Genomic DNA, 144,179 nt, shown 5'->3' on the forward strand with positions numbered 1-144,179 from the left:
GTGTCAGGAGTCAAGTCTTCACACCAATATGGAGCCAGTGTAAACATTACAAGGTGCCAAGAGGAAACTCACCGAACTGGGTGCACATTAATTATGAATAATGGAAATAAAGTGCAATCATAATTCATTATTCTTCATAGGCCCTTTTGCGTTCCTCTGGTCTCGAGGCCTGAGACAGCTGCCTTGGTTGTGTATGTGTGAAGCCACCTGTCATAATCAGAGAGTCACAAAAAAAAAAAAGACAAGACACACACATAAACATTATTTGTTGTTCATTTATTGGAGCATGCAATTTCAGGTGCTGAAATCTCCTTCTTCTAGTTCCATCTGTCAGTTCAACACAGAAGCAAAATGCTATGCTGCTTGGCCAAGCTGTCTGTAAGTCAGTGTAATACAGGTGGACAAACCAGAAAATATACAGTCAATCAATCAGTCAACCAATCAATACTCAAACAGTTTGGCCATAAAACATCATCATAGGTCATCAATCATCAATAGCACATACATCATCATAGAGTAGACCTATCCCTGCCCTGTATGACCGTACAGTAGGTAAAAGGGAAACCTTTCACAATGTGATATTTCCAAGGAAATAAATGGAATACGTAACAGTATTATTCATTATGGGGACATTTTAGATATGCTGTCTCTTAAGGATTTTATTTTCCTCATTCTGAAACATTACACAACTGTCCCATTAATTTAAACATTTAAATATATCTGATTATCACAGGTTGTATAAATGAGCGTCTATACTATAAGTCCATCTAATGATGGTGCCAGACTGTATACAATGACGGATGTGTACCATCTCTTAATAGTTCATTTACATTTCAATCGAACAATAGATTCGCAAATAAAATGTCTAATACAGACATGAATAGTCAGAAAACATCAGTTCCGTCATATGTTCCACAATCAACAAACAGGCTTTTTTCCATATAATATAGAATAATGAGACAATTTCTTGGCTAATAAAAAATTTCAACAAATTTCAGCAAATTTTCAAAATTCAAAATGAAGAAGCAGACTTAGAATACCAAGAAGGAAATACCACAACAACAACCAAATGTGGTAATAACTATAATAGTATAATAATATAATCTCTGTTAATCAATAATTCATTTTCATGAGCAAACAAGTAAAATGCTGCAGGCAAACTTCAGTACTTGGCGTGGCCACACAGTGGGCATGTGCAGAACTCTTACAGCGCTGGGTGTGTTGTATCACAACTACAGAATCGTCATTACTCCTCCGCCATCACAAGAGGGACTATATTGCATGCATGACGCAGGATGCGGGAGGGAGGGAGGGAGGAGGAGGGGGAGAAAGAGGGGGGGGGGGGGGGGGGCACTCACCGGCGGAGTGCACGCGAACCGCTGGCAGTGATGGGGTGGGAATTAGTGCAGTGCAATCAACCACTACAGCAGTGCTCCATACACACTTAAAAGGAAACTGGGAGTATCACTTTGACATGAACTCAATACTCACAACAATAGTGCTCGTACATAGTACCCAGCTCTTTCCCATGAGGACAGAAACAGCAAAGCTAATATTGATACTGAAAGGCAAAAAGAAACACTGGCAAAGTAAACATTGGCAAACAATATAATCAGCGTCACACTTTGACCCATTTTTATGCGTCTGCGTGAACGGGTCCGTTGTCAGCAAGTTAAATTCATGTAAATACTTCCACAGACTGAGCCATATTTTAAGTAATGAATATACAGATAGCCAAAGTAGCTAAGCAACACAAGCCTTCCCTGAGCGTTTCAGACAGACAAGGATCTAGCCCCCTCTCATGGAAGAAACCAGAATTACAAGAGAAGAACTCCTATTCCTCAACTTGACCAAAGCCTCACCTAACCCCCTTCCATAGTTTTAGTTGAAGAATGTGGAAAACAAATAATAAAAATGTGTCCTTAAATTGCAGGGATTGATTGTACTGTACACAACATGGCACTTACATGACATGACTTCAAAGGTGAAGTTGTAAACAGATGCAGAGCGACAGTAGGTAGCTGAGCTAAATGAATGACTGGGAGCATGTTCAATCCTTGCAGGCAGCTCTCGCCCCCTTCCTCTCAGAAATACACACTGCTAAACACTGGAGAGTCTTTCCTAAAGTGTTTTAATACAGAAAGTCACACTGCATTCTTCAGTCTACCCCAGAAAAAGATAGCAAAAGATAAATTCGCTATTCATTCATTCGCTTTCCCCACCCGCTTAATCCTTTTCAGGGCCGCGGGGGGCTGGTGTCTATTCCAGCACATACAGCATTGGGTGGAAGGGAGGGAGACAAAACCTGGAAAGGTCACCAGTCCGTCATTTCATTATTCATTATGTTTTCATAAAGTTATCGCTTGAAACTCAATACGCATTCCTCATATTCTTTACAGCCATTCTCTTTGCCATCCTCTAAAATGGGACCGAGGATATATAATCTGGGGGGAAAGACATTAATGCTTCCCTCTCTCGTGAAATGTTTTTCAGAGTTAGCTGCGGTGAGAGGGCGTTAGAGATCAAGAGGGAGCTCCAAAGAATCAACCATTAGTCTGCCCTCATCCACTCATTCTACACAAATCTCATAAGATTTAGAATAGGTGTAAACAAACTCAGAGGAGTCTTCATAACTTTAAGTCCTGTATATTTAAAATGGTCAAATGCTTTAATGCTGTTTATTAAAGTCATTAAGAATTAGCCACACAAGACAAGTTGCCTCAGATCCATGAAGGGAATGAGGCAAGGCTGGACTGTATGGAAATTACTCATACTGCACAAAGTTACAGTGAACTGGACTTTGGTGAATTACAGTGTATTGGACAACAACAGCGCGTGTCTGATGACCAGCAAACACAGATAAACATTAGACAAGACGATCAGTTTCATTTCTCTGATGTAAAATATAACAAACGAAACAAGAATAACAGAGATCCTGATACAAAATACCTTGACAAACAACTTCACAGAAGTTAGCAATGCTTAAAAGAAAACAAACTAAACTTTTAAAAAGTTGAACAAAGACAAAGCATGAAGAAACACAAGAAGTGGTGTCCCTCACTTTTGCAGGCTTTAGCTTGGTACATAAAACCAAAACATCATGCACAACCACTGAATATTGTGTACATACGTAACCCCTAAACATATTGCCCGTAAATGTGATTGGATTGCAGTGCAGAGAAATTGCTGTGGGCCGACATGAATGTAATTTCCATGTTCAGTTTCTGAGGTCACATTCTCATGCAAAATATAACACCTCTTGAAGCAGAACAGGAGATACTATGCATTGTCAGAGAACATGGACCAAAGTCATGGTAGAGCCCAATTTTTAGTTCTTTAGAACACAGGAGAGAAAGGCCACGATATTGTATGTGTGTGTGTGTGTATGTGTGTGTGTGTGTGTGTGTGTGGGGGGGGGGGGGGCTGTCCATCTATGTGCATACATGTGTGTGTTTCTGTATGTGAGAGCAATGAGACTGCTCCTTTATAGTCAACAGGATTAAATGCGAGTACGTCTACAGGTAACATTAAAACAATATTTTTAACTGTATTGTTGACTGTAAGTTAGTATGGTTTGTAAAGAAAATCTAAGCAGATCTACCAAAAGAGCTTCATCCCCAGCTAAAAACACGATTTCTTCACCTGTTCCAAAAAACATTAAATTTGTATTCTTCAGTTACATGAGTCAACTAAGAACTCTAGCAAATTTAAAGGGAGTTTTCTATGGATGTAAATAATACTCAGACTGCTCAGGAATACATAGTATTGTGCAGTCATCAAAAACTACCAAACAAACTTCACTTTGTTGCCTTCCCTGTTGACCTCCAATAAACTCCATCTGAACATCTACAAACTGTGTTGTGACTGTGCATCATTGTATTCTGTGATCCCATGAAGCACGAGTGAATCTGGAGGTCAAAGTTTAAAGATCATGTGACTCACAACAAGGACAAAGACAGGCGCTTGTCTGACTATTAGCAGAGTGCAGGCCTGGCAGACTGTTTTCTGCAGTTTGTTTTTCTCGGTGGGTTGGGAAGGCTTTCGAAACAGTATTTTACCCATTTTCACCAGTATTATAACCTAGATCTCTTGAATATCTCTGGGAACCCCATTAAAAATGTGTGGTGTAGCACTACAACAAAAGCAATAACCTAAACCAGTGGTCTCAAGCTGCGAGAAGGCATTCCCATGCAAGGCAGCTTGGAGCCTGCACACAACAAATGCCTTGCCATGCACAGACAAATACGCACAGACAGTAACTTTAAACATTAGATGATAATGCCACTGTCTTTGTGAAAACACAAGATGATCTCAGCTTTCACTTAGTACCTACTTTATTCATTTAGCCAATAAGGTTTTTGGACCATGGGGATGTGAGAACATACACAAAGTGATTGAAAAGTGTGCTGACCAGCTACATGATGTGTAGTTCTCACTATCTAATCCAATACATTTTCTACTTTCTGCTGTTCCTGTGGAGAATTACATAATTTCATGTAAGACCTTTCAATGATGATGTAAGAATTATTTTTTTTTTTTTACTATATAACTAGAAAAATCAAGAGGCCAATTATACAAGGCAATTCATTAATGCACTGCAGTTATCACCAAAGCAAGCACTGGCAGGCCAACTACTGTTTGAAAGGTACTTTTTCATGGGTCAAGTCAATAACAGAAGGTTAGGGTTTGGTGGCAAAGGAAAAAGAAAAATATATTGCTATAAAAACATAGCCTATGTTTCCTTTAGTTGAATGGAAAATCTAAGGTTTTCGTTATTATGGGAGCTGGCGCAATGTGCTAATGGGCTATAGTGCAATTAAATAGAGTAAATTATCTTCACAATAGCAGGTGTGTAGGCCAAACATGAATAAACGAATGATTTAGCAAATTACTTTACGCAATACTGTATTTACTTTCCCAGGTACCAGACCTAAGTACTGGGAGCAAGAGAGGATCTGGATGTGAAATCTTGGGATCCCAGTTCCCGCTGTTAATCCATACTACATACAAGATGAAGGCTGATAAAATAAAGGGGAAAAAAAGGCTTAAATATAATATCAAAACACAATCTGAAGTAAGCCAACAAAGCGGTGTGACTGAAGAAAATTCACTTGACTTGTTCTAACCTACTTCTTCCACTGTCTGACCATGTAAGATTGCATGGAACATGGACTATTAAACATTGAGAGTCTCTCTTTGCCAGCTTTGTTGAAAGCTGTTTGTTTTCAAGCCAAACAAGCAAACCCAAAAGGATGTGTGTGAATATCATGCGGGTGATGTGTGTGTGTGTGTGTGTGTGTGTGCATGTGTGTATGTGAATATGGGTGGGGTTGACAACTATCCAGGTTCATTGCTGCTTATAAAGCAGTAACAGGCAGGTGTTTGTCAGGAACAAACTAGACAATGTGTAAAGCTCAGGAGTACAACGTCATACAGGTGAAGGTGCTCTGAGGTCCCCAACTCATCTCCTAACGATAACCATATTAGGGGAAACTGCAAACCTGCTCAGCATCTATGGGCAAACCACTCATATACCCTTTATGGGCATAATGGGAGTATCACTAAATTCTCTGTGGAGCTATACATTGGTGCGAATCGCCGCTTAGGAGGCAGGACAAAGTGTTTTCTCTTGCCCCTTGCTACAGGAGGCAGTACAGAATATTGACTCGTGTCTATTAAACTTTATTCGGGGCATATGAATAACATATATACGAAAGCTATGGCATTCCCTTTAACCATGATCTGGTGTGGGCAAACGACTCAGCTCTAGTCTGGTGCGGGTCAGTGTCAGACTTTGCGTCCCCTTAGCTTCCGTTGAGCAGCATCTCTGTCCCCGGGGTTTCAGGACAGCCCCGGGCGGCCGTGTCCCCCAGTCGAGGAGGTCCGGTCCGCAGCACCAGCTTGCCGACCCCCAGACCTCCTGAGACCAGCCCTCCTGGAGACAGAGACTTCCTGGAAAACACAGAGAGAGAGAGAGAGAGAGAAGGAGGTGAGACACAGAGAGAACTGTGTGTGGCTGGGAGGGAGTGGAGTCAATCAAAGAAAGGAAGAAAGGAAGAAAGGTGGAAGATGGTGATAGAGACAAATGGATAAGAGGGAGAAATGGATGGAGGAGGGGACGGAGGGTGGGAAGGGAAGAAGGGAAGGGAGCAAGTGAGTGAAGGTGGTAAGGACGGATGAATGGCCTGGCGGACGGACGGAAGAATAGACCGACAAATGCCTGCACGGCTGGAGCTACTGTCTCCACTGTCTGCTATCTCGCTCTTTCATCCCGAGTTATTGTGAAGCTGAAGAAGTGGCAGCGACTCAGGTTGAGTGCAATCATCTGAAACAGGTAGGCGGTTACCATGGTAATTCACCTGAAGGCCATCTTTTTCAGCAGGTGGGCGTCCATCTTTTCTGGAGAAGGACCTTCTGTTTGGGGGTGCTCCTCCACGGGGGACGGGAGGAGAGGAGAGGAGCAGGGAGGTGGGAGGAGGCGGGAGGCGTCCTGAGACTGAGGGGCGGACAGCTCTAAAGACTCCTTGGAGGCAAAGATGATAACAGATTTAGGTTTGGTAGTACTTACTGTAAATGTATTACTAACACTAGCAGAAGTATAGAGGGCTTTTCCAGTGTTCAAAGTATTCTATTCTATTGTATTCTATTCTATGTTGTGAACAGGTAATGTTATCCTGATGATTTGAATCTAAAGTCTAAAACAGGCATTATCTGCTATAGAGCATTACACTAAACTGAGACTTGTTTTCTTGATGGTCTAAAGCTTTAATATCAATAACTAAAAATCAACAAATTTACTCCCCTCTGCTCTACAGCATCCTACTAACCTGAGACTTGATGTCTTGGTGGTCTGAATCCTCCATGTCCAGAACGCACAGTTCTAGCTCGATGTCTCGGTCCGGCTCTGGCTCGCTCTCTGCCCGGCCGCAGACCCGTTCCCGGTCTGATGCTCTGTAGCTGGTCTGATGGGCCTGCAGGTCGGACACCATTTTCTCTCCTCCGCTCATTGACCTCCGGCGGCCGCGCAGCTCTGACGCACAGAGCTGCTCGCTGCACACACAAACACACACAGATACAAACACACAATTGTTCTTCAGTTTTCCACAGTACAGCAAAGCAAAAAAACAAAAAAAAAACATTCTATATTTCTCTATATCAATACCAAGATGAGGAGAGGTAAAAAAAAAAAATTGGCTTTCCTAACCTTCACTTTCTTTCATAAATGAAACATATACATGGCCTGGTAATGTTACACAATATGGCACTGTATCCTATAATGATATTAATACAAAAAAATGACTAAAATAGTATTTCAATGTATTGGAATATATGGTTAAGAGTACAGTAGAGACAGTACAGTGAAGAGGGCTTTTCCAAGTCTTTTTTTCTTGGCTTGCCAGTGTGGGTCTTTACCAAGAGCAGCCAAACAACCAGCTAGCAGCTCTATTTTTAGTCTGACCACAGCGAGGAAATGACTGCAGCACAATGAGATAGGAGACAAGGACGAGAGAGGAAGAGTGAGAAGAGGAGTGGGAGCAAGTGTGTTAAGAAATAAACCCCCACACACGATAGGAATCCAGTGCTATCCGGTATATACAAAATATATATGTTCTTTAGCGATGGTGGCAATCTGTGTAATGTTTTTAAATGCCAGGACACAGTGCCAAAATCCCTCCAAGCTTCATCAAAGTGTGAGATATCACCTGTGATATCATCTTTGACGGGCGGATGGACGGAGTCTGGTGGCTCAGGATCAGGGGTTTGAAAGGCTGAACAGTCTTAAGACAGCAGATCCTCCGCACAGCCATGACAGAGAGTAAAAAGGAATGTATGCTTCTACATGAAGCAATTGATTAGCTCCAGGCAGGGAGAGCCGGTATGGAGCAGAGGAGGAGGAGATTAACAGGCTGTGCGGTCTTGAAATGGCCCAACTCTATATGGCTCTAGCTGAGAGGGGATGAGAATCATTTTGATGCCACGGGCAGTTTCCTGCAGATTGTGGAAAGGTTTTCACAGCATTCAGGTATATAATAGTTAATAGTAGGCAGTATTAAATTAATATCTGTTTCACAAAATATCATGAAGCGATTGTCGGAAGGGTAACAAGGCAACTGTCAATTGTCTGCCTTTTGTTTTGCTGTTTTCTTAATTAGGTGCTGAAATGAAATCCTGATTCTAGGTGTAAGAGGTTTGCTTATTATCCTTACTTGTGTTTGGCCTATCTGGAGTTGTTTGGAAAATTCTGCCATAGTAATGCATGACAGATGCAGAATAATAGGGACTCCAAAAGCTACCATGGGATAGTGTGTAATGCAGTAAACCTCTCTATACAGCTGTGTTTTTTATCGCTACCATCCATTGTGTCTAGTGGATCTCTAGCAAGGCGGTATGTATTTGGGAATAACTATTTTCACAAATGGAATACGTAACATTACCATTAACTTTTCTGGAAAAGGCAGCAGCATGGCTTATTCACACACCTAACAACTGCTCCCATAGACTGGCAAGAATGGGGGCAGGTTATTCTGTCATTTCTGCTTTTGTCATGGTGGTCCTGCATTTTTTACTAACCATTTTTCTTTTGAATGCTTCAAAATTTTATCTTGGTTTTAGATGTTTTGCTATTCCTTGTTTCTATGCCTTTGGTATAGCAATTTGTAAACACTGCTTTGAAATAACTAACTTTATTGATCCCTGTAAGGAAATGTCCTTTCTGCTTGACAGCACATGCTCAGCTACAGAGCAGCACCGCTGGACCTGGGGTTCAGTGTGTTGATCAAGGACACTTCAGAGGAGCGGACCCCGGGTCCTTCACTTTAAAGCCACCCTCCAAAAGTGTCTAATTTTGCGGTAGCTATGTTGTAATAACTGCATCTTTAAAATCTCTGACAGCTGCTGACAAAATTTCCTCTTTTGCCTGGACTGTTGAATGGTGTCTCACTTCTGGATTACTCCAGATGACGTTATTGCCGAGATTTATGGGAAAGGCTGCATGTGTCAAAGTGGTTCATGTGTTGTACCTCTCTAGCAAGTTTATTTATTTGTTGATTTATTTTACCATGCAATCTCATTGAGATCACTGAGAAGCACTGAGTCACTTTCCATGTAAGTTATGGTCCAAACCGCCCGCTTTTGAGCAGTCCATTCCCACGTTATGTCGGATCCCTACATCCTGTTTCTACTGAAAATACACTGAATTAAGGAAGCAAGACACCATCGAACTGCTGTCATTAGCCACTGGGAGGCACTTAAACCCAAGCCATGAGCCGTCTTCTCACCAGCGCCAAGTGACCATTACAGACAAACATGTACAGTCTAACTTGGTCTGCCTCTTGAAGAAGACCAAATTGAAATGTTCAAGGACGGGTATTTTAACCTTGGAGTGAGCTTACACCAAGGAACTGCAGTTGCTATATTATGGTTGAATGTGTTGTTCCTCTCTAGGAAGCTGCTGCTATGTAGTGGTGTGACAGTTTGGATTTTCCCCCACTGCGGTTGTGCACAGAGCTCAATGCTGTGGGTAGCGGTGATACTGCGGGTTCAGTGATAACGTCAAAATAACTAAATGCACATAAGCCATTTTTACTGGCAGCAAAGTGTTTGCCTTGCAATTATTTGCATTGACATTTATTAATTATTTTCATTTGTAAATGTTTTTTTAATAATCCAGAGTATGATGAGGATGTCTCATCGTGTGTAGAAATAATTTAGTAACCGTTTTATAAAGGCAATAACCCACCGCAGACCTGTGGCATATGGAAATTATATCACAACTAAGCCCGACGCGCAATGATCGACCCTACTGAGCCTAGACCTGTCTATTGCTGACATCACGGACTAGACTGAATGGAAATGACACAAACAGATTTATTGCTGAAAGAAGACAACAGACGTGAAACAGCAATGAGAACACCTATAAATGTTCTAAATAAAAAATATTTCAGTTAGTCTATAATTGGTTTGTGATACAGGTGCTCAAGCTTAGAAAAAAACTATATATGGGAAAAAGTTAAATGGACTCTCCCACTCTCAGTGACTGAGCCAAGATGCACTTTGAAAGAAAGAGGAAAGCACAGAAAGAAGAGGCCTTCTGGCTAATGAAGAAAGTGAAAAAGTGTCGTTTTTATGATTAACTTGTTATTCAGATTACACTTAACACACATCTAATAATATGAACTTGATAATGAATATGAAACAAATAAACAAATAATAACACCTAAAAAACTGGAATAATATGACACCCGCGGTTACCATGGCAGCCATACTGCTATGTATAGTGGTTGAATGTGTTTTACCTCTCTAGGAAGCTGGAGTGGCTGGAAGAGTCCGATCCTCTGGAGCTCCACCTGTAGTCGCTGTGATCCAAGTGGGGGTTGTAGTCTATATCAGCAAAACAAAGAAAAAACAAAGAAACAATGGAAAAGAAGTAATCAAAGCAACATCTTCTTTTGATTAATCTCAAACAATTCACCTTAAAGGGGTCAGACACACTAAAACATGTTTTTTTGAGATGTTAACTGATATCTATCTTGTTTGAGATAGAAGACAATTAATTACTTCCACAAAAGTAAGTGAACATCATTGGATGTGTCGTTAGATTAGATTAGATTAGATTTTATTAGGAATTTAAAAGCACAACAACTCAAGGAGTATCATGACACAAAATCCCAGAGGATAGCACTTAAAAGCATTACTTAAAACATTTATTTCCAAAGTGGTCCTCGATGGAAACAAACAAACACAATACATGGAAACAAACAATTTGATGGAAACAAACAAAATTACAGGATAAACCTACTAGTCCCCCTTGCAACCCCTCGCCCATGGTTCAAACTCCCTCCCTTAAACGTGACCCATCAACACTCCCCACAAAGCCGCCTTTAAAAATTGCCTTTTGTTTGGCTTTAGTGTCATACTTTAGTTCGACTCTACGTTATCAGATTGATTTTTCTTGTATTTCCCCCACCTCCAGTCTTATCCCTCTGTACCTCTGAAGTTGATGGGTGTGGTGCTGGCGCTGCCCTGGCAGGCCGTGGCTTGGACAGGATCGGTGGTGTGGTAGCCGGTGCGAGCGGCCCTGGATATGGCGCCCCACTTGGAGATGATGGGACCCTCGCCGAAGGGAATGATGGGGTCCTCGTCTTTCAGACGCCGGTAGGGGTCCAGGGAATGCAGCCATCGCTTCCCTACACCACTACCGCTGACACCCCCACCACCTCCGCCTCCTCCTCCGTTACTATCCAGCTCCTGCATGAAACAGTACAGACACTGTTACTGTCGAGTTGTCGTGTCGTGTTGCCATCAGCGCTGTGCCAATCTGACGTTCAGGGGAAGAACATCTGTGGCATTTTTATAGATCTATTCATCGAGATGCGTGAGTATATTTTTTATATTTTCCAAGTAATTTAATAATTACCACTGGTTGTTCTATATTTTCTTAGAAACTTAGCAATTGCATAAGTCAATATTGTTTGTTTCTGCGTATTATAGAAGAGATAAAACGGCCACAAAATGTTTTTTTCAAATGATCATAGCCTAGATGTGTATTGATATGATATTTATGTGATTGGATACACCAGAAAACAACCAATATCAACTTTATTTCTCTTCATTTCAATGAGGGAGAACGTGTGCGCAGCCATTCGACGCAATGCAATGCAAATGCAATGCAAACGCAAAGCAAGCAGTGGAGCATCTTTCAGTGTTTTTAAAGGAATCATTCCTTCGATGGCTGACGGCCGATAAGAAGAGTGCACACATCGATATACTCACAAAGGGATATGGAAGTAGAAAAAATAGTGTTATGTTGTTATGTGTGTCTGTGAGAGTGTGTGCACACGTGTCAGCAGAGTGTGCGCCTGCATGCATACGTGGGTGTGCGATGACTCTCACCGAGTGCTCCGAGCAGGAGTGAGCCGAGTTGTGCGCGAGCGTTTCAGGCTCAAAGGGGCTGATGCAGGGGCCGATGGTGCCGCAGGACCAGGGAGAGTAGTGGGCTAGACTCTCCTCGCCTCTGTACCTGCACCCCACACACTGGCCCCCACCGCTCTCCACATGCTGGAGGAGAGAGACGTTTAAGAACAGTGAGAAACTATGGGAAAACAGAGTCCTGCTTCTCCTGTTCCTAGATATGGGAGAGACTTGTTCATATTCTTAAATTTAGATCGATCATAGGGATAACAGTCAATAAGAGTTCTATTTTGGAGTGAATTTATTAAAAAAAATGTATATCTGCCATGCTATTAAACAAAGCTTTACTCAACTGAAAGTCTGACTCACCTCTTGTTAAAGTCTTTCTCTCTCTCTCTCTCTCTCTCACAAACATGCGCGCACACACATACACCAGTACCATGATTGTGCATTGCCATGATATCTTCCTCCACAGTTGCTAAGCAACTATCTCCCACTTAAATAGCATTGGACACAGCAGCAGCACAGCTTTTGGGATAGGAATTAAATCCAACACATTTACAAACACTGTAAACTACACAAGCAATTTATTACTCTAAGCTTCAGTTGGTTGCAGTGAGAGTATACAAGAAGTATATAGTGTCATTAAACATTTCTCTGTCATATTGATGATCGCTGGTAAGGATTCCTATTTTATAATACAGTGTGTGTGTGTGTGTGTGTGTCTGTGTGCCTTTCTCCTTATGCCCAAAGATGGATTCACACACACACACACACACACACACACACACACACACACCCACACACCTACCTCTGTTCCGAAGTCAATGGTAAAGATGGGGGAGGACTGGGAGGGCCTGTTGGCGTTGTGATGGTGGTGATGATGTGTCCACTGCTCCTGCTTCCTCCTGAACAGATCCTCATAGCCCAGAGGAACACGGCCGTAGTCCTGAGGAGGGGGGAGGACAGGAGAGGTGAGGGGGAGTGAGGGAGAGTATGACAACAGAAACAATAACAACAATAATAATGATATAGATTTGACAGTCCAATCAACATTTCAGTGTCCAGACCATTAAGTACACCATCAAAAGGAAGCCATGAAGGACAACTGATACTGCTGGCCCACTAGGAAAAATTCAGGAAGCAAATGAACAATACTTCTAATTGGAGCAATAACAAGTTTTGTAGTTAAAGGCAAGTTTATAAAAATGAGTTTTCAGTTGTGTCTTAAAAGGAGACACAGATTGGTAGTCATGTTTCCTTCATTTTATTTCCCACAGTTTAGGGGCTCTGATTGCTCTAGACTTTGGAACAGTCAAACAAGCTTTTTCTGTAGATGTAAGAAGACACATTATTACCTTATATACAAGAAAGCATATGGGTTTTGAAAGATACACAGGCAACATTTTGAGGCAATACAGCAGGGCAGGTTTAATTATTTGCAATTTTTAATTTTGATTAATCTGCAATATTTTCCACCATGATTTGATTCATTGTTGCCCTCTATTTGATCTACACAGACATTGTCCCATGTTGCAAATCCCTATCAAAGGCAATATTGGCACACTGCATTGTCTGAAACAGATGACCGTGTATTGCAGTAGTCAGGCTGATAGTGATTTGGAGGATGATGTGAAAAAGAGAGTGGGGGAGGCAAGACATATTTGGGTGAGAAGTAGGAGGACTATGGAGGAGGTGGAAGCTATACTGTACACTGTAGCTCTGCAGCTACCAGGGAAGGTAGAGGTGAGATAATATGTGGGTGTCGAGAGAGAAAATGAAGGAAAGGAAATGTGGCTCAAATGAATGCAGCAATAAAGTCTGTTTGGCTTGGGTTCAGAGTGAGGCAGACAAACAGAAATCATAGACAACTAGATGGCACTCAGCAGAGCGCATACCTCCACCAACACTATGCAATTCTCATGATATGCCAGTTCCATATGTCGGATTTTCACCAAAAGTTAATAATTTCTTCCATGATGGTGGGGTCTCTCTCATTCTCTCTGAATCTGTTTCTATTGCTTTCGATCAGCACAGCTTGATCTTTTACAATGTATGTTCTCAAAACGTACTTTTATTGAAAAGCTTACCTTTAATCCTGGTCTGATTTCAGCCAAGTTGCCTCATTCATTGTTGATTTTTAAATTTTCTATAAGATTTGGATTTATTCATCAGTTGATTGTGTTTTTATCTCTGTTCTATGTTATTTTTAAAGTACCTCCAGTTTTATTTTGTTTTATTCCTTGCACTTGTTCCTTGTTGCGAAGCACTTTGGTTTTGAAAAGTGCTCTATAAATAATGTTTATTATTATTATAATTATTATTATCATTATCATTTCACCCACCCTGTGTAGCCCTGTGCGGTGTTCTGCCCCAGAGCAGTAGTTGCTGTCTAGAGAGTTGAATCTCTCCCTGAGTGGAGGCTGGTAGACGGAGGAATGCAGCACCTCTGGGGGCAATGAGTTACTCCTGGCATCTTCTCTATGGTACAGCTGTAATAATAACACTCATTACAATCAGTTCACTGATCAAAATACACAGTAATGTCATTAGAGGAATTAACATAAAACTCAATCCAATTACCACTAAGTAAATCTCACCTGAGGCCTCCATACTCTCCTGCTGTCGTAGAGAGGAGCGTAGACACCGTGGGCCGGCGGCAGCGGCCCGTACTGAGGCTGTCCCGGGTGGGGGTGGTAGGGAGGAGGTCCCATCCGATCTCTAGGTGGGGGTGGTGGGTAAGCGGAGGAAGAGGAAGAAGAAGGGTGCTGCGTTTGAGGGTCGCTGGGGTAGGAAGACGGCGGGGGCCCCATGGAAGGTGGCAGGGAGGATTCTGGGACATTGGAGGACCGGAGGAACCGAGCCATGCAGGGCTTGTGAGGAGGATGGAGAGTGGATGGGTAGTAGGAACCTGCTGGAGAGGAGGAGGAGGAGGAGAAGGAGGAGGAGGAGGAGGACAGGAGAGGAAATGATGGGAGAAGGGCGAGAAGAAGGATGAGAAACAGAGTGAGAAGAAGAGAAGAGAAGAGAAGAGAAGAGAAGAGAAGAGAAGAGAAGAGAAGAGAAGAGATCGTTCATAAATATTTTCATTTATTCTTCAGATGTTTGCATTACACTAGATATAACCAGGGTGCAATTTGCCGGGGGGGTGGAGGGGGTTTCCCTACTTCTGCTTGTGGTTTCCCTTCTTCTGATGATTAAATTTAATCACTGGTGGGGACACGTTTTTCTCCCCCTCAGAGTCTCCCATTGTGAAAACAATTTGCTCTAAACTCGCAAAGGGATTTGTAAACAAACTTGATTCTGCTGCCCAACAAACTTTAACGGTAGGTAATGTTATTACCTTGTGGTATTTAAGTAATGTTAGTGGAATTAGGTAATTTAACCGATAACCGTGTCACAATGCTTCATTGAATTGAATTGAATTGAATTGAACACACTGTGGGGATGTACAAGATCCGTGCTTGTGATTTTTCATACCTCCGTGTGTAAGATATCACACGCTAAAAATGCATTCCAAAAATGTTTTCTTCACAAATCGCGCCCTTCATATAACCAATATGTGATGTGTACATGCAAACTCACAGGTTGGCGGGTAATGGGCCGTGTCGTACGCAGAGTGGGGCTCCTGGTAGTACAGCTCCGACGCCTGAGAAGGATGTGGCGCCCGCAGCAGGAACTGACCGTGCTTGGGCATGGGAGCGCCGCAGTCCCCGCGCCCAACCGCGGTCAAGGGAGACGACGTGGAGGCGTGGCTGACCGGAGTCCTGGGAGGAGAGATGGGCTTCCTGACGGACAGAGAGAGAGGGATAGAGAGAGAGAGAGAATGAGCAGAAATATGTGGAGAAAGCTGAGAAGTCTAATTACTCTGAATTATCCATTGCCATAAATAGTAATGCAAGACTGGAATAAATACTAGTCTGATTTCACGGTAAGGGCCACCAGTGGAAGATGTGTGATGATCAAAGACTGCCTGAATGAATAATCTTACTGTTCCATTGACCCGGAGGTGGTTCGGTTGGAGCCGGATAGCCCGTTGGACCCGTTCGCCCCGTTTGATCCGTTTGGCACCGCTCTCTTCATTTCCTCCATCATGTCAGCCCCTCTGGAGATGAGCTGGGGGTGAGACAGGACAGGGACGCCCTCTGTTAGGGGGGTGCCCGCATTCTCTCCCGTCCCTTTCAGACCCTGCCCCACTCCCACCGACACGTCCGGTGCGTGGATGCTGCCCTCTACGGTCATGGTTTTACCCATAACCCCCTGTGCCAGAGGGAAGGGGCGGCCCACGCTGCTGATCTTCTTGTTCCTCAGTCTGAATCTGGAGAGAGAAGCAGGGAATAGGGGAAAGAGATTTGAAAGGAATGAGTGTTAGAGTTTTTCTGGCAGTGTGTACATAGCCATAGAGGAGTGTGTTGTGATTGTATACACGCACGCCTGTATACAGTGTGAGTGTGTGTGTGTGTGTGTGTGTGTGTGTGTGCGTGCATGTGTTAGTATTGCAATAATACTGTAGCAGGAGCTCTCTTGCATTTCTGATCCCTACAGACTAGACTACCATGTCGATTCCAGTTTGTGATTTCATAACAATGAAACTAGCTTAACTAGCTGTTAATATGATGTGCTTGTTCTTCTGTTTCAGCTTGTCCTCCCACTCTTCTGGATAAAGCTATTTCTGCCCAAGCTTCTGTCACTGCTATTACCACTGCATGTAAGTTGATTTGATTAAACAAGCAAACACTAGGCTAGACAGTATTATTTTAATTTTCATGTATCAAGGATACAATGAATAGTTATTAGTATTAGTATGGCAATATAGTATTTTCAAGTGTGTGTGTGTGTGTCTCACTTACTTCTCTAGCTCGTCCTGTGTGTGTGCGAACGTACAGTTGGTTCCTCTGGGACAGCCTCCCTGCTGCCGGAGGTCTCGACACATACTGGTCTTATACTTGCTGTTGGCCTGGGGCTGAGTAGGGCACAGACACAATACACAACAATTATAAAATTTTAAAATTCAAATTGTTAGGGGTGTCACTAATGTCACTAATGCATTGTGCATAAATTGACACCACCCATTTAATATAAACATTGCATATTTAATATCTTGTTAATAATATAATAATAATCAACTTCACAGCCACTGTCGGGATGATCCCCTCTATCTCGCTCCCTAGCACTTATTTCATACTTTTTCCTCGCACTTCTCTCTCACATGATTTTTCTGTGTTCACTGGAAAATGATGTAGGCACTATGACCCCTGACTCTTGCACTCCTCATTACTGGTTGCTGGTAATATTGTTGACTGGGGAATTTAAACATATTTTACTGTGGCACTCTTAAGTCGCTCTGGATAAGAGCACCAGCAAATGACTAAAATATAAATGTAAATGCAGGGGGCAAAAAAGGGCCTGAAAAAGTCATCAAAACACTGAAATAAATGAAAGTGCAACTCTCAGTTTGGAGTTGGAAGCTGAGCTGCAGTGTTTTTTCTAAAATCTGTGAAGTATATTGGCGGCCGTGCAAGTGTCAAGTTCATGTCAAGATGTTCTTCTCATTTCATGCTTACTCTTTTCACAGTGTTTATCTACTGTTATGACTAACTCTTTTCCAAGGTGATTTTATTATTTATTTGTAGTTTGTGAAGTTGACACGTTCGTGTTATGGTTGGAAGATATGGGGGGAAGATGATGTCAGAACAGTAACTATTGCCCATAAACACCACATGAAAAACTACTTTAACTTTGAAGTAACTCACAATTACAAAGGCGGTCACACAGAAAGTTGAATGCCAATTATCAGTATGCGTCAACTTTAAAAGAGGTCTGACAATCACCACTGTTATATGTGAGTTTTCAAAGCAACATGAGGCAGCTGACAGAGTTCTCAAAAAGGCCAAATACAGGAGCATCAGTCACAAAAACTGCAAAACGATTAAATGTGGCAAGGGGAGCAGTCTCCAAACTCATGACAACATACGCCAAACACCAACAAACTGTCTTAGCAGAAAGGAATCTGACACTGTGGAAGCTGACACTGACAGGGAGCGACAGCCACTTAACAGGAGAGTTACTGCTGAACACCACAAAACTGCAGCCTCAAAAAATACCATAGAAGCGAATCAGCACACACACACACACACACCACCGCAAATCTGCTAATTATGACAGGGCTACATAATCTGCTTGTAAAAAAGTAACATAGTGTGATGGGTGTTTTTCACCCTTTTTCCTACATTTCAGACGGGGAGTATGTTTGGAGAAAAACAATGGATGCCTTTAACCCACAATGCCTGTGGCCAACCGTTAACATGGTGGTTGAGATGGGATTTCTTGGGGCCGATGGCTGCTCTGCAAAGTTGTATAAGGGCTAAAGAATAAGAGGCCATTCAGAGTCTTTCCTTCTTGAAGATTGGTCCAGTATCTCACTATACTCAGTTCAGGACTTCATGACAGCATGCCCAGGAGGATGGTGCTGTTCTGAAGGTAAAGGTTGACCCTACTCCTCATTAGGTATGTGTTATTTTGTTCTTTCTGTTTGTACTCATAGGTCTAATTATTTTTATTAGGTAAAAGAGAGAGCGCTCTGTGTCTTGGTTGGACTTAACGTTGCTTTTGGCTTTGTCTTGAAACTTCACTGCTGTTGTTTGTAGACCGGAGGTGACATTGTGATATTTTGGCCTTCAGCCTGTACTCACTCTATTGTGCGTACCATTTAGCAGCCAGTTTTGGTCTTTGTCAATCACAGCTAACTGCTGATTGTTACCTTTTCTTTTTTCATTGTGGTGTCAGTGATCAATAGTAATTTGGCTCATAACACAAGTGGTACCCCTCTGCTGTTTGCAGTGGATGCTTGTAGAAACCATTTCACGTCCTTGTAACTATCTCAGATGCTGCAGCAGGAAGGATAAAGTGTGTTTTAGGGCTGAGAGCATCTTATCTCCCGTGGCGGTGGCCTTCCACAGCGCCTGGATGAGGCAGCGGTGAACTTCTCCTCCCAAGAGAATCATTCTTAACTATTCTGTACTTTTTTACTTACCATGTTTATATTCTCTCCCATTGCCTGTAGCCCACCTCATGCACTGTGTTGCCAATATAAAGAATATAATTGTTAGTGATACAATCCCATCCCGTCAGTGTACCTGTGGAGTGTCATGGCTCTTCTTGCTGAAGTTCTGTATGAATTCCACCAGTCCATGAACCACCAACTTGACAGCTAGCATCACACTTTCCAGCTCCTCCCATGACGGCGCTGGTGCATCTACACACAGATCAACAACAGTGTATAGTAATGTTCATCCACTCAGCGTCTATCCTGTATTGGTACTGCAGGGCTTTCCAAACGATTCCTCCTGGAGGCGGCACAGTAGTGCTGCAGGGATGAGAGTGGGACCTCTACAGTGGCAACATCTGTATAACTAACACTCCAGTCAAATTATTTGAGGTGTGAGGTGAGTTGAGGTGCATTACGCAATATTCTTCACTAGGGCTGACTTGTATAATATCTGAGTTCTTAATGATACCTGGATTATGCTGTAATCCCGGAAGCACATGGTCATTTCATGACAATATCATAATAAAATTTAATAGAGCAGCCACTCCAAAATGGGGCCACAAAGTGCCTTTATCAATAATGAATGTTAAAAATTGAGGTACTATCTTATGCATGGCAAGTGGAATAATACCCCGTTAATAATGGACCACCTATGACTTTGAACAGTACCTTGTCAGTGATGGACTGCATATGTGACTTGTGTACCATCCATACAGTAGAAAAGAACAATGTTAAATAATTTTTTTTTGAGTGCCCATTGTAACATCTGTCAAAAATCAAAGACAGAAAGACAGGAAAAAACCTGTTCTGCCATGGTTTTTTGATGTAATTTTTTTTTTATCCTATTTTTTTTATTTATTTAACTCACAAGGTCCCTCAGCAGCTTCTATGTCCTGGTCAATGACAAGCGAATGACAGATTGTAAGCACATTACATCTTGGTATTCAACTGCTATAGCACTTACACAATTGTTGTGTAAGTGGACTAGCACTTTTTTCTGAGAATCATTTATAAGCCAAAATAAAAATAGTTTATTCAGCCTTAGCCTACTTCAATTTGCATAGAGATGGATGTTTCTACGCAGCCTATAGGCCTTATACAAGCAGCTCCCGCCTTGAGACAGTGAGCAAGTTTGAATTCGGCACAAATTGACAAACATGTCTATTGCCGGTGACGTTGTGCTGTGGTTGTGTTGTTGCCACAGATAATCTGAAGGAACAGAAAGGGTGCTTCCTTGTGTATCATGTTAATCTCCTTAACTACAGATTTGTAGGAATGTTTTCAGGGAAAAGGGAATTGATAAATGCGTGGACGGTGAACAAGGCTCAAAGTGTTTAACACAACTCCCACTGGAGGAGATTTTTAGCCAAACGATGCCTTTGCCATGGTAACGAGTCTCATGTACCAAACCAGAGGCAATTTTCATGACATTATGAAAAATTACGGCCCTTTAAAATCCATTTTATTTCATCACAAATTCAGTTAGGTTCTTCCCCCAAAATAGAAAGAGAGAAATCAACTAGGCGCTGCTCTTGTAATTTTCCTGTTGGCTCTGAGTTTCTCTGAGTTGTTTTGTCTTTTCCCCACTAATGACTCTATCTATTTATCTTTCTATGCCAATTCTGTTCATTGTAATTCTGTGGTTAGCCCTTAGCTTCAGCTGTTGTTGGAGGACAGTGGGGTTGGCAAGGTCTCCTACAATTTTTTGGGTGAACAATGAGAAGAAAAATCTATACCTGGATTATGGTCTATGTTGGCTAGTAGCTCTAGGTGTGGTCTAAGGCTAGTGAGATTGGCCGGGTCTCCTGTCCTCTGGAGGACGATTGTAAGTTCCTGGACGCTCTTAGCAAACGACTCTGGAGACTGCAACTGGAGCAGAAGATAGAAACAGAGAGAGGCCAGAGAGAGTTGGAGAGGGAGAGAGAGAGGGCGAGAGAGAGAGAGAGAGAGAGAGAGAGAGAGAGAGAGAGAGAGAGGTTAACCTGTCAATAAAAAAGAGTATATAAATGCATAAACACAGAACCTGGAAGAAACTTGAAAACTATTAGTCCCAGCATGGCATACTTATCTGCTGTCCATAACTTTTAAATACTTTATATTCTGTGCTTCTGTTCTCCAGAGTGTTGTAATATTCACCATTTGAAATTTCAAAAGTGCCTTTAGCAATAATAAATGTAAAATTTGAGGTACTATTTTATGCATAACAAGTGGAATAATACCGTGTTAATAATGGACCACCTATGAATTTGAACAGTACCTTGTCAATGATGGACTGCATGTGTGACTTGTGCACCAGGTCTCCATACAGCAGAGAAGACCACTGTTCAGGTGAGATCCGCAGGCCCGCCTCCATGGCGATGTGGACGATCTGAGCGTCATGCTCTCTCCTCAGAGCTTCGTACGTACGAAACTCTTCCTTCAGCTGCATCAGTGACGAGTCCTCGTCACGCTTAGTCACCTGAGGGAGAGGAGAGGACGGCGACGATGAAGGGGACAGAGAGAGGGGATGAGAGAGAGAGAGAGAGAGAGAGACAGGAAGGGGGAGTTAACATTGAGAGAGGGATCAGGGACAAGAGAAACAAGGAAGAGAAAGAAGGGATGGAGAAGGAAGGGAATGTTATACCCAGTTTAATACACATAAAGTGTGTTGCCGTAGCTTTTTGAGCATCTTGTCGCTGATACACTTATGTTAAGAATATTCAGTCAAACTAAATAGAAGATATTTTTGGTTTCCATTACACATTTTCCTATTGACAATAACAGAATTTACAAATCAGTCAATTTGTCTGTATTTGGTGTCTTCAGACTAACAAACTCAAACTCAGATCAGATGGAGGGTTTCCCCCCCTGTCAGAATCTGCCCTATGAGTAATCATCATAAGACACCAATACACACTATCAGTTATCAGTTAAAAAATTTGGCAAGCACTGCAGTCATAAAATTAAAGCTGAAGGGAATCGGGTTTCATCACTAGCCTGGCTCAGGTTGCTGTCTGCCTGTCTGACAAATTTACAACCTCTAAAATACTTTGTCAGTTATCCTGTCTGTCTGTGCGCCCGCCTCTGTCTCCATCTGTCTGTCTGTCTGCTTGCCTGTCTGTCTCTGTCCTGTAAGGCGAAGCAACAAGGGCAAATATAGACTGCTGTTACATCATGGGAAGATAGCTGGCATTTCTGCCCTACCAGCCATGTCTGTCATTCTTACTAACTGGCTAGCACTCTCCTCATCAGATAACACACACACAGAAATACACACACGTAGAAAACACATCCGCTGAAGCCCACATCCTTAATGCCAGTATGACTTTTATGCAATACAAGATATAAGATATAAGAACTTTTATAAACCACAATTATTGACATAATTAAGAGTTGCCATTTGAAACAGTGAGCAGCACTATCTCTGGAAGTGGTAAAGCAATCCATGGTGGTAAATGTGGATCTATTTAAATATTCTTCATTAATCAGGTCACCTACTCATTTAAGGCTTGGGTTCTTGGGACAAACTGCGGTTGTGTTTTTCAGTTTCACGTAGGCTGTGGTGTTCAAAGAGCTCAGTACTTTCAACATGGAGTAGTTAATAGTGCTCCTTGATTGCATGTTCTTGCATGTGTATGTACAGGCATTTATGCATGTGATGTGTATCTATGTGTCTGTGTGTGCACATGTGTACCTTGAAGCAGGAGGCCCGGTACAGGAGCTGTACCACATGGCCGATGCTGGTCTTGGAGGCCTGGGGGAACCGGGCCTCTAGCTTCTGGACGACAAACAAAACCAGCACCTTCCTGGACAGAGCTGAGCCGTCCTCCAGAGCCAGCAAAACCAGCTTCAGTGCATCTTCTTGCATAGCTGACGAAGAAGATTGAGAGAGGGGTGTGGGGATAGAGAGAATGACAGAGTGAGAGAGGGAGATGGAGAGGGAGGGAGAGAGTGAGAAAGAGAGTGAGGGAAAGAGATTCAGAGGGATGAGGAGAGGGAGTGAGGAGAGAATCAGGCAGAGAGAAATATTCAGCAAACACACATTCAAACACACACACACAGAGAGTGTACTGATGCAAACATTACAACACTGACACGATGACACATTTCACACAGAAAACCCAAAAGCTTAAAAAGAAAATGACACTTGCTTCTGTGTGCAGAAGCCTATTTCTAACACACAGAGAGGTCATTACAACCAGGTGTCCTCAGTCTCTTAAATGAACTCATTCTGTTATCATGGTGAGAAACAGTGTTTCCCAGTCAGAATCTGCCCTATGAGTAATCATCACAGGACACCAGGTTGGAAAATCTATAGGCACCAGCAGTTTGTTGAGGCAATGTAGACCTGCTACTAAGCCTAGACAATTCAAAAGGCCACTTCTGGACACAAAGACAAGTTCCAGTACAGGCTACCAATTCCTGTCATTTCATTTGCTGAGCAATTTGGCCAAATAACAGCTTTGATGTCTGACAGTGAAGCTGAATAATCCGATGAATGTAAATCCAACAGGCTGAATATAAGAAACGAGCGTTACATCAAAATGAAACAAAATCGATATTTACAACGATAAAATAAAAGGTGAAATATGTTGTTTGTATTTAAATCAAAAAGGGTCAAACTGATATAATATAGAATAATACAGAATAATACTGTCTAAACGATCATGCCACCAGCTCACACCTAACGCTAATCAACTGTCCTGTGTCACATGGTTCTTATTTGTTCCTTTTACAGGTAGCCAAAGGTCGCACCAAGTGAACTCTTTGAAATTATATTGCCTCGAAAAGTGTAGCGACAGTGTATCATGCATGACCTTTAAAGCTTCAATGGTAGTTTTAAGTGTCCAGTTGTTAGCGTTTACAAGACAAGATGTTTTGCTTAGTCCTGATTTTCAGACTGCTTATGAAAGAGTCAAAATCCTATTTGGAGCTAAGTAACAGCTCACTTGGCTCTATGTAACAATAATGAATGAGAGGAAATTGCCTATAAAATTCACTTTATAACACCCTCATGTCTTAGGCTTTAGAAATGTCCCTTGCACATGTAATGCCTCACAGATCTGCGTGGCGTGATGCTCGTATCATAACAGGGCCTTGTGTGTGTGTGTGTGTGTGTGTGTGTGTTGTTGACTCACCAGGACCGAGGAACTGGCATCCCCGCGCCCGCACCGCTGCCCACAGGTTGGCAGAGAGCTGCTGGGGGTTCTGGTGCTGCAGGATGAGTTCTGTTACGGTCCGTTCCCCTAGCGACCGGCCTGCCCGCACCGCCCGCACACGCCCCTCCTCCTCCACTAGCTGGCAGTTCACCATGGTAACCAGTTTCCTCTGCATGGGCCGACTGAGCACGCTCGGGCTCAGTGTCACCACACCTGTCGTGGGAGAAGATGAGAACTCTTGGGTCAAGCAGAGTATCTGTGGAACTTCACCGCGATGAGAACCTTTAATTATGAACATCAGTATTTTTAAATTAGATTTTTGTTGTTAGCAGACTGTTATCTACACTAATTTTATTTTTCATCATCTTTTTTTTTTACTTCTTGTCTGTGAAACAGGCCAAGCGACAGCTCCTCCTTTCAAATATTAAAAAAGCAATATGATCCAACTGCATTGTACTCATTAACAGGGACAAAGGTTTGCTGAAATTAAGGATTGTTAAGTTTACAGACAGATAAGGACGCTTGATTGCTTCAGCCTGCTACCCAGAAACAATAGCAGGAGCGGCAAGGGCAAGTCTGTTACAACCGGCTATAAACCTTCGATAACAGTGTGGTAGATGGATTAAAGGCCTCCTCATGGAAAAAAGGGATGACACTTGAAGGTCTATCATGCATCTATCCTCCACACACATTCTCCCTCTCTATATCTCTCTCTCTCTCATAAGGCTGGTTCATGCTTCATGCAGAAACGGATGTAACAGAGTGTGCGCAGTCAAAATGATGTCATTGCAGCCATAAAACCGGGCGCATTGGAGTCGTGCGTGAGGTCGTACACCACCTGAAATTTGAAACTGGCTGACTGGTTTGAAAATTGGCTGAACAAAAAGGAACCGGTACGAGGCCGATTCTGGTGGGGTTATTTTTTCTTGTGGAGGGATGTGGAGAGTTTAATTTTCCTACACTGCCACTAAAGTACAGAAGGTTTAAGGTGTGCAGTTGTTATTAGAAGCATGAGAAGCGTGAATACCCGGACGCTTTGTCTGTGGTTCAAACTGAGCATTATTCTCTCTTCCACAGATCCTAGACTCTATAATTCACCATCACAGATACACATGCATGCCTGCACATGCACACGCACACACACACACCACACACAGACACACACACACACAGTACCTTTTGCTCCACTGATGGGTTTTAGGTAGAGTGCCAGCTCCTCCACACAGACCCTGCACACCTCATAGTGCTCAACCTCTGCTGCGCTGCTCAGGCTCACCGGCTGGACCTCCGGAACCTAAGAGACACGTAAGCATGCATAAATATGTCTTGTCATTATTATGTCCTAGTCTTTCTTGTTTTCTCAGTCTCTCTCACTTTGTGACACTCTCATAATCACACACACACTTACACACAAGACAGCCTCCGTCCACTCACACACACACACACACACACACACACACGCCCTCCTTCCTCACCACTCACCTGAGCTCCCACCAGCTGCAGCAGGGCGCAGTTGACCGGCAGCAGGTCTATATCGGTGCTGATGGGCGTCTGGTCGAACGGGCAGGCCTTGCGGTGCAGCTTGTGCAGGCAGGTCTTACACACCGTGTGAGAGCAGCCCAGGCTGATGGGCTGGTGGCCGCTGCTGTCGAACTCATTGTAGCAGATGGGACAGGACAGGAACTCCGTCCACTGGGCCGCCTGCACCGGCATCCTGCCACCACACCACTGAGGGAGGCGCCGCGGAGCTCAGGGGGAAGGCATGACAACGTGCCCCGACAACCACTCCCGCTCGCCGGTGCCGATGGTGACTGAGGGGCGGGAGAGAAAGACGTGGTTGTGTGACTGACCTTTCAGCGTTTCTGTACAATAACAAAGCAGTTTTGTGATCTTGTGTAGCTCAATGGTTAGAGCATTGCACCATGACACAGTGAGGGGGGGCCAGCTGCCAGCAAATGTTCACACTATACTGTAAAAATGTCTAATGGCACTGTAAGGCAGTTTGGATAATGCACCAAATGGCAGATAAATTCTATTAAATATCATATGCGAAATTCAACTCCACACATTAAGAATCATCATACATGTAATTCACATAACACCAACAAGAACAACATAATGAAGATGAAGAGCTTATCTCCATTGTCATGATGAGGTGTGCTGAACAGCAAAATTTAATAAAAGATTTGAATGTATTTTGTGCAGCGGTGTTGCTTGAAAAATCGTTTCAGACAGAATCCCACCTACATGTGTGGGGAAATAATGCTTAAACTACCACTACAGTCACTTGTTACAGAGCCCATGGATTAATAATTACAATTGATTATAGTCTATTTCAAAATTGCATGTGCACATCACAGTGTTTCTGCTATTCAACTGTCTGCTGTGCAGTGGTTGTGTCACCTGCCACAAGAGTTTTACAGTCAACAATGCTTCTTCTATAACTCATTATCGAGGCCGCCCAGTCAAATGTTATATGATCTACATCAACAAATAGATGCAAAATTACTTCTAGACTGTATGTTGTAAGCACTGACAAACAATAGCACAGTATCTTCTGTAAAGGGTGTGCGTGGTGTCCAGCAGGTAATTGTTGGTGTGCAGCATCATCATCATACCACTCTGAGCTTTATCAGTGAGCAGTAAGCCTTTAGCTGAAGTACATGGGCAGTTTTCAGCCTCTCTGGCCATAAAAATCATAAATGTCTTTAATCCAATGTGGGCAATAAAAACTCTCTCTCCCTCTCTCCTTCTAGTTGCTAAATCCTCAACACATATTGCATTAATAAGCGGGCCATCAAGACTGCCCTATATGAATACAGTTTGTAAAGCCTAGATCTACATTTGACCCATCTCATTTCAAACATGGGATTCATTTTGTCAAGGGCATTCTCTAAACAACATGCCAAAAGATCAAAAAAGTATTTCTCAAAATGCGCTCCACATTATCACTTGCCTATCACAGTCTGAGTGTGAGTTCCTAAAGAGTCTGCCCACTGTAAAAGTAGTGTTGCTTTGTATGGACTCTTACTAATAGTCCTATTGATCATGTTGATATTGCTCATGATGAGCAAAACAATGAATCCCTACCAGCACTGTTCTGTAGCTGACCTTTGACCTTCCTGTGGAGGCGGCCGACCAAAGGAAAAAAACGAATTTCTCCTATGGTGATCAACAGAGTATCACCAAACAAATACATAAGTACATAAATAAATGAATTAAACCAACCGCCTGACAGCTGTTCTGTAAAGAAACAAAATCTAACAAATTTTCAAAGTGGGACCACAAAGTCAATGATATAGCGTTACATACACATCAATTTCCACCATTCCAGCTATTTGTTTCCCAATTAAAAAAAACAGATTGATCAACACTAATCAATGTTGTTAGAATACAAAAGGTGAAAAATAATTTATAAGACCAGTCATAATAATAATTACCTCTAAGAGAATACAAAAATATAAGTCCAGGTTTGATTTCCAGATGAATGCAGTATTTATTTGAGATCAGTCACACAGAATCACCTTGGCTACTGCTCTGCTCTCCAAGCAGAACCTACACTTGTCTTATACAGGCTGAATTTATGTTGAATCGTGATAATATTGTATTAGCAAATCAGTGTACAGACCATTAATAAACACAGACAGTATTTGCATATCTCAGCTTTCCACAGCAGTCCAGCTTGAGACAGATAAAGCTGGATACTAGCATCCTGTTTCAAGGAAAGGTTTGTAGGCCACAGTCGTTGTTTATGTCAAATGTTCCCAAACATTTTTAACAATTGACTCTCTTTCTGGCTTTCTGGTGGCCGCAGTCTGCAAGACAGTAGTGACCAAGGCAAAATGCTACATGGTGAGACAGACAGGTAGAAATGCTGATTTTTTACTTATTTAGACAGATGAATATCATCATAAGGTAAAAATCCACAAGGATGGAAGAAACAAATTACAAGTCTTGTTACTTTGAGTGACTTTTTAGGGCGTACTTTTTTGAGTATTTTCTGAGGAAAGTAATTTCACTTTACTTAAGTACATCAACATTGAATCAGAAACTGGCCAATGATAAACTGCATCTTCAACAAATCTGTAAAAACGGTTATATACTTTCTTTTAAAAAATGTAACCCCAAAACAGCATTTGGATTTTTTCAGTTTTTAATCACAGATCAAAGAATGCATTTCGAAATTGTATTTTTAGAAAGCACAATATAGTCATAAACAGGTGCGATATCAACAGTGCATTTAGCGAGTGTAAACAATATTTGAAGGTAATGAGTCTGACAGTAGTGGGAGGAGAGATTCATGCTTCAGCTGACCGAAATCTCCATATCGCAGCTGCCAATGACACATATTTTCATCTAGCCTCTTTATATTTGTTATTCTGTCTTCAACCTCCATTGTACATGGGCTACTACACTGCAATTAACTTGTGGTTGAGGAATAGACTGTGGGGGTTAATGAGAGGGGAAGTGAATAAAGATGGAGAATGAGGGGAACGATAAATAGGTTAGGGGAAGTCAGTTACTGTCATCAGATCCAAATCAGCTCCCGGCCCGTTTAGAGTTGCAGCTCTGAAAACACTGAGCATGTTGGTGGAGAAAAGAGGGATGCACATAAAACCACCAACAAATCCCTAAATTATTGTGTTGATTCATGCTTTACTTTGTATATTCGGTCTTTTATGTAAATGTTTTTTGTTTCAATTACAAGAACACAGTTTTGCATTGTACGGTAAAAGATCATATGTAACACTGTCTATTGAAATGCATTTTGAATATGCTACTTTTTTGCTTTTACAGGAGCAGATTTTACACCAGTAAATTTACTTCTACTTGAATAAAATTTCCTCAACAGAACAATGCTTTTACTTGAGTAGGTAGCCTGCTCCTTCCATCCCAGAACAGCTGTATCATATTATGTGTATCATCGCTTCAACCAAAAACAAAAGGGACCACTTTACATGAATACACAAAAAACACACACACACAAAAAAATCTGCCTTCTCAGCAGTTATGAGTTCATTATACAAAGTGTTTCAGTCATGCAGACAGTGCGCACCTGTTGCTTTCAGAGTCTGTCCGCTACATCTGTCCAAAACTCTCACCACAGTAACAGCTGGTGCCATCTTAGCACAGGTGCCATTAAGAAGCTCTTAGCTGTCCATTCAAGTGGATTCAGAGATGGAATGTGTGTGTGTGTGTGTGTGTGTGTGTGTGTGTGTGCGCGCACACACACACACACACAGCCTGGAGTAAGCATGTCACTCAACTGACTCAACCTGTATGGTTGGACTCCTGACTATATTAACCACAACCAAAACCAGTCCCAAAGTGCACTTGGAGATACATTCTCCTCTGCGCGTATGTGCATCTCAGTGAGTCTGCATGGTTGTGTATAGGCTATATGCATGTGCACAAAACAATATAGTCATCGACAGAGGATTATTTTGCACATAAACACTATATGTCTATGTGGTTCCATGCGCCAAAATCATGTAGGCCTGTCGTGTCTTCACTGCAAAATAACGATCAATAACAAGACTCCACAAGTTTTCTAGACGTGGTTTGAGCTTCAATTAACTTAACTTTTCATACTAAAGAATTTAGTCTGTTTATAAGATGGCCATGCTGAGCAGAACGAGATCAATGGAAGAAAAGAGGAACCATGCGCATTACGCACGCATAGTGCCGCGCGTGCCGCTCCATTTACCAAGACTTTCACAACAAATTGCATCATACAAGTCATCATTCCAGGACTTAGACATCACCCTTATAGCGACGTGCCAATTATAATGCCTACTCATTCCTCTCAGTATTACGCACCTTCCAAGCCGCCTGGAGCGTGCGGTGTCCGCGATGCCTCCTCGGCCGCGTGGACAGCTCCGTTCTGTTCTCGCGCGTCATATTTCCTTCCGCGAGGAACCCAAATATAACACCGATTACGGCGATTGTTGCCCACTAACGGTTGAGCCGCCGTCCAAAGAAGAGCGGGGTGAAGCTCATGTGACGAAACATGTCTGAGCTGCGGGTTCAGGGAAGTTTAGAGACGGGGAGAGGAGAGGAGAGGAGAGGAGAGGAGAGGAGAGCAGGAGGGGTGACGCGCCTGAACGCAACTCTCGGGCTCTGAGACAGAAGTGTTGCCAGGTTAGGGAGTGGTGTAGATTCCCGGGCAACATTAACTGTAATTCACAGTCTTGAAGAGTCACGTTGACAACCACCTGTTCCTGCTCTGAGCAACTGCTACATCCTGTTTTTGCTGAGAGGCCCAGGCAGAATATAACCAGCCCGGCCTTAGCCTAAGCTTGCCTGCTTGTCTGTCTCTCTGTTTCTGCATTAAACAAGTTGTTTTCTGCAAACAAAGGTGAATAAAAAGTCTGTACACTACCAGACCATTATCAGACTAAATAAATCACATGAGTACTCCACGGTACATGGGAAATGAAATAAGCTACAGAGTCACATATCTGGACATACAAAATAATTCCAGTGATGGTCTTAGTTGCATGCATCGATACAGGCCCACGTATGCAGGCATGCCATACAGACACACACACACACACACACAAACACACACACACAAAGCCCCTATAGACACGAGTAAGTGGTTGATCGTCATAGTCTTGTGACAGGCAGCAGTGGGTGTGCGTTATACATCAGACCACAACTTCCTCATAAGACGCCTGTCTCTCGCTGATCATTTTAAAATGAGGAAACTGACCATTTAGCGGCCTGTTCTTCTCCTTTCTGGCTTGTTTACACTTGCAATCCATGCAGAGCACATTCTTGGTGTATTAGTACAAAAGCATGTGCCATTTTGAACACATCCAAGTTAGAGACAGCACATGATGTATTCATTTCCATCACGATCTGTTAAATAAATGTCAACAGCAACACGTGTCTATAAGTGTCGAGAAAGGCCCGGCGTTTATGGACCCAGAGCTTAACAAATAAGCAGTGATTTGCTGTACTGGCCTGGTAAACACCCAGTATATTGCTGGGATGGACAAGTGCAGGATGAGAAGTACATTGTGTCTTTACAGCCAACAGTTGGCAAGCTATCATCTGGCTCGGGACAGTCAGTCCTCAGTTGGCCCTCTGTGATGGGGGTGGGCATCTGGAGTTTCCTTTAGTGTGTGTGTGTGTGTGTGTGTGTATGAGAGAAAGAGAGCGAGAGTGTGTGTGTGTGTCTTACCCTGTGTCTGTGTGTAGGCCGGTATGTCTGTTGCTCTATCTGTGTATCCATGCATGCATTAGTTTCTATCCATGATTGTGCTGCAAGTGCCATGCCAGCTAACTGTGAATTCAATCAAACTCCAGCTTGGGTATTTCTGCAGGCACAGAGGAGTGACTTGGAATAATTCCCTCTATTGTACACCAGTATCTGAAGTGAGAGGCGTCAGAGACACGGCACTAAATTATTATGTGCACAAAGAAGGTGACTAATGAGTCTGTGTGAAGTGGAAAGCAAAGAGTGTTCGAATGTTAACTCAATTTCTGCAAATCATTACTCAATTCATACATAGTTATCACAAAAGTGTTGAGATAAGTTCTACTAACTTTTGACATGACTTTTTCTACATCCACAACTAGCAGTAGCAGAAAGGCGGACTAATCCCAGCGAGGTTTGTGGACGAGGCCCGGTTCTTCTGATGGACAACCACTCATGTTCCATGACCCTACACCTTTTCTACTAAACACACACACACATACACACACACACACGCACACACGCCCGCACACATGTCCGCACTCTCACTCCCTCTTCCTCGCAATTATCCAAATGAAGGCATGCATACAAAGAAGAATGCATATATACTCAGACCTACTTACTGTACATACATACATAAACACACAAACATGCAATTACACTCACATATACACGTGCACACACACACACACACACACACACACACACATACACACACACACGGAGCATGGGTTGAACCTGAAGCCATGGAATGTGAAGTAACATGAGGACATGTCTCCCTGCTCCTTCTCACCATCACTGTGACCCCAGCATTAGAACACAACGTTCCAGTCTGTGTCGTGTGTGTGTGTGTGTGTACAGGCATTTGAATGTGTGTGTGTGTGTGTGTGTGTGTGTGTGTGTAGGCCTATGCACATGCATGTATGTATTGGCATTGCGACTCCTGAATTAGAGTTCATTAGGAATCAGTGAGTTTGACTTGGTTTCTCCACTGTTAGTGAACTCAGTCATCCTATAGAGACTTAGGTTAAGAAATCAAAACCATTTACAAATGCCACACAACAACTAAGTTGCCATGTTACTCAGGAAGCAACCTGGCAATAACAGTTGAATAAAAGAATGATTATAATTCACTCTCATAGTGTATCCAACTTAAGACATTCTTACTACTTCAATCACTACAAGGCTTTTCTCAATTAATCACATAGTCTCTTCGTTTGTGAAATATGTGCAACTTTTTCTCATGCATTACTGTTTTTGAGATGAGCCTATTTTTGTAGGAAAAACATAAAACATCTTTCATGACTCATTTTGCTTCACTCTATTAAACGTGCTACTGTGCTTTTAAATTCCTCCCCAAAGATGTCTTGCATGCGTACCACACAGTCCTCTCTCAGAGGCAGAATTATGGTCAGCGGAGAAATCCCTACTGAACATACATGAATTCATCAGGGTAAGGTACTTAGTACCAAAATGTAAAATATAAAATATAACTGCAAGCGTATGGACAGTGACTAGGAGTCAATTCAGGTCTGCGAAACATCCTTCAGAAGAGCAACATACTGGGTAAAGCACAAGCAGACTGAAATTTCACACCCACAACTTTTGCTGAAAACATGAAGTATCAGTTTTAAGTCATACGAGTCAAGAACATAATTTGAGTCACCGGGAAACACTTCACTCCTTGCCCTAAATTAGAAACAAACAAAGCAGAACTAGGAAAGGCGTATTCTTGAGTACACAAAGTGTTTATGAAAACAAACAGCTGCAAACCTTTCTCCTCCTGGATTTCAGAACCATGTTGCTGACTGTTTCTAAGCAGCGCGTCTAGGCTGTAACTAAGAGAAATTCCTGCATCTGTAGCAGGTAAATGATGACAAGAAAGTTAACCTTTAACTTTGAGAACTGTCGCTGCTTTGCTAATCTGTTGAAAGATCCTCAACAGGGAAACAAACTATGTACAGTACATGACAAATAGGGCACAAAGCACTAAATAATGAACATACACTTGCAGTCCCTAATGAAAAAACACTATAATATTCCTATAATATTCCTACAGGGGCTTACAGTGTGTCTGTGGTACTCTATAGTGAGTTTACACAGACATTAATGGTAGGTACTTATAGTTTTGCTGTTATAGTTGTATAGTATCATTCTAAAATTTAATACAGGATTACTATAGTTATGTTACCATGTCTGTTCATTGCTCATTTGTTTTTGATTGTAGAGTGTGAGTATGTGGGTCTGTGTGATTATTTATTCATTATGCCTAGCATCATAGTGCATGAGTGTGTGTATGTGTGTGTGTGTGTGGGTGGCGTCTGGATGGTGGGAAGAACGACCATAAAGCCCATAGGCTGCTATATACTGTATTATATACTGTATCACTTCTGCGAGATGTGGCGCGCGGAAGTGGGAGCAACTGTGATTATGACAGTTATGCAATCTTACTGAACCGCCAGTTTGTTTGTTGCACACTTGGATAATACTGTTAGAATATCGGCTTGTTACCGTTGTATAGCGGCAGGTTACACGGTAGCCTCCAACCTGACACTGCACACTTCAACTTTATGACAGCAATGCTGCATTTCAGACCGAAGGCTAAATAAAATGCAACACCTGAACTCGGAAACAGTGTGGCTGTGGCTTAGAAGTCACTCTGAGAGCAAAAGTGATGTTCCTCAATATATACACAATTGCATAATATTATATCACCATAGGAGGCCTAATAGTAGTCAACCAGTCTCGACCATTACAGTAGCATATCTATAATTTCATGCTCCTTTGCAGCGTGCAATGACTGAACTCTTTCTAGAAAATCCTGGTTTGCATTCGTACTATAAGCTATAGGCCTGTAATTGAAAGTACAGCCTCTGTCTCGTTACACACGATAATATTCCATCATCACCAGTTGCAGAAATTGATGACGGGCTGGTAGCCGGTTACTTCCAGATGATATAATCTCTGAAATCTGCAGCTTCTAACGCTAACTCGTTTGGAGCTGGCGAATAAATTCGGCCCAGTCCAATGAAAACAAATAAACAGCCCTAATTTTAGGCCGAAATGTCAACAGCAATGAACACTTCAAACAAAATCTCCATTTGACAAGCAGGGCAAAGTAGCGCGCACCTCTGGATAAGTCACTTACCTCACGCACTACACCAGAGTACTAGAATAAACATATTCATGGCCATCCACAGGAGCGCATCGAGCATCAAAATAATAATAATAAAAAAATCTTCATCAGTTGCAAACCAACCGCAGCAACCAAACCGGGGAGATCATTCGTGATGCGAAAGCGGTGTGGCACGGCATTTCAGAGGATACAGATACTAAGAGAGGGGTCCCTTGGTCCAATTTCGATTCATTGCCCCCCTTTCCTACAGTACGTGACAGACACGTTTGCTCAGGTACAGTGAGCTACACACCCTCGGTTTGACAAACCGGGGCTGAGAGGAGATGGCGATATCGCTCCGCCGGTGTTCGTGTTTGAACTGCGCCCCAGACGCACCGGGCTGCACGGGGCGACCGCTGCTGCAGGATTACGCATCGTGCATATTCTGTTTAAGATGCCTTTTTGTTAACCTGTCGATAGTTCGTCAAAATGCATGCGCGTATGGTGGTACTATTTTAACGTTGTGAGCAAGGATAAAAAGATGTAAAGGGGCAAGCCGGAACAAGCCGCTTTTCGAGGCGTGGGCTGCTTGGTTTTAAAGGAACAGACCGAGAGGCAGATCAGAGGATGCGCTTCGACAAGTGCGCCGAGCACGAGGAAGTTCAGCTCACACACCCGAGTTCACTCTCTGGGTTGAGATGCAGCGGAGTGATTGATGGGATGGAGTTTCCTCCACCTGACATGTTTTTAATCTTATTGTGTGTTCATTATTCAGTTCCAGCACTTTTCTTTTGAATGTGTTTGTTTTTGTGCCTTCCTGTAAAGCACTTTGTAACCTCTGCTTTTAGAACAGTGCTATAAAATAAAGTTTATTATCATTATTATTATTATTATTATTATTATTATTATTATTATTATTATTATTATTATTATCATTATTACAGAAAGGCATAGTGTACATCATAGTCATCAAAATGATGTAAGTTATATGAGGATATGATCTTTAAATGGGGAAATAAAAGGACACAGTAATGCTTTTCTGAAAAAAAAAAAATATATATATATATTTATATTTATGTCTGTTAACCCTAACCTTATGGCACTAACTGAACGGATGCCATAGTATATCCAACTTTTTATTCATCACTACATGAATACATTGGATTCTCACAGACTCTGTATATCTACAATAGAAGAGGCAGCGTCTAGCCTACAGAAGTTGTAATCCTATTAGTTGAACAGTTTCATCTTGTACATCTTTAATTGACTTAATCTGGTATCTCAATAGGCTTTACAGGCCCATTGGCCAGTTAGCCAGGATTTCCAGATGAGCCATAAGGCCTCCAGACTGTCACAGCACATTATGCTTCTGTATGTTATAAATATGTCATAGGCTACTAAAGGCACAACTCTTCTCTCCAGTGGTGTGCTGCTGCTTGGAGACGATGATGATGATGATGATGATGCTGATGATGATGAGGGCATATTGTGATTCCAATTTCAGATTAAAAGGCTGACAGATTGACACACTGCATTATGTCCAGATAAAAAAAGTGGGTGCATTCATTATACCTGCATGCACCACTGAAATACGTGGCATGTATTCTCTACCACTTTTTTCTTCAGCTCAAACATTTACCATTAGAAATCCCTCACTGTGAAGAATGATGCATTCAGTGGCCACTTTATTAGGTCCACCTAGCTACCAGGTAGAACCCCCATTTTGCCTTCAGAACAGCCAGAATTCTTCTAGGCCTGGATTCAACAAGGTGCCGGAAATGTTTTACGGGGATCTTGGTCCATGTTGAGACTCGACGGCATCACTCAGTTCCTGCAGACATCCTGTTCCACCTCATCCTAAAGATGCTCTGTTGAGATCTAGGCAATGTGGAACAGCCAGAACAGCCAGTTTTAAGATAGCCACTGCTGTCTTAAACTAAAGCCTCTGTCATGTTCCTGGAGCCATCTTAAGACGACGCATGCTTCATGACATCATTCATCATCCTGCTGGAAGTATCCATTTTCTAATGTTTCGCTGAACAGTAACTGAATCCATTATGTAAATTAAACTATGAGTCTTTAGAGGAACAAATTAATACTTGAACCGGTGGAGCGTTGTGTTTTCATCACTGAGTGACAGAATAAATGTCATAAAAATGAATGTGCTTCCCCGGTTCTTGTTTCTGCTTCAGGCAATCCCACTGTACTTAACAAATATTTTCAAAAGATGGGACAGAATGTTATGCAAATTTGTGTGAGATGGCAAAAAAAACGTGTCAAAATTAAGACACTTAAACCGCCCACAGAGAGAGGGGGGTTCACCTTCCCCAAGCTAATAAATTTCTACTATTCAGCCCAACTACAAGTAATAAACATTCAGATAAACGATCATTTTGAAGCCAAATGGAGGTAAATTGAAATGTCTGTGTAAAGATTCAATGAAAACAATACCCTTTTCTATGAGTGAGAAAACAAGGCTACAGGATATCAATAATACATGGACTAGAAATACTTTAGGAGATGTGAGGCAGAATCTGCAGAAATCCTTCTGTAGCTATAGGGACTTAATAGTACTGAGAGAGATTAAAGAGGATCCTGATTTTGCCCCAAACAAGCATAACAGTATCTCTAAAATGTGGGCACAGAAAGGGTTGACAATATTTGGACAATGTGTAGATGACTGACACTGATCAAGTAAACCAAACCTTTTATCTGCATTTGAGACTGCGGACCTTCTCTTCTCTTGATATGTGACAATGTGCAGATGAAAATGGAGTTGTATCTTTTGAATCACTTACTAGGCAATATAATTTACCACACTCCCATTTTTACATAAACCTACAAGTGAGGAACTATATTCAAAATAGCAAAATAGAGAGAAAAACTAGTCATTTTAATCTATTAGCGCAGCAGCTCTTGGTAAATAATTTAAAGAAAGTTAAATGGGAAGAAGAACTCAGTATAAATATATCAGAGGATGTTTGCAGAAATAAGTAAAGGTATTCATAGAACTGCTGCATCTCCATACTGGAGAGAACATGCATGGCAGCTCCAGACACACTATTTTTATTTTTAACACCAGTACAACAAGCAAAATACAATAATAAAACATCACCAATGTGTTGGCGGGAGTGTGGTGAATGTAATGCTAATTTCATTCATTTATTTTGGTTCTGCCCATTATTAAATGTGTATTAGAAATATATATGTAAAGTAGATCTTATTCTGAAGTCTTCCTAAATGATGTTGTTTGGTAAAATGCCTATGGAGGTACAGATACGGGATACAGAACAACAGATACCTGTTAATATTACATGTAACAGCTTTGAAACAGATAACAACTGGCTTCAATAATTTCATGTCCTCTGGTTGGCAGGTGAAGAGATTCAACTGAGTAAATTCTATCAGATAGAGTACTTAACCTATAAAATGAGAGGGAACCTGAATGTCATTTTTAAAAGATGATCTAAATGGATTAATTACTATAATAATATAAAGGGAATAATGACTGAACTGGGACTCTGGGGAGCACAATTATTTGTTTTTTATTTGTTTTCTTTCTCATCCCTGCTTTCTTTTATTATTGTAACAATGCTCATACATTGTAATAATATGTAGAAGCCATTGCTTTCACCCTTTTTTCATGTTTCCCCTCCTATTGTTCTTTCTTTTTTAGTGATGTAACACTTGATGACTCACACTCTCACCATTACAAACTTGTCATCACTATATGTGAAATGTAATGTAAAGATGACAATAAAAGTGAACCTCTCGAGCCTGTCTGCATGCTTTATACTTATACTTTATTTATATGTGACTCACTGTCTGGAGGAGTGAGCTGTTTGTGTAAACGAAGAGGTGTACCTAATAAAGTGGCCAGTGAGTGTTCGTGAGCTTTCTAGTCTTCTCAAATAGGACTAACCATGACAAGTCTTCATGAAAGCTAGGTTGCAAACATAGAGCCAGGAAGCGTCTTTTGACCGGGGAAACTTGATTCACTCAAAAAGTGACAGTCAAAACCATGAATAATGATTTCTCTATTAGTGTCTCTTTCTTTTGCATCGTTCTTTCTCCATGTTACGCTCTGCTATGACTGCCCTGCTCCCTGTGTGAATGTGGCTGCAGTTTATGCTGCATCGACATGATTTGGAAATAATTATTGGAACGGCTTAATGGCTCAAAGCAGCAACTTGGAAGTGTTTGTGCGTTCAAACTCATCTGAAGAAGTCAAAATGTTTACATTTTGAAGATTAAAGTTTCCCGTAGGCTCTGGTTGCTCATGAAACTTACTCTCAGTTTTGTCACACTTAACACACATGCACTTAGTGAGTGATACATTTGAGTTTGTGTTTTACAGAAAACCAAACTATAACATTGCATCCACAGACGAAAAATAAGTTGTGTCCTGCCGTTGCATTTTAACAAGTAAACTCTTCATTGCTCTTCTTGGCACGGAATTGAACCAAATCGTGTTGTATCAAATTGTATCATATCAGATAAAATCACAATTGACTTGTTCATAGATATCTTTACTGTATTACTGTATGGCTTTAGTTTCATATCTAAGTCTAAGAAGGCGAGATGGTAACACTTTACAATAAGGGTACACTAAGTTAAGGGTTAGTTAATGCTTAATAAGCATTGTGTAATTTACTAATGGTGTTCATGTTAACTAAGGTATTAATTTATACATTGTTTAATAGTTTATAAAGATGACTATTAAATAATGTATAAATTAATACCTTAGTTAACATGGACACCATTAGTAAATTATTACCAGACACATTAGTTAACTGTTATTGTAAAGTGTTACCAGCGAGATTCATGTCCCTATGGTGTATGTCTATGGCGGGCCAGGTGCGTGTCGTTTGCACACCATTTAAAGATTGTTGTAGCTTGCAGAAAGCAATATGTGTCAGCAGTGGCCACATAGCAGATGCAAACACAAACACAAATTCCAGATTCCAGTCTGCAATGCAAACTTCAAATTGATAAAGTAGGCCTAGCTGCTTTTATGCTGGAAAAAAGTTATGTGCAGTTGTCTAATTAGCCATGTATTTATCCAGAAAATGATAGTTTCTTGTTGTGTTCCTGTTCCTGTGTGTTTTTTGGAATACATTATGATGATAATGCACTGCCAGTTAGGCTGTGTATAGCCATGGTATGTAGACACTGTCAATAATTAATGACACACTTAGCTCTTTGGAGCGATCCGAGAAATCTGCCATGCTTTCTTTGTTGACTGCTTAGGTTGCCACCTTGTCTCGCCGGCAAAATGCTTTCTGCTCCATTTCAAACACGCGCCGTCCTTGTTAAACTGTGGCTCTGACTGTACGAAAAGGAGCGTTCCCTCTAACGTCTGTGTTGTTTGTGTATCAGTTTGCATAGACTCCTGCGATACAGTGATGAATGGCAGTATACATGTGTAATTAAGCTTTTTTATCATCTTAAGACAACATACTCTGGCATTTTATAACCATTTCATAATTATCACATTGTTATACAAGTGCTTCTATCTATATGTGTAATATCTTATAAGCCATGTTAGGTAATGGTTCAGTGGTTCAAGCTAATATTGACTAACAAGCCAAGTAGCCTAACGTTTCTGTATTCTCCATAAAAGAGATTAATAATGGCAGTTGGTCAACTCATGGGTCAACTAGCGTGCCAGGGAGGTGAGGTCATATTCAAATAAGCTACTTATAAATTAGGTTTATACGTCATCACTACAAATGCGCCATGTGACAGAACAGAATCTGTACTTGGTTATATTCAGCTAAGACCCTTTTTGTGGTTTGTATGTCTTAGTGCCTCAATTAAATTATCTATTGGTTCAGAATTTAGCAGAAGACAATAATTAACTTTTTCATGCTTTTGCTGGCGTTCCACCGTATTGGATCAAGCCAACAGAGCCGGGACTGACTCTCATGTTAATATGTACTATACATTACTTCTAATTGGAGCTGACCACAAGATTGATGCTAGTGTTACATTATTGATTGGTGATGATTAGATGATTAGATGATATTAGGATTCACCGATGTGGCAGGAACAAGCTGCAGCATAAGTGATTTTATCTTGTTTCCAGACTTATCAAGCTTATTTTGTGTTGTTTTTAGTCAAATTATCTCACTGCACTGGCAGATAATCCTGCTGGTTTCAGTACATTTCACTTGATACATGCCAATATGACTTCTTTCAAGAAATCATCCTAAAACAATGAGGAAAATCTTTAAACAAGAAACTTTCTCCAAGAGTAAATGTCCTGAAACAAGTTATAGGCTATTACCCTGAAAAAATATCAAATTTGTTGAAACCGGTACAATTATCTGCCAGGGCAGTAAGATGATTTCACAAAAAATAAAATAAAATCCTAAAATAAGCTTGATAAGTCTGGATATAAGTCTTAACAAGACATTTTTGCAGTGTAGAGGTCGCATTTCTCAAACCCGTTCCAGCGTACTGGATTACAAAAAAGATCATGGAAAATGCGAGATTCAGTTACACATATTGGGTCTAACTGATGCTCTAATGTTGTAGGTAATAACCAGGGAAGGGAGGACTGAGAAAGTAACATTATCTCTCTATCTTTATCATATGTTCATCTTTATCATCCTCTTTGCCCTCCTCCGTTTCTTCTTCCTTCTCCTTTTCTTTGTCCCCCTCTACCAGTACTCCTCTATCTTCCTCCGTCCCCTCATTCTCTTCCTCCTCCTCCTTCACCTTCCTCATCATCTTCCTCCTCCCATCCTTCTGTCCTCGTGTCTCCTTTTTATCCTCCTACTTCAGCTTCCGCCTCCTTCATCTTCATCCTCTTCATCTTTTGTACCTCTCAGTCTCTCATTCATAATGGAAGGGTCCAGACTGCCACATCTACTGTATGCATGTGTGTACATGTGTGTGTGTGTGTGTGCTTGTTTGTGTGCGTACATGTGTGTGTTTTAACCTACTTCAATGAAATACTGAGCGCGGCCCTGATAGGACACTAGCAGCTCCTCGACTGTGTTTTGTTGCATCTTCACTCACTGAAAGTTTTGAGGAGACATTAGTGTAACGATCAAACAAGGTCTTCCTCTTTTCTAGACTTATTTTATCTCTCTTTAGCTTCTTCTTTCAACACTTTCAACCCTAGACACCATCACACATAAAGTCTTTTGTTTTACTGTAATGCAAAGAGAAAGAGACGGTTATACTTCAAATGAACATGTACGTCCTTCTAAGTATACTCTACCACTCACCCATGCACACACACTCTCTCATTCATGCATGTACTACACACACCTCTCCGTACATTCACGCACACACACACCCACACAAACACACACACTGCCCATGGCAACTTGGATGCCCTGAGGAGGCCGACAGCTAGTGTTGCATTCCACTGAGATGAGTGACGGTGACATTTCTGGGCCGAAAGGATAAAAGAGGAAGAAAAGGAGAGATACGACGGGAAGGAAGGGAGTGAGAGAGCATGGAAACCCTCTCAGCCATGCGGGAGAACCCACTCACTTAAAAAACGAATGCTCAGTGAGGTGCGCAAAATGTAGTCAGGTCAAATGGTGAAGCAGTGGTTGTTGTTTCTGAACCGCTGGCTCACTGTAACTCAGGAAGCGTCACTGTAACTCAGGAAGCGTCACTGTAACTCAGATACACAAACAAAATATGATTCAATTGAGTATTGATGTTTGAACCCCAAATCAACATTCTAGTTGCATGATGCAGCAGAATTACCCACAGAAATCAATGATTTTTCTGATAAAATGAAAATTTTGACTTTAAAATTTAAATTATTACTGCATCAATTTTGAGACATTATTAGAATTACCGTAACGAAAGTGACATCCTTTTTGCGACAGGAAGCAGCAGGAATGTGGGAAATATATTAATTTTGAGAAAGAAAAAATGCTACATACTGCATGTTTAAAATTGGCTTTTATACTGTAAGTATGATTTGTCGTGATTTTTTATTTCTACTGTTAAATTATGTCAATGTTACTGTATTGTACAGTATTGGAATATTTGTTTTTGTTACTATTTTGTTTTGTGTATTTTGTAATTATAAGGAAAAAAAAATGGATCCACATTACTGTAACATGTGCTATTGTAAATACTCTTTCTGCAGTATTTCTATTGTGTATGACTCTTCCTTTCCTTTATTCTTATGTGGTGTCAGCATATAGTACATTGTAAAACAAAAGCTGCAAATACTGCAAGAAAAAGTAGTTCCTTTTCAGCATGAAAAGGAGTCAGGATACTTTTTTCAAGGACTCTTCAGCCTAAGTGTTACATCACATCTAAATGATAAAGTGACATCTCACCTTAGTGATATTATAGCAGAGCTTATTCTCACTTCATAAACACAGCAATACCAGTGGTCATTTCTGACCCTTCAGCCTCTTGAGTGAACCAACAACCTTCCCATATTTGCTAATTGCAAGGCTGTCACTGCCATCCACGACCAGCTATCAATAATTGGTTGCTGGAACATCCATAACTCTCACTGATTGTTTAATAACACAGAATCTATCATACAAATAAGAAATATCCACTTTCAAAGACATATCTTTTGAAGTATATCTGAAGCCTGACATAACATAAGAACAAGCATACATCTGTAAATGATAACACACAAAGCCTTGATGCATTTCAGTTCTTTGAACCGCAGCTTATAAAGGATTATTATTATCCAGGGTACTTTTCTGATTAAATGAAAGGCTATTATCTACATATGCTCTCATGCAAAACATGGCAGCTGTTCATCAGTCCTGTGCCCAGTCTTAAACCCAGAGTTGTCAGATTCCAGAAATAATAGTTTCTAGAAATATTAATATAATAATAATAATAATATTTATTTATATAGCACCTTTCAAAAACAGTGCTTTACAAAATAAAAAGTGCACAACGACAGCAAGGTAGCATAAGATTAAAAAAACCCCAAAGTAAAAACAAAGTAAGGTAGAGCAAGGCAGGGTAAAAATGAAAATAAAAGACAATAAAAAGAGGATTCAAAAATAGTGAAAGAATCACAAAAGGCTTGACGATATAAATGAGTTTTTAGAAGAGACTTAAAAGAATAAACTGACTTCGCTAGGTTCCTCCACCCAACAGTAAGATCAATCAGGGATCCCTTCTCTTTATTCCTTTGTCCTTCTTATTGAGAGTTGCAGGTGTCGGCCAGCACACCTCATTCAGAGAAGACAGACAGCTTCCACTAAGCCCACTTTACCCCACCTGCACTGCTGCATCTTTGCTGTATGGAATCAAGAATATTTCATCAACCCACTTGTTTCCCGTCCCACCTTTTCCTCAAGCTGTCCTAACAACCCGTCACACTGAGAACTGTGCAGAGGTTGTAGCAAAAGGCTGCTGCCTTCCTCGCATACTGAAGCTGCAGGTATGTTGTCTATCAGCAACAGCAGCACAGGAGTAAAAGAAGTCTGTCATCTGCCTTAAAATATCCTTTAAGTGTTCTCTAATTGTACCTGGCTAGACCACTGAGCAAGCTTTACTGTAATTTATTTTTCACGACAAAACAAAAGAAGAAGAGGCACATTTAAAAACAGCTGTAATTAAATTCCTAAAAAACAAAAAGCGCATCTCACCTCAAAAAAACACTGTAAAACAATGAGAACACAGCTGAATTGAATACCCGAAAGTAAACATAAACAAAACTCAACAAGTAAGAAATTGGTGTGATATAGCAATATATCAGATATAGCATGCAATGTAATTTCTCAAAATGGTCAAAACTGAACCTCTGAATTACTGAGCAGGTCTGAACGGAGAAGGCATCAACTAGGAATTCAACAATATCAGCCTACATGAGATAGAGGTGAACAATATGGGAAGTTTTTGATTTTCTTCATCAACAAAACTGAGAACATAAGAGTTCAGTTTACATCACTTTGCAAACTGAGTGCTTCTTTAGGTCCTTTTTTAGCAAACATCAGCACACTGGACTTTTCTATTTTGGTTAAGGGGACAGATAGTAAAACATGCAAGCCAAAGAGGGAATGGAATATGTATGACTTTCTGAGGAAAATTAGATTAATTTCCTGGGATTAATACGCAAGTCATGAATTTATGTATTTAAGGGACTGGTACCATTCACTGAAAAGCATAAAGTACCTCAGAAAATGCTGAACGTCGTCTTTTTTAATACCCTGAACTGGTTTTATTCCTTTTTCATAGTTAATCCTGACAGTTTTGTGTGGAGTTTTATTGAAGTTCAAGCTGGACACACTTTGATATGGAGATGTTTATGATTATGAGGCCTGATGTATGGATGACAACAAAGACTGCAGTCTGCAAAACCTAATCTGAACATTAGTTTTATGTGATCTAAATCTCACATTAAAAGCCTAAAAAAAACTATAGCTCATTTTACAGTGTTTACTTTTGAAGTACTTAGGCCTTTCTTTGCAGAGGGGGTCCCAGCAATCAGTGATTTACTTCCATCATGTTTACATGTCCTGTTTCCTGATAAGATAATGTTAATGCACTATATGATAATGTTAATGCACTATATGCTGCATAAACTTTTTGGGAAAGCTGTCTACAAAACTGAAGAACCATAAGTTGGTTTGGAGGATGTTGGAAATTCAGTTCAATGGCTCAAGCAAGAAAATAACAGGCCTTTAAGAAGAATCATCAAAACAATCTCTATCTATCTATCTATCTATCTATCTATCTATCTATCTATCTATCTATCTATCTATCTATCTATCTATCTATCTATCTCTCATCATGTTTCAATATTTTTCCTTTTTATTTAAGGCTGGGGAGTAATGGATTATATGCAATGGCATTACAAATAATACTAACTGCAGTTTATTGTATGTGGTATTATATAAAAAATGAGAAATCAAATTACTGCTAGTTTTTAAATTATAGGTGATTGATGATAGGGTTATTAAGAAACATGTCTGAGGGGAAAAATACTTTCATTTTAAATTCAGATATATTTTGGTTTGATAATAACAAAATCAGTTTATCTTTGCAATATATCCTTCACATAACTGTATATTGTATGGATTTTAAAGTAATCAAAATCCAAAGTAATCCAAAAGTAACTAAAAGCCGAGTATTACAGTGGATTGTTACTGATTACAATATTAAGTGAGAAATTAGTGATTATATCCACTCACACTCATTAGATCAGTGCAAAATTTGACAGCTTGCTACAAGAGAACAAAATTAAAAGCTCACAAGACATAGGCCTTGAAATTAAAATACACTTTTTAAACAGTGTAGTTTACACGTTGTCACAAGCTGTTCATTTAATTGGGACTGAAGCTGTAAATATTATTCTCCATTATTGTCCAAAAATGAATAAATGAGCAAACGAGCCAACAAACAAATACCAGCTATCAACTGTAAAGGCATTTTATTTCATTCATCAAGTAAACAACAAGACAGAGTTTGAAGTACAATCTGTTGCTAGAATTACAACAAAGTTTATTCAAGACCATTTTTAACAACAATGTCTTATCACACTTATAGGTCTTACAACAATGTCTCTCATTAGGGCTACAGTTCGCTCACCAAAAATCTGATGAAGTGCGAAGGACAACCAAATACAGCAACTACAGATCGATACATTCACAGTACATTTACGCAGAAATCTACACACCTATGTACTTTTTTCTTCCCTCGCTCTGTCCATTTTTCTAATACACGTCTTTTAGGCACTGTAGTATACATTTTTTTCTATAAAGCAGAGTAATCTTTGGCTGTAGAAAGAACAGAGGCAAGTACTGCGCTGTCTTGTCTCATAAACACCCCACATATCTAATATAAAGTGCAGAAGCTGTCTCAAGGTTGTTGGAAACAAAGCCCAATTCAACCCTGTCTGAGGCTCATTAACTTGCACTGTACCATACATGGTAGACGTACAGATATAGCACAACTAAATCTGCACACTGCATGCTACGGAATTGAATGCAGCGCAGTGCATCCACACAGATCAGTGAAAAGCTGCAAAAATCGCACAAGGACCATTACTTCCAGTCATTAGCCAGATGCTACAGTATGAACGCATTAACTCAGTCATTCTCAACAAGTGTGATGGGACACACTGGTGTAGCTGGGAGCGAGCTCAAGTGTGCCTCCAGATTTTGCTCAAGTGTTAAGAAAATCAATGTCAGACAAAAAAATTACATCTTGATTAAATTCAATTAGCTTAGCTTTGTCTTTGTACTTGCTGGCCCCTTGTTTGAAATGACACTGTAACAATTGCATTAATTAAGTTTTACGCTGTAACTGCCACTTCAACTTTAGTCCACAATCTCCTCAAGCACATTTTGCAGGCTACTCTTGCCATGGATGTCCTTCAGGTGACGCCTCAGGCCTGGCTTGTGCGCAAAGTGCACAGCACAATAATTACACTTATGGGGCTTATCCCCTGTGTGCAGGTTGAGGTGGTCTTGCAGCGTGGCCTTCTGGGAAAATGTCTTGTGGCACAGAGGGCAACGGAAGGGCTTGACCCCGGTGTGGACGCGTATGTGCCGGGTCAGGTTACTCTTCTGGGAGAAGCTCTTCCCACAGACCAAGCAGAGGTACTGCCTGTGCTCCTTCAGGTGGCCCACATAACTCTCCAGGTGCTGGAAGACCCGGTCGCACCTCCTGCACAGGTACGGCCTCTGAACCAACAGGCTGTCTGCATCGCCTGCCAGCTCCGCTCCAGCGAAGTGACTCCGAGACAGATGCGCCCTCGTGAGGCAAAGCAAATGGGACTCCATCGACTCTCCGCCTTCTTGCAGATGAGCTGCCAGCATGTACATTTCTTCCTCTTCCCTCGGCCCCTCCCGGTCCTGGGAGCTGTCCACCAGCTCTGCTTGGGGAGCAGGACTTGTCCTGGTTGAAGAGGACTTGTGGTCTCGGAAGGGTGTGGGAGGGCGCTGTTTTCGTCTGTGGGTGCCTGCGTGGTGGTAGAGGTGGAAGGATGGGCTGTTTGTGTGAGCGGGATGGATGTCTCCTCCTTCCTCTGACTCCAGGGTCTCCAGGCTGTGGGCTGTGTCCTCACATAACTCTACTTTAGGTTTTACCCCCTTCCCATCCTCTCTGACGCCCCTCAGTCCCTGACTATCCACCTTGGCTCCTTGGCTGACCCTCGACTTGGACTTAATTCCACCCGCCCCTCCATCCTCCGTACTTGCTTCCACCTGATCCCGGAAGCTGGTGCTGGGATGGGGTCCGTCCCTTTCCTCCTGATCTTGGAAGTTAGTGCTGTGCCATCCACTGTCCGGCTGCTGGGCTTCCCCTTCTTCTCTTTCACAATCTGCGTTTCTCTCCAATTTCAGATAAGCCAGGGTGGGACTGAGGTACTGGGAGACGGCCTGGGCGCACCGCTCCACCACCTGGCTCATCTGGAGCGCGCTGGCTGCGGTCAGGTAGCTCACCAATTCTCTCAGAGGGACCTGCACAGGAGAAATGGACATAATGGAGGTAAACCGGTGGTGTAGTGGTAGCTGTAGGTGGTCGGTATACTGCTGGGGGGAGATGGGTATACTCTCACCCCCACCTTTCCATATTTTGACATACTTTACTGACGCCCAAGGGGGTAATTCTCTTTTTACCCCATGGTTGGGGTGAAGTGTCAGCCAGCTAAGTACGGCGCTCAGGGATACTTTGGTGGATATGGCCGAAAATTGGGATCCATTTGCCATTCTGCTACCCCTTATATAAATGGTAATTAGGCCGATAGATTAATATACTGTACATATCCAGAAAGAGAAGTGTCTACTCTGCTGTAAACAACAGTAAAAACAAAGAAACAATCTATCTGTGAGACATTCACGCTATAATTCAATAGTTTTTTTTGTCACAAAAAGGGTTAAAAGTGTGTCATGAACACTTAGACAGAGTGAGACATATCTTTTGACGTTTGCCAAACTGAAACACCAAATGATTGTATATTTGGACATGAGATGTCTCAGAGATGGGTGACACATCATATTATTTGTCTGGCAGAACCCCCAGAAACAGACCAAGAGAACAAACAACAAAGAACAAACAGCCGATGCTAACAATTATTTCACTGACAAGTAAACTTTCAAAAAGAATGCGTGAATTTTCAACGCATCTGTAGTTTGGGGCAACACATCTTGTGTTATTTGTCAACTTGTGCTGCTTTATCATGCTGCGTTGAACACACGATGGCTGCTGTCCCAAATTTCTCTGCATGTGTTGAGAAGAGCCGATCCTTTTAAAGAGTCTAGGGAAGTAAAAGAGCGACTCCTACAGCACCTCCAGCAGCCCGGTGTAGCAGGAGAGCAGCAGCCTCCTGCCGACCTCCACGCTGGACACTACACCCACACTCAGCTCCGCTCGCCCTTCGTGAAGCAGGAACTGGTCACGCAGGAAGTCTGAGGACGCCGCCAGCACCACACGGTGGCCATGGAAGTGGAGAGGATGGGGAGCAGTGGCGCCTCGTGGCCCCCCGAGGAGGAGGGTCACATCACAAAAGCGCCGCTCCTCCCTCAGAGCATTCATTTTGCCGAGGATGGAGTCACCGTGGGCGGGGAAGCGAAACTGCAGGGTGTCAGAGGAGCTTGACATGATGCTCTGTCTCTGTTTGAGAGAATAGTTAGGACACAGTTTTGTTACAATGTTACTACATGGGTCGACAGAAATGCTGTTATGCTGCGTACAGTAGGCTGCATGCTATTCCACAGTTGTATACTTAGGTAGGGCATGCATATTACACACTACACGTGCACTTAGACACACACACACACTGTGGCTCAGGATGCATTGTGGGCCTGTTTCTGGCAGGTGTCCACATAGCAAGAGCTCCAGTTTTCACGAGTCTGGATCCCAAAGTATGACTGGAATTTTGTCCTGACGTGAAAAAGTTTAGGAACTGCCGGGATAGTAAATTGCATTAGGTACACTGCCAATTTAGTAGCCCACACCCACTGATACACAGCTAAATCACGAGTCTCCCATCATATCCTCATCATCAGATGGTTGAAGGTGAAGCGAAATCTAGGCATCTCAGTTATGCAAACAGAATAAAAGAGTACACAAATGGACTCGAACTAGATAATTCAACCCCACCTTTTACTGCAGGCTCATCCTCTGAGATGATGGACCTAACGGGTAAGCAGCGCACGAGCCCCGAGCTTTGGCTGAAGAGAATAATTATAAAAGGCAGACAGGATACTATATTTATTCGCCTGATGTCCGACACCGTTTTATTTACAGTAAACAAAAAAAAAACAAAACCTACTCATCTGTCGAAGGATGACATGCATCGGTCAACGATAAGCGACGGTCACTCAAACGTGAGAGCCATGGCCAAAGACCGGCTTCCTGCTTCTGAGGCATATTTAGGCACTGCATGTTGCGCGCAGGAGCACATGAATTAATTAACCCCTTCAGTGCCTTTATTGTACAGGGCACCGGGGAATCCTGTTGGAGGGGACATTAAACGAGACAACGTTATATTCATATGTTATTCACTCAAACGACATGCATGCGGATTCATTGGCAATGACAGGCTGTACAACAAAGTAGCACAAAAAAAGGTGCAACGCCCACAACAAACCGCTTGGGGGTGGTCGTGCTTATCTAATTCACTCAAAGAAAACTTACCACTTCAAACTATGCTCAGAATTTGGATTATAGTTACAGCGACACGTTAATAAGTCGTGTTGAAAATGGCCAAACTGTACATCTCTATTTTGTCCAGCAACCGTAGACTCCCAGTCGGGTTGTTTTGAGGAGAGCCGCACTGACCGAGGAGGCGTGGAGTAAACGTTAAGCTGTAATGAACGCATCCTGCCCCGCCCTCCTCAGACACAACGGCTACTGTGGTGGGGGTCAACTGAGGTTGAGTCATGGGTAGTGGTGCTGGGTAAAGACAGTCGCTTCTGCCAAACGAAACTCAAGTGAAACACAACTCAGTTAGCTTGCTCGGAGCTACAGAATGGCAAGCCTGCACCAGAAAATGAAGACACGAGACAAGACTCGCAGGCAGTGACTCACCGGACCGAGTAAATGAAAGTTGGCGGCGGGGCAAACCAGCAGCGACGCAAGACTTACTTTGTTGGCAGCCTAACGTAAGCTATTACGTTAGTGGCTTAATTTAGTTAGCTAACGTTAGTTATCCAGTTAGGTTGAATGTGTCGTGGACTACAAAGACTAATCTCTGTTGAGTTTGGAATTTAAAATACCCGACTACAGCACTTCAGCAGACGACAGGCTGACAAGTAAGTTAAGTAGTGTGTTTTGATGGTTATGAGCTGTCATTCGTGTCTCCTGAGTCCCGAAAACTAACACCAGCATCAACGTCAGCTATACAGCGCTTGTCTTAGCAAGTTAAGTCATCTGATCTGTCATGTATGATCGCCCTGTCGTTGAATGCTCCACCAAGCCATTTCTTTTCGGCTGTATCTGACTGTTACCGTTATTCCTGTGGTATAGAGGACACTCTCGGTGTGAATGTGTGAACATGAGCCACTCTCTCCAAAGACAGGAACCAGAGAACCGTGAGTGGAGTCTGTCATGTCATTAAGTTGTAAAACCTGAGGATGCTCCATAGACAACAAGTGGGATATTATTTATTCAACTCACGGGATCGTTGTGGATAGAAAGTCTATCTGCTGCTGCTCCATAGATAATTAATTGTGGAAACAGGTCACAACACTTCATTCTCTTTGAAGCAGTCCAATTCATTTTCTGGTTCAAGCTTTAATGCTGGTGCTGTTCTCTGACTTAGAGAGAGCTGCTGTTGTTCACAATATGGATTAAACAGTCCTAGACAATAGAAATAATGTCGCTAAGGGTTACAGTATCTCATTGAAACTAACTCAACAGCTATTATTACAGCAAGACAGTTCGATTACTAGGCTACTGAGGCTGTAGACTAGTATAGGCTAACCTGTTTTAGGGCTAGTCATGCTCTAAATAGTCTACTATTGTCTAAATGTTCATTTAAGTTTAAAAAAACAAGTAGGCCTACATAAGATCCTGATTTTAGTGTGACATTTTCCATGTGTAGACTGTGCCGACCCCATTAATCATCAAAGTACTTTTCTTGTCTTCTGTATTATAGCCTAATATTTACTGGAACAACATAATCTGTGACACAGATGTGTCTTTAATGGGGAAAGAAGATGATGCTAACATTCTGTGAGTCACTGTAAGAAATAGTTTCTCCTCAGTTGTTTTGTCTAAAAGGGAACACACAGCCACTGCTAGGTCAAAATAATGTCCAGTCAGCCTACTCTAATCTCATGTGAGTTTTTACCATAGATAGACTTGTATCTAGATCTGAACAATGTAATCAATATGAAACATCTCATACCATGGTGTGGCTTGGGGTCAAATGAATTGTCTGTTTCCTGAGGCATGCTATTCCATCATGGTTGACTGAAAAACCTCGCCAACACATTTTACATCTTGCAATTTTTACAATTTGACCATCTGCCCAAGTTCTTCCATTTGGGCAATACTTTGACAGTCATTTATGTTTTTTTACTAGCAAGAGGACTATTCGAGGAGGATGCTATCTTCAAAAATCTTCCTCTTTTCCATAATATTGATTCGGTTTTTTATAGTTTTTAGCTGCGACCACTGTGCCACTGTCCTTCTAACATAGCAATAGCCAAAGCAAACAGCCACACATGCACCGCACTGTGCCGCAGGGAGAGGAAAAGCCTGTCTGTTCCCCATCTGTCTTTCATCATATTGATCTGTATTCCATTCTGTAGTTTCTGCTAGTGGAACTCAAAGACAACATGAAGTGAAAACTGACTTTTTGTGCTCAAACAAATCTAAAATAATTCATTCTTCCAGTGAACATTCAATGAACTTACTCAGCCTGCACATGAGGGCATAACATTTTGATTGACATCTCTTAGTGCTTGAGGTTCTCACGGGGTGTGCATGTTCCAAATTTGTACTGTAAGTGTGTTAACTAGATTTGTCTATAGGGTCCTTTTATGGGAAATTGTTCTAACTAACAAGGCTATGTCATGTCTCTATATACTGCATTTTATCTATTTTGCAGCATTGTAATGCTGAAAAAGAGCAAACCATCCCTGGATAAAAAAAAGGTTAAAATGAACTCTCAGAACACAAATAAACAGATGGGTATTCTCATTCAGAATAGCAATCGTGAAAGGCAGTTTAGCTGATACATTTAAGTCTATAGAATATTTAAGAAAATGTGAGCGTTATAGTGGTAGATTACTGTTTCCACATTGACAATGTACGGAACAAATCAGGACGCTGTTTACAACGGAACTGAAACATACAGTCAATAATGATATGTGCCTATTTTCCTGGGAAGTGACACTGAAAGAATGCATCAGGTACAACTCACACAGACTTATCGTTGAATCATCATCATCGCACAAGGAACAAGCACCTTTTCGTAACTTAATGTAGAAATTCTGGGAAGTGTAAACATATTGCTGAAATGGCTACTTTGTTGCATCACTATATGGGAAGTGGGTGAGCAGTATTGCTAAGGGCAATATGAACTTTAGACACAACTCTCTTATTATACTGTTTGTTCAGTGACTAAGGATTACAGCCAATAGTTAGACCAACTTTTAGATATTCTTCTGCCAGCTTGTTGTCATCTTGTCTCAAAATTAAGAGGAAGGGGGATTTTCATAATGGCTTCCTTTTCAGAGATTCACAACCAATAACAAAACTTGGAACTGGGGTTACTTGTAAAATATTACTCAGAGGTCTGCCATAGGGAATGATCAATGTTGGGTTCATTAGTCAACTGAAACACTGACAAATGATGACTACTGTAATCAAGAAAAAGCACTGTATGCAAAACAAAGCCTAGAGGAGTACACATTAGTCACATGGAAACATGCCCAGAAGTATGGAGTGGTGGTGTTACACTACCGATTCAAACAACACCAAACACCACATGAAATTTCCATTCAGTCCATCCTCAATGGATTTCCTTAGGAGTATCATACAGTATTACTGAAGGTGCCCTTGATTAACTAGCCAATGCATAGGTTAAGATGAGGATGGGCCTCAGTGGCTAAGGGTTAGGGACCTTGTCTCTATAAAAGACAAAACATGCTATCAGTAAGCATTGGGAACAAGGACCTTGGTGATTTCACTTGTATAACGTGTGTAGGTAGATATGTCTGGTATTCAATGCGAGCCAGATTGTGTAGAGCTTATGTTAACCCCCTCCTCAAAACAATAGGCGCTCCACCAATGAACTTCACAAATAGCAGCTTTTCACCTTTTTCATGTGAGGAGACATTTTTCTTCCCACTGGAAAAGTTTTATATTGCGCCACAGTGCATGTCATTAAAGTATCAATTGTGGGACAGCTTGCCAATCTCCAAGTACTTGTGAGCAGATGTAAGTGTGTACAACACATGTAAGTGTTTCCTAAATCCTGACACTGCTGACCCATATACTGTTGCTTTTATTGTTTGTTTGTGAAGCAGACATCTAGTATATGACATTTAGGCTCTGAGAAGAGAGTTATCAGTTGTATCAAAGTTGAATATGTGGTAACTGGACATAGTCTACTCTACACTGTTGTAATCACACTATCTAGCCCGGTTTTTCCATGTTAATTGAATTTGCTTTGCAGTAAGATGAGAAAAATGCCATTCCCTGACATGGCAAGAGAGGAACAGTGACATACAGTACTTTGTATTTTGTGGTGTTGCGACCTGAATTCGAAATGGATTAAATTGAGATTTTTTTGTCAACAGTCTACACAAACTACCCCATCATGACAAGTGAAAACATGTTTTTTTCCTATCTTCTTGGGCACATATCACCTGGGCACATCTGGATTTGTCAAAGTTGGATGGGGAGCATCTGTAAGCAGCTGTCTTCAATTCATTTCACAGATTCCAGGTCTGGCTTTGGCTTGCCAACACAAGGATCTTCATTCTTGTGCTTAAGTCGTTCCAGTATTGGTTTGGCTGTATGCTTAAGGTCATCATTTTCCTGTTGAAGCATAAATCATCTGAAGCAGGTTCTCCTGAGGAATTTGGCTCCATTCATTGTTCCCTCTGTCCTTACAAGTCTCCCAGTCCTTGCAGCTGAAAAGCCCCTCCACAGCATGCTTTACAGTAGGGATGGTGTTACATGGGTGATGAGCTGTCCCGGTTTCTGACAGAGAAAGTCTGTCGCATTACGGCTGAAGATTTCAAATTTCATTGCATCAGACCACAGAATTTTGCCTCATGCTCAGAAATCTTGCCTTGAGGCTTTCAGCCTTTCACTGCCTTTTTTTGGCAAAATCCTGCTGTCATTATGGATCAAGCTGTGTCCGTCTGTCTATCAAACATGATATCTCCGGTGATATCAAATGTAGAGCAGGTGCATTTCCTCTTGTGGCCCTTTTTGGCTGGGTGCTCTGCTATCACTAAAACATGAAAAGAACCATGGGGAACATGGGATAGCGGCACTCCAAAAATCCAGAACACAGCAAGACTCAGTCTCAGTTTGCCAGTTTTTTTTTTTATTTTTGGCATCATCAGGCTTATGCGTTTCGGCATAGAGCCTTCATCAGAGCACCAAGCATTGGTGTTCCCCATGGATCTCCGGTGATATCTCAGACACATTGCATTGTAGCACTGTGTTCCAGCAGGAATAAAGCTGTCCTCGCTGTGGTTATTGGAGTATGCTGAACAGACAGAAAAAGCTAATGCAAGGCTGTTTATACAGTGGAATTAACAAGTCCATGGGAAGATACTGATAAGAGAGTGAGCTGTCTATAATTAGAAGCTGTGTGATATGGTACTGGCAGTTACAGAATGTTGTTATCAAAATCAAAATATAGAGTGGACAGTGGAAAATTTCTGGATGGACAGTGGACATGGAAAACTGCTGAGTACAGACTATAAGCTAAAGCAATAGTAATGCATCTATTTACAGGTTTGTCTCAACAATGCCTGAACTGGTACCAGGCCTTGATGTCCACCTCAACCTGAAGTAGGCCTAGATGTAGTTCCACTTTCTAGTATTTGTTGTAGGTGCTCTAAGCGGGCCCTATGTTTTTGTTGTTGTTTGTTTATTTTAGAAAGCTAAGTTAGCAGTATTTTGTTTGTTGGTTACTGTTGGTCAGCTATGCAATAGTTAGATCTAAGGTTGGGTTTTGTTACCTGGTGCTTGGTTCCTTTATCCTTTTCCCCCAACAAATTATATAAAAAGGTTTGATAAGATTTTGATACTGGATTCAGATTCTATAAAATGCTTTCGTACCCCAACCCTAGTTACATGTGGTAGTAGTTGTTATATAAATATTTTGTAACAACTAAGTTCTACATTAGAGATAGTTTGTGTGGTGCAACCCGTTTTAAATTAGTGATGTGTGAATCTAAATTTAGGTAACATTTACATTATAACGAGGCTAAGTTTGAACTTACAAACTGCTGGTGCAACCGGCTTCTGGTCTGAATTTGATTAAACTTGGAGGGATGTTGCATCTTGTTACTGATTGGCCCAAGTAGTGCCTGCATCATTCATGTGGGATGACATGTTTTCTTGGTTTCAGGATTCACTTTGTTCTGGTCACTCTGCCGTACAGCCCAGGTTTGTGAGGTGTTGCACTGACTGTTGTCCTTCTGGCGAGATCTCCCATCGAGGCCAAGGAACTCTGTAGTTCTTTCAGAGTGACCCTTGGGCTCTTGGTCTCCTCCCTGACCAAGGTTCTTGTCCGGTTGCTCGTTTGGTCAGACAATCAGCTCTAGGAAGAGTCTGGTCAGACATGCTCTGTCATCTGCATAGATATCTATGTTTCGTTCTAAATTATTTCAGGTGGTTATTCAGGTGGACTTTAATCAAGTTGTAGAGACATCTCAAGGACATTCAAAGGAATTTGGCTGCCCCTTAACTCAATTTGGTGTGTCACTGCGCAGGATTTGAATACTTATTAAAACCTACTAAAAATGTAAATTATTAAATGTTCAGCTGTTCATCTTTAATACATTTATATAAAAAAAGTGTAAATATAAAAATCCACTTCGACATGGATTATTGAGTGTAGATCCATGATAAAAGTACTAATTTATTCCCTTTGGAAATCAGGCTTTAATACCACAAAATACGGAAAAAGTCAAAGGTTCTGAATACTTTCAGGTACTTTTGCACCTGACAGGCAGGCAGTATCCAAGATGTCCATCTACAGTAGATGTGTTGTACTAGGGTCCTCCCCAGCTTGCCGAAAAAACATTAGGCAAGATTTTGCAGCGATAGAGAACCTTGCTGCAGGAAGGCTTGGTAGAGCTTGGCTCTTGCAGACGGTCATCAATGTAGGCATTTTTAGATGCAATGCACTTGTAGGAGATGGTGGCCCTTTGCTGTTAATTGTTTTATGATAACATTTCATGAATCATATTTAAATGTTTTTTTTAATTGACAGAGAAAGTAGCAGAAAGGCGGGAGACAATATCTATTAAATTCATTAATTCAATTAATTTCATCATCCTGTATTTCATGAATATATGTAGGAGGATTTGATTTTGAAATTTGAAATTTGATCTTTAATCGACCGTTAACACTCATTTATGTCAAACAGTGGTGCCAGAAAATGTTAATGGCCCAGCTAAATGTTATTGGTTACAGGAATTGGCCATTTCAACAATGTTGGTTGGAGGAATAACAGAGGAGTCGAGCCTGTTAGTAAAAGCACATTCCAAGTGTTTTACCAATCCCATATGCTGCATGCAGCTGGTAACTGTTTGTAGACGTTAGGATTGGGCTGTAACATTTTGAACAAGAAGATTTAACTTGTAAAATCAAAAGCGATTAGGCTATAACATCTGGGTAACATCCTGGACCAATGCAAACTAATATTTTGATGATGTCTAATAATTTATCACATTGACCATAAAATATTTTGTCAGTCATCAGTCATTGCTCCACTTGTACACAAATTTTGTCACAGGTTTGGGGGCAAATGATATTAGATGCAGGGACTTTTCTATATCTTAGGGTTTAGTGAATTGATGCCCCTGGCTCAAGCCACCTGGAAACTGATTGTTGTTAAGGTTTTTTTTAAAAATAAATTACAATTTAAAAAATGTAAAACCTGACGAATGCTCATTTTTTAACATTTAACTGAACTGCGTGGCATGGCACATACAGTATATTTCATCTTCTAGCATGAAGATAACTGGAGATGATATCCCTGGCTACTTTTTTGTGATATCTTTGCATAATTTAAACCTTATTCGTCTTTGTTATATTTTCAAACATTGTAAAATATTGCTATTGCATTTTGTAAAAGCGCTATCTGTTGGCATATTTGTTTTACAAATTATATTCCTGTGGTCATTCGGCCTGCTGTTTTCAGAGTAAGGTAATCTAGTGACTCATTGGGGAATACTCATAGAACATTTAGAAAAAATGAGTGCTGTATGAAGTTTACTAAGGTCATGTCACCTGATTTCTCTGTGTTGAAGTTCAAATTTTTTAGTTACTTCTCACTGCCATTGGAGCTGCCAACATGGGAAGTTGCCTGGCGCAGCTTTAAACAAATGACTGTAAATGGTCAATAAACAGGTAGCGGCAGGCACAAACCGGTTGAAGGAACAAAACACCCATCTGCAAGACAACAGTCTGCAAGTGAGCCTGTCAGACAGGTGGAACATTTGGCAAGTTGCCTTGGCGCTTGTTTCACCACGCTGGCCAAGACTGTAGTCTCAAACATGTCTCTGAGCATCCACATTTTAGAAATTTTTTTTTCAAAATGCCAAACTGATTTTGCAGACCATTGCCCTGTTTACCATTGTCTCTCTCTTTTTTTTTTTTTTTTTTGCCATTCTTACCTTTATTGACAAGTCAGTAGAGATTGACAGGAAAGACAGGGCAGAGAGAGAGGTGATGACATGCAGCAAAGGGCATTTAGGACCTTTTTTTTAATCGCTTTGGAACTTGATCCAAACTTTGAAAGAAGCCTACAGGGTCCATCTTGCCAGTTGCCGAGTACAAAAAGTGCAAAAAGTTCAGAGGCTGAGTTAGGCAGGCGGAAAGATAGGGAAAGTTGGGTGACATCAGTAGTGCGCAGTAGAGTAGAGCGACCATAAAGGACAGTCTGGTTGAGCTGATAGCTCTGACCTCAGCTAGCACGCTGATAAAATACAACAAGGAACTGGTCTAACTCTGCCTGTCTCCTACATGATAAATGTATGGGTGTACACACTCACACACATACACACACAAACGCACAAAAAATGGTGGGAAAATGGTGTTTTCCTGTATTCTCAAGCATATGCTCAGCTTCCCTTTGTAGTAGCACAGTGGTCCAAAACTAACATCTTGGCTGTCCTGCCAGGAGCTGGTAAACCCCAAAAAATAACCTTTTACTTGCCAAGAATAATTTTGACCAGCCAAATGATTAATATACATTTTCTTTCCCACCAGTTTTTAATGGCATTTCCTGTATAGAATTAGGTATTGTGTGAAACATTGGATTGAAATCTTTGTAGAGTTTTAATGTAATACATGCTCACTAACTTATATAATGGATCAAATTTGTAATTTATTATGAAGTGCAACAGAACTCAAATTACAAGAGAATGTTTTGAAGTAATCCTCAAGTAATCTTGGCTAGTTAACCACAAGGCAAGTACTCCCGCCCACTGAAATTGATGTGTGCGGCTAGAAGTCCAGACTGATTCGTGGAGCAAAACAGAATGTGAGGTCACGTGATCAGGATGGTCTTACCAGGCTAGGATAGATGCAGGATGGAGGACTTCTACCATGGCTAGATTAGATAGAGATTGGACGTGAAGTTGGGATTTGTCTTTTCCATGTTTTCAAAGGAGGGTTTGCCCTCCCAAGTATATTTCCCTTGGCTTCGTTTATGTATTTTTTGGTATGCTTTGCAGTTTATCTCCCAGAGATTTTTGTGTAGGCCTTGCTTTTGATGTTTGTGTTAATACTGTTGCACTTCCTCTTTATGGTTTTTGACTGCTGTCCCTTGATAATGCAGACTTTGTGTGACTACCCAAGGTGTGATCAAGGGGAAGATGTTGTATAGTGCTTTTTTCTGTTTTTGAGTCATCGTTGTAGTCTAGTCTAGACCTAGCTTTGATGTGAAATTCAACTCTCAGACCATACACTTGATTGACTGTCATGCAGTAGATAACAAGACTATGAGAAAGGATGTTCTCTGCTATTTGATTTCTGCCAAGTTAGAAAATACAGTTTCACCTTTTTATGCATGACTACTCAAAAACAGACTTAACACAGAAAATCCAATTTTTTTCTTTCTTATATACCTATGAGCCGTGTCAACCACCCATTTTATTCTAGCTTGAAAATCAGAGGGCTGAAATGTGTGGTTTGTGTCAGATTGAGAAAAGATGCATCACACTTTTTGCAACAAGGCAAAAAAATCTTGAAGTATGGAAATGACATAGCTTACCACATGCCTCCAACTCTGTTCTGCCTGTTCAGCAAGGCTGTAATCAAAGTCAGACTAGCAATAGTGTCACTCACCAGACATGTCAGAGAAAAAAATGTTTCAATCTGTTTCAATATTTGTATTTTGAAGCAGCCAAAGTCTTAAATCCAACAATCTTTTTTCAATTGTTCCATTTCCTCTTCAAAGTCATAGGATTCAGCAGGGAAAAAAACAAATAGAATATAGGCAATATAAAAAAGCCAATATAAAAAATAAGCAATAAGGACAGTAAAATTGTTCATTTAGATCCCCATTAGTTGTTACCAAGAAGGGTAACAACTTCTGTAAATGTCAATTTTGGCCCTATATACTGTAAATATAGGCTAAGTATGGATAACCCTTTATAAGTGGAGTAGGCTATATTAATTTACAGTGATGTACATGGTCTGCAAATGTACATTGACATTAAGAAGTCTAGAAGGCCATATATACAGTATGTACGTAAAATGTTTTGGCTTGCAGACTAGCGCTATAAAAACTACAAACTTTATCAAATATATTCACTGAACAGATATAGCCTAGGTAGCATTTTTACAGAATGTGCCTTTCATATATGTACATTACCAGCTGTCCCATGTTACAAAGCTCCAGGACAGAGGTACCATATGTACAGAGAAATGGCAGTGTGCAAAAACACATGTGCATTATCATCTGTTCACAGTATCACCATATTATCAGAAGCTGTAGCAGGTAAAGTGTAATTCGTACCGTCTCATGTGCAGAGATGTGCAGAAATGTGTCCACATATTGTCCAGAGTCAAGGAATGCTGAGAGTAGTGCAGTCGTGTGATGAGTTGTCATATGTGTCAGGATTAGCCTGATATTCAGACTGAATGGCCATTTCATTACCACTTCATTATTCAGTCTGACATTTCCTCCTTGTTAGCCGTTTTCTGTGTGGGGGGTTTGATTTTCCCCGAACCAATCACTAGTGACTGACGTATCCGGCCGCTCTGACGTTATTTTCAATTACACTGATGCTGGGCGTATTTACTAACTTTACCAAGAATGTCGGTCGTTTTTGACAAAAATATCATCTTTGTAAAGACAATATGTTGGTTAAGGAATGATTTCAACAAATATTATTCTGCCGAAACGCCAATGAAAAACCCGTTGCACAAACGGTTCAAACTTTAGTCCCACCCACACAGGCGCTGATTGGTCTGATCGTTTTTCCGATCGAGAAATCGCCGTTGAATAGAGCAACACCAGACCCTGAATCACTCGACAAATCTGAAGAGTGGGTGGGTCGCGATTCAGGAGTCGGGAACCAGGCTATGTCAGGATAAGTAATCATAAAAATAATTGATGATAAGATTATATTAACAACACTGATCCTTAAGTGCACCACCTGAGTGACTGAATAGCCCCATGTAGTATAGATGGGTGTGCAAGAGGATACTGGACAGTAGAACTTCAGTTATCTGACTCTCTGAGGTCTGAACCAACCAACCCAATGGCTCTAATCTCCAAAAATGTACCAGTCTAAAAATATATACTCTTGATTGTGTGTAATTGTGAGAATTTGCTTGCAGGTAGATTCAAATAAAACTATTTAGGCTGAAGTGCAAACTAGACTGAGCAAACTGGTGAAATGTGCTGTTCATCTGCATTTTCCATATTTCACAATCAATTTAATTTAACCTAATCTTGATATATTTTTTTTTTTTGTACGTTTCAGTATAAAACATTTCATTCTTCATAACAGACTGCTGTAAGCAAAGCAGCCCCTGCTGTTTACTGTTATGCCAGCTCAGATACACACTGCCATGCGGACTGGAAATATCCAAGTACTTTCCTACCTTTATCTTTATGTATTGCTGGCTGCCTACGACGTCTAGTACAGCAATAGAAATCACTAAGGGTAATCACATTTGGTCTTTGAGACTTGACGGTTTGACCCAATTTTCAACTTCCTTATGAACAAATGAACTCCACATTTCACTGAGCTGGAGAGCTGAGAGCCTGACTGATTTCTTCCATTCTTTTGTGTGTTCTTCTTACACTTCTTTCTATTAGGACCAAAAACAATATTGATCCTGAACCATTGACAGCTCAGGGATTGCAAATATTTTACAGGCCTGAATTTAACTTGCAATTGAACGCATTTGCTGGATCCATGTACTGATAAGTGAACCATATAGCAATAGCCTTCAGACAAGTTGGGCTCTTCATACTGTCTCCATTTAAACATTTTGGCGACTGAGGAAAAATTATTTTTTATATGATGGTTTGTTTCTGACACTTTCCCCTAAGAGAATCCAAAATCAGGGTTTTCTCTGCTCATTCATAATCCTCCTCATAATCCGTAACCGATACTTGGCACACACCTTCTCTGAACCATTTCTGATTGACCACAAAGCCAGCCCATTTTAGATTATTTGATCATCCCAAAATAAATAGGGGATGATGTGTCGCCCTGCCTCAGGAAACAGACGTGTATCTAAAAGGTTGAGAAATTTGCTAGTCTGTTAGTCTGCCCCAGTTTATGGTCCATTTTATTTTGGATACCGACAATAGAATCAGATCATTATTTGATGGATGCTGGCAAAGATGAGAAAGCAAGCAAGGATGCAGAGTAAAGGAGACTTATGAATAAAAAAGGGAAGGATGGGATTTTTTCTCTCTTTGTGTTTTGTGTATAGCCTACTTCTACAGCACCTTGGTCGATACTTGTTTTTTTTAAGTGTGCTTTTTAAATAAAGTGAACGTGAACTTGAGTATTGAAGAGGCTTTTGAGAATGATAATAAGCCTGCAAAGGGTTCGTAGGCGTGGCAAGAATTTAAGCAATGCTGTCTGAAAACCTAAACAAAAACGCAACCACACTTACACTTGTCACTTAGATGTTTGTTATGTCATACGATCGGCCAGAATGGATCAACTGACATGAAAAATATATTGGGACTTGATAACTGATCCCATATCACTTCTTGAGACCTGGGACAAACATGCCCCACAAATTAAAGTTCTGCTCTTGTTTAAAATTAATACAATTCTAACGTTAAAACTCATCAGAGAGAATCATCTGAATGGCTTTTACACAAGTCCACCATTCATTTTATAATATTTAATATTTTTGGTAAATTATGTGATTATGTGTTATCCCAGTACCTGTAAAACCACTTGTCCTCAGACTAGAAATCACAATTTCAAATTGGTTTAAAAATGTTAAAAACCTCTTCCTAAAATGTTAGTATCAGCTGAAAGAGGAGCATGAACACCATACCAGAAATCTTTAAAACAATAAGATCAGGAAACCACCTGGTCAGCTGTGACGCAGAGGACTCCTCCACTTTCCGTCACCTCTGTCAGATGGATTTCTCGTTGATTTAAAATAAATGTGCTTATATCATCAAAAGTCATCATCAAAAATAAAGGTACAAAGGAGTACCTGTTGAGCGTACGCTGTGGGCTATGAAGCTCCTACCAGAGGATAGGATCTCCCACCCTACCCATGTTCTACACCCTGAGTACCAGGGTAATGGCAGTAGCAACGGCATGAAAAGCAGGATTTTGTGGAAAAAAATGATAAAATCTGGAGGTTGCATCGAGACTTTGTTGGATAGCTAAGAACTTGTTTTCTAAACATATCTGATTAGATTTCTCAACATGTTAGCTCTCAACACCTAGCTAGGTGTGCAGCATCAACTGCTGCAGTAGTTGAAGTTACTATAGTCCTGGAATAATCAGGATAACCACTTAATTTACCAGTGTAGTGTCAAGAAGGATAGATCCACTCTACTATGTCCATACGCTCCGGTGGGGTAGCTGTCTTTCAGTATCATAACATTAGCCTCTTAGAATTAAAAAATGTTTTATTATTCCCCAAACTTAAAGTAAAATTCCACCCTCACATACTTTGTGATGAAGTGTTATAATTTACCTTTTTGTTGTACTCACTTTCCCTCAACCTGCCTTGTCTGCTTCTACTTCAGTTAGTAATTTCCTACATTTCCCAGAATGCCTTTCGACAACCCAGAGAGAATGGCGTGAACTTGTGATTGGAGTATGAGTGGACGTAGGAAGTTAGCTTGATATTGGATATTCAGTCGATATTCATTTTCCACCTTTAGTAACTTGTAGAGCAAACAAGTAAAGTCACATTAATGAATATATTCGTGATTACTGGAAGAGGAAGAATAACATTTTTCAATAATTGAGAAGATATTATTCCTATATGCAACCATAAGTTCATATGGGAAACAAGCTACTGAAATTTGGATGTATTCATGCGGTAGAGAAATATTTTCACAAATATTGAAACCAGTGGTTGCAGCCAGAGGACCCGAGGTCAAGTCCCCATATTGGCAAGCATCTGCCCAGCTGAAGTGTCCTTGATCAAGACAATGAATCCCTCCAGGGGGGCTGTTCTGTACCTGCCCTGTGGAGGAAAGAAAACAAAAAGACAATTTCCCGTTGGAAATCAATCAAAAAGTCTCACTAGATACAATTTGATTTGGCCAGCTGTCTATGTTAAGTTGCAAAGCTACAATATGCAACTGTTTTGACATATAAATAACAATGAATAATATATTATACATTATCAGTCTGTCTGTGACCCTCTGTGAACATGCCTAAATCCCCCCTTTTGCCTGAAATTGGCTTTTCAAAGCTGTTTTGGGGTTTATACTTTTTGCTGTAGGCAGCTGGGTTGTAAAAGAACAGTGAAGCTAAACATGTGGCAGACAAGACCTGTTCAAAAACACAGGTGAACATTGGCATTGCTTTTTTTTTTTTATTGCTGATTGCCTGCATTCATTGTCTGCTTCTTCAACACCTATTGTGGTCTTAAGAAAAGCTGTTACCTCAGCCTCAAGCTGGATGACTTTTCAAGGTAGACAGCTCATCAAGATGAGTGGCAACTGTTGGGGCGTCAGTTTGAACAATTGAGGGGGAGTCAGTTGCATACAGTGTATCTGGAAACAAAAGATCATTCAAAATTTATATTTTTAGAATGAGATTACCTACCAAGAGACATACACAGGAGAGTTTTTCCAGGGCAGCCAAGTTTTGACTTCAGTTTGGAGTGAGATTTGTTTCCGGGGGGGTTTTAAATAGTAATTTAAAACAAATTTCCTGCATTTCTACACCACCTAACCTCTTGGATTAAGTCAAGAAACAGCAACCCTGTATAATGTTAACCAAAAATGTTAAATTATGTTATATTACTAGATTTCAGCATTGAGGTGCTTACATTCATTATTTTGCATAGGCATACTAACCTAAAAACCTATTATTGGGAATCGTGAGAAAGTTTCAGAGCGACAGACACAGAGCGTCCCCGTAAGCATAGTAACTCACTCTCACTCCTGCCTGCGTGCGCACGGCGCGAGAGGAGAGGGAGAGACGCAGAAGAGCCGCTGACTGAGATTACTCTGAGCACCATGCAGCGCCGCACGCCACTACAATGGAGGGTTACCTATCCCCAGCTCCGCTCGTGACAGCCAGGGGAAAAAATGAAACATCACATTTCAAGTTGCTAGCAATATTGAATTGCAACAGTGGACTTTGTAATTTAATATACATTATTAAACTGCACTAGATTACAAGATTGTTGTGTGTATTGTCTTTAATGCAAAATAAACTATCTGATGTTGCACTACAGGGTGCTAGAACATTAACGTTATCTCACTAAGGAGGACCCTTGCGTTAAATATTTTTATGTAAATGTTACAATGCTAATGCATGAGAGTTTCAGTTAAATACACACAGACACACGCACACACGCACAGGCACGCACACGTTTCAGTTCAATAAAGCAATATTTTTCTTCAAAGCAAAATACTTACTTGCCATAGTACGTTTAATTAAAAGGGGGAAAAAATTAATACTGTGAAATACCGTATACCGTGGTATTTTGGTAGATACCTTACTGTGAAATTTCATACCGTTATATCCCTAGCCTGTTCTTGGAAAGGTACGCAAGTTTGAAAATATTCATCCCACGTTTGCGATGATACTGACTTAAATGTCTAACTGATTCTCAGATACGAGATATGGCTTTTTAAGTGTTTCTCTTTCTTTCTCTCTCTCTCTCCTGACAGGTCGATGTTTGTCCTGAGCTGCACATGGTCTGTGTTACACTGATGGACATGGACTTGCCCGCTTCCTGTCCCTCAGCACGTCACAATGGCCGCCTCCCTCACCTTGACACCGCCCATGGACTTGACTCCAAACGGGAAATGGCTGCCACCTGTCTGGCCGTGCACCTTTACTACCTGGGGAGTGATGGAGTAGGGGTTAACATTTCAGAAAGTGAGCTCACCTACCCACCCGGGGACTACGTGGTAGAGGAGCTGTGCGTCGATGCAGCGAAAGCATGTGGTGAGTCACGAGAGGTTTTTGGTTCTCATGTGTACCCACACACACACACACACACACACACATCCTCCACACATTTTAAAATAGGAAATAATAGGAAATTTCTTCCTACTCCTCCTCCCCCACACCCACCCACAAATTTCTTATTTTTCTTATTTCTATATTATTGTTGTTATATATTGTAGTATAATGCACATACTTTACTTATTTTTATTTGCACATATTTTTGTAATGCAAATACGGTACTTTACATATTTCTATTTTATTGTAGTATAATGCACATATTCTACATATTTTTATATTTATTTTCTTATTTCTATTTTTCTTATAATTTCTCTATGCCTATATATATTTCTGTGAGCAACTGCAACGAAACCCAATTTCCCCTCGGGGATCAATAAAGTATTTCTGATTCTGATTCTGATTTCTGATTCTGAAATATTCTGCAACTCCAGAGGCATAAGTGTCAATCCAGTAAATCTATGAAAGCCTTGTAGTTTTGATCCTGTGTGTATGTTTGGGCTACTGGCTGGATTATGATTACCTTTGTGATTCTTGTCTGTGTGGCAGACTGCAGTCAACAGGCAGTGTACTTATAGACCACTCAATTGTAGACTAGATTTTAGTAGGCCGGGTAGGCTTATAGTAGTCTGGCGGATCACGGAAACCTGCCAAATAGCCTGCTAAAAGTTTTATGAGGAGTATTTAAGATTTACTGTAGTTTCAACAACCTTTTGGAGCATACACAAGGCCAGTGGAGCTTATTCAGACACCCTGCGTGAGTAGTAATAATTCAGAAGCTTAATATATTTCTTTTAAATTCACAAGCTTTTTATGTTATTGTAAATGTGGGGAAATGGTGCAGTTGGTAAATGTACACTTTTCTCAAGGTACATCTGGTAAATGTGTGGAAAATGCTGGTCACAGTTAGCGCAAGGCTGTCTCACCCTGCTGACCGCATGTCTGTATCCTGATGATTGTGCATTGTGTGCGCTCTCCGACGCTACAGTCCGACACCTGACGGATTTGTGTAATCAGATTATGATATCGACAGAAAAATATTCGTTGTAGTAGAGTCTTATTATTAACAGGTTTTGGCCTCATGGAGTTATTTTATCCCTGATCCTTTAAATCACATTTAAAGAATTTAATTGAGAGGCAAGCATGTTTTGTACATCGACCTCTTTTTACGCAATGTTGTCTAGGCTTGTGCATCCACTGTTTTACTAAAATATATAATGAAATGAAAAGAGAGCATCCTCCTGCTTTCTACATTGATAGAAATGATATTTAATGAAGTGTAATATTACACGCGGTAACTGGCATGGTACATGACTTTTTATGTACCTGCCAGAACATGTCTTACCACTGTTTCTCCCTACATCTTAGGTGGGGCTCATGCACTCGGTTTGCCTGAGGAAGACCTGTTCTGGTTGAAAGACGTTACGTTACTCTGTGCCCGTATTTTTGAGACCTTATTTTTGAGATGTACCACGGCTTGTAAGCTGTTTCAGTTATTGTGTGTGCTTACACTTCATTAAATATCATTTTCATTTCTTTGCAGGACACTTGCTTTTCATTTTGTATCTCACTGGGCCACTTCAGCTTTGTTTTTGCCCAGTATTAGTCGTATCTACACTAAAATATATAATCAATCAGGAATCAATTTCTTGGCAAACATTGAATACATACAGTAGGCTATCAAGATGGTTGGTAGCCTCTGTCTCACCCGAGTGGTATTGTTAGTGCTAGTGTTTCTCATAAATATGACCACATTAAAACAACCCTTAAATCCTGTTGCTTCCTGGCGGCCTTTCACTCGTTCCATCATCTGCCATTGCAAGAAAGCTTTAGCTGGTGAAGCGCTGGAAGAACGGCGCTCTTCCTGTTTTGTGAGAAAAAGCAATACAGCAGATTTGCTTATCTTTTCAGAGATCGTCTTGTTTATCATAATTATGATAATGTATCAAAATCAATGTGGTAATGATTTATTGATGTTAAAATGCTACGTGTAGCACCTTTAATGGTCAAGAAGAATCCTTAGTGAGTGTGTGTTTTAGTTTTAGGTTATTTTCTTTATCTCTTTAGGTTTAATTGCTCCAGCTTTAATTCGTTGCAAGGATTTCCAGTTTATCTTTCATGTGGCTTGTTGAAGCCAGAGTCACAAGCTCGGTGTTAACTACCATGCTCAGCCTGTTTTTTCTCTCTTTCTCCCTCTCTCTCCAGCAACCTTATATCAGGAAGTTGTTGACTGTTGTGTCTGTTTTCCCCTCCGCCTTAGCTCTATCTCTCTCTGCCACACTCCCTTGCTCCGTTCCCTCTTGTGCAGATAAGAAGAAGTAACCCCTCTCTCTTCGTTTCACTCATCTTCCGCTTTCTACATTCCCCTCGCTTTCTTTCTCTTGACTGCTTCACTATGTATTTCCCCCTCTCTTCTTCGTTTCACTTTCCTCTTTACTTTCTACATTCTTTCCACCTCCTACTCTCCCATTCTCCCTGTTATGCTTTTACCACAATGGATTAACTATCGTGTGAGTGATTAGATTGTATACAGTATTGTTTTGTTTGTTTTTGTTACACATGCCACTTGTGTGTGACTTATCTTGTCGTGATAACACACACACACACACACACACACACACACACACACACATTTGGATTTAATATGTGATAGGTGTAGACCCACAAAAATCTAATTGTTGCTATCAGATATTTCAGCCTAAATTTGGAAATGGTCAGGAATTCAATTCAATTCAATTCAATTCAATTAATCTTTATTGTCCCCGAAGGGCAATACAGATGCAGCATAAAAACATAGGAAACACATACTGTACACAATCAAACGTAGAAACACAAACAAATCCCCAAACCTGCCCCAACCCAATATACTCCCACCCAAACATCAAGTAGTAATAAAATAAAGCAGGAATAGCAGGAATATTCAGTGTGCATCAACAAGAGGAATCTGGTATCTGGATGTCATAAAATACATATAATGTTATATAAATAGATGCCATGGAGGAGCAGAAAAAGTTTGGGCGCAGATTTAAATAAATGACAGCCACAGGAGACAAGGAAATGTCTTTCAACTGTTTAACAATCATATTGAAACGACACGTACCCAAAAGTCAATTTTGTTACACCTACAGTTGGTGGAGGGGTAAAAAGCATCACTGGATAATCGCTAGCATGAAAATAGAGCAACCCAGGTTTTTATTTTGTCTATCTTAAGCAGTACATGGGTAGAAGAACCTGCTTAGTCTTACAAACGGTGACAGCAAAGGTACTCACTTTATTAGGCTTACTTCAATCCTCAACAGAAGCATAGCAATTTTGCAAAATTCATAATATCCTGTTACAGCATTACGGCTCAAAGTATTGTATTTATTTTGGCTGCCCCGTTTTTGTCAGTGAGTTGGCAGACTGAACTCTTATTTGATTACGATCTTTTTGTGAATCACCACCAGGAAGAACTCAAATGTTTTGCATGACCTCAATCACCAGATCTAAATGTCACTGAACCTGTGGAGGAGGAGGTTAGAGGATTTCCTCCTGCTTCATCTCTCAAAGAACAAGAGGCTTTCCTTCTTGAAGAATGGTCCAAAATCCCCCACCACACAGTTCAGGGCACTCCCAGGAGAACTGAAGCTGTTTAGAAGGCAAAGAATAGCCTTACTCTTTATTATAGTAATTATAGTTAATAGTATAGTTATTATATATATATAAATAATAAAATATTGTATTTCCTTACAGTTCAACACTGTTCAACAGAAGTTAGAGCCATGATTACATTATAACATCTGAGCACAAGGACATTGTGTTTGGGGGTTCCTTTTGGTATTCTCTTTGTTTTCCATTGATATGAAAATCACGCTGAGCCTTAAGGAGCTCTGTGTGAAAAGGCGTGCCGATGGTGAATCACATGTTTTGACTTTTAGGGGCATTATGGATAAGATTGTGTAAAGAAGTGTAGTATCTGCTCAGCAATCCTTGATCGGGACTGTTTCACTGAGAAACTTGATAAATACAAACCTTGACTTCCCTGTTGTGGTTGAGCACACTTCCTCCCTACACAGCTCTCTTGTGCTTATATCATTGCTTAACTCTTGTGGTGGCTTCTTGCTCTGTGATGACATTTCCTGTCTGCTGATGACCCACTTGGCCTGCTAGAGTTTTATTTTTAAAAACACCTTACTGCTATATTATTATTATTTTGTTACTGTTTGTGTTGACAGATTGAGGAGCTTTGGGAATGGTTGATAAGTACTGTAAAACATAGGCCTATAGACCCTTCTTGGTGCTTTTGATTCAAAACTCACTCTTGGAAGGCCTTCTTAGCAGGTATTTTAAACACGAGAACTTGCAAAACGGACACAATCACAAGGCAGATCATTATAAATACTAGTCATCATGGTGACAGCTATGCTTTTTTGGACACCTTGAGCAGGTAACCTTTATCCTTTAGTGTGTCAGTCAAGTAATTTTACGGAAATATACCATTGAGAAATGACATGGCAATACGGACTAATCAGGAATCCTAATTAGTCCAAGTCTGGTAGGCCTTTCTCATCATGAACATTGTGCTGTGGCCTCTTCAACAGCCGCTGCATGCACCACACTATATTACTGTCCTTACACTGCTTAAGATTTGCAAATTAAGTACAGCTGTTAGACCCAACTGAGATCATATTCAAACAGGGCTATTTCCATGGAGTGAAGGTGATGCAGCTCATACAGTTATATATGTCCTACAATAATTAGAACCTTTCTTGTCAAATTATGTGCCAAGACACACAATAGTGCACCCGCCTATTTCTGGTGGGTCTCCAATTAATAATAATGATATTAATAATAATGATAGATTTATTGATATAGCACTTTTAAAAACAAAGTTACAAAGTGCTTCACAAAGGATAAGACAATAAGAGTAGAGAATACAAGACATTAGAATATTAAAATTGCCATGTATTGATGAGTCTGGATCTCAGGACGAGAGACTAAATCTATCATTTGATCCCTGGGCGGAAGAAAAATTTAAAACCTTTGCAGCAGTCCGTTTCTTCATGTTTCGCTGTCAAGGCACAGCTGCTTGCAGTCGACAGGAATGTCTCACCACCTCTGTGTTACCACCACACGAGCACGGGCACGTTCATGTGTTGCTTTGCGTGTACACATTGGCACTTTGTCATTCTTTAGTTCCAATTACTTCTAGCATTTTTCCAGCAAGCAGTTCATATTTAGCAATTGGGCACTGTGTGTGAGTGTGTTGTTAAAGCTCTAAAAAGTAGTAAAACGTGGTTCTTTATTTTAGGCTCAACTATTAAAACAATAATAATATGCAAGTGGGAATTCTTTATTTTGATTATGGGTATGGCAATCTACAAATTACAAGTTGAGTCACCACAGGAGTTAGTATATCAACAAATTCCATTTTTCATAAAGTACAGGGAACAATGTTTCATGGTACCTTTTAGTGGAGTTGGAACGCATCTTTGATTTCTTTCTCTTCCCAGGGATTTCTCCAATGTACTGCAGCCTGTTTGGTCTGATGAGAGAGAGCGACCGCATGTGGTTCCCACCTAATCATGTCTTTAAACTGGACCAGTCAGCCAGTGAGTGCCTGCTCTTCAGAGTCAGGTAGGAAGTGATATTTGTAATATGTCTTCAGCCATTCTTTCACTCTTCTGTTCATTAGTCTTTTCATTTTTAGCTTGTTCATTCTTTTATTCTGCTTTGGAGTTTCATGTATTCTTTTAGGCTTTCATTCTTTGTTTGTTCATTCATTCAGCGTTTCTCTTTGTCTCTCCCTCACTCGATCTTCTTTTGTATTCTCTCTTGTTCTCTCTAGGTACCATTTCCCTGGCTGGTATAACAGTGGGAGTTCGTCCTATGCCCATCGCTATGGTGTGTCTAAGGGCATGGAAAGCCCTGTGATGGATGATTGTACCATGGCATACCAGTTTTCCCAGGTTAGTGTCTGTGGCTTAAGCTCTATTTCTGGCCACATATCAACATTAAGCCAATTATTTATTGCCGTATAAGGTATTTGGTATTTTGGCATTAGTTCTTGCTTGTTTATGCTGCTGTATTATGTATTAAGTATCACGTTAAGTTTTTCTGATTTACTGCATTTGTTATTTTGTGGCATGGCTGCCATCAGAATGTTAAGCTAAATGATGCCATCACCATAGCAACACATGATGAATCTCATGCACTGAACCAATGCTGATATCCATGATAGCCTTAACATTCTGTGGCAGCCATCTTGAGGTGTACTAGTCAAATGGCCATTTAAGAGTACTGATTTGATTAGGTATGGCCATTCTATTCATTCCAGTTCTGTATTTGTGTTAAAGGTTATTAGAAGAGAGTTGAAATGGCGTTATAATACAATATTGGTAATGCAAATGAACAAGATATTGGCCAATATTTAGCGGGTCGGTTTTTGTTTGTTTTTTCAAAGCCACCAATTTTCCTGAGGTTTGCACTGGCTTTGGTTTTTGTGCCACAGTACCACCAATAACGCCACAGTAGGATTCTCGGGTCATTCAAATTAAAGTCCCTGTAGACCTCCAGCTAACCCTCCAGAATCTAACAAAAGCTATTTGGAGGAGTGCTCTTCTCCATGCTAATCAGCCAATCAGTGAAGCCATAGATTCACTATAGCTGGATAATCTGCCACGCACACACTTTGTGTATGTAGTTCCAACAGTGGTCAGTTTGTGGAAATTTGACAAAGAGATTGGTTCCCTTAAAACGGGTAAGTTGTTTGTTTTCATGTTTGTTGAAGGACAATCTTGGACCCCACCCCCTCCACCCTCTCCACCACAACCACCACCCACCCACACACTTCCCCAATCCCCACCCATCTGTCTGCCTGCCTGCCTGCCTGCCTGTCTGTCTGTCTGTCTGTCTGTCTGTCTGTGTGTCAGTCATTCTTTTGAATATATTGAGAAAACAGGAAGCGGTGTAGTGAGAGAATGTGTGAGAGGCGCAAAGGGGGAACAAGGGTACTCGAGGGTTCTTCACACAGTGTGTGTGTGTGTGTGTATGTGTGCATGCATATATGTGTTTTTGTGCGTGCATGTCTGTGTTGAACAGTACGTTTATGCTTTTTCAGGGTTTTTTTTCACATGTTTGTGTGAACCCTGAACATCTGGACTGCTTTGTCTGTATCTCCACTACCACATTGACACAACAGGCTCTGGGTGTCAACAGGTTGACCTATGATCGTTACATACAAGTGCCTGTCAGTTATCACCCTGAATTGAACAATCACTTATTTAAATCATACATATTGATAATAGCATATATTTGTTTTGTTTACTTAGAAAGAGCCTACATTTTCCAACATGAATCAGTCGGATATTACTTAATGCATAATATTAATTTAGTTAATAAAGATTTATATCAACTTAAAAAGGTGGGTCATCTCTATTTAACTTGTTTGTTTAAATTTGTATGAATATGTCTTGTCTTGTTTCTAAATGAGTGACTCACATTTTGACTAACATTTAGCATCATATATTTAGAGCCATTTTCACACACATGGATTAAGCCTAGGTCTCTCTTGTTAAGGTATTTGGTACCTATTTACCCTTCTCCCTCCATATTTCACTCTCTTCTACCATCTCTTCCTGCAGTATTCCTCCTCACCCATCCCGTCCCTTCTCTCTCTTTTTTTTTCTCCTACCCCATTCCTTCACTGATATCATGCATTTCATTCTCTTTTGCCTCTCATTTTCCCCTCCTTCAGTGGCGCAGTGACTTTCTGAATGGCTGGGTTCATATCCCGGTGAGCCATGAGGTGCAGGAGGAGTGTCTGGGCATGGCTGTGCTTGACATGATGAGGCTGGCCAAGGAGAGCAAGCAGTCACCTGTGACCATCTACAATGATACCAGGTAGGATAAACCACACACACACACACACACAAAAAAAAAATTCTGTACAGACATGAAACCACATTTGCATGAGACACACATAAGCAAGCATTCATAAATGGGGAGCTAAATGCAAATGTGCATGCTGCACGCACTGTTACCTAGATCCTTGGTTCTCAACCTTTTTGGCTTGTTACCCCTACTCACAACCCCGTCACAGGCTGCATATACAGAGTGATGAACAGTTCAACCAAAGAATGATTTTCCCAAATTTGTTTCATTTGATTAATTATCAGAGGAGGCCCGGAGGATTAATATAATTCAGTATTTCACAAAAAAATTTAAGAAAATTAAAGAAAAATCTGAAAAAGCAGGCACTGTATAGAGGAAATATGTTTTTATCCTATCCTATAAATAATCTCGCAACCCCCCAAAATTATCTTGCGACCCCCCTGGGGGTCCCGACCCCAGGTTGAGAACCATTGACCTAGATAACGTGACATGCTAGCTGTTACACTGGTGTGTAGTACAGCTTGTGTAGTACAGCTTGTAGGTAATTCAGCATTTCAGACCAGCGTGACAGACTCCTCAGGACACAGGAAGCATAAAGATCATTTCATTATGTGTGTCCCTACAACTGAATGAATCATCTCATCAGTGTGTGTGTGTGTGTGAGATAATGTCGTGAATGAAATCTGAGCCAGCCAGCTATTTTTATAGGACCATACTAATGAACTGTATCCTTACTTGAAAGGTTCATTGTCCAATTCCTCCTGTCCCCCCTCTCCTTATACATATTAATATTATGACTGGCTGTACAGTACATCTTCAATAGTACATTTTGTGATGTTTATTCACTGTGGTGGTCTCAGCATGACCGCTGCTTGAACTGGCTCAAGGCAATGCTGCTTTCTCTTTTTACCATCTTCCCTCTTCCACATACCCCTCCCTTCTCTGTCCGTCTCTTGTCGTTTTTCTCTCTCCCTTCCCTCCTCTCTTTCTTACGCTCAACTGCCATCTCTACTCTCCAACCCTCCAACCGCCCCCCACCCTACTTTTAGCTACAAGTCCTTCCTGCCGAGAGGCATGCGGACCCGCATCCAGGAGTACAACATTGTGACCCGTAAGCGGATCCGCCATCGCTTCAGAAAGTTCATCCAGCAGTTCAGTGAATGCAAGGCCACGGTGCACGACCTCAAGCTCAAATACCTGATGAGCCTGGAGTCGCTGCTGCCCTCTCTCTACTCTGAGCACTTCCAGGTCACCGACCTCTCGGCACAAGAGGTTACCATTGTTGTCATGGGAAACAAGGGCATCCAGTGGTCTAAAGGGAAAGAGGTGGAGGCAGCAGAGGAGGTGAGGACCAGTCTAGGAGATAAGCCCCTTTCACACATGAATCACACAAAGACATGCCTTTCCGCTTTTTTAACGTAATGCTACCATTCACACATCGCTGGCAATACTGTTAAATTCCTCTGTTGTCATTTCCCGGAAATTATGTTTAACCTTGCGCTGGAGCCACTGCAGTTTTAAAACATGGTGGGTCAAGACGCCAGACAAAATCTCTTTGGATTGGCTCACAGTTCGACAACAGAGCATCCTAACGTCAGAGCGTCCTAACGTTGTGCGTGCTTATGCCGTTAACGTTATGGCATTATTCACACATCGATCGGTCGATACGTAACTTCTATCTTGAGCAGTGAAATTGCCAGAACTGATTTGCCAGCATTTCGACTGTTCACACATGACCCCTGTGCTGTTAAATTTACGGAACAGGTTGCATGTGTGAAAGGGGAGATAGTGTCATGTTGCCGTGGTAATGAATTGCTACATTATCAGGCCGGACAGCTGAAGTATGACGCTATCCAGGCTGGCTGCAGACTTTAGTTTGTACCAATAGATGGAGCTCCAGTGACAGAGTGTGTGTGTGTGTGTGTGTATGTTTAATCAGCCCTTTCACCTAATACGAAGTTAACCCACTATTCTGCTATTCTAGGAGCTACAGACGTACTGTGACTTCCCTGAGGTGATTGACATCAGCATCAAACAGGCCAATAAGGAAGGCTCGGTAGAGAGTCGCATTGTTACCCTCACCAGACAGGACAACCAGATCCTGGTATAGTACATACGCCAGTCTTCTCCATGCTCTACTCTACTTTACTCTGCTCTTCTTTATTTTACTCCACTCCATGATAATCCACACTACTTTGTACTTTGCTTTACTCTGCTCTGCTATGCTCTGATGTCAGGATGAAAAGTCTTTCCCCAAGCTCCATACACTTTGTGACAAAACCAAATGTTCAAGCGCCTGGCTTGATTAATTCTTCACCCGTTAGGAGAGAGAACTTTAAGCATCAAATCTGTGTTGGACATGAAGAAGAACAACTTCACTCTGTTCAATGAATACTCAATTTTGTCTTATCAGGATGGTGACCAGACAGTGGTGTACTCTCTGCTTTTTTTCCTCTATTTCATTATTCTATTGTGCACTAATGTACACTAAATTACAGAAATTACATGAAATAAATTACATATAAATACATAAATGCATAAGCTGTTGTTTTTTAAACTAAAGTTACAAGCAGGTGCTGAACTCTCTACTCTGTTTGTCTCTTCCTGTGTCTCCTCTCCCAACTCTCTGTCTCTTACAAAGGAACTGGAGTTTCATTCGCTGACAGAGGCTCTGTCATTTGTGTCACTGGTTGATGGGTATTACAGACTAGTAGCTGATGCCCATCACTACCTGTGTAAAGAGGTGGCTCCACCTAGACTTCTGGAAGCCATTCAGAGTTACTGTCATGGCCCTGTGTCGTAAGTATCATACAAACGCACACACACACGCACACACACACACACACTCACACTCACACTCACTCTCACTCACTAACTCGAGCAATCAAGCACATGCTCACACAAGCATGCTGTCTGTCATACTGTCTCTTTATTTCTAAATTTAAATAAACAGAATAATGGTAATAATAATCGTAATAATAACAATATATGTAAAACACAGAATAGATTGATGTTAATATTAAGTATATGAGAGTATATCATAGAGAATATAGTATAATAGAAAATACAATAAAATATATCAAATAAAAGTAATGGAGTATGCTGACGTATAATGTGTAAACAGGTTTTGTTGTTTGTTTTTTCCTTTACTCATTGTGGCTCATAAAGACGTGCTGGGCAGCAGTGTGAGCTGCTTCACACTCACCCATCAGTATTCTCAGTTTATTCTCTTCATCTAGAGATGAGAAGTTAGGGACTCTGTCTGTAAAAGTTCTCTGATCTGTGAGAACTTTTCTGTGAGAGTGAAAAGAGGAAGTGCATCTGTCTCAACCTCTCCTGTCCAACAGTGACCACAGATTCACTCCTCTCTGGGTAGCCATGTCTTTTTGTGTCTTCCTGTTTCTGTTGGTGGTCAGTTGGTGGTCACTGAGTCTGTACTTGGTCAGGATCTGCCTCTCTCTCTCTCTCTCTCTCTCTCTGTCTGTCTGTCTGTCTGTCTCTCTCTCTCTCTCTCTCTCTCTCTCTCTCTCTGTCTCAGACACACACACACACACACACACTGGACTGAACTGTTGTGTCTCTTTGATCACAGAATGGAGTTTACAATTGGTAAGCTGCGTCGCTCTGGCAACCACCAAGGCCTGTACATCCTTCGCTGCAGCCCCAGGGACTACAGCAAATACTTCATGTCTTTTGTGGTGGGGGTGAGTACTGTTCATGTGTTGGAGGGGTTAAGGAGGCAGTGGTGGGACAGATCCTCTGTTGCCAGATAACTAAAATTTGCATCATACCACGGATCAAGTTCTAACATTATCATTACCAGATGATTAATGATTAATGATTACGGTATGCTGTAATGTAGGAGTTAAATAGTCACCCACTCACAGTATTTTGATAGATATGCAGTTATGAAATAAGAGGTATGCAGTGCCTGTCTCCATTGGATGAGATAAATGGTGGGCGAGGGAGTGTGCATTCTGATACATAAATATACCCAGACCTCTGAGCAGGTCATGGTTAGAAGACACCTTAATTTGGTCAAAATTGCAGTTTTCTCAGAAGTTTATGCCTCATAATCAATTGTACAGGCCTTTATTGCTTACATGTGACTTTACAAATAGACATGCTTATTCAGCACAGTCCTTGCTAATTAGTTGGCACCTACCTACTCTACTTTAGCCCACAACTACCTGTATCCCTCCCAACTCCCAAACTAGCTCATCCATCAACTCACACAACAATGTACAACAACCACCAACAACCAGGGTCGTCAAACCATATTGTAAATGCAATGTAGTGCTTTGACATGATTGATAAACACACTCAAATGGCATTTTCAGTAAGGAAGAAGATGGTTCTTCTTCTCGAAATTTGTGTCACAAAAAGTGTTTCTGTAAAGGAAGCAAGCTAATTGTGTTTGCTCACTGGTTGGCCAAAAAGCAAGTAGTCGTAGGGGTGTGCACACCTCCAAGACAGGGAAATGGGGTTGTAGGGGAGGAACTTTGGAATTAGGAGTGGTAACAAAATGTATCTCCCTGTTCAAAGTACACCAGAACCTCTAAATTGTTGCTCATCATATCAACCACTAGAGGGAGCAATAAGCTTTGATTTTCACATGTAGAATCCAGCTAATATGCAATGTAATACTGTGACCAGGATGGATGTCTTCCATTATAAAACTGCTTTATACATCGGATTTAAGTGATTGTTAGCTGCAACAACAATGGTGTGATTTCACTTGAATGAATGGCAATTAATTAACTTAAAGCATTTTCAGAATTGTGCCAGTATTGCAAAGGATTGACACAGATTTAGAATGAATAGAAAGTGCAGTTTTTTAAACGTTATCTAGCCATTTTACGTGTCCTGACTGAGATTGACTGACTCATCAGGGAGTGTCCTTTGTATTCAATCTAATTGTATTGTAGGCAGTTTCAGCGCAACTTATTTGATTATTGCCAAACAGTATCAATTAAGCAACACTGTTGCAGCACAGTGCATCATCATTTTTCTTGCATTTTCAGTATGAAACTATGGTGGACTATAAGCACTGTCAGATCGTGAAGACTGAGGCAGGAGAGTACATCCTGAGTGGCGCCAAGAAGAGCTTTGGCTCGCTGAGGGAACTTCTCCACCGCTACCAAAAGGAGGCGCTCCGCACTGACGGATACACATTCCAGTTCACCAAGTGCTGCCCACCCAGTACCAAAGGTCAGAGCTCACATACAAACCATGATACACAGATGAGCAAACACACACACACACACACACACACACACATACAGGTGAACACAGAGATGAACATAAGGACACAACAGTTTACAGTATTCTCTATAAGCGCCACAGACAGGTGGTTTTGGGTATGCCTAGGTCACAGAGCCTCTCTGTGTAGGCTATGTGCACGGTGCACCTCCCAAACATTTGAACTGTGTGTTTCGTTGACTGTGAATAGGGAGAGATGTCGAATCATATGTGCTCCTTTCTTCCTGTTTTGGAGAATCGTAAACAATCAAGGAGCCAGTGATGACTCCGTTTGAGGAATATTACAAAAAAATAAATATTATTATATTACTAAATATTACAAAAAATGGTGAAACTACTTTTTGTTGGACTCCTGTAGCATCCATTAGTTGCAGGCTTTTTGTACGCCTGTTTAGACTGTTGTTGTGCACTACCCCTTGTGTAAAGATGATGCAACGACATGCTAAGCAAAAGCATAAAAGCTCTACATGTACAGTATGTGGACCTCAGTGTCCACATAAGTACATAAAATGTAGAGAACTTGCAAACCACCGACCAATAAATAGGACATAAATACAACATTGGATGTTAGAAGTCTTTTGTGACATTTTGAAAGACCTCATTAGACAATAACAATATAAGAAGGTGGTTAAAGATACTAGAATGCCTTTCTTCAGTAATCTCATTCTGACATATTGCCCATAATTTAGTGGTAACAATACCATACCCCATCCCCATCCCATTTTTAATATAATGCCTCAGTTCACGCCCCCTGACCAGGTTGCATCTGTTAATGAGGACATTTCTCTTTCTTCTTTTTTTTGTGTTAGCTGTAGTATTATTACCCAAATCATTAATTTGTTACACAATACGTTACAGAGGAAAGTAATAACACCACTGTAATGTTTCATTGAATGAAGTGTTATAACCCAACACTGCTTGTGTGTGATGGGTCTTAATCCCTCTCTACCTTTCTCTTTAGATAAGTCCAACCTGCTGGTGTGTAGGAATAGCCAAGGGGCACACACATTACTGTAATATAGTATAATAGAAAATACAATAAAATATATCCAATAAAAGTAATGTAGTAATGGAGTATGCTGACGTATAATGTGTAAACAGGTTTTGTTGTTTGTTTTTTCCTTTACTCATTGTGGCTCATAAAGGCGTGCTGGGCAGCAGTGTGAGCTGCTTCACACTCACCCATCAGTATTCTCAGTTTATTCTCTTCATCTAGAGATGAGAAGTTAGGGACTCTGTCTGTAAAAGTTCTCTGATCTGTGAGAACTTTTCTGTGAGAGTGAAAAGAGGAAGTGCATCTGTCTCAACCTCTCCTGTCCAACAGTGACCACAGATTCACTCCTCTCTGGGTAGCCATGTCTTTTTGTGTCTTCCTGTTTCTGTTGGTGGTCAGTTGGTGGTCACTGAGTCTGTACTTGGTCAGGATCTGCCTCTCTCTCTCTCTCTCTCTCTCTCTCTCTGTCTGTCTGTCTGTCTGTCTGTCTGTCTGTCTCTCTCTCTCTCTCTCTCTCTCTCTCGCTGTCTCAGACACACACACACACACACACACACACACACACACACACACCCATCCCATTTTTAATATAATGCCTCAGTTCACACCCACTGACCAGGTTTTATCTGTTAATGAGGAAATTTCTCTTTCTTCTTTTTTTTGTGTTAGCTGTAGTATTACTACCCAAATCATTAATTTGTTACACAATACGTTACAGAGGAAAGTAATAACACCACTGTAATGTTTCATTGAATGAAGTGTTATAACCCAACACTGCTTGTGTGTGATGGGTCTTAATCCCTCTCTACCTTTCTCTTTAGATAAGTCCAACCTGCTGGTGTGTAGGAATAGCCAAGGGGCAGAGGTTCCTCTTTCTCCCTCACTCCACAAACACAACATCAGCCAGATGGTCTTCCACAAGATCCGGAAAGAGGACCTCGTCATCGTAAGATATCCTTCTTTGACTTCTTGCTTTAGCTTTTCCTTTCAGCAGAAAAGGCCAAGCCATTTCTTCAGTCTCTGTATGTTGTATTGCTATATAGTGTACCATGCAGTGCTTCCCATACATATATTTATTTGTAGCAGTCCATAACAACATCAGACAGGTCCACCACAATCAGACTCCCTAAAGAATGATAAAGAAACACAACTTCTTGTTACCTTGCAGTCGCATGTCCTCTACTTGACTCTGTGTCCCTTTCATGCCCCGAGTAGAAGAGTTATGGATTTACAAGAGCTTGACAAATCAAGTGATGGGACAAATTAAGGTCATTATTTTAGGTCAAGGGGGACACTCTAGGGACTTAACGAGGGCTTTTAAGTGACGTGGTGCAACCTCTGACAGCCATATTGGTAGTCCTCAGCTCTTGACAACAGCTGATTGCATTTCCAGTATGGAACAGGCATGGTTCATTTAACTGATCATTTGATCATCCGATGGTAATTTCAGCCTCTTAGCTAGCTAATCACAGCATCTGGTCAGCTAATGTTATGTGACTCATAGCTAGTTGTGGCTAGAAGTCGCACATTATCATTAACTGCTGAACTAACAAAGCCCAAAACCAGTGCATTTTGTTCAGGTTAAAAATCCACTGCACACATTTTAATTCAGTCAGGAAAAGCTTGCTATGGATTTCTAATGTGAGGAGTATAATTTTTTTGTCATTTGCCATGCCCAAGCCCCGAGGTTTAACATTTTGAGGTTAACACTTTGAAGTGCGCATGCCAGGAGGCGTGGACTGACTTCCACACACTCTCTCTGTATCAGTGTTGCTTTGCCACTTGATAAGTTGACACTTGACCTTTTTAAAGTACAGACACAAATTGTTGTTGAGTTGTGCTTTTTGGCTCATTGATTTTGCAAAATGAAGATATCCGTAACCAACAAACAAGTCATGCTTGAAATATTAATTTATTTTCAATGATAGATTATGCTTTTCTTTTTTTTTGTCACTTATTTTTTATTGGGAATGGTATGATGAATGGGTATGGCGATAGATTATGCTTTTAAAGTAGTGACTGTACCTCTGCAAACTGTTTTTGATGTCTTTAGGATTAAAATGGGAGAGAATGGAGTCTGGAACGGCACAGTAGTTGAAGACTGTGCATTAATAAAATGGCCAGTCCCTTTCTATCAGTATGAGGCAATGTTTGCACTGAGTCTAAAGCCAGATTATACTGGTGCTTTCCTTTTGAAGACACAGCGATGGGCCATGTCACAGGCCATATATATACAATATATATATATATATATATATATATATATATATATATATGTTACATGGTCCATATACTATTAAGCTTCTCAATGTGATCCAGCCTAGCAGAACTCTTGACCAGAGTTGGTGTGAAAGTTGCTACTCGTTCAGTGTCCATTAATGATAGTTGGTCAGCACAGCTCAGCGTCAATAGGGATCCCTTTGGATGTGTGTATGTGTGTGTGTGTGTGTCCATTTGTGGTGTATGCAAATGTCTTCATCTCACCTCCATTCTACAGCGCTGGTCCATTTCAGTCTCATCTTATTTTCTGTTATTTAAGCTCACTAAAGCATCTGAGGAAGCACCTGAACATCTGAGGTATTGTACTACCGGTCCTTCACACTAGTTAAACAAGTTCGATTTTTATTCTAGTAGTACCTTGTCCCTCATGCTTCAACAGATTCAACAAGTGCATTTCAAAACTTCCTGTAACTTTGTCGTGGAGTTAGTCTGCAGCTTTAGAGACGGAGATCCTGACCTTATACCTCTGATGTTAAATGTTAAACCAGCCATAGCCACAGGGTCAGATGGGGTTTAGCTGGCTGAGTCACAGCCCAGTCCTGGCGGAAGGGAGGCAGGTGTGGGCGCTGGGGACCTCGGCTTCTGGGCTGGAGGTTAGAGGGCACGTCACGAAGCTCATAGATTTATTGGCCTCAGATAGGGCAAGTCTGTGTCTGCTGGCTTGGACAGCCATGGCAGCATGGATATATTCACATTTTTGAGGATTTACTCATCCTCAATACTGGTATCTGAACTCAATGACAAAGACTTCAGAGAAATCTCCAAGAGTTTGAGTGTCTCTTTCCTTTGGCTTTTGAAATGGCACCAATGACAATGAAAACTCAGAGAACACTGATAGACTAGCTGTATAGAGGAGCTCAAATTTACCTTTTCACGATGAATGCCTATGAAATATCATAAGAAATGTTTGGACATGATTATCATTGTCGGCGTTTTGGTGTGTGCCTTCTTGACTGTTTAAAGACAGAAGGTCATCAATGCAGTCAGAGCCGTCTCAGTGCAATTTATTAGCATTCATATCACATTACTTTGATTTCAGGTAAGGAAGTATGTCTTAGCCTCTACTGAGATGTGTACTGTACCAATTAATAGAATTTAAAGAATACATTTTTGGTCAAAAACTCTGAGAAACTACCCAGGCATTGTCTCTCAACAGTGTTGTGTATACAAAACATAAAGCACCATAGGATTTTAGCTATTTCTATATGCTGTTGTAGTTCATGTAAGGTGGGCAGTCATCAAAATATCACTGTCTCATCTCATCACTTTTGAAATGTCTTTGCTTGGCAATTTGTAGCATACAGCCTGCACTAATAGGCAATCTTGGCCAGAGTATTTTCAATATGGTCCTCTTTTTGCCACGGCGCACCATGCGGCCAGGGGCAGAAAGTGGCAAATTCAGGTCACTCGCTCAGTCAGTCACTCACTCTAGAGGGCGCGCCGTGGGTCTGCACCAGGGTCTGCACCAGGGTCTGCGCAGGATCTGTGCTTGTTTACCATGGACACGAAAGGATAGAAAATTGGAGGAGGAATATCACCGAATTCAGCAATCAATGTTGTATCTTGGTGCACGGCATGACAAGTTTAAGTTTCTTTTTTTTTTTTTTTTTGCAGTTAAAATACATTAGAGACACAATTTGTGATAGCAGTATGGTGCTCCCTGTTGAAAACACCACTGTCTCTATTTATGTCTCTATGTCACTGTTCAGACATTTTCTGACTCTCAGATTGACTGAGCTGTCGATACAAAGGCTGACAGTATGTGACAACTAAACAGGAGTTTTAAATGCATTTTGAGGCTGTAGGATGTTTGGCTCTGTTGGTAATGTTTGTGAGGTAAAGTGAGGTAAAAAAAAAACAACACTTATTTTCCATTTACAAGTCAAACTTTTCAAGACTAATGTATGTAAAATGAGTCAAAATGTATGTGCAATTGGATGTCACATGCTTCTTAGGTGTGTGTGTGTGTGTGTGCGTGTGTGTGTGTGTGTGTGTGACTTGTCACCACCTCCATGTGAGCAAAATTACTCACACATTGATGATAGAGAGTGAGAGAGAGACAGAGAGAGAGACATAACTGGCGTTTCCATCAAGCCATTTTATGCGAAAATTAAAGTTTCGAATGGGAATAAGCTGAATGGAAACACCAAATTTAAAAAAATACATCCCCAAATATCACAAAAAAGTTTTTACGTTCGCTTGAGGTGGATTTGTTTGTCTGTCGATAAAGAGGTTATTCGAAAAACAGCGTTGGAAATGTATTTTGTGAATTAATAATGATGTAGAGTTACCTTAACCCTGTATTCTGCACAGCTGGCAGCTTGTCCAGTCTGTTGCGATGCGTTCCGCAGGCGGAACCAGTGGCCCGACCGGCCCAACGAACGGCCCGATAACCCTGCACAGCAGATCAAATGTTGTTCTGGACGTCCTAAACTGTTGCACCCAAAGGCTCTCAGTCCGTAAAATGCCTTTGCACGGTGACCTCCCAGAATTGTAGAATTGTTTTGTGCGTGTCTTTTCCCAGATATATGGTGGCCGTCATTGAATGGGAATTTCCCCTATAATTGCCCATAATAATTAGTAGTCGCCGCCGGGAAGAAAGAAATACAGCCACCAGCAGATTACATGACAGAATAATTATTACTTCTCCTATGGCAAGTAACTCTTGGAAAATTGTGATTGTGATCTTGTCTCACTCCACATACACAAACCTACTTATTCGCTTAAAATTGCCGACTTTTCAAAAGTTCGCTTAGAATTTGCGCAAAACCTGAATGGAAACGTAGCTAGTCACTCACTCACTCACTCACTCACTCAGGGATGGTTTGCACAGAGCCTGCACTTCGTCAGATGGCCTCTAGAGGGCGCACTGTGGGTCTGCACAGGATCTGTGCTTGTTCTTTGATAATGCTACTTATGGAGTTTAGAGTATGGAGAGTACTGGCCAGGGGACATTCTCTAAGATTCAGAAAGAGCAGAGAAAATGCTCTTCATAATTGTCTATTTTGGGATCATCCTGGGAATTTTGTTTTCTTGATGTCTCATTTAATCACTATTGTATCATAACTTCATGCTCAAATAAAACTTAACAAAATTTCAGAATGAGTGTTTCAGAATGGGAATCTTACAATGTTTGTGTTCGGGTCTCTTTAGAGTTGGTCAAAATTGTGCATGTTTGAAAACTACATCAGGAATCCCTGCAGACATTTTATTGTGTGATCTGTACTCCTTCCTGTACTGCTTAGTGTGCACATGTTTCCAACCGCATGGAACCTCTGTAAATACTTGTCGTTCAGTATGAAATGCTCTCTTTTTTTTCACACTCTAAAAACAATTTTAAAGGCCTTGGGAGTCTGTGGCCGGCATAAGCTGCTGTGTATTACTGCATTCTAGAAGAAAAGTCTTTTCACAACGGATGGTCGGTTCTTATTTCCAACATAAAACTACGCTTTTAACACGAGAATAAGCTCCTGTATTTTACTGTTCCCTCTAGAACGAGAGTCTGGGCCAGGGAACGTTCACCAAGATCTTCTGCGGCGTGCGGCAGGAGCTGGGAGACTACGGAGAGATGCATCAGATAGACGTCATCGTCAAGATCCTGGACAAGGCTCACCGCAACTATTCTGAGGTTGGCTTGTTGGTTGAATCACTGAGAGGTTGACTGTTTGAGTGAGCTCTTTCTTTGTTTGTTTCTTTCTTTCTTTCTTTCTGTCTGTCTTTTTTCTGTCTCTTTCTCTGTCTGTTTTTTTCTTTCCTTCTTTCTTTGTTTCTTTGTTTTTCTTTGTTTCTCTCTTCCTGTCTCTTCCCTTTTCTGTCTGTCTGTCTCTTTTTCTTTCTTTAGTTTTTTCTCTTTCTTTCTTTCTTTCTTCCTCTCTGCCTTCACCTTTCTGTCTCTGTCTGTGTCTCTTTCTTTGTTTGTTTGTTTGTTTGTTTGTTTCTTTCTTTCTTTCTTTCTTTCTTTCTTTCTTTCTGTCTTTTTTCTGTCTCTTTCTGTCTCTGTCTGGAAAAAGGATCATTAATTATTTCTAGAGCAGACATTGTCTCATCTTCCTATCTGCTCTCTTGTTTTCTCTCTGTGAACAGTCGTTCTTTGAAGCAGCCAGTATGATGAGCCAGCTCACCCACAAGCACTTACTCGTCAACTACGGTGTGTGTGTTTGTGGCGAGGAGAGTAAGTATACAACACACCTGCACACTCACACACACACAGACACACACACACTCACACACACACACACACACACACCACCTTAATGTCACAGTTTAAGCCATTAGTTATTCATCCTGTGTTTAACCCTTTACCTGCCCTCCCTCCCCCCATCTTTGCAATGACCCTATTCTAGTCTCGATGCACTTATTGTACAATTACAGTTCAGGGCTCATAGTGTGTGGCAGTATTTTATACAGTAGTGAGAACACTCCAGGATATAGATATATTGGTATGGGGAGAAAGACACTGGTATTGGGCCAAAATCCTTTCAAAAGCCGTTCTGTCTGTCTGATGTCTGATTGGCTAGTTCTAGTGATTTAAAAATGCAATAATGTTCTGCAAAGTTTTAAGGTACCTACAAGACAGTCAGAAGTTGTTTCAAAGCAATCACAACTTACAACTTCTGTGTCTTGTTATTTAAAACGTGCAAACTGTGTATGTAAACACAACGATACAAGTTTAGCCATGGTGATAGACATTTTTTTTTTACTTTTTAACAAGACAAATTACAAGTTTTCAAGTGGACTTTGGTCCCATGGACTGGCCAGTGATGGCCACAAAGGAATGGATCATAATGAAGAGATGGGGAGTGAACCAGTAGTGTAGTTAAACTAAGTATAGTTTAACAGCTTATGTGTAGATGAGAGGGACAGTGTGATAAAGACAAGACAGAATGCCTTAATAGACAGGGATGCAGAGAGAGGGTATTATCTGGTGGCCAGTCAGACATGCAGGAGAAATCGATACAGAGGGGAGGAGGTTGCTGACCTGCTGAGGGGGAGAGAGAGAGAGACAGAGAGAGAGAGAGAAACTGCTATGTGGACATCGGATGAACATAGAAAGCATAAATGGAGAGGAAATAAGGTTGCTGACCTGCTCTCTGCTCTGGCCTGACTCCCACTCTGACTGGACATAGCCCTTGGGATCATCAAGTCACTATTGGGCCACCACAGTCTTGATATTTACTCTTCCTGCTCCTGCCCACACATGTGTCTGAGGACCTCTATTACCCACATTTCCGAGCACAGGGAAAGAGGAGAGGGGTATTTATTGTAGTCCATGTTTCTGATGATATCATTTGAGTTGTATACCCTATTCTCCATCTTTACAGTCTCTCACAACTATTATTATTGCTTGTCATGGAGTTCATAACAAACACTTTCTTGCCATTCTTCATATAACGTAACATATGTTGCAATGGTAGCCTAATAGTTAAGAAAAGATTAAAGTTATTGGCTCAAATCTCCTGACCTAATGCAAAAATATGGGTGGGGAAATTCATTGGAGGGGAAAGTGCTCTTCCTGCTTCAGCAACTTTCTCTCTCTCTCTCTCTCTCTCTCTCTAACTGCCGACAAAGTGTCCTTGAACCACAGGAAATACACTGAACCACAAACTGGTTGAGTGGAACTTTAATAACAAAGGTTTCTTTATGAGCTTTTCTATATGAATAATGGTACAAATAAATAAATGATCTCTCTCTCTCATCTGCCTGTCAGACATGATGGTGCAGGAGTACGGTAAATTTGGTTCGCTGGACACCTACCTGAAAAAGAACAAGAGTTGTGTCAACATCACCTGGAAACTAGAAGTGGCCAAGCAGCTGGCCTGGGCTATGCACTACCTGGTAAGACTGCTGACATGTAATACTGTTCACATTTCACACCAGCCCATACAACCTACAACAGTGGTTTTCAGAGTTTGTTTTATGCCCCAAAGGTGGACAGTGATGACATGTTTACTGAGGATGGGACAATATATCGAAATTCAATATATCGTGATACAAGAATGTGACAATATGTATCGTAGGGCAGAAAAATGAAGTGTGATATTGGCTCCATTTTGTTCTGCTGTAGTAATCACCAATGAGACGGCTTGCCCATCACAGTTTTACAAGCTCTCCATCCAAATGATATTATTTGCACTTTGTAATGACATTTTTAAATAGTTGTTTACATTCTAGCAAACTAATGCCATCGCTAGTAAAGATTTGTGGCTCAGAAATGAACATAGTTCTGCACAGTCAGATTTTGTTGTCATTGAACTTTTATTTATTACATTGTACACATACTGTCGCATAATGTCTGTCCTTTTATCGAAAGTTCAGAAATTTTATGGTAAAGACAAATATCTTCAATTAATAACTATGTAAATAAAAACGAGTGCTGGGGACAAAGGGTTGCAACAAGGGGCATCATTTACAGATTGAGCCTTTTAACCAAGACTCAAAAATCGAATCTCGGAGTTCTTGCATTTTAATTTTAATTTGTTTATGCTGTCCCTGCCTTGTGTGTACGCAGGAGGATAAGAACCTTATTCATGGAAATGTTTGTGCCAAGAACGTTCTTTTGATCAGAGAGGAGGATCGGAAGACGGGCAGCCTGCCCTTCATCAAGCTCAGTGACCCTGGCATCAGCATCACCGTGCTGCCCCGGGATGGTGAGAAACAAGAGTTCATATTTTTGTCCTCGTGTGAAAAGCGCTTTCTCTGACTGATGTGTTTACACCTGCCAGAAAATGTCAGAAATTAACTTTTTGGCTCACAATTTACCTGCCAAGAATCATTTGTACCGGCCACATTAAGAAATATGCCACCCTCCCCATTATCAGTGCTATTTCATGTACAGAATCAGCTACTGTGTGAGTAGATTTAGAGTTTTAATTTAAAACTTGCACTCACACTTATACAATGGATGTTTTTTGTCTCGGTCAACATTTTTTCCTTTTTAGTGGCCTCACACCTACTATGTGTTGCCACATGGGAATAACATTAAGTTTGAACCGTTTGAAGTAACATTAGGCTAGTTAACCATCCAGACAGGGGAGAAACAAGAGGAAAGGTTTGCAGAAGTTTAGACGTTACCGCTTCGTGTAAAGCCAGGCAGGCAGCCAATCAGGAGCCTATTAGATACAGAGATGCTTTGATTTGATTGGCTCATGATCTGAAAGAGTGTACAGCAGCCAACAGGGACAAAGTTTGAGAGTTCACGTTTGAGCTTCTCCCAGCATGTGGCGCTTGTTAGGGGTTAATTTGGGAACGTGCTGCCGAATATATCAAAACCAAATGAATCAATGAACCCTCACCACCTGGGCAGAAATGACCACTTGCTGTTGACTTGTTTGTTTTTCCTAAAAAAATATTCTTTTTCCTTTTCTTCCCTTCACTCACCTCACTCCTACCCCGTATCTGCCTGCCTTCCCTGCAACCCCACCCTTCATTTCTTGTTTCATCCTTCCTCTCTTTCCTCCATCCCACCTTCCCATCCACTCGATTCTTTCCTCCCCTCTCTTTCTGTCTCCCCCTCTTCTCTCTGTGCCTCTCTCTCCCTACATCCGTCCCTCAGTTCTGGTGGAGCGTATTCCATGGGTGCCTCCTGAGTGCATCGAAGACCCCCACAACCTGAGCCAGGCCACGGACAAGTGGGCCTTTGGGACCACGCTGTGGGAGATCTGCAGTGGGGGAGACAAACCACTCAGCACCCTGGACTCCTCCAAGGTCACAGAAATCATAATATGTATAATAGTTTTGAAACTTTACAGTGCCATATACATTTAAAAAAAAAAAGTGCATCTTCTGCCCCAGTACCTTAGTTTGCCGGTTCACTTTGAAAATGTGGTGTTTGTGCGGGTCGTAACTTTTGCCGTTTCTCCTGCAGAAGAACTTGTTCTATGTAGACCGGCACCAGCTGCCCGCTCCCAAGTGGACCGAGCTGGCCAATCTGATCAACAGCTGCATGGACTATGAACCTTTACACCGCCCCTCCTTCAGGGCAGTCATCAGAGATCTCAACAGCCTCTTCACACCAGGTAAGAAGACACACACACACACACACACACACACACACACATCTAGGGTCTTTTGGACATACATTCATTTCCCATTCATTTATTTCTAAAGAGAGATTGTGGTTTTCCTGCTTTTTTTCCCCTCCTTTTTTTGTTTTCCCGATCACGTCTGTGCATAATGCGTATATATATATATATATATATATATATATATATATATATATATATTAACTTTGCATCCCGTTGTGTGACAGACTATGAGCTGCTGGTGGAGAGCGACATGGTGCCCAACAGGACACGAGGCTCCGGCTTCCCATGGGCCTCCGAGAGCCACGAGCCTGCCCAGTTTGAGGAGAGGCACCTCATCTTTCTCAAGCAGCTGGGCAAAGTGAGCCATGCAGAGAGATATAGACACATACAGACATACACACACAAATAAACACACTTTAGAGACAAAGTGAGACTTAAAGTATATTATATATTATAAAAAGTCATGGAGAAAATGCTACAGTCAAACGCATTGGGTCCTTGAGATAGAGTTGGACTTATTTGCTGGTGGCTTGTGTACAGTCATCAAAAGAAAAATTTGGTCTTCCAGGTTAAACAAGTTCTATTGATAAAATAACAGTAATTTATCAGTTATTTCACTGTGCCAATGATCTCACTATCACAATACTAACATTTTCAACTATCAGTTTCTCTAGGATTTACTATTTGTCAGACTTTCTGTTTCATCTCTTTCATTGGATTATGTCTGTGGGTTTGCACATATGTTTGTATTCAGTACTCTTTCTCATTAGTTTTACCTTGTTTATACTCAATCAACCGGTTGTTTTCTTCTCTCTCTCTCTCTCTCTCTCTTTCTCTTTCTCTCTGTCTCTCTATGTGTCTATATCTCTCTATCTATATCTCTTATCTCCATTTCTTCCAGGGAAACTTTGGTAGTGTGGAGATGTGCAGGTACGACCCCCTGCAGGACAGCACAGGGGAGGTGGTTGCGGTGAAGAAACTACAGCACAGCACAGCAGAGCACCTCAGGGACTTTGAGCGGGAAATCGAGATCCTCAAATCCCTCCAGCATGAAAACATTGTCAAATACAAGGGAGTTTGCTACAGCGTTGGTACGAGCACATTGTTTGATATTGATATGCTGAATGCAAATTGTCAGAAAACCACAATAAGTTTTTGGGATTTTATATCCTGCTCTGCGTCCTCGCTCTGTCTTAATGTATTATACCTGCATAACCTGACTCAGTTCTTTAGTTCTTTCTCCTCTGTATTTTTAGTGGGTCAAAATCACTTTATCTAGGCCAGATCTCCTCTCTGTGGCCTCTGCACTGCTCACCCATTTCGTATTTCTCTCCTGCATATTGTACTTTACTCACCCTGAATTCACTGTTTTTTGTTCCTTCTCCAGGGCGAAAGAACCTAAGGCTGATCATGGAGTACCTCCCCTACGGCAGTCTGAGAGATTACCTCATCAAGAACAAGGACCGCTTTGATTTCAAGAAACTGCTGCACTATGCCTCACAGATTTGCAAGGTAACATGGAAGTTGTTGTGGACTTTAAAGTCTTTATATAGCCCCATCCTGCCGTATACCCTGCATATATTGCAGCAATTCCTCCTGGAGCCGCAGTTCAATGTAAAAAGAATATAAAAATTAGGATTTAAGGGTCATCCTGGTGGCTTAGTTGGCTGAAGCCTACGTCAGACTACAAGTCTTTCCCGACTAGGGCAGTTCAGAAGAAACGCTTGCCGTCCGGTCAGGAGGATGTTCACACTAGGCAACAGGACAAAGATGGGATCACACGCTACCCGATTCTGCCATTCAAAAACATTTACCTATTCGTCCAGGTATTCTATTGTTTCTTGCTTCATGGTACAGAAGCTACAGTTACATTTACATTGCAAATGTATTTTGAAGTGACAGGCAGCATTACAATAATAACGATGAGGAACTTTGTACGAGACTTCTTTCACTTAATTTGTAATTGAATCCTTATGTGGTATGTCTAAACGCCCATTGGCTGTTGCCAGTGTCATTCTCAGATTTCAGTCTTGGTGAGTCTTGGACCGTTTCACACTACAGGATAGTCTGCACCGACCGTCGGGCCTGAGTGCCCTCCCCAACCCTGACTAGCCCAGATATAAATCAGACTTAGAATCAGTGTTAAAATCGTCTAGTCTGACCTGGGCTTTAGGCGCATACCCTGTAATTGCGATGTCCTATGAATCTGGCCTGGGGCCTTTGTCACATGTCAACCATCTCTCCTGTCTCTGCCCACTGTACTGTGTCCAATAAAGCAGAAATGCCATCAAAATGATTCTTTAAAAAATGTAGTTTTCCACAATGGTAGTTATTTACCAGAGGAAACCTCTGTGCATTATAAATAGTAACAAAATAAGTATAAATATATACCCGTCTGTGTGTGTTTTTCCTCCAGGGTATGGACTACCTTGCCACTAAGCGGTACATCCACAGAGACCTGGCCACTAGGAACATCTTGGTGGAGAGCGAGATGAGGGTGAAGATAGGAGACTTTGGCTTGACCAAGGTCCTGCCGCAGGACAAAGAGTACTACACTGTCAGAGAGCCTGGGGAAAGCCCCATCTTTTGGTGAGGAAGACATACTGCATGCTTCACTGCTGACGAAGAGCTTTCTGAGAAGTGAAAGTATCATTTTCTGGCTGCGAACATAAAAAATTGTCTCTGTATGAATATCTCTGACTGGTTTTTCTACAGGTGCAGAAAATATTTTTTTAACCCTGTCTGACCAAGCTTTAAATCAAAATAAGATCATCTGGGTCACATGGGGACAAAAATCAGATTCTCTGTTTCTGTACATCCAGGCTCTCTAAGTGTAAATCCATGCATGTCTGCTTGTATTGTAGCGTGGACTGGAATACATGACGTGTTTTGAAAGACGTGTTCCTCGTTGCGTATGTAAGACTGAGTCGTAGTGTTTTCCAGGTACGCTCCAGAGTCACTGACGGCGAGCAAGTTCTCTGTGGCTTCGGACGTGTGGAGTTTCGGCGTGGTCCTCTACGAGCTTTTCACTCACAGTGACAAGAACTGCAGCCCACCAGCGGTACGGCACTCTCTTATTTTCTCTCTTTCTCTCACTCTCCAATCTGCCCTCTTCTTCTGTCACCCTCCATTGCGCTTCATCTCTGTGTCTTATTGTCTCTCCGTTACCACACTTTATTCCCTTTTCATCCGTCCGATTGACTAATTGGTATGTGAGCAATTGCCAGTACAATTAACTTGTAGTGTTTTATGTGAGTGATTAAAGAAATCAGTTGATTGACTACTGTTCTCTGTTGCTTTTCCCCAGTGCCATGTACTCAAAAACAGGACACACTTCTGAATTTTGGGCTGTTTTACCAAGCTGTTTTTCGAAAGCTACTGTTTCTCTTCCAGGTGTTTATGGACAAGATGGGTAGTGAAAAGCAGGGCCAGATGATTGTGTACCACCTGATAGACCTGTTGCTGGAGCAGGGATACAGGCTGCCGGCCCCCAACAACTGCCCAAAGGAGGTCAGTAACTCTTAACTATGCCTGCTGCGTACCTAAGACCAGGGCTGTTCTTCAGACTTAATGGGAGCTTTCTCTTGCCCAGGGCTTGGTCCCAAGCTAATGCAATACTATTGCTAGTTTTGTCATTGTGGACACACCAGAATTAGGCCTGCAGCCAGATTTTTGTCCCAACCAGAGCCTCGTAACAGGGACTCACAACTCTACCAAACCGGGTTTCCCCTCTCCTTTTAGAGAGGTTTCAGAGACCACCTCACTAGTTTGGGGAGTTTTATGAATGGAAAGGGAAGCAGAAGACTCATCAAGAGCAATCATTGGACGTCATTAAAACAAGTTATCCAATGAATAGATGAACAGAGAATCCTGTTATTGTAATACAGATATAAAAAAAAAAATTCTAAAGAATTTTCCATTGAAAGAATTTCCATTGAAAATCAAGACCCAGGCTTATTCCATGACTGTGAATCTGGCTCTAGTAGTCCCTATCATGTGGAGGGCAGTAACTGATGCCTCTCTCGTTTTGTTTTTTTGTTTGTTTTCTCTCTTGTTAATGCTTGCTGTCTCCCGTCAGATTCAGAAGATGATGACAGAGTGCTGGAGCGGCGACCCAAGCCAGCGGCCCACCTTCACGAAGTTGGCCCAGAGCGTGGACATCATCCGGGACGGCAAGGAGGGATGAGGGGCTTTTGATCCCTGAGCCTTCGACCCTTAACGCTCGACTCGGAGGGGCTCGTCCCCGCAGATCGTTCCAGTAGCAGTGGACTTGATGGCGGTGGTTGGGATTACTGCAGTGATGTCGTCAAGGGTATCTACAGACATGTAAAATATACCTAGTTTTTTTCTCTGGGCGTAGATTATGATTATCTATCAGCCTAATTAACATTGACTCATATAAGGATGATAGATAGATTTTTAGCAGTATACCCACTTTTTTCCCTGGCTATATGAAATATACATATTAATCATCTTAATTATCAGATTTGGCTTCATAGTGCAGCCAACACTTTTATACCGGTTCAGAAAGGATATTTTTTATATTTTTCTTTGATAACAGAAAGCACTTTTTCTTTGTAATATTTGTATATGCCATCTGCTTTACAAATTGAATCAGGAGATCACCTTCTAAGAATCCAAGGTTTTCAATACTTTTCAGTAACTTGTGTTGGCTTTTGATGCCTTAAAATCAAAATTTACACCAAAAACTGTTACGAATAAATAGCATTTTTTAATGCCCAGTCCTACTTAAAGGCACAAACATTGTCTTTAAGTGAGCAGCACCTACTTGTTGTATGAAACCAGACCAAAGAGACCATGGGATGATTCCGAATAGACTGTCTGACCGCACCTGAAATCAAGAACGGACTTGAAAGATGATTTCCACATCACCGAGCCAGATCCAGCTGAACTGAGCGTAACTGCGCTGCTCTTGTGTGGCTGCACTTCTAGTATTGACTGCAACTACTGCCGGCCTCCTGCTGTTGGTGCCCACACACACACACACAGACTCTTGCTTTATATTTTTAAGACTGATGTACCTAAAAAGTAAATGTGGTGTTGGAGATTATCATCGGGGCTTCGGGCGGCCTTGTGGACTTTTGTGTTTAATAGCCGGTCATTACAGCAGAGGAACACGGGCCTCTGCAGTGTTCTCAGTAACCAAGAGTCAAATTAAAGTCTGACTTATTGCACAGTGATGATGATTCTCAATTTTTCTAAGGTGCTGAAGCAACAGGAGAACAAGCCAGAATCGTGTTCTGAGTGATGGTATGGCATGACCACACCATCTACTTAACAACAGACGTCAGACTTGTGACATAAACTGCCTAAAACTGCCACTGCTTTCCACTTTTTATGCAACGTGCAGATAGTGACATTGGTAAAAATAAGTCAGAGAGCCGCACAGCAATAACCGATCATAAATCTCTTTGACTGTTTCTATCTTGTCATATCATGGAATCATATCATTCTTTTCTCTGAAGGGAACTAACTCGAGAAAGTATGATATTTTCTTTTTATAATTAGGGTCTATATTTTATAAATACAGTGTAAATGTTTTTTTGTTTTTTTAATGTTGTATAGGTATATTATCTGCCTGTAGATATCTAATGTGAAAATCTGTTCATGTTGAAGATGGAGAAAAAGTAACAAAGGGAGATGCTTTTACATTCTACAGTAGCTTCTTGTTTCCTTCTGTTTTATTTAAAACTTTTATTTTTCACTTTCATTCATTTCATGATATTCTCACCCCTTGAATGATGAACATGTTGATGAATGTGTGTATGCAGTGCGATGCCCACAATTGTCCACAAACCTTGGCAACCACAGATTTTTGAAGTGGATCTACAATTGCCTTGCAAGAATAATACGCACAGGAGAGGATTTTATTTAAGTTGATAGTTTAAAACTTGATGTAACAAATGTAAATGACAGCGTGGACATCATCCGGGACGGCAAGGAGGGATGAGGGGCTTTTGATCCCTGAGCCTTCGACCCTTAACGCTCGACTCGGAGGGGCTCGTCCCCGCAGATCGTTCCAGTAGCAGTGGACTTGATGGCGGTGGTTGGGATTACTGCAGTGATGTCGTCAAGGGTATCTACAGACATGTAAAATATACCTAGTTTTTTTCTCTGGGCGTAGATTATGATTATCTATCAGCCTAATTAACATTGACTCATATAAGGATGATAGATAGATTTTTAGCAGTATACCCACTTTTTTCCCTGGCTATATGAAATATACATATTAATCATCTTAATTATCAGATTTGGCTTCATAGTGCAGCCAACACTTTTATACCGGTTCAGAAAGGATATTTTTTATATTTTTCTTTGATAACAGAAAGCACTTTTTCTTTGTAATATTTGTATATGCCATCTGCTTTACAAATTGAATCAGGAGATCACCTTCTAAGAATCCAAGGTTTTCAATACTTTTCAGTAACTTGTGTTGGCTTTTGATGCCTTAAAATCAAAATTTACACCAAAAACTGTTACGAATAAATAGCATTTTTTAATGCCCAGTCCTACTTAAAGGCACAAACATTGTCTTTAAGTGAGCAGCACCTACTTGTTGTATGAAACCAGACCAAAGAGACCATGGGATGATTCCGAATAGACTGTCTGACCGCACCTGAAATCAAGAACGGACTTGAAAGATGATTTCCACATCACCGAGCCAGATCCAGCTGAACTGAGCGTAACTGCGCTGCTCTTGTGTGGCTGCACTTCTAGTATTGACTGCAACTACTGCCGGCCTCCTGCTGTTGGTGCCCACACACACACACACAGACTCTTGCTTTATATTTTTAAGACTGATGTACCTAAAAAGTAAATGTGGTGTTGGAGATTATCATCGGGGCTTCGGGCGGCCTTGTGGACTTTTGTGTTTAATAGCCGGTCATTACAGCAGAGGAACACGGGCCTCTGCAGTGTTCTCAGTAACCAAGAGTCAAATTAAAGTCTGACTTATTGCACAGTGATGATGATTCTCAATTTTTCTAAGGTGCTGAAGCAACAGGAGAACAAGCCAGAATCGTGTTCTGAGTGATGGTATGGCATGACCACACCATCTACTTAACAACAGACGTCAGACTTGTGACATAAACTGCCTAAAACTGCCACTGCTTTCCACTTTTTATGCAACGTGCAGATAGTGACATTGGTAAAAATAAGTCAGAGAGCCGCACAGCAATAACCGATCATAAATCTCTTTGACTGTTTCTATCTTGTCATATCATGGAATCATATCATTCTTTTCTCTGAAGGGAACTAACTCGAGAAAGTATGATATTTTCTTTTTATAATTAGGGTCTATATTTTATAAATACAGTGTAAATGTTTTTTTGTTTTTTTAATGTTGTATAGGTATATTATCTGCCTGTAGATATCTAATGTGAAAATCTGTTCATGTTGAAGATGGAGAAAAAGTAACAAAGGGAGATGCTTTTACATTCTACAGTAGCTTCTTGTTTCCTTCTGTTTTATTTAAAACTTTTATTTTTCACTTTCATTCATTTCATGATATTCTCACCCCTTGAATGATGAACATGTTGATGAATGTGTGTATGCAGTGCGATGCCCACAATTGTCCACAAACCTTGGCAACCACAGATTTTTGAAGTGGATCTACAATTGCCTTGCAAGAATAATACGCACAGGAGAGGATTTTATTTAAGTTGATAGTTTAAAACTTGATGTAACAAATGTAAATGACTGATGAAATGGGCTTGGTCATTTTCACATGTGTGATATGAGTGGAGATTGGCAAGAGGAAAGCAGAACAGAATCAGAATTGTGCAGAGCAGCGTCTTTCTCTGAATGCTGTGTTTCAAACAAAAAAAAAAGCCCCCCAAAAAATGTCATTTTATAAATTCAAGGATGTTTCACCTATGCAAGTGAACGTACTGCATACATGTGCAGACAAACATGGTGTGACATGTGACATTGCTTAAACTTAGTCACAGAAAAGAAGAATATTATCCTCTCTTTCTCTCTCTCTCTCTCTCTATCTCTCTCACACACACACACACGTACACACTCTCTGTTAATTGTAAGCTGCCATATCTAATACTTGCAGTATTTGTACCAATAACCTGGCTGCTCTAAATAATCTTTTTTTTCCGGGTTTTTAAACAAATCTGTCATTAATGAGACTCATTGGTTGCTTTGTTTGTTTAGAGTTTGCCTGATGTTTGCATCATGGCTGTGATGCAAATATTTATCATATTGTTATTATTGTTTTTTTTTTTTTTTTTTTTTACATTAATGTTGATGGGTAAAAATATATATAGATATACGTATATATATCATTTTCCTATTTCAGATTACTATTTTTTACCAACAGCACCACTGTTAAATGTCATATGTGTCCGTTGCTTTGGGTGACACTGATTAAATGTGAAATATGTGCCATTTTTTATCTTAATACATTCCAAAGAAATTGATAAAATGGTTAACAGTGTTATTGCAGTGTTTTGTGCAGCATGAATGAAATTTATTTATATATATCGATATATATAGATATATATCGATATATCTATATATATATAGCAAGATCAACGATGGGTTTATCATATATTCCAGTTATGCATATACTTTATTCATTAAACGAAATGTAAGACTAGCCTACATCCAGCTTCCTGTAGGGACTGAAGAAATTGAGCGCACATGAACAGCCGTCAGTTGAACAAAGTATAGATATCCAAACTAACTGAATTTGAGTTTCATCGAACTGCGGCTAGCTGTGCACAAAAAGCTCAAGGCTGTTTTTGATCACATTACAGTCCAGCGGCCTCGCACCTCTATCAAATGTGAAACTTCATTTGGAAGCTGACAGCTTTTTCTTCTTAAACCAAAGTTTTTTTTTTACCCAACAGCAGTTGACGATTATTTCTACCTTTGCACAGTTAGACCAAAAATACTGTTACAATCTTTCTGCACATGACGTGAAATGTTTTGTCTGAGTCAGATAGCGATTATTAAAAAAATCAGATCTAATGCAGTGGTGTCCTTAGGGTGTCTTCTCATACCGAAAATGGTCAGGCAGGTGTAATGTTGTGAACTGAGGTCAGCAAGGAGTTCACAGCAGCCTGACTGACAGTAATGGATGATATTGGCTTGTGCTGTTTATTGCTCCAAATCTTATATTCTTCCCATGCATATGCAGATGCATATATAAAGAAATGTATTGGACAATATACAATATTCTGAAAGAAACTTGATAATCAGAATATTTAATTGTTTTCAGACAGACATCTGCATCAGTGCTCAATATTTCATATTTACATAGTATTTCAATGTGTTCTTAGGCAGGTCGACAAATTGTTTTATTAGTAATAGGAACACATACAGAGTATGCTCTTGCTTCAGCAACATAGTAATCAACTGAGGAGATGAAAAACCTATTTGCTAGGAATCAGTTCTCAGTGGTGGGTGAACCACAAATAAATAAACTTGTCTCTTGTTAAAAACCTAAATCTAAACCTGAAACTCCGTCAGACCTACGCAGCTGATTTTCCACAGTAAAGGACAGACAGTAAACAGTAAAGATGGAAACTGACTGTGTTCTTCCCCTGACCACCGAATGAAAACACACACCATAGCTTGCATTCCCACACACAAACTAATCTGCTTTTTTCCAAAGCCTTCTGAGAGTTATCATCATCTTTGTCCACTTTTACAATAGAACAAAGGTGATTTTGAGAGACCTGGACCTGGAGCTGGAGCTTGAGTGGTGTGATAACTGTTGGTATTCCAGTCAGACAGCACTGTATTATATAAAACGTGTATTGTGTATTACTGTGGGTAACGCGTCACCCACAGTAATACACAATACACGTTTTACCTCCTCTTCCCCCCTTTTCTCACCCCTTGTCTTCATCCCTCTAACCCCCCACCCACCCCACCCATCCCCATCCACTGCACCCACCCCCTTCGCCCTGCCTCAGCACAAGCGTCCGATATCGTTCTTGGTGCAGCCTTGGTTACAGCACATCCCCGCCACACCCAGGGAAAAGTTCCTCTTCCTCCTGAAGGGTTTGGGCCAGTCTACAGTCGGGTCTTGCTCCCCTGATACTGCGGACTGCTGAAACTCCCCCAGCGGCAGCCGGTCGCTCGCTGGCCGCCTGTCTCCTAGAGCCCCAAACAGGGCCAAGAGGTCTGCCAGGGAGTAAGAGGAGGGGATGTGGAGAGGAGAGCGGCTCTCTGTCAGCTCTTGTTGCCAGGTGTGCTGCTGGTCTCCCTCTGTGATGTCACTGTAGGAGCTCCACTGGAAGGGGTCTGGAGGGGAGGGGGGGTCGAAGGAAAGACAGGCAACTTTTAATTCATTTATTTACCCTTTTATTTAGAGAAATGTCACTTGCCAATGCAGTGTCTGCTGCATACACAAAACACGTTTGCTACTCAGGAGTTGCACACACCCATTAAATTAATGAATGAATCAGCTGGTCTCTCTATTGATTAAACAGCCAATTTATGAAGCCTATATCAAAGAAATTTGACAAAGGTGGCTTTAACATTTTTAAGGATTTTATCTCAGTTTTATCTAATAAAAACATGCGTGCTATAGTTGGGCAAATCGTGGTAAGGTAGGGAGTGTTTCCTTTTATTCAGAGCTGTCTTTAGGAAGAGAGGACTAACTATACAGTAAATATGGTAATTAGCCACTAGAGATTATTAATATTAACTCCATTTCACAATTAGAGGAGCCCACCTTAACGAGAGCTGGCCACGGTGCTGAAATCTAAGGATTCTAGGATGTCATGTATTTCTAATATGAACCCCCTAGAAATTGAAGAACAATTGAAGAAAAACGCTAAAGCGCACCAAGTCCTCCTCTACGGAACATTTCGTCTCTCCAATCAACTTCACATATACGGTCATACTGAGAAAATACTCCTCGAATATACTTCAGAATATGTTTTAAGATGTGTTTCAAAATATGCAAAATTTAGTTAAATTAGTTCATTTTTGGCCCATGTTTTGTAGCCTATGTTTTGAAACATAGAGGCTATCTATCTAAACATACTCTTAAGTAGGCCTACATGTGAAATGTACTTTTTCGAAAGGGAAATTTAAAATATAGACCTCTGCAGTCAGGCTAGTGTGCACAAATGAACCATTAAGAGAAGCGTGGTAATGGAACTCACCCAAGTCGCCGTCTACGGCCCGTCTCCACCGCGAGCCGCCGCAGGTGAAGATGACGGCTCTGATGAACTCTCTCCCGCACAGCTTCACCCCGTAGTCCCTCGGTACGACCACCCTGCTCAGCCCGTCAGCCGTCACGCCGCCGCACAGACCCCCGACACACACCGCGACCACGGCAAGAGTCAGCCTCAAAAGCATCTTCTCTCCCCTCAGACTGTCAGGACCAGCCGGGCTCGTTTCTCTGCACAGGTGATCAGCCGAGCGCCTCAGAGCTGCAGGTGGTCCGGATCCTGTTCTGTCTCCTCAGGCGGCTAAGACTTTATTCTTTCTATTAGGAGAGTGGTCTTTCACAGGGGGTTGCTGCCAGTGTGTACAACCTGAATCAGATGTTCAAGTTCGAAAATAAGTTTCTATCAGTCTGTCTTTGGAGCAGATTCTTGTTTCTTCTTCTTCTTCTTCTGTTCTCTTGGTCTCTTCTTCTTCTGTTCTCTTGGTCTCTTCTTCTTTTGTTCTCTTGGTCACTGATGCAACCTTATATACAGTTAGTCCACACCTCTCCATCATGAGTCACTGGTTCACTGGTATCCTCATCAACCTGTGCCTCCAACCCCAGCCCTTCCTCTCTCTCTCTCTCTCTCTCTCTCTCTCTCTGTCTCTCACACACAAGCACACAAACATCATTCTGGTGCAGGATAATGACGTACTTTGAGTTATTTGGCTTAATATAATGATTTCATGTGATGCGTTTGCGTGCACATTACTCACACCCACGTACGACTACAATCGTCAGAAAAGTTTTCGATGGGCTGTCTCAGTTGGGGGGGTGGGGGGGACCAACAACTGGTTGCGGTGCTGGTTTTGAGACAGACCAAGACATGCGTAAGGTCTTGCGCACCTCAGTGGGCAGAGATTGTCACCAACACTGTGAAGGTTAGGTGTTCACACTGGGGCCAGTTGTAGCACGCTTTGGGAAAAAACATTGTCCACAAAGGCTTTACATCAAATAAGAACCTTGTCACAAAAGACAATTCAAGAACAGAAGCTCTTTGCAGTAGCATGTCTTCTTTATTGAAGGTACAAATATAGCTTTAGCAGTGACCATTGCACTGTAGATAAAGAAAACAATTTAATGTCAAAGCATAAATGAAAACTTTGATAAATACAATGCATAAATCGCTTGCACCACCCCCATGTAATAATATTCCACCCCCCATGTCATGATAATACAATTATTATGTGTTTTATCGGTACAAATACTGTACTGCAGGTCCATGATATGATGAAAGTAGTGCAAATAAATCATGGGTGCAAAAACATTAAAAAGGCAGTTGGTGTTAGACTATTTTGGCTTCCGTAATCAAGGCCAGAAAATACTTCTGAAGGCGCCGAATGTGCCGATTGGACGATTCTGATTCTGTCACCACCCAGTCACCCAGACTCAAACAACCAACGAATCATTTCTCCAACAGGGAGCTGAGGTTGCTTTTGGCTCGGCGGACCTTCTCTATGCTGTCGAAGGTCGGCGTCCCGTGAGGCAGGTCCAGGCGGTCATGCTCTGAGACCATGATGCTCTCAGCCTCCCCTAAAGACAACAGGAAACAAAACATAAATAGCCATTGTGTCCCTTATTAGTTTTCTAATTTTCTCTTCACTAATAAGCCAGTTGAACGACTGTTGCGTCATGAGGTTAATTATGAAGTTTCTGTCTTTTCAGAAAGCACAGAGGGAAGACTAAATATAGCCTACTTTTTCCATCAGTACTGTGCACTTCTCGTTAGCGTAATATGTAAATAATACAAACAAAACATTTCAAAAAGCCAAGTTACCTCTGTGGATAGTGTGTAGAGAGCATTGTGCTGTTTTCTAACCCTTATCCAAAAAATAAGAATTTCGGGAATTAAGAAATCTTTATTTTCAAATTGAAAATCATAAAATGTGTTTTAACTGGTTTCATAGGTTCTTGGGATACAATATTCACAACACACAACTTGGGCTCAAACAAAAGCGACCTTTATTTGCTCTGAGTACAGAAAGAAAGTGAGGTCGTGTTGAAACTAAGATATTGGTATTCTCATGGCTTTACAGGGTATGTGGCAATTTGCTGCTATTTCTTTTGTTTGTTTTCTGTTTTTGGGTTTTTACGATTGTATTGGTTCTCAACCAGTGGGTCGCAACCTAAAAGTCACAGAGCCATTTAGAGTAGGTTATGGGCATTAACCTTCAAAAAATCAAAAAAATCCATCAGACTTTTTTGTACAAATTTTAGATCTTCCGGTACATGACTTATTTTGAAATGCATCCATTTCCAGCTTCATGCAGCACCTCATAACACATTTTCACAAACCATGACGGAACAAACAAGCACAACTCATCTTGGGCAGACATTAATTGACTGAAGACAGAATTTATCATCCACAAAGAGATGGCATCAGCTACAAAAGTATGGTAACACAAGTATTACCCCAAGTATATTAAATATGGGTTTACTTCCATGGAAGCTAGACAGGTCAAGAGCCTGCAATGTGTTTTCTGAACATATGAGACTGCCAAAGCCAAGGTGCCATTTAGTGTGGGTGACTTATCTAGTGGATGTTTTTGAGCAGCTGAACACCGTAACTTTGTCTGTGCAGACTTCCAGTATTGTGCTGGACTCAGAAGAAGCAAGGAGAGTGGCTCTCTAGCTAACGTGTACAAATTGAGCCTTTACATTACTAAGAAAACAAATTATTCTGTCAAGCGAGTAATTATGGAATCACCTAATATGTCTGGGTAAACCCCCGGTAAACTCAACTGAGGGTGGCGGTCCTGGTCAGGAGAAGAAATCAAAAATGGCAGCGGCGGCTGACCGACCTGCTAATCACATCTTTGCAAGCTGAACTGAAGAAGACACAGCTTTGGCAGAAGAGGTTAAGATGACCTTACAGCCTATACAGTCAAGACTGGATGCAGTCCATTCGAAAGTGGAATCTTACAGCCCGCACTTGAATGAGGTCCAAACAGCTTCGTCCGGCCACAGTGACTCAGTAACCCAGATGGGTACAGCTGTGTAACAGCCTCAGACTTTTTGAAAGCTAAAGAGTGAGCGTCATTCAACAAGAGACTTCATGGCCAAGTTTCTCGTGGACATACAGGGGGACGACACTCTCACCACACCACCAGAACTGGATAGAGCGCACCGCACAGTTTGAGCGAACCCAGCAGATGAAGATTGAGGCCAAGATCGATTTTCCTGCTGCATTTCTTACAGTATCAGGAGAAGGTTCAGGTGATGGAATCGTCATGGAAACAAGGTCAACCAAGGGAAAAAGATTGTTCCCGATGAGAGCCCAGCTTACAAGCGCTCCACATTTAAGGGGATCCAAACTACACACTAAGGGCATAAAGTTCTCACTATGCCATCAGGCAAGATAAAGGATATTGGATCTATTTGGAATGGAGACTGACACCATCACGCTACCAAGCAATGAAAAATGTTTGTGTCTTGTGTTTCCACTCACTGAATAAATTGTCCATGGTGGGTTTTTTTTGTGTTATTTTGTAATTTTGTCTCTTTTTTTTCCATTTAATTTTGTCTGTTTCGTTTTAGCCACTCTTTAACTGTATCTTATTTGTTTTGTAAAGCACTTTGAAATGGTTGCTTGGAAAAGTGCTATGTAAATTATAATTCTTATTACTTGTAAAAATGAAAAAGCAGTTTCTTGATTAACTCTTATGCAATACTGTAACATTCATGTGGCTGCCCTTATAAATCAGAGTCCTGTTGGGCCTGTATTGTGTCAGTAATTTCCATTTTTGTCAGGCTGAATTACCTTGAAATGAGCCACTGGTCTGTTTTTTTGTATGTTGTTGTATGTTGCTTTCTTGTATGTTTATATGTTGCTTTATGTTGATTTATTGCCTTTGTTTCATGATAGTTAGGCTTCAAGTTCTACAATCTCCCTTTGCCTTTGTTTGCCAGTAGTGGCAAAGGACAGTTCATCAGAAGTTTATCATAAGCTGATGTTTTTGTAGGGGCTTCCTAATGAACGTGTTTTTGTCAACTGCACTATTTATTCTCTGAACCAGTTTGAAAGAAAGGTTAAGCTCTCAGGAATATAAAAACAAATGGAAGTGCTCTTATTCACTTTGGACCCTGTAAAATACTTTCAAATGAGACTTGAATGTGACCATATTTTGGGAATACTCAGATGTTCTGATATCAGAGGTAGTAATGTCAAGATTTTTTTGTAATTAAGGAAGTTTTGTTTGTTACACCAAATCATTCTCTGAACAAATGAAAAATACTGATGATTATTTCAGATTTTCGCAGTTCACTTTCAGAGTTGTTTGAAAAAAAGGCAACAAAAAATACTGTCTTGGTAAAAATATGAGTCAAATACAATTGCTCAGAATTATGATTCAAAAGGCAGAGTTAACCAAGTGGTTTAAGTGGTTTCACTGTGGGAAGAAAAGTGAAGTGGATTGATAAACAGCTCATTTCTTTATGTCCAAAAATAAGGCTTTGTTTGTGGAGGTGACTGCTACATGGCCTTACCTCTCATACGATAAATCAGTGTTCCATAGGCCATGTCCATCTGATAGGCCAAGACGAAGCTAAGAGGAACGACAGGAACAAACAGACCCGGCTTCTTCCTCTTAATGGCGCTGAAGGAAAGTATAAAGGAGGACAGAGAGGTTTGGATGTGTCTGGGCAGCACCAGCTTGCTCATCCACACTCACACACTCACAAAGTCATAAATAGACCGGCACCAGTAAAGGCCACTGGACTTCAAGGTGTGATTGGTTTAACATTGACGGTGTGAAGCTTAAGATCAGTGAGGCTCACACCTTACAGCTGCTATATATAGGCCACCAATACAAGCTGCCATCTTACTGTGTGTAAGTGTGTGTGTGTGTGTTTAAATAGAAGTATCTCTATGAGCTGTCACATTCAATACAGCGGAGAAACCCTTCATGGTCACATTATGTGATATCATAAAATCATACAAAATCCTGAAGAAAACACATAACATTAACATATACCTGTTAAGTTTTTCTGTGAGTGTGTGTGTGTGTGAGTGTGTGTGTGTGTGTCCTCTGGTATATACACATCCATGCTTGTGTGCAAATGCATTGTAACAAACAGACCCACCCCACAGTGAGTCCAAGAGTGGCCAGTGTGAAGAAAGTGCTGTAGTATTTGAGGAACTCTCTGGACCAGGCAATCTGCATCGCCATCTGCCTCTCTCTCATCTGGTTCTGCATCAGGATCTGACGCTCCATCTACACACAGACACACACACACACACACACACACACACACACACACACACACACACGATTTGGGAGTAAGGCCGTGGAAAAAGTCATCAGACATAACAGACCTTTAAGGCCAGCAATGGACACTGCATACATAGCAATGCTGTCTCATAACATCAAATCTTTAATGACCTGGGCCTGTTAAGCATCTTAAGACTAAGATGATCGTAACATCCATCTTACGAAGCCTCTTTAGTTTGTAAGGTGTTTCCAAAAAGCATCTTAACTTAAGACGCTCTTAAAAATGATCGTAGATAATGACTGCCTCTGAGCAGTCCTAGAATGCACTTAGCGTTTCCGTAACTTTTAGACAAAAAAAAAAAAAAGGACTCATTCCAAAGTTTTAACATAGGATTTTAAGGTTTATTAGGCTATGTTTTAATATTTCATATTATAGTTTAGCTTCATCTTATGTAAATGGGGTGGTGTGCCCCAGGAGAGGGGAACACTGAATTATAATGATATTAAAAAAACAAAAAAAAAACAGTTTTCGCGTGCTGAGGGAACCGTGAAAAAGGAGACAAAAAACTTGATGCAACTGACGCAAATGATTTATGCAACTGGAGTGGTGAGCTTCTGGAGAAGGGACAGGGAGAAATGAAATGTTCAATAACTTGTTGACGTGCAGTGAGACCAGTCATTTACTGTGCATCTGCGTCTTTAAATAATGTAAATTATGGTCTAAGCATACAGCATATAATTGTTTCTGTTGTGTGTTTCATTTTTGTTTAGCATTTGATGTATTTACACAATATCACATAATTTACAGTATGATTAATCCCTTACTATGAAACCAAGTCAGCAAACACTTCAGCACTTTTCAAATTGACAGCGTCACAGCGGCTTTAAGATACACTTGACTAAAGTGGCCGAGTGCTGATTTGAGAAACGCACGTACGCAATAAATGAACCTTCATGAGATCACATTTAAAAACACTCTTTACCACTAAGAGCGATTGTTATTGGGAAACGAGACCCAGGTCAGAAAAAAAAACACATTTAAAAGGACAATTCCAACGAAGTTGAAGTTTTTGCTCATTTCCTGCATTCCCTTACTGTTTCGTGTCAGTGTAGATCATTTTCCAGTGCTTTTATCAAGTTATGAGATATTTGCCATTTCTCCCTCATCTTAGTTGTTTTTCAAAGTAAATATTTTTAAAATAAACACTGTCTAAATATTACAAGGTCCTCCCAGTAAAGAAGAGGGTGCCAATTTTCAGCTGTAATTGTCTAAAATTAAGCTTTATTTTCCCTTTAATTTGATGGACTATAGCTGGCGGAAGCATCTTGCTTTGGTTTGTCTGTTGGCTTGAATAGGTTGTGATTGACAGAAGGTGGGTCTTAATGTAACTGCAGAAAACCTTAGCTATTGGTTGAAACTTTTCTTTAGGGGAGGAAAACACAGAAATCAGAGAAGCAGAAAGCAGAAATAAGACGCCCCTCCTGTCTCGTCTCGGCTCTCACGGTGTCCCCGAACACGCACATTAATATGAAATTAATTAATGAATTAATATGAAATGGTGACTGGAACTTCTTTCAAAATGTACGTTTATAGCCTGATATAGCTCTGATGCAACTTTTCAACGCCGCCTCTCATTCACAGTGATGGATTACCTTTGCCGACCAAATTCAAAGTCTCTGGAGTTGTTTTCTATGCCGTTTCTATGCCGAAATTTACTGGGAGTGAATGAGACACAGAGGTTTGGCAAAACTGATTTAAAAATATCTTTAATTGTGGTGCATGCATGTAAAAACAGTCAAATTAACATTAAAGGGATGGATCACGTTGGAATTATCCTTTAAGACAAGACAAAAATAACGGAGACAAGAAGCAAAGTGTTGCATAGTTAGTTATATATAATTACAGTCATAGCCTAAAAACAATGACACACAGATAACAGAATGCATGTAACTTGCATGTATCTAATAGAGTAAATATCAAAATCGTAATATATTCAGTTATGCAAATTCCAATTTGCAAGAGAGTGCATTTGGTATTACAGGAAAGGTATTTCAGGCAACTTCCTATACAAGGCATTCTGTGCAGAATACCTGGGCTACAAGTCATGTCACATGTCAGAGAAATCTTTTATTTTATGTTAAGCAGCTGCTACCGCCTTGGGATACCTGTCCACCCAGGACACTGCAGAATGATGGATATAAAAACACTGACACTGAGACCCACAGACAGATGGAGAAGCAGACAGATTCCCTTTAACCTTAAAGTTCTCAGATACAGTAGACAGAGAGACAGGCAGCCAGAGGGACAAAGAAAAGGGTCAGAGGTACAGAGAGAAAGCCTCTCCCCAGAGACACTGAATCCACACTGGTGAACCGCAATCAGATGAGGTGGGGCTTATTGTCTCTTCCGTTTCCTGTTTCACAAACACTCATGCCTACATGTACACACACACGTGCTTCCTGTATAGCAGTTGCTACTGAGTTGAATGAGTGACATTCTGCTCTAAAAAGCTTTTGTTCTGGAAAAGTCAATGTGTCAAAGACGAGCCTCTGAGGCAAAAGAGAAAAGGCTAAAGTGACATTCAAGTATGCATAAATGGATCACAAATTATAGCGTGTCGGAGAAACATGATTTAGATTTCTCTTTTTCCCTCCTCATTGATATGACAATTCTTTATATCTGCATTAATGGCTGAATATTACCTGGCATTAAAGGTACAGGGGTAACAACAAAAAGGATGAAAGAAAATATGCAAAACGGGAGCTAATAAAGGCTTACATCACACTCTAAAATTACTATTTTTATGGTCTGCTTAAAAGACAATTCCCAATCAGGATGATTACCTCCTGAGGAGATAAAAAACTCATGCCAGTGAACAAAAATCCACTTCACATATCTTCACTTGAACAACGGTTGCAAAAACACCACAATGTTTGCAGTGTATGTGCCCATAATAATGGCCCATAATACCTAACCCCCTACCATATATGAATTAAATACATAAACAACAGATGACTATTAAGCAAATTAGGCCTACCTTTACTAAAAGGCATCTGTGGGAATAGCAGTAGCCTAAAGGTTAGAAATGGTTCTGTGACCATGAGGCAAATGGTCCACATCCAAATCCCTGGACCAGCAGGGAAAACCTTTGTAGTCGGAGTGAACGAGTGACGCCATCTCCTTCCATAAATAACTACCTAGAGATGCCCTTGAGCAAGGCACCTCCAATTCCAGTATTTCTAACTGGAGAGTAGAGGAAGACTATAACTCTCACTTTCAGGTGTGAATGAGTGCCGGAGTCAAAATTGTGGAGATTCAGCTCCACCAAATTTGCCATTGTCACAACCTGGTAACATTTCCACAGAGGTTACATGTTGACATGCGAGAACAAAACTATGACATTAATGGATCAAGTAACCACAACTTAAGCTTTTAAAAAAAAACTCTTCCATTTGGTCTGCTGTTGAAATTTGAGCACCTCAGTATTCATGCATAAGAAGAAATTCGATGTTGTTAAATCTGTTGAGAACAGTTACAGACGTACTGTAGCTATGACGACATGGGCTAACGAGCCTCCTGTGTGCAGAGGGAATAGGCAAAGATCCCAGATAATTGGCAAACTGAAATCCTTGAGCACAGGAGCCCACAAAACACCAAAAAAACGAGACCACCGGGACAAGACAGCATAATAAGATGGCACTTTTTTAAATTCAACAAGTCTGTTTGGTCTGAATATGGGACGCTGGAATCCATTGTTGAGCATTCCTGGCCCATGGGTCTAATTCATCGAAACATCAGTGAAGGAAGCTGCCCACTTGATAACCCCAATGATGTATAACTTGTAATGTAAAGGGATTCTATGCATCACTATCGCTTTCATGTAGGGCTGCAACTTACAATTATTTTCATTATCGATTAATCTATGGATTGTTTTTTGATTAAGTGTATAAAATGTCAAAAATAAAGACAAATGCCCATCACAAGTTACCAGAGCCCAAAGTGATCTCTTAAAATTGCTTACTTAGTCTGAGTAGCAGCCAAAAAAAACACAATTAATTTTATAATGACATACAGAGTAAAGCAAGCAAATCTTAGCATTTGTGAAGCTGTAACCAGCAAATGTTTGGTATTCTTACTTGATAAATACCTAAAACGATTAATCAATTATCAAAATTATAATCGCTTAATTTTCTGTCAATCAACTAATCATTTCAGCACTATTTTCATGCTTCAAAAAGTTTTACATACTACATTTATACCAATCAATGGGCGTATCTCATAAAAGAAATGATAGGTGTTGAGTACTTGAAGCAAAATGACGTGTCCTGTTCTCTCCTGCTGTGTCAGTGTGAATAACATCAAGTGGGGTGATTTGCTGACTGAAATAAACCAAAACCAAATAAAACGGCACAGGAAGGCTGAGCAGTAAATACAGGGCTGTGACGTCACTGGCGGGTAGAAGTAAAAGGTACTTCAGCTAATGAAGCGCAGTTAAGCATGCACCCTAATACGGACTTCAAACATGCCATTACACTGACTGTGGAGAGTTCAAGCCAAATTTGTGAACATTAAAAAACTCTTTCCCAAAGCTGGAGGCCATGCAGAGAGCCAATTATAAGCACCTCAGTATTCATGCATGAGAAGAAATGTGTTTTCACCTGAAAATGCGGAGGATAAATTTCACGGCGCCATTGAAAGCATGTGTGTGTGTGTGTGTGCCAGCCGCCGTGCACGCGTTGTAGATGGTTGCATGTGACCAAATAAAGACGGGGTTTGTCCGTCCTGTTTCTGTTTTTCTGTTTCTGTTTCTGTTGGGAGCAGTTAAAGATAAATTAAAGTAAAAAAATAAATAAAGTAAAAAACAGGTAAACTTCCCCATTAGTGCCCTGTATCTTTCCCACTTCACAATGCATTATCAATGGGCTAGTTTGGTCATGAATCACTTAGCTATACGTGGGAGATTATGTTAGTTGTCAATTACAATAACAAATAAGCTAATTCATTAATTTAAAAAATGGAAAACTGGAGAAAGCTGTTTTTTTACAGAACACTAGCAATATATAAATGCTGTTTTAGGGTGGAGTATTGCTTTAACCTGTGTGGACAGGTTCTCTAAAAGCCTCAGGTAGCCAACATGAGAGAACACTTATGGTCATGGAAATTGCTGGAACAGCCTGAATAATCAACATTGCTTGTTCTTCAACTGTGTGTCGATGTATGAACGACATTAGAGAACAATACTGAACTCAATGAGTTGATGCTGTAATAATGAGTTGACAACATTGAAGTAGTAACCAAACAAAAAGTGTGTGATGTTGATGAGGCAGAAATCACATTATATCTAGCTCAGACTAATGAGGGGACTGAGTTTAACACCTGTTTGCGTGTGTGTGTGTGTGTGTGTGTGTGTGTCTCACATGTTTGTGCATGCTCACATGACCACACCCACACACACTGACCCAAACTGACTCAAACCTACACGCAGAGCACAGTCTACCTGAAACAAACCCTTTTCAAGATTCCAGTCAAGGATTATTATTATTTTTTTTTTCTTCTCATCTATCTGCCTTGGAGATGGCTTTAACAGGAGGTAAAAGAATATTCGAGTGAAGAAATAAGTAGAGAAGGAGAGAGAGATGAAGACAGAGAGATGTGCAATGTGCAAATTAGATCAAATGCGAAGTCTTGTAAAGATCACATTGATTTCCAGAGTGTGTTTGATGTATTTTTATTCGGTAGCACACTGAAAAAAGTGTCGACAACGAGGAAGAGCACGGGAAGGTCATCAGTATAAGTATGTAATGTCACACAATCACAATTGAAGCATCCATAGTCATGTACATACAAGGCTATTTGGACCTAATAACACAACCTCATAGAATGACACCACTGTCTTGAGGATGGAATAAGTCCTAATGGAGGTGTGATCAGAGTAAAACCAGGAAAAAAAGTGAATTTCCATTAAGTATGCTTGGGGGCATTGTGCCTGTTAGTTTACCATACACAGAAAAGGCTATAAGTAGGCTATTTCTACCTGAGTTAGGACAAATTTCCTCACTGCAAATCAAAAAATAAACAGATAGGAAGTACCTTGAATGCAAAAAGTAAGTGTATTAATGCTCCATAAACACAGAAATGAACAAAAGTGCATAAGTGAGAAAGGGACAAACACAAAAAAAGGTTTATGCAGCTACAGTATATCACTTAAAATCTTGAATAGAAATTGGCTTTATATAACACTGGACTTCTGTCAGTCTCTAGCTTACTCATTTTTGGCTTAGCTGGCAGGAGGCACACCCAGAGCTGGCCACCAGCCCGGCAAGTCAGTCCAGATTTAACAGCTTTAACAAGGTGTTAAGTGAAACACACCTATTATAACATTATACTGTAACATTAATGATGTGTAAACTGCACAACCACACCTGTCACTGGGCTTCACAGACCATGATGTTATTTTCCTGCTTCTGCAGAGCAGACAAACATGGAAATGTCTAGGGCTGACCCGAATGCTTCGAAGCTTCGAAGCTTCTACCGTTGCCATGGTAATCGACGTCCAAATCAGTATTCGAATGCTGCGTTTTTGTTTTGTTTTTTTTATTCATTGGACGAAAAGTTACGTTTCCATCCTGTACATGCGTACGGAAACGCACTGTATCCGGACATGTCTGGCGACGTGCCAGGAGATATTCGGCCCGCCACACGTCCGTAATTCCCCGAGAACGCACAATGTTTGTGTACCGGAGATTTCTGTCACTGTACACGCCTCGTTAAATGTCAGCTCAGGGTTTTCACCATCACAGCCTACATTGAATTCTGTATGTCAACCACAATCCTGGACAAGACATTTAAGAGACACCTCGATTCAAAACCCTGAATCAAATCTCCCAATTAAATACAGCCTAAAAGAAAAACAACAGGTGTTTCACTGCCAAGACTGGACTGCCCTCAAAGCCATAAGCTGCTCAGTGAAAACGGGAATTCAGTAATATGAACACCAAACAGGACTCCAACAAGACTCACTGGGCGTTACCCTAAGATGCCGAACTTTGGATCCTGCCTCTATTGCAGAGGATTTGAACATCTTCTATAAACGGTTTCACACTCCTTTGATGAGAACCAAAGTCTGCTTAGCTCCCTGCCCCCATCACAGAGGAGGATGTCTTTTGGCAGCTGAGCAGGTGTAAACCTATCAAGGCTCCAGGGCCGGACGGCATCCAATCATGGGTGCTTAAGTCTTGTAACTTGGAGCTCTCCCCAGTCTTCTCCTCCATCTTTTGTGAGTCCATCAGAACAGCATCTGCACCCGTTCTCTGTTCTCTTTTCAAAGTTGGTCCATTTTTACCTACATATATTTATCTTTCTAGTGACAGTTGATTTCTGTAACTGTTTTCAAGTCTAAGCAGTATTTTTGCTAAACAAGCTTAACTCTTGGGCGCATATACAGTACACCGTGCAGAGATGATGTTCAAATCCTTGATGAATTACTGTTTTTCCCTGAGCGGCTTAGGGCTCTGAGGGCAATCCAGTCTTTTTTTATTTTTACCCGATAAATGACGAAAACGATGAATTGATTATCAAAATGACATAAATTTTCTGCCAATCGACTAATAGATGAATCGACTAATCGTTTCAGCATTATGAGCAATATATTGTCACTTTTGGCATTTGTGCATGACTTTTAAAGTAGACAACCGACTGAGTATCATCGCCATCTCAGAGTCAACAGCAGGAGGGGTAGCCTGTATTTTGGAGGCAAGCCGAGACAGGTAGAAGTGGATTGTCAAATGGCTGCAAGACAGCGAGGGGAACAAGCAGAGAAGAAAAGGCAAAAAAGAAGAAATGAGACAGAGGGAGTCCACTCTGGAGGTGGCGAAGTGAAAGTGGAGCTGAATTGCATGGGGACGTTCACTGACATTTCCTAAAGGACACAAGGCACAGAGCGTGCAGGAAACCACATGGAAAACCGACACTGACACACACAAAGTACCATACAGAGGTCTACAGACAGAGAGGAGGGAAAGTCATAGACAGACAGACAGTGAGAGAGGGGGAGAGAGAGAGAGAGAGAGAGAGAGAGAAAGAGAGAGAGAGAGAGAGAGAGACAATGTCAACCCAGCTACTTACAACTAACACATTATAACACGTATCTCCTGTTATTTGTCCAGCCAAGTAGACAAAGCCATAGTTTTTCATGTCTATTTAAGTCTTAGGTGGTCTACATGAGTATTTCGTTCTGACCATTTAAATAATGATGCTAAATATCCATAGTATTTATTTTGCATTGTCTGCATAAGACTTCTAAATTAACTTAAATAGTATTCTTTGTGGGCAGGTGTCCTTCAAGCAGCCTTATGTTTGAAAAGTCACTTAATGGACCAAGCGTGGGCTATCAGGACGGTCTCGGGTCTCTCAGAATACGATTCTATTTTCTTAGTGAATCAAACGATAAAAAACTGCCATTATTTCTGGATTTAATATTTTAAAAAGGCTAGGCTACAGATAAAAAAGGAACAAACAGACTATTATGTAAAATACCACATGAATATTTATTCTCTCCTGTTTGGCTGACTGAATTTGTTGTCAAGTCATGCTTGTGTGCTAAGCATCTGGAAAAGGCTTGGAGTTCAAGCATTTAGCACTGTTGCGTCAATTAATCCTATTTCTTTCAAAGTAACTTGATATCTCTGCGCCACCACACTTTAAGAGAAAACTTCTTTTCTACAATTAAGGAGGGAAATAGAGCGAAACTCACTAATCTTCTTCTGTTTGAGAATGAAAATCTACCTATCACTCCAACTGGTGGGATATCTGGTGGCAGCTCTATTTTCCTACCTTTCCCTATCTGTATGCACATTTCCTAAGTTGTCTTCCAACTCCTGACACTTTTCTCTTTACTAAATAGAGCCTTAACAAATTTAAATGGATCCTTGTAGAATGCTATCCTAGCTTTCTTACTTTCTTTCTTTCCTTCCTTGTTTCTATTTCTCCTAAGATATTCTGCGCTCCTCACACCTGCCAACCATTTCTTCCTTGTTTGCTTGCAGGACATTGATACTCTCTTTCTCGATCTCTATCGCCTTCCTCCGCTGCTTCCTAAGATGCATCCTTTCTTGGATGAGTCTATTGATATCCTGCTGTAGCCTGGGCTTAACTCAAATTTCTCATGAACTCCAAACCATTCTACCCCATAATCGTAAATAATATCTCCCATTTTCTCTAGCTTCTTCTCAACCGTTCCTTTAAACCTATCAAGCGCCCTTAACAAGTCTTTGTTAACAGCTTCCTATTCACTCCTCTTAGCAGCCTGCAGCCATTTCTCTCCAGGTTTCTGCCTAGCGTTCTTTAACTTTCCTGGCTGGCTGACATCACTGCTGTCCAAACCCTGCATTTCACTAGTGCCTGCCTCCTCAGTGACACGGGTACTGATATCCGGAGGGATATCATATATACCGGCTGATGTGGGGTCCCTGGACATCACCTCTTATTCCCCTTCTGAAGCCCTTTACAGTTATTATCTTTTCCTAGCCACAAGAAGAAACCTGAGGCTATTGTGTGATGACCGTGTGTGGGTCTGAAACATTCATCAATACAAAAGGATGTGATGTTGCCCTTAACAATTGTGCTATAATCCAGGACGAGCATTCATACAGAAGCAGAATGCAGATGTCATAAGAAAAAAATAACTAACTCCATAAATGCTTACCATCAGGCTATGCCATTCTAAACCTACAGGACTGTCACACAGCACCATTCACAAACCACCTAATCTAAATGCTACAGGGTTGAGTGTGTGTATGTCATTGGGGTGATCAATCAGGCTCCTCCATTACAGTGTTTGTACCAAAGAGTGCACCTGATCCCTATAAAATGGCCTTATACAGTATACGTTGGGTATTAAAGGACTATGAAGAGCAATCATCGGACCCAATGACTACAACAACATGGCTACTTTTGTCTATATTTGGCCTCTTTGGAACATTGTTAGTTTCCACTTGTTGCTTTGAAAACTCACATATAAATGTGGTGAAAGTCAGACTTCCTTTAAAGCTGACACATAGTAATTGGCATTCAACTTAGTACGACTCTCCTGTGCAGCTGCCTATGTAATTGTGATTTCCATGTATAAATGCTTTTTCATATGATGTTTGCATTGGCTATAGAAAGTGATGGCAGGGGGCCATAACATCTGAAAAAGTAACAATTAAACGCCTTGCGGGGAGCGGTTTGCTCACCACCTCCTACTTTATACACCAACCCCCTCCAGTGCATCGGGAAGAAAAGCCCAAACCTGTTATTAGTAGCCAAAACGCTACCTATTCTTAAAAATGAATTGAATAAAAACGTCAGAGCTTTCAATTACCCTGAAGACATGCGTCATACAAGAATGCCCATCCCTGCTAAATTTTGCAATAACCTAAATGATATACCATGATTCAAACAAAATGCTCAATGGCGTTGGCTTAGAGTCCCAATCAAGAGAGTGGCAAGGAGTCATTTGCTGTGAGTGATGTGACTTGAAAACACTGGAAAGCAATCATGTCTGACATCTTAATGCGGTGGGAGGCAACAGCAATGCTCCACAGAAATCCTGAAATTGCCAGGGTCAATCTTACTCATTAACGTCGGTGGTGTCCAATTACAAATTGAATGTTGCCAAAGAGAAGTAGTTGCATTGATGATTTCCACTTACAGACAATTATGTTTGTCTCCACGCAACCCTGAAGATTTTTGGCTAAATGTTATACGTTTGAATATGTATTGTTTAGCCAAGATCTGAAAGATTTTATGTATTCATAAAATTACAATCTGCGCTATTGTCAAGTACACTTTTACTGTATTTTCAACAGACAAACCGATAATGTAAAAATTAGGAATATCTGTATCTTATCTTACAAACTTACATTCAAAAATGATTCTGAAAAACATGAAATTATCTTATTATTATTATTATTATTATTATAAGTTTGCAATATATAGGATTGGAATATATTAGAATTAGAATATATAGGCATACTGTGTGATTATAAGAAATGCAGTCAAAAACAAAAACAATAAAAAAGCACAACATTAAATGTTAAATCACAAACCGCAGGCTTTCACTCAATACAGCATAAGTGAATAACCTTAAATCTAGGCAGAAAAAGATGTAGATCCACTACAGCAATCCACACACACCAAATATTCACCTGTGAGTCACCATCACGACCCCAAGAAGGGCTTTCTGAAACTCAATTGCCAAACCTCGGCCACCACTAAACGATATTAGTCATCATCTACCACATTTACAGCTGGAAGAGGAGGGGAAAATAACAGGGGAAACAGGACAATAGACCTTTTGGGCGTAGTTCGGATAATGACATTGTTGTTATGACAGTCATCATATCCCACCTGCTGCCCAGCACCTTACAGGCACAAATAAATCATAACATATTGGCCGCAAAATGGAGAAGAAAAAAATACAACCTTTTGTTTGTTTAAATGAAAAAAAAAATTAATGATTGCAATAAAGCCTCTGGTCTCTGAATGGACACGCTGAGAGGAGTGTCTCTCTCTGTCTTTGACACTGTGTGGTAATAATTCCAGAGAGAAAGAAAGACAGATTTCATATTGATTATTATGATATTATGTCAGTGGGTGCTCCTTCTCTCACCTGCAGCCGTGCATTGTGAAGCATGAACTCCTGCTGCTTTTTCAAGTTTGCATCCATGGATTTAGACAACAGGAACCCCATGGTGATGTTATTGCTGTTGGTTTGAACACAGAAACAACACAAGATCATGTATTTTATTCAGCAGATAGGTCAATATATCACCAGGCGCAATATTACACAATGAATCCTACTTGTACAGTAGGTCTAACTGCCAAATCCCTAATGTGTATAACAGGGAGCCAACGTTAAAACAGTTATGGCTTCAACATCCAGTAATATTGGCAATATTTCACTGCACCCTTGCGGACTGTAACTTCACTTCAAAGCTTTTGTAGTCAAACAAATAGATGCTAAAACTGTCTAACATACAGTTTTTTGTAAACTGCTACCTTTAGGTAATGGTAATACATAACAATACACAACGCTATGTCTTATGATTCAGTGCTTTGTGGCCAACTTATCAGTTAACAGCTATCGTTATAGTTCAATGTTGGGGATTTTTAACCCAAATTAGCTTAGTGAACTAACTGACAGCAAGTAAGTAAATAAGTTAGCTTCCCATGCTTCGCTGATACAAACCTTGGACAGTGGTTTCACCTTCAGTGGGATGTTGGCTAACTGCTAACTAACAGTGACAGCGTTGTACGTACCAAATATATTTTATAGATAGCTATCGATTAAATAATATATAGATAATGGTCAAAGCAGGACTAACGAAGCTTCAAGGGCATATCTGTCTTTATTGAAAAAACAAAAACATAACTTTGTGCACCGCCCAAAACAGTTCGAAGTGCTTTCCATTGGTCAATTCTACCAGTGTCAAAACCAGCTGGAATATAAAATACACATATTACTTCCGGTCACACCTTTCAAAATAAAACCCGTGTTGACAAAAATGTGTTCCAAGGTTTTTCATGTAATAAATGAAAATACAATCGTTATATTTTTTTTCCCAACATGTCATTTTCATTTCAGGAACATATTCGCAGACACATATAAGCCTAGGCAAGGTAGCAAATATATGGGGCTGCCAAAAATACACTCGATTACAAAACATATCAACATACAACTTGGAGGGATGTCTACTACCTTGAAAATGTCCATTTAGATTTGGATTAGATTTAAATGAAATGTTAATGATCCCCGTGGGGAAATTGGGCTGTTACAGCAGAACAGAGAGAGATATAGGGAAGAATAGAAATACAGTAGGCCTATATAATATAACAAATAAATCAGTATTAAAGACTATATGCAGACATGCATTATAAAATGTTCAGATTATCAATATGTCCGGAAATGCAAATGTGGATGGTAACCTAATCACATCATAAGATCAGTTACAGATATGTGGCTCAATTGTTGCTCAATAATTTATTTTATTTTGAAGGTAGAACGCTGCCTTTTCCGGTTTTATTCTGGATATCGCTGGCTTGATGCAGCTAAATGTGGTGACAAACCCCAAACAGGACATGGGCAGGTTCAGTGTTCAGCAGGACACAGCTTTCTAAATCACAAAGTTCAACCCTGGGGCGTCCTGGTTGGTCTGGACCCTTGTCGCATGTTGTCATCCTACCCGTCTGTGTCTGTCTGTCTATCTATCTATCTATCTATCTATCTATCTATCTATCTATCTATCTATCTATCTATCTTTAGTTCAGCTCAATGCATAATATATTATAGGAATATTATAGTGATACCAAAGGAGATAAGAAATACCATAAATATTATAAACTCACTATTAAGTACCAGAAGCACATTATAGCCTACCGTAAGTCTCTATAAGAATATCATAGTGATTTTTCTTTAGGGAGACATCAGAAAAGAAGATCACCAATGTCTAATATTCAGCCACTGTGGCATTATAAGACAATTATTCTGGTTAGGAGGATTATACTATATATGCAGTGCTTGTATTACAACCTAAGAATTTAAAGCAGAATATCTACACCATGTGGATTAGCTCCAGTTAGTTGAGAAATGGCTCCCTCTGTTGGTATTTGTGGGTCTCTTACAGGTCTAAGCTAATATTTGGGTCTACTGGGGTGAAGATGCCAAAGATTCCCAAACAGCCCTGCTCTATGTGTAACATGATTATTGCAGGACAAAACTAAATTTGTTTAATTTTGATCCTGGGATGAAGAGGTTTAAGGACACTTGTTCTCCAGTATAATTAATGGGATCATACTAACTAGTAGGACAAAATTGTGAGTGAGTTGGCATCCCAAACTGTCTCGTTGTCACTTTTGACTTTGTTCGTTCAAAGTTCAAAATGCAGCGGACTGATCCAGAAACTCTACTTTGCAGTGAACCATATCAAGCCAAGCTATCTTGTTTCATTGACGCATTACATCAGTTTTTGAGAAGCCTGGCCTAATTTCACCCCCCTGGACACATTAAAACACTGCTTTTCCACCATTGTTTCAGGACTGCAACCCACCTCAGCAACAGAGACATTTCCTGATACAAATTACAAGTACTTCTTTAATAAATGCATAAAAACTGCAACATTCGGAAATACTGCTTTGGGCTTTTCAAAATACTGAAAATAAATCTTTTAAGCAGTGATTTCTAACTAGAAGCATCTTATTACTGATTACATTAAGATTTTTGACGCCTACAGAATAGGTTACAAATAATACAATACAAAAGCAGGTATGTGGAAGAAATTAAACTTTAGTTATTATGTTTTAATTTGTATTACTCTTTAATATCATAGTATGCTTCATTATTTCTGCTGCGTCATTATACAACTTGTTTACCAGAGCATTGTGCCTGTCTCCATCATTCAAGGACATGAGACTCACAGATAGTATCACTCCCCCTGACTCTGTACCAGCCTCCAACATAATCCACAGACCCCCATTTGATGAGATTTTGTCTCTTGGACCCAAATCTGAGAATATTTTTATTGTTAGATCTGATTTTGTCCAGAATTCCATGACTATCTGTATTGTAGGTAGAGAGATAACAGTGAAACTATGACCAAAATATGCATTCTTCTACATTCTCTAATTGTGTTAACTTCTTGTAAATGAAATAATGGTGAAGTTTAACAATTCCTCAATTTGCTGGGGACCCCCTGGAATCCCCTCAAGGACCCCTGGTGGTCGCCGGACACCACGTTGAGAACCACTGGCCTAGAGAGCTGCATACTCTGCACTTCTCTCCATGCTGAATGAATGAATAAACTGCTAGAGACAACATCTGGGAGTTTTATTCAACAAGTTAAATAGCCTCTTCTGCTGAGGCAGGCGTTTTGTCTGTGAGCCTTTTGTGACACGGATAGTAAGAAGCCTTCAACATTTGGAGATTTCCCATGGTGTTTCCAAGGGGTACACGGGAAACAAATCATCACTGTTATTTTGGCTGAGTACAAACTCCCCAGCGATAACAACATCGATCTGATCTCAAATGCATATTTTACACAAACTTCTGTCCGGATTCATTCATTCAGCATGGAGCCCGCAGCTTAATTGATGGAAAGCCCATGAGGGTTTCACACGGAAACATATATAGCAACGGGACAGGCTCTGTAGCAGATAGAGGTAATTTATTCATGAGTGCATCTCCGTCTGTTGCAGTACGGAAACTCCAGCTGGCTGACAACTTTGCAACAATTTGCATGGAACTTCTACCTGCTGTCTTCCATGGAATTTCTGCCTTATCTGTCCCTGTGTTCACATTTCCAGGTTTTACAAATAACGTCATTATAAAGACGACACTATATTTCTAGCAGTAACTTCCTTTGGTAAGTCATATCAACTTGTCAATCTATTGTAAATTCCAGTTTGCCAAATGACTGTAATTAGAGGGGGGTGGGGGGGGGTGACTTTTTGATGTTCTTTAATGAAACATCTACCAAAAAAACAACTCACATGCCAGCACAGCCCCTCACACTCACATCTGCACCCATGCACCCAGATGTGCACACACACACACACACACACACACACACACAAAACATCAACAGCAATAACAACAGTGAACAGTAAACCAACCTCAGAGAGAGAGAGAGGGGAAAGAGAGAGAGAGAGAAAGAGATTTATCCACACAATTCTCCCTGTGTTTCTTTCTTCACTTACAGTAACTGCAGTCTAGATCATCAAACTGTGACGATGACACAGACCAGAGAGAGAGAGAGAGAGAGAGAGAGAAAGAGAGACAGAAACAGAGAGACAGAGAGAGAAAGTGAGAGAGATACCAATTGTCCTGAGGAAGAGAGATTTTTTTCCCCACAGCCTCAAAAAGAAAATATAAACCAAACTGTTGGACTGTGCTATTACTGAGAGAGACATACACACAGACAGACAGACAGACAAAGACTTGAGACCAATTCCACAACAGTTCATGGAAAAGTTGAAGAATGTAAAACCATTTTATTCAAGCATTAGATATATTTACAGAATTTGAATGCTGTATCTCATTGTATGATATCATCTTTCACACTGATATAGATCAACAGTCTTTAAGCAGCAGAGCGTCACTGTGTCTGCTCTGTTTACTAATAGTTGAATTTGAATTGTTGGTGCCAGGTAGGTAATGGGAATAGTGGCTGGGCTTATAGCAGGGTGGGTGGGGGTAATATAGCCCATATAGCTTTGAGCCTCGCCGTGAATGTGGCAGCTGTTTTATGGCTGTTTGAGGTAATCCACCCCTTATCGATAAGACTTACAGTAACCATACGGCAGTCTACTTCCTTCTCCGCCCGCCTCCCTCCGGACGGTTACAAGCCCACACAAAGGATTCTGTGGAAGAGGCGAATTAATCATCCCCTTTAGCGGATCATTTCCCGCCCTTGTTGTGGGAAATCGGGACGGGACGGGGGCAGCTTCACTGTGAATGTAGCTGTTTTTTTATGGCTGTTTTGAAGTTATCCACACCTTACTGATAAGACTTAATGTGTTTCCTTCTTCCCTTACTGTAACTACTTCAGTCTACTTCAACTAACTGTGATGATGACAGAGAGAGAGAGAGAGAGAGAGAGAGAGAGAGAGAGAGAGAGAGAGAGAGACAGAGAGAGAGAGAGAGATAGATAGATGGGGTATCCCAGGTACCCCACCCATTACCGGTTAATTAGCAGCAGATACTACAGCTTCTGTTAAGCAGGTCATTTAATCGCTTACCTTTCCCCAGCGTAGTTTTAGCAGTTACGGGACAGCTACGACACAAGTTAACCCGATCTCCCATTTGCCGGGTATTAGATTTTACCACAAGCTGAAAAGTAAAAGTAAACATCCTCTCCTTGTGTTTGCATACGCATATCCGTGCGCGACGGACAACACTCAAGCAGGCTACTTAAAGCTGATCAGACTTCAGGAAGGAAGGTCTAACGGTGGAGAACAGCCGCTTGTTTTATGACCCGCAGGTAAGAGCACATCGTTATTAACTGTGTGTACAGCCACTGCTGAATGGCTTTCTACAATTTTACATTTTAATATTTAATAAACCTGCATGGTTGAATTAGAGCAACATTTCCTCTTTATGTGATTTTTTTGTCAGTATTTATTTTAGCACCTTGTTAGTTCTTAACACAATGGTTTTCTTTGCCAAGTGTTTGAATCTGAACCTGAGTGGGACTATAATGCATTTTAATTTTAATTTTAAGCGCTTTACATGGTACTCAGACACTTTACAACAGCTAAGAGAAAAAAAAGAAAAGAAATATATAAAAATACATAAAACTATTGATACGAAAGTGATGATAATAAATGAAGATGATAAAAATAATGACATGAGTGTGCATATTAGTAGAGTAGAATTGATAAAAACAGTGCTTGGTTTCCAGTTGTCAGTTTGTTTATTTGTGGAGAGGCTGTGGGAGTCAGATATTGTAGGCCGTTTTGAGAAGGTGGGTTTTGAGTTTGTTTTTGAATGAAGTTAGTGAGTCCTGAGTTTCTGATGTGTGAAGGGAGGGAGTTCCAGAGGGTCGGGGCTCTGTCCCCCAAGATGTGGTGCTTGGTCCTGGTGATGGGGGTCAGGAGGTTGGCATCAGCTGATCTGAGGTGGCGGGTGGGGGTTCGGTGATGGAGAAGGTTTATCAGGTATGAGGGGGCAAGATTAATTAATTATTTAAGTTGTGTATGATGGACACTGGGGTGGATAGTTGGACTATAAACATTAAGTTCATTGATTAAGTTTAGCAAAGGGATAGGACCAAATAAGTATTTTACTTCTTCCTACTCCATTTCGGACATGTAATATTTATTTATTTATGTTGTTTATTGATAATTTGTTGTATATGTTTACTGTTAATTTTATTGGTTATTCTTGTTTTGTTTTCTTATGTATATATATATATATATATTTAACATGTTCGAAATACATCTATTCTATTCTATTCTATTCTATTATTGAGAGCTTTGTATGTGATGAGGAGGATTTTGAAGTGGATTAGGTGCTTTATTGGGAGCCAGTGAAGGTGTTGAAGGATGGGTGTTATGTGATCTCTGGAGTGGGTGAGCAACCGGGCAGCTGAGTTCTGAACGTATTGTAGTTTTTGGAGGACGGTGGAAGGGAGGCTATACAGGATGCTGTTGCTGTAGTCTAGTCTGGAGGTTATGAATGCGTGGATGAGAAGGAGAGGGTGGGTCGAATTCGAGCAATGTTGCGGAGATGAAGGAGAGGGTGGAATCCAAAGTGACGCCAAGGTTACGGACCAGGGGGAAAGCTGTGACTGTGTGACCGTCGATGTTGAGTGAGAAGTCCTGGGAGGAGGGTGAAGAGGGATTTGGGGCCGATGATGAGGATTTCCAATTTTTTGCTGTTGAGCTTGAGGAAGTTGCTGTTCCATCCAGGTTTTTATTTCAGTGAGGCAGTTCGTGAGGGTGGAGAGAATGGCAGGAGTGATGGTTATGGTGGAGATGTAGAGCTGGGTGTCGTCGGCGTAGCAATGAAACTGTAGTCCGTGGCGCCGTATGATGTGACCTAGGGGGAGCATGTAGAGGATGAAGAGGAGGGGACCGAGCACCGAGCCTTGGGGGACACCGTGGGTGGCAGGGGTGGTGTCGGATTTGCAGTTGTTGATGGAGATATAGTGAAATCTATCGGAAAGGTATGATTTGAACCACAAGAGTGTTGAACCAGTTATGCCAATGCAGGATTGCAGGCGACTGAGGAGGATGGGGTGGTTGATGGTGTCGAAGGCTGCACTGAGGTCGAGGAGGAGGAGGATGTTGAGGGAGCCGGAATCAGAGGAGAGTAGGAGGCAGTTTCTGTACTGTGGTGTGTTTGAAAGCCTAATTTGAATGTTTCATATAGCTGGTTGGCGTGGAGGTGTTATTTGAGCTGAGTGGCGCCTGCACGTTCCAGTATTTTTGAAAGAAATGGGAGGTTTGAGATGGGTCTGAAATTGTTGGCGTTGTCAGAGTCCAGGCCAGGCTTCTTGAGGATGGGTGTGATGGCAGCAAGCTTGACGGGAGAGGGAACATTGCCAGAGGTGAGGGAGGAGTTTATTATGCCAGTGATGAGTGGGCTAAGACAAGGGAGACAAGCTTTGACAAGGGTGGAGGGAATGGGGTCCAGGGGGCAGGTGGAGGACTTGGTGCCGGTGAGACCGAGGGACTGTACTGTGAAGACTGGTACAGTTACCGCAGTTACATTTGTATGGTGATAGCATATTGCAAAGTCCTTTGAGACATGCTTGTGATGAAGGGCTATATAAATAAATTCACTTGAACTTGATCTTCAACAACTGCTGCTAATACATAATTTGATGATGTCTTCATATAGCTGCATGACTTATGTGACAGTCACAACAACAGCTGACTGAGCTTGATAATCAATGACAGCTCACCCACATTCAAAGGATGTTCTGCAGAGCTTCTGCACATATTTAATTTCATACAATGAATATTTATCATTTTCTTCACCTGGGAGTAAAGAGTAAAGAAAAAGACTAAAATGTAAACACTCACGTTAATGTGAGGGGTTTGGATAAAAACATTCACACAATGGCAGATATCCTCTGAAATCATTTCTACAGAAGTCATATGAACCTTTATTACCAGTTGAAACTTAACTGTGAAACAGACTGCAGGTTGTTACTGCTCTCTCTCTCTCTCTCTCTCTCTCTCTCTCTCTCTCTCTCCCTGTCTCTCTCCCCATCTCTCTGTCTTTCTGTGTGTGTGTGTGTGTGTGTGTGTGTGTGTGTGCATGCACATAGTCCCAGAGGGCGACAAGCATTGTCCATGTGCTAGTCTTGTGCTTCATTATCAGAAACAAGAGGGAAGTAAAAATTCTGCAGCTTGTTTGCACCAGTGCTGACTCATGCTTAACTCAGGAATAACATGATATATATCACAGCAACATGATGATGATTATTTACCACGAAATGGCAATGACTGTGTATCATAAAACTAAGTAAACCAGACCAGACCAGAATGTTGTGGTGACTTCACATACGGTCTGATTCAGTAAACTGACTCATATCACCAGGAACAAGTGGTTTCAAATGCATAAAACTCCCCTTGATTTCTTCATTAGGTCAAATGGACTGGCCGCTCTTCTTCTTTTTGCAAGTCACGTCTTGGCCATTTCTGTCAGGTATGTAATGTACCGTGTATAGTGTATGTACTGATACATGCATGTGTACAAGTATATTGTAGACTTGTATAAATACAGAAAGATTGCATCTACATGAGACTTTGCTATTTGACATACATGAGGCAATTTACCACTGAAATATAAACAATATAGTAAGCACAACAATTACTTCAGTGACTGTATAGTGCTGCATCTTGTATGTTGCTCCTTCATTGAACATGTCCTGGCTGGAGAACAAAATTGCTTTAATCTGGACATCATACAGGCTACTTATTAATAGTACGTACTTCCTCTAAACTCTCCGCAGCCTTGTTCACTGTGGAGGCAGAACAGCGCACTTATGAGGCCGAGTTCAGAGGCGACGTTGTAATGGGCTGCAGGTTCAAACCCCAACCGCTGAATACCGAATACCTGACGGTGACCTGGCACCGGATCACTCCCGCCTCGTCTCTGGAAGTGTACCGGTTGGACAGCGGCGTGGAGAACTTGGTATCCCAGGACCCGCAGTACCGAGGCCGAGTCAGGCTGCTCGCCGAGGAGCTGAGCCAAGGCCGGGCCAAGTTACAGGTCATTATTGGCAGTGGGTGGTGTGTTCAGATTTACCTAGTGGCGTTAGGGGAGGTAGCGGGTTGTTTTCTATGAAGATTCCCTCCAAATTATGTGGTAAACAAGGAGGAGACATTACACGCTGTGCATATGCCATCCCTTTTTTATCCTAGCTCAAAATCACTGTGTGAGAATCAGGTGTCCCGCTGATTGCCCCAGGACGGCTTAGGAGCTGTGTGGGAGTCCTAGCTCATGTTAAATTGTCACATTCCTCCCGCCTTACTTTCTGTCTTCACCATACTGTCTGAGATACTGAGGAAGAGCTGCTGAGAAGGGACAGAGGACGGCACGCCTTGCTTTAAAATAAAATGATAGGTGGACAAAGAGCTGCGCTGAGACGTTCCCTCTGTGAGGTGTTTCTAGTTTGGTGTTAATAAATTCACCGCCCTATTGGAGCAGGTCTGTGTGTGGACTCTACTGAAAGAGCAATACCACTCAACCTTACAACTACAAACTCATATATGTTATTCCTATGATTGATGAGAGTCCAGTCAGTATTTGCGAAAATGAACGGCTCTTCCACAGAGAGACAGGTGTTGATATTCAGAAAAGTTTTCATTCTTATGGCATTTCTGCTTCATTAGATAGAAGGCTGTATAGTAGAGAATGACAGCAAATGAGAGATAAAGAGAGAGAGAGAGAGAGAGAGAGAGAGAGAGAGAGAGAGGGACGACATGCAACAAAATTCATGAGCCAGCCACTAGGATGTCTAAGGACTCTGCTTTCTTCTTTTCTCAAATCCCAGGTGTCCAACCTCAGGATGAATGACTCAGGGACTTACCAGTGTTTGGTGCAGATGGGGGTAGCTGATTATAAAAAAATAACTTTGTCCATCAAAGGTTAGTACTAAGTCTGTGTCACAATGTAATCATAGAATTTTTTTTTCCAGATATATGGGAATGGCCTTGCGCAATGTCCAGATAGGTGGTCATTTCTGGGCAGAGTATTACTCAGACTGAAAATGAAAGTAAGACCAGCATTACTCAGTTTGACTAGTGTTGCTTTGTTGCGCAAGATCGTCCCCTTACCCAAACTGCAACATGCCGGAATTCATCTCATACTAGTGCATTTTAATGTGGATTCCCATAAAACCTCTTCCTGTCGTCTCCAATATTCCAAATGTCCATTAAGTCTCACAAATACAAGGCAGTTACTGTATGTTTATATTCCTCTCATCTGTTTCTCCCCCAGCACCTTATAAAACGGTGACTAAACGCATCCAGAAATCTTCAGAGGGAGATGAGGTGCAGCTAACCTGCGAGTCTGAGGGATACCCCACTGCCTCAGTCATCTGGACTGATAGAAACATACAGAGAATCAGCTCCAACACCTCCGCTGTGACAACACCAGACCAACTCTTTCGGGTCACCAGCAAGATACAAGTCAGATCCTCTGAGAAAAACAACTACACATGCAACTTTACAGATGGAGGCCCCTCTGCAAGGTTTGATATTCCAGGTATGATGCAATTTTTGTTTAAGGCTTCCTTTCCTGGACCATGCTCAGACATTTTAACTGGAGAGGACTCTAGCAATAAAAAAGTAATTACTTTCATCAGGTTACTGTTTTTTTAAATAGAGAAAATTAAGACAAAATATGCAAGTGAGAAGCAGGGCAAATAGACAGGGGCCTTGTTTGCTTCAGTATTTTGGCATAGAAAATTCCTTCATGCCACCCACAGATGAGGTGAGAGAAAATGAGAGAGAACTGCAGCAGAATTGTCCTAACTTGTTCTGGTGCTTTCTATCAGAAAAGTTTATTACAGTCAGCAGGCAGAGTAGGTTCTTGTTGCAGGAATCAGTAGGCGAAGCCTCGAACGTTTGCAGATAAACAGAGGAAATATAATGTCATCACCCACCAGTTTTTCACAGTCAACTGCTGTTTCCTGTCATATTTGCTTTGATTGAGATCTCTTCATGACTGGTGCCCACCCACATCAAATGTGTGATGAAGACGTAAACATGATATTTGAGAATATGATTGTGAACGCTTTACTCTGCCTTTCAGTAGAAACTGTAGGTTGTGTTTGGGTGTTTGCACCGTGTGAGATGGCAGTATGTAGGAGTGCTGTGACAGAGGTGTGTTTCCACACTGCTCTTGTATCCATGCGAGGTTTAGTGACGTGTGTGTGTATCTGTGTGTGTGTGTGTGTGCGTAGGCTATGTATGTCTGTGTATGTAAATGTTTTGTTTATCTGTGTATATGTATGTGAAGGCTTATTATTATTTGCATATGTGTATGTATGCACATTGCACATGTTTTCTTTGCTCAGGTGTGTATATGTTTGCACTCAAACACCTGCAGATATGCTGAAAGAGCATCTGTCCCTATAAGTTTTTGTGTGTGTTTTTTGGGGGCACGTCTCTGAATTTTGTCCATAACAGTTAATTTATGTTGAAGACAAAACTAAATCAGATAACAGCGATATCTTTTGATATGAAAGAAGATGCATCAAACAAAACAAATGCAACAATAGATAGGAACACAAAGAAACTACGATATTTTCCTCACACAATTAATCAAAAGACAGGATTATCATTCAAGGGTTGTGACAATTTCTATCTGTCTGACCATCTGTCAGACAAATAGAAAAATACAGTTTTGTTTTTTTTAAGGTTTTGACCAATAAGGGGAAGTTCGGGCCAGTGTGTCTTTGGCATATTTGGTTATTTCCCAAGTACACCATAGCTGCTAAAAATATTCCTAGCAAACCAAATGCCAATTATCTATGTTTCCAGCTGACCCTGTCATTGCCGAATTTCATACGATGCTGTAGCTGTTTTTTGGTACATTTCAAGGATAACCTTTCTGTGTTTTCACTCTTTTTCACAGATGAAATCCCAATAACGACTGTCAGAAATGATGCTCTCGTCATTGCATTGTGCACAGTGGTGGTTCTGGTTGTTATTATTGTTGCAGTGCTCACCTATCGACGGCAAAAAGGTAATCAATCACGCAATTCTTTGCAAAGACATTACAGTACCAGGTTCAGTAGCAAATAACTCATAACATGCACAACAATACACAGAATATAGGTGTAATAATCTGACACAACATTAGTGTTAACTAGAGATCCGTCTCTCCTTTATTTCCTTTTCGTGTCTTCACATTGTTTTAGCTTACATTGCCACAATCCACTTGATACAGTGACATTAAAGGCTACAATGACTAATGTCCTCATGACATGTTAATAAATTAATTAAATAATAATGAAATAACTGTCTAACATTGTAAGCTACACCACATTCTTTTCAATTAGTTGCCATGATTGATTCATCCTTTCTTTGTCAAAGCCACAGCAGGCCAGGAAAGTTTATTGGTATTTTTCTTGATTTTTTCTTACATGGCTGGAGGGAATCCTGTACCTACAGTAAAATATTTGTGTAATTTATACAGTAAAGATTTCCACACATCCTTTGCTGCGTGTACGTGCTTGTATCAGTGCTTTCCAAAACAGTCAAGTCACTTTGGCACTCAAAAGAGGAAGTAATCTGCCGTAGCAATGCCTTTAGCCTTTAGGCAATCAATATAGACATAGGGCTCATGAGGGAGTTTTGTTGGCATGTGACTTATGTTAGCATGTGAGATCATGACTTAGCTTTTTGGAATTGACGTCTGTGAGAACCAAGTTTGGAAACACCCAACCAGGTCTTGGTTTCCGTGACCGGGGAATTTGAGAATGTTTGTAAATGTGTGGGTGGTTTCTCAGTTTAGCAAATTGATATTGTTCACAATCCCCGAAACACACTGCAATAATTTCAGTAGTAGGCTTATTACACATTGTGTTTCTGTAAATGAATGTGTGAACCTGATTATTAAAAGAAATATTATTTCAATTAAGGGAATGGAAACCTCCAACAACAGTTTTAAACTAGTGCCAGTAAAGGGTGAACAATGAGAGAGGCAAGTTGTTCTGCAGCATATACCGACAGAAAATAAAAGAATATAAATCACATCATAATCACACATCATGTCATAATATAAATAACCTTCTTGTTAAACATATAGAAATGTAAAACACTTTCCAAAACTTTTCCAAACTCTTCCAAATAATAATTTTAATATGATTGTATTCACCTGTTGTTTTTCTGCAAACCTGTTTTTAATTCATGTCTGACATCTCTCTTATCTTACTGGCTTGTATCATTTATAAAGGGATTTGTAACTCTATTTAGAAAAATTGTGTTTATTATTACTATTATGAATTGTGTATATGCATACAACTACTTACATACATAAATACATACACACACACACACACACACACACACACACACACACACACATACATACATACATGCATACATACATACTTACAGTACATACATACATAAATACATACACACACACACACACACACACACACACACACACACACACATACATACATACATGCATACATACATACTTACAGTACATACATACATACATACACACACACACACACACACATACACACACACACACACACACACACACACACACACACACACGCATACATACATACATACAGTACATAAATAGTGATTTTTTTCTTCCTTAGGGTCCAGACGTACCGGGACGCCCAGCACCAGGAACCTTCTGGTTCATGATCCGGTTGCTGCTACTGCCTGTGAGTCTGAGTAGGGGCTGTAGCCTACAGTTGATTAAAAAATCAAATTGCAGCATAAGCTCTTGCATGTTGCAAATCACAAGCGGCACTGATATTTTTGTTAGAGGGCGAAGGTGTTTTGCAAAAAATGGTGACCTACAAATGAAGTTGTACACTAGAAAGAATATATGCTGTGTATTACTTGCATTCATTTCATTTAATTCAAAACTTGAGGTGTAAATGACTGAGTTTATGCCGCCATATTTCTATTTCAGCCAACATAACAATGGTTGAATTACTGACTTATTAATTGAAGTTAATTGATTTAGTATTTGTGTGAATGTTACTCTGTATGTTGGCCTTCTAACTAACACAGCTGTTCTTCTCTATTAGGTCTACAAATAAATACACTAAGGGAGAAGGAGAAAACTGTCATTTATACTGAAGGTAACTGATGCTGATAAGGGACTTTTGAGAAGGGATATGGGTATTTATATCATCACTAATATCATTCAGCTTCCCATTTTATTCAGAACTCCCATTTTTTTTGCAAAGCTTGCATCAATGGAGAATTTTCCCATTGCTTTTCTGTCTCTGTCAGCATCTGCCATATCCTTTCCACAGGAAACTAGTCTGATTCATGACATTTACAGTAATGAATATTTTTGTGTTTTGTGTTTTTTGTGAGATCTGTTAGCTGTCAAGTAGCTGACAATTTTGTGTTACATTTTGCACAGAGAGTGTGGAAACCCTGGGGGAGTTTCTGAAAGCCCATTACTCAAGATTCTCCCTCAGCATGGAGGTGAGGCACTTCTGTCAGGAAAAGCTGCCACAGAGACTGCAGAACAGGTGAGTCATCAAAGTGTATGTTCATCTTTGTGTGTGTGTGTGTGTGTGTGTGTGTGTGTGTGGCGTGTGTATCCACACAAGGAAATAGAGAGGGAGCTGATCGGTGGTGTGTCCTGACAAAAACATCAGTGTCCCTGTGCTGGAAAACCCCGTTACATCCTCCTATTTATGTGTAATTATAAACAGACTGAAATGAACCATTTGTGTGTGTGTATGTGTATGTGTGTGTGTGTGTGCATGCGTGTGTGTACGTGTTCTTGTATTTCTATATTTTGGAGGATAAAATTATGGTTAAGATTAGAATTAGGGTTTTTACGGTTAAAGGAAAATCACATCCTCAGATCCTCTTACTCTATATATATATCATCAATCTGTGATGTTCAGTGCGTTCCAGTAGTTACTTTGTGATGAAATGTTGTAATTTACCTTTTGGCATAGGCCTATGCACCTTCCCAGAACTTGTCTCATCTACCTCTACTTCAGTTAGTGATTTCCCTACATTTCCCTTTCGACCATGAAACATGAACCATGAACGGGACAACAGGTGTGAACAGGTGTCAACTTGTTCCATTGAGCTGTGGGTTTTAGGTAGGTGGAGAGCGCGATAACGATAGCGATTGCACAATAAGAGCAAGAGAGCAAGTTTTTCCAGTCGAGAAAGTTGCGCCCCTTACTCAAAACGCAAGTGGCCGCATTGCATTCTGGTCTATTGAGGCTGCTGTCGGTTGAGAAATTGGTCTCTCTGCCTCTTCTACGATGGATTTCTCCCTGTATGATTGTTGAACGTCGGTGTAAAATGGAAAGAAGAAAGAAGCCCTTGCTCTTTTATTATGAGGGACTGACACCAAAACCTGACATTTACTGTTTTAGATAGCTGAAAATGTTTCGGTCACTTCCATGTTTGGCCAGTTATGCGCGGTAATAAGAAAAACAAACCATCAGACAACAAAGTGGGCCCAGAAATGCAAAGTACATCGCTAACAGCTGTTTTTGACAGCGTTTAAGTGTTTTGGGGTGGATTTTCCCTTTAAGGTTTCAGTTAGGATTAGGTTTAAGGGTTAAGGTTAAGGTGAGGTTAGGGTTAGGGCTTGGGTTTAAGGTTAATGTCAGAATCAGGATTGGGTTTTGGGTAAAGATTAAGGTTAAGCATGTAGTGATGAAGGTCGTGGTCAGGGGTTTGGGGTTAGGGAATGAATGTGATAAATGAAGGTCCTCACAAGTATAGTAATGCAAATGAATCTGTGTGTTAGGAATACCCGATTAGCGGCTGGATTCACAGCAAAGAGGCGGTAGTAAGGTGCAACCACCAAGGTGTTTTATCCACTCACAAAAAGACAGCAACAAAACTGGTTCAACATGGCAGGACTAAAGGTAGCAACAGGTAATCAACATGGACGCTACCAACAATGGGACACTTAACAATGGCATTCACCAATACAATATATTTCCCCTTTAACCTACCATCCTATCTGTCTTAATACATACAAAACAACAGATCTTGCTCTCAAACAAACAAATTAATATTACAGCATATAAACAATAGTACATATTTTAGTCCAATTACACAGTACCGTATCTATCCTAGCTATCCTATCACATGGTCCCTCCCCGAACTATATCACATGGTCCCTCCCCGAACTATATCACATGGTCCCTCCCCGAACTATATCACATGGTCCCTCCCCGAACTATATCACATGGTCCCTCCCCGGACTATATACAGGTGCCGGGGAGCTCTTTTGCCCAAACACCCTGGAACACAGACAAGACAACACAGGTAAGTGATTGCATAAACCAACAATTAGAACACTTGACATTGCACCACTATAGTATTGCACAAGCCCCATACCAAATCATGGCATTTGTTAGCCAGACAGTGAAAACCCGTTTCATGTCAGGTTAACAATCAACTTAACACTTGTTTGTTTCCTTCCACAGGTAGAGCTTTAATCATCCTTGCCCACACTGAGTAACTGCTGCAGCAAGACAAGATTAACCTCACAAACAACTTAAAATGTTTAGTAAAATTTTCAATAAAATACTTTCAATAATGACTCTTTGTGCAATTATTAAATCTGTGCAAATGTTTAACTGTGCAAATTATGCTGTGTAAACTACTGAATAGACCAATGTACAATATAAATGTGCAAATAGTGCAAAGTATTGGGTAACAAAGTGCGCGTTTGTTACAGTGTAAGAGTTGAAAATTTGTGGAAAGACACATTTGGTTGACATCTAGAGCCGATCATCAGGGTGTCAGCCTATCCTTGTGTATTTTTATATACTGCAGACTTACATTCTTGGTTCTGCTTGTCGTTTCAGCGAGGGCCAACCTGTGAGTCTTCAAGCCTTACTCCCAGAAGCTGGAGAGACACTTCTCCTGGAGGGACCCCCAGGGAGCGGGAAGACCGCCGTAGCCCAAATCCTGGTGTCTTCCTGGGCCGAGGGGCCAACTCATGCCCTCCTACAACTCAGTGTCCTTCATCTCCTCTTCTCTGTGGATGGCAGCAACGTGAAGGGCGACTTGTTTCAGGGAATAATGACACAACTTTCTCTCGGGGAGAAGATATCAACAGAGGGCGACCTAAGGACTGTGCTGAGTGGGTCCAGGGAGGTCCTGCTGCTGTTTGATGGCTACAGAGAAGGGAACCAGGATTTGGATGAGTCCCTGAGGAGGTTTCTAAGAGAGAAAGAGGGATGCAGGGTGCTGGTCACGGCCTGCCCGGGACACTGCCCCAAACTCAAGGAGATTGTCGGGACAAGAGGGTTTCTGAAGCTCCAAATATAGACTGTTAAGTACGGAGATTGTGACAAACAAATACATTAACGTCATGTTACATTTTAACAAGTTTAGACATCAAACGTCTTGGTACTAACATATATGTATGATCTTGTCTTCTACAGTGTGTTGTATTGAATGGTTATGAAAATGTACTGAGACTTTGATAAAACCCCAGAAATGCTGCCAGATTTGTAAATTCATGCTTGTAAAATAGCCATAAATAAATCCTATATTAAAATTCTTCTCATTTTTCACGCCATTGCCAAGTACTCATTTTTATCGTTCTCATCTTTTGAAATCAAAGAATGCACCCCAGCTCCTTATGTTGGGTATGTTGAAACTCTGTGATGTTACTGGTAATCCACCTTAGATTTGGACCCACTTCTCATGAAACCCCTGAAAGTGATTTTCAGCTGCACATCAGTCCCTCTCCTACCAGTAAAGTAGACTTGATACTACTAACACTTTATAAATGATTAGGATTGTTTCAGTTTCTGTTTCTGTTCTGTCTCAGTTGACAAAAAAAAGAGAGAGGTCGTTTTCTAGAATGCAAGCAAAGCACCAAAAGTGTAAAAAAGGATGTTGTGAGCTTTCCTGGCAAGGGCTCATCATTCAGATTCCCAGTAACACAAGACTAATACATGAAAAGGAAGAAGTACTGCATGGTTTGCATTCTCTGGTAGTTGATGCAGCAGTGGAGTCACCAGTTTCTTCCTTTATTTGACCTAATTTATGGATAGTTCTGATCTTCAACCTCTTAGCATCTTGTCCTATATTGCGTTTTATAGCTTTAAACGAGTTATAGCTCCTTCTCTTACCAGTTTTGTCGCCAACGTCATTAAACAAGATGACTGTCTTTTTGCACTCACTTGATGTGTTTAACCTCAACTATTTTTAGTCAGCTGACAATAGACAAAACAACATTACTAACATTACACTTGAAAAATGAGTGTCGTGTGTGTTACTGCTTTGTCACCATCACATGGGAGAACTTGCTGCTCAGGGAAAAAGTTGGCACTGATAACGGCACGATGATCATAATCATGATAGGTCATAACCACCATCATATGATCATCATCAAAAAGTCAAAAAGTTCCTCATGGTAAACAAGATGACTTTGCTTTTGCACTGATGTGTTTAACCTCAACTATTTTTAGTCAGCAGACAATAAACAAAACAACATTAGTAACATTTGAAAAATGAGTGTTGTGCGTTGCTGCTTTGTCACCATCACATGGGAGAACTTGTTGATCAGGGAAATAGTTGGCAGTGTAATGTTCATACCAGCTCTGCACACATGATACACACCACTGCTATTATGTTGCATTAGACATTGAATGTGCCTTGCATGCATGGAGACAGTTGCATGTGCAGCTCATTTCCTTGTTCCTTAAACCTTGGTGTTACAAAACACAAGTGACTCAGCTACAAATGTACACAATAATGACATTGTGGGGTTTATTGGGTTTCAGTGTAGCTGAGGTTGTAAATGTGATTAAGAGCTGTGCAAATAAAGTTGACTGAGCAAAGCACCAGCAGTTACAGTAAACAGCAGAATTTTCCAGTGTTAATCAGTGTAGAGTGGACTCACTTGCACACTGAAGCTCACGCCTCATTTGACTGGTGCATGGCTCTATGAACAACATGTCTGTAGTTTTTGTGCCAGTGTCCTAAGTCTTCTCAACAACAAACACACAACAACACATTCAGAGTCAAATGAATTAACATTGGCAATTTTGTTTTATAGGAAGTTGTTATAGAGCCATGCACCAGTCAAATGAGGCATGATAATCTGCCATACAAGTCACTAAATACTAACCACTTGAAGAGCTTACTAAGGCAGTTTGTTACTGCGCACTAGAATATCATTAATACTAATCATCATAGCAGCAGCAGCATCAAGAAGTTTAGCATATTTATAAACAAAGTTCCAATGTGTTATAAAATAAAAGGTGTGTGTGTTTGTCTACAGGTGTGTGTTTGTTGTTAAGACGACTTCAGACACTGGAGCAGCATGTAAACGCTACAGACACTTTAACACTTTCAGAGTTAACTCAACACCGGCAATTTTGTTTTATAGGAAGTTGTTCATAGAGCCATGCACCAGTCAGTAAACCACTTGAAGAGCTTACTGAGATAGTTTGTTACTGCGCACTAGAATATTGTTAATGATAATCATAATCATGATCAGAACCACCACCATGATCATCACCATCATCATCATCAAAAAGTCAAAAAGTTCAAGTCTAGCATGAGTATGTCTAATTAGCCTAAATAGCGCCCTCCTCCGACAGCCCATGGTCATTGTAAAAAACAAACAAAAAGCAAACTAAAAAGCATATACAGAGAGAGAGAGAGAGAGAGAGAGAGAGAGAGAGAGAGAGAGAGAGAGAGAGAGAGAGAGAGAGAGAGAGAGTAGGCTAGCCTTTTACGAATTTCGAAAGGGGAAAACGATTTTTCCATCGGATAAATGCAAAATAGGTTTATGGGCTCATGTGGAAACAGGAACATAAAACGGTCTACATTATTAAGAAACAGCTCATAAACGCATAAATAGCCGATTCCAATCAGATTCTTGCTGTGGTTGTTTGGTTATTTAAGAGCTTTTGGCTATGTGAATTTACTATTTAACTTAATTTAAAGTTGCCCAAGTTCAAAGGTGCACCATGAATGCATTCTCTGGTAGTTGATGCACCAGTGGAGTCATCAGTTTCTCCCTTCATCTTACCTGACTTATGGATAGTTCTGATCTCTGATCTAATCTGATCTCTGAGCGTTTTATAGCCTTAAACATGAGTTATAGTTCCTTCTCTTATCAGTGTTCTTGCGGTGGTAGGGTATCAGATCTTTGTAGCTGAAAGGAAAGGTAGTGGAAAATGTTCTGTTGTTATCAGAAAATAAAAAATCACATTAATTTCCCCCTCTTTCTCTCTGATCCTCTCCTCTCCCCCTCCTCAAAAACACACCAGTCCTCCTCCAGCTCTCTGGTTTCTTAGCAAAGAGCACCAACCAGTGGGCATAACGTCATTAAACAAGATGACTGTCTTTTTGCACTCACTTGATGTGTTTAACCTCAACTATTTTTAGTCAGCTGACAATAGACAAAACAACATTACTAACATTACACTTGAAAAATGAGTGTCGTGTGTGTTACTGCTTTGTCACCATCACATGGGAGAACTTGCTGCTCAGGGAAAAAGTTGGCACTGATAACGGCACGATGATCATAATCATGATAGGTCATAACCACCACCATATGATCATCATCAAAAAGTCAAAAAGTTCCTCATCCCAAATCCTGGCATGGGATGACATTATTGCCTCCAACCTATATTGGCCATATTCAACATCTACAGGACACGCTGCCCACAGTTCGTTTTCAACTCTCAGTTTATGAAGTGAACGAAACATTTATTTTCAATAAATCGATCCGTCGATTTAATTTACAGAGAAGATTTAATGAGCCAGAAAAAAGAAAGGTAAACACTATGTTGTTTGCTGACCGCAGGTCTTTTGAGTTGGCACACAGCGAGTAGCTGCGCTCAGACGCACAATGAGGCTCTTGGCGAAATTTCTTCTTTTCTAGGCTTGGAACTTGATGATTATGCCAATGCTGGACAGTCTGCAGGCCCAGTGACCCTGAATAGGAATAAGAGGATAAGGGTTATGGTTAGGTTAAATAAGCGGGTATAAAGACAATGAAAGCATGAATGAATGATTGATTATGCCGCTGAAACGCATTTGTATGATGGGCCAGTGCCGACGTTCATACTAGTCAGTGACTGTGCACTAGTTGTCTATTATGTCTATGTTTTAAATTGCCTTGCCTGTTATGATTAAGCTACCAGCGGCAACACAGGTCACTTAATGAGGCAATAATGACGGTCGCACAATGGGGAGCAGGGAGACAGGACAGGTGCAAATCGCAGCCATGAGGCAACCCGTTGCATCCATGTTTTCCTACTGTCTCAATTATGTCAAAATCTGCAGCTTCGCCTGCCTGTGAGATTGATTATTGTGGATGACTTTGATTACATTAAGGAAGACCTGTCCAAAACTAGCAGCAGCATATTTAGTTATGGACAGAACAGATATAAACGCCTTTTAAATAATGTGCAAAACAATCTGATAAAACAAAAGAGAAACAGAAAGGAGAGAGAGAGAGAGAGAGAGAGAGAGAGAGAGAGAGAGAGAGAGAGATAAGGAGAAGGAGAAGGAGAAGTGTCCAGAGACAGTGGATTCATTTCCACATTCCAAAGAAGAAGTCTCAATCAAGGGACAGCACAGGGTGCAGGAGCACTCAAACAGTTTTTTTTTGTTGTTGTTGTTGTTGCGTGTTTTGGATTAAATGTAATCTCAAATACCTTTGTGTGACTGTCAAGGTTTACAAGGCAACACACCTGGCATTTCATAAAACCATTCTCTTATTTACATTTATCCCTCAGTAGTTGAGTTTTATTTCAGTGTCAAAAACAGGTATAAAGCATTATATGAAGTAGGTCTGCATCATCTCAGCGCTGTGAGGATGCTCCCTTGTAACTGTAATGTGTGACTCATGTTGGATAGCTGCCCTCTCCTCTGCATTGTGTAACTTGTGGTTTGTCTCTTGTTTGCCTTCTCCTCCTCCAGGTTGCACTGAACAGGACTGTCTGCATGGATGGCAGTTGGTGCTCTTTTTCTAGCTTTTCTCTGATTAATCCTGGCCTTCTGCACAACATGCACAGTACATGGAGTACACAGATGGCCCTGCAGACCCCCGCAATGACTATCTTTATTATGAATTAGACTGTATTCATTGCCTTTTGTCACCACCACTGTCAGAAAGTGGTTTGGAGGGTAGAACAATGTGTTCTCATACAATGCTCATGTAATATCTTATGAAAAGTTATGATTTGTACTATACGCATGGCTGGCTGCATTACCTACTGCTGCAATTAAGCAACTTTGGTTAAGGTTAGGGTTAAGGTTAGGCAACTAAAACAGGTCGGTTAAGGTTAAAGTAAGTACCCTCATCCCCAGTAAGTACCCTCATGCGGGTACCCCGACTGGGGTACCCTCAGACCCCAGAGGTATACTTTTTGTCATATCTCACAGGTGCTTTATTCTATCATTCCAATGTTTCATGACTTTGTCAATCAATTTGTTCCTAATGACTTCATGTCATTGTTTTCTGTTTCTGTTTTAATTAGTGCTTTTTAAAAAATACCAATGTATTTGTCCTGGGGGACCCCAGTCAAAAGCACCCAATTCCGCCTATGCAGTTTTAATAGATGGAACTATTTATTGAGTTCATGTTTGCCATGGGTCCTAATTTAAAGTATCACACACTATCAGGGGGGTAGGGGCACTCTGTCAATCATTTTGAAGGAGACAGACACAGATGCAGCAGACACAGATTTCCTCATGTGCTCTGTCGACGACCCTAAATACTGCTCTTCCTAAGGTAAGATGATGTTCAAAGTCAGAAATACAATACATCATTTAATTAACTGTAACTTTCCTAAAATAATAATAATCTTTTTTTTTTTTTTTTCAGATGACATTAATTACATAACTAATAATGTTTTGACAAGAAATAAGTTAACATTTTGCTATGATGGTTGTTTCTTACAGTAGTTTATTCTTGGGGTCCCCAGGGACCCCATAGTCCTTGTATGTTAAATATGTTGGTAGGATGAGGGTTAAATAAGAAAAACTTGCTTTTCTCACAGCAGAAAACTTCCCAGACTTGAAGCTAGGTCATCAGAGTTTAAGATAAATGTATCCGCCCATCCACTACCCCGACGTCCACACCTTTACTTTCCACTGCACTATTTCACTGTCACAATACTGCTTGTTTCAGTCATGTGAGGCTTACCTTCTGTTTTATTCACTTTGTAGAATATCACACAAAAAATCAAGGTCCATTACTTTTCCTAACTGTAACTACAAGTTCGCTATGAGATATGGGTAGAAACGTCACTGCTTTGGTAGAGAGTCAGAAGTTGGTACTCTTTGCATTGCAGATGCATTTGATGTTTCTGAGTGGTCATCTAGCACCAGGGGAAAAACAGATCCAAGGCTCTGAGTTTAAAACCTTTTATTCATTGGCTATTTATTCTGAAACGTTTTTAACCTGAATGAACCTGAATGAATAGTCAAATAGAGTAAAGGCTTTTTAATCTAATTTTGGATGCCTTGGATCGCTTTTTCCTCTCATTTTCCACCCAACCCTACTATCTTTAACATCAGAAGTTAAAAAGTTTTCCAGCCTCTTATCTGCTTTTTGATGTCATCTAGTACCACTTCCTATTGTTCATATTATTAGACAGAAACCAGTATGGAAAGTGTTAACGTGCTGGCTCTAACTTCTCTTCTCTGGCTGTTCTTCCTCCATTTTCAGTGCTTCTGGATTGTTGCTTCCTGTTTACATTTACATTTCACATGTCAAGCATTCAGCTGTCGCTCTTATCCAGAGTGACTTACACATGACCCAGGAGGTCCTGCTCAGGGTCACATGGCTGTTGATGGACATATTGGCTGCAGAAGAGACCAAACCTGTAATCTTCCAGTTATGGGACGGTCTCTCTAACCGCCAAGCTTCCCTGCCACCCTTGCTGCCTTGCTTTTGTTTTCTCCCCCTACATACTACAGCTACTTTGTTTTGGATGTTTTTTCCTCTTCTGTTCTTTCATTGGGTTCTGTCCATTGTAAAGTCAGTTGTTTCAGCAGCTATGCATCATGTTTTATCTATTCATCACAGACTTCTATGTCCAAGAAACTTTTAAGCTGCCTGTCTTTTTCTTGTACTTGTCTTTCTCTCTCCTGCCCTCTCTACCATTTTAATTTTGTTTCTGAGAGTTTCCACACCGTATTAATATTCGTCTTAGAAACAGTAATGTATAGTAATTTTCCTCAATAGAGCTGAATAAGTCCTCGACTCCTGGGAGGTCTTCACTTGCACCAGCAGATCTGAGGGTTAACGAATGTGTTTGTTCTCTAAAATGCTATTCTGACCATGACACTCGACTTGACACTCGACATTTCCAGTCTGTGACATTCAGAACCTCATTTTTTCCATCATCCCCCCCTACAGGGCGAGTCTCTGGTTATTTCCCAATATAGATAGGCTATACTGGGATCAACTCAGAAATTTGTTTCAGCATTTGCTTATGAAGGTCACTCACTTTGGGATCCCCTTTTATACCATAAAATATTTCTTGAGAAGGACAAAAGGACTAAATGTTTACCTCTGGTAAAGAAATGGCTTCTTGTTGCATTATTTATTTTAGGTAGCAATCTCACTTACAATGGAACTATGTGAGTGCCAGACTATGATACTGTGTAATTATATTGTCAGTCCACTGCGCCTGGTAGAACAGGTTTAATTAACATTGTGTACAGCTTGTTACAAGGTACTTTCAGCTGTTACAACAGAAAACGGTTTAGTCAACTTCCCTGTCTAACTTGTGGTTTCACTAGATGGTGCCATCTTCCTTTGTACACAGATCCACACTGTGGAATACGTATGTGAGCTACAGATTGTTTCAGATGCAGGTTCATTTCCTCCATGAAACTATAATGTTCCCTTATCTGGATAATCTTGAAAGTGTCAGGGAATTTAATTTAGACACAAAACAGGAAATTTGATTCATCTCTTGCTGTCAGTGATTTTCCATCTGATCCAAGAGAAGATTTCCCACGGGTAAATTGCATTTTATCTTATCTTCTCTTATCTTTACTTCTCTTATCGTATCTTATCTTATCTTATTGAGAAATTGTTGCTAGATCGGTTTATTCATACAGCACATTGATATCTTACTCACAATGCAATCTCAAATCAACCATGAGCCGGTAATAGGGTCAATGATAGGAATTAATCATCCTGCACATTCTGCACAGACTGAATATCTAATGGGGGACTTATGCTGACTGAGTAACAGGCACAGATTTCAATTAGGCCTAGTAGAGTATGTGATGATAGCTTGGTGTGTGTGTGTGTGGGGGGTGTGTTCATCCATACCCACTCACAAGCAGTAATGTGTGAGTACAGCTTTCAACATTTTCTCTTCATGTTTCTTTTTGTTGTTGCTGCTTGAAGATCACTTTCTTTGGAGCTGCGAAATGTTCTGGCTTATTAATTTGTGAATCAGTGCCACA

General features: G+C 40.8%; 6 protein-coding genes across 10 annotated transcripts; 2 read left to right on the forward strand and 4 right to left on the reverse strand.

Annotated features, from left to right (window-relative positions):
- Nucleotides 1-257: 257 nt before the first annotated feature.
- rc3h2 (ring finger and CCCH-type domains 2) lies at nucleotides 258-34,683 on the reverse strand. Of its 4 annotated transcripts, none has more exons than XM_071901301.2 (20): nucleotides 34,449-34,683; nucleotides 25,579-25,907; nucleotides 25,273-25,390; nucleotides 24,076-24,309; nucleotides 22,632-22,807; nucleotides 21,216-21,416; nucleotides 20,695-20,827; nucleotides 19,047-19,165; nucleotides 16,761-16,873; nucleotides 15,902-16,228; nucleotides 15,496-15,698; nucleotides 14,511-14,824; nucleotides 14,256-14,402; nucleotides 12,722-12,859; nucleotides 11,893-12,057; nucleotides 10,989-11,247; nucleotides 10,296-10,380; nucleotides 6,828-7,050; nucleotides 6,360-6,523; nucleotides 258-5,952 (listed from the first exon to the last, which is right to left on the reverse strand). In XM_071901301.2, exons 2-20 carry the CDS (start codon nucleotides 25,807-25,809, stop codon nucleotides 5,805-5,807), a joined length of 3,498 nt encoding a protein of 1,165 aa, XP_071757402.2. In that variant the 5' UTR covers nucleotides 25,810-25,907; nucleotides 34,449-34,683; the 3' UTR covers nucleotides 258-5,804. The 4 variants fall into 4 exon arrangements, with proteins under 4 accessions (XP_071757402.2, XP_071757403.2, XP_071757401.2 ...); XM_071901302.2 differs by lacking the exon at nucleotides 34,449-34,683 and adding an exon at nucleotides 29,917-30,071 and having other exon boundaries at nucleotides 14,511-14,821; XM_071901300.2 differs by lacking the exon at nucleotides 34,449-34,683 and adding an exon at nucleotides 29,917-30,071.
- Nucleotides 34,684-45,786: 11,103 nt separating this feature from the next.
- Nucleotides 45,787-48,974, reverse strand: LOC139913326 (uncharacterized). Its single transcript, XM_071901308.2, has 2 exons — nucleotides 48,663-48,974; nucleotides 45,787-47,833 (listed from the first exon to the last, which is right to left on the reverse strand). Exons 1-2 carry the CDS (start codon nucleotides 48,972-48,974, stop codon nucleotides 46,691-46,693), a joined length of 1,455 nt encoding a protein of 484 aa, XP_071757409.2. The 3' UTR covers nucleotides 45,787-46,690.
- Nucleotides 48,975-50,317: 1,343 nt separating this feature from the next.
- jak2a (Janus kinase 2a) lies at nucleotides 50,318-97,596 on the forward strand. The gene is made up of 24 exons (XM_071901312.2): nucleotides 50,318-50,629; nucleotides 65,881-66,160; nucleotides 71,671-71,794; nucleotides 72,006-72,126; nucleotides 73,914-74,059; nucleotides 75,100-75,394; nucleotides 76,035-76,154; nucleotides 76,692-76,849; nucleotides 77,643-77,754; nucleotides 79,075-79,261; nucleotides 81,128-81,252; nucleotides 86,080-86,214; nucleotides 86,670-86,757; nucleotides 88,294-88,421; nucleotides 89,095-89,233; nucleotides 90,139-90,290; nucleotides 90,451-90,601; nucleotides 90,835-90,968; nucleotides 91,512-91,701; nucleotides 91,998-92,122; nucleotides 93,027-93,199; nucleotides 93,554-93,671; nucleotides 94,004-94,120; nucleotides 94,689-97,596. Exons 2-24 carry the CDS (start codon nucleotides 65,905-65,907, stop codon nucleotides 94,794-94,796), a joined length of 3,402 nt encoding a protein of 1,133 aa, XP_071757413.1. The 5' UTR covers nucleotides 50,318-50,629; nucleotides 65,881-65,904; the 3' UTR covers nucleotides 94,797-97,596.
- Nucleotides 97,597-100,553: 2,957 nt separating this feature from the next.
- On the reverse strand, nucleotides 100,554-102,150 carry rln1 (relaxin 1). The gene is made up of 2 exons (XM_071901313.2): nucleotides 101,764-102,150; nucleotides 100,554-100,894 (listed from the first exon to the last, which is right to left on the reverse strand). Exons 1-2 carry the CDS (start codon nucleotides 101,957-101,959, stop codon nucleotides 100,560-100,562), a joined length of 531 nt encoding a protein of 176 aa, XP_071757414.1. The 5' UTR covers nucleotides 101,960-102,150; the 3' UTR covers nucleotides 100,554-100,559.
- A 654-nt stretch (nucleotides 102,151-102,804) lies between these two features.
- On the reverse strand, nucleotides 102,805-123,856 carry plgrkt (plasminogen receptor, C-terminal lysine transmembrane protein). 2 transcript variants are annotated; one of them, XM_078287009.1, is made up of 5 exons: nucleotides 123,795-123,856; nucleotides 118,672-118,765; nucleotides 106,893-107,023; nucleotides 106,296-106,405; nucleotides 102,805-103,343 (listed from the first exon to the last, which is right to left on the reverse strand). In XM_078287009.1, exons 2-5 carry the CDS (start codon nucleotides 118,750-118,752, stop codon nucleotides 103,216-103,218), a joined length of 450 nt encoding a protein of 149 aa, XP_078143135.1. In that variant the 5' UTR covers nucleotides 118,753-118,765; nucleotides 123,795-123,856; the 3' UTR covers nucleotides 102,805-103,215. The 2 variants fall into 2 exon arrangements, with proteins under 2 accessions (XP_078143135.1, XP_071757411.1); XM_071901310.2 differs by lacking the exon at nucleotides 123,795-123,856 and adding an exon at nucleotides 119,251-119,406.
- A 15-nt stretch (nucleotides 123,857-123,871) lies between these two features.
- Nucleotides 123,872-136,416, forward strand: LOC139913329 (programmed cell death 1 ligand 1-like). The gene is made up of 10 exons (XM_078287004.1): nucleotides 123,872-124,036; nucleotides 127,153-127,212; nucleotides 127,520-127,779; nucleotides 128,564-128,657; nucleotides 129,010-129,276; nucleotides 130,651-130,761; nucleotides 132,362-132,430; nucleotides 132,803-132,856; nucleotides 133,147-133,258; nucleotides 135,581-136,416. The coding sequence occupies exons 2-10, from the start codon at nucleotides 127,158-127,160 to the stop codon at nucleotides 136,044-136,046; spliced, it is 1,488 nt and encodes a 495-aa protein (XP_078143130.1). The 5' UTR covers nucleotides 123,872-124,036; nucleotides 127,153-127,157; the 3' UTR covers nucleotides 136,047-136,416.
- Nucleotides 136,417-144,179: the final 7,763 nt, after the last annotated feature.

The sequence above is a fragment of the Centroberyx gerrardi genome, chromosome 2 (genome assembly GCF_048128805.1).
Source record: "Centroberyx gerrardi isolate f3 chromosome 2, fCenGer3.hap1.cur.20231027, whole genome shotgun sequence".
Taxonomy (NCBI): domain Eukaryota; kingdom Metazoa; phylum Chordata; class Actinopteri; order Beryciformes; family Berycidae; genus Centroberyx; species Centroberyx gerrardi.

What these genes read in the sequence shown, in the direction of transcription:
- jak2a (XM_071901312.2), top strand. Translation starts at nt 65,905, where the DNA reads ATGGTCTGTGTTACACTGATGGACATGGACTTGCCCGCTTCCTGTCCC. An exon ending in TGGCATACCAGTTTTCCCAG is followed by an intron (nt 72,127 to 73,913) that starts GTTAGTGTCTGT and finishes CCCCTCCTTCAG; the next exon opens with TGGCGCAGTGACTTTCTGAA. An exon ending in TCATGTCTTTTGTGGTGGGG is followed by an intron (nt 77,755 to 79,074) that starts GTGAGTACTGTT and finishes TTGCATTTTCAG; the next exon opens with TATGAAACTATGGTGGACTA.
- plgrkt (XM_078287009.1), bottom strand. Translation starts at nt 118,752, where the DNA reads ATGGGGTTCCTGTTGTCTAAATCCATGGATGCAAACTTGAAAAAGCAG. An exon ending in TTCACAATGCACGGCTGCAG is followed by an intron (nt 107,024 to 118,671) that starts GTGAGAGAAGGA and finishes GTCTGTGTGTAG; the next exon opens with ATGGAGCGTCAGATCCTGAT. An exon ending in ACTGATTTATCGTATGAGAG is followed by an intron (nt 103,344 to 106,295) that starts GTAAGGCCATGT and finishes TGTTGTCTTTAG; the next exon opens with GGGAGGCTGAGAGCATCATG.
- LOC139913329 (XM_078287004.1), top strand. Translation starts at nt 127,158, where the DNA reads ATGGACTGGCCGCTCTTCTTCTTTTTGCAAGTCACGTCTTGGCCATTT. An exon ending in AAGGCCGGGCCAAGTTACAG is followed by an intron (nt 127,780 to 128,563) that starts GTCATTATTGGC and finishes CTCAAATCCCAG; the next exon opens with GTGTCCAACCTCAGGATGAA. An exon ending in AATAACTTTGTCCATCAAAG is followed by an intron (nt 128,658 to 129,009) that starts GTTAGTACTAAG and finishes TTTCTCCCCCAG; the next exon opens with CACCTTATAAAACGGTGACT.
- LOC139913326 (XM_071901308.2), bottom strand. Translation starts at nt 48,974, where the DNA reads ATGTCAAGCTCCTCTGACACCCTGCAGTTTCGCTTCCCCGCCCACGGT. An exon ending in GCTACACCGGGCTGCTGGAG is followed by an intron (nt 47,834 to 48,662) that starts GTGCTGTAGGAG and finishes TCTCCTGTGCAG; the next exon opens with GTCCCTCTGAGAGAATTGGT.
- rc3h2 (XM_071901301.2), bottom strand. Translation starts at nt 25,809, where the DNA reads ATGCCGGTGCAGGCGGCCCAGTGGACGGAGTTCCTGTCCTGTCCCATC. An exon ending in CAACATAGACCATAATCCAG is followed by an intron (nt 19,166 to 20,694) that starts GTATAGATTTTT and finishes ATCTGTGTGTAG; the next exon opens with ATGCACCAGCGCCGTCATGG. An exon ending in CTGAAAAAGATGGCCTTCAG is followed by an intron (nt 5,953 to 6,359) that starts GTGAATTACCAT and finishes TGTGTTTTCCAG; the next exon opens with GAAGTCTCTGTCTCCAGGAG.
- rln1 (XM_071901313.2), bottom strand. Translation starts at nt 101,959, where the DNA reads ATGCTTTTGAGGCTGACTCTTGCCGTGGTCGCGGTGTGTGTCGGGGGT. An exon ending in GGCCGTAGACGGCGACTTGG is followed by an intron (nt 100,895 to 101,763) that starts GTGAGTTCCATT and finishes CCTCCCCTCCAG; the next exon opens with ACCCCTTCCAGTGGAGCTCC.